This window comes from Pristis pectinata, chromosome 13 (genome assembly GCF_009764475.1).
Source record: "Pristis pectinata isolate sPriPec2 chromosome 13, sPriPec2.1.pri, whole genome shotgun sequence".
Taxonomy (NCBI): domain Eukaryota; kingdom Metazoa; phylum Chordata; class Chondrichthyes; order Rhinopristiformes; family Pristidae; genus Pristis; species Pristis pectinata.
In genome coordinates this window covers 36,194,241-36,303,307 of record NC_067417.1, presented here as the reverse complement: position 1 = coordinate 36,303,307, position 109,067 = coordinate 36,194,241, and the positions used below count along the sequence as shown (strand labels likewise).

The following is a 109,067-nucleotide window of genomic DNA, read 5'->3' as shown; positions in this document are numbered from 1 at the left end:
TTGAATTAAGAAAACAAACACTCTTTTGGATGCCACATCTACTGGTTCTCCCTCACCTATTCTACCAGTTACCTACTTGAAAACAATTTCCCTTGCATAAATTCATTTTGACTTTGTTTAATCCCATTGATATTTTTGAAGTGCTATGGTATCACAACCTTTATGTTATACTCCAGTATTTTCCATCCTATTGATGATAGGCTAACTGGTCTCTGAGTCCATGTTTTCTCTCTCTGTCTTTTTTTAATGATGGTGCTACATTTGCCATCTTCCAATCTGCAGGGACTCTTCCATAATCTGTAGAATTTTGGAAGATGACAACCAATGCACCACTGTTCCAATAGCTACCTGTTGTTCTACTCAGTAATGCAGATTATGAAGCTGTAGGGTTTTGCTAGCTCTCATTACATTAATTTTTCCACAATTATTCCTTTTAATTGTGTTAATTTCCTTTAATTCCTCCATTTCATTGGACTCTTCTTTCCCTAGTATTTCTGGGAAGTTATTTGTGACCTCTTCAAAGAAGGCAGAACCAAAAGCATTTGTTGAAATTGCTCTGCCATTTCTTTGTCCTCATTATAACTAGAAATAAGAACATTTATAATCATCTTCACTAATCCTTTTATATACTAGTACAAGTTTTTGAAATTTGCTTTTTATGTTCCTTGCAAGCTTCCTCTCGTATTCCACTTTTTGCTCCTTTAATTAATCTTGTGGTCCTTTTATTTGCTGAATTCTAAACTGCTGTCAGTCATCAGGCTTGTTAATTTTTTTCTGGGAGCTTTCCACGTCTCCTACCTGAATCTAGTCCTATCCTTGTTTTGTTAGCTTGTGCTGTACTTTGCATAAGAGAGGAATGTGTAGCTGCTGCACTTCCTACATTTGTTCATAGGCGTTAGTTATGGCCTATCCACTATTTTGCCCTCAGTCTAGTTGCCTCACTCTTATACCTTCATGGTTTCCTTTGTTTAGTTTTAGGACTCAGTTTTGGATGAACTGCTTCAGTTTCCACATTAATGAAGAATTCTTTAATGTTATGGTCACTCTACCCTAAAGGACTCTGTACAAGATCCCCAACTAACCCATTCTCATTGTACAAAACAAGATCTGAAAATAGCCTTCTCCCTACTTGGTTCCTCAGCATATTAATCTTGAAAACAGTCTTGCACGTTTCTTAAGTTCATTCTCCACCTTATTACTTCTAATTTGACACCCAGTCTGTATGTATAGTTCCCCCATGATTACTGTTATCCTTGTTACACGAATCACTCATTGCTTGATTTATGTATTGCCCAATATTGCAACGACTATCTGGTGGCCTATAAATAACTTCTACCAATGTTTTCTGCCCTTTGCTATTATTTAGCTTGACCCAAATTGATTCTAATTGTACATAATAATTTGCTGAACCAAGGTAATTTACCAGTATCTCCTCCTTTATTAGTAGTTATACTTTTAACCAAAATGTCAAATACCCTTGTACATTCAACTCCCAGCTTTGGTTGTCCTGCAGCCATGTCTCTGTGATGTCAGATAAATCATACTTGTTCCCTTTAATAGTGCCATTAATTCATCTACCTTGCTCTGAATGCTGTGAGCATTTAGATATAGTACTCTTAATTTTGCCTTTTTAACATTTTTTCATATATTGACCCCATTTCCTGCTTGCCTTTGTGCTATTTATTTCACTTCCTCTTCCTGCTTTGTTTCTCTCCTTCCTGAGTTACCCTCTAGGTTCCCTTCCCTGGCCAAGCAAGTTTAAACTGGCCGCAGAAGCACAATCAAATCCACCTGCAAGGATATTGGTCCCAGTCCTACTGAGGTGCAACCCATTCAATTTGTACGGGTCCCACATGCTTCAATGCCTCAAATCTAAAGTTCTCACTCCTGCACCATCTCTCCAGTCACACATTCATTCACGCCATTCGCCTACCTTTTTTTGCAAGTGGGAGATTGCTACCCTTGAGATCCTGCTTTTTTAACCTTGTTCCTAGCTGCCTATATTCTGCATGCAGGACTTCATCCCTTTCTCTACCTATGTCATTGGTACTGATATGGGCCAGGTCTCTGGCTGTTCACCCTCCCCTTTTAGGATGCTTTGCGACTGTTATATGACCTCTTTGACCCTGGCACCAGCGAGATAAAATATCACCATGGAGTAATGTCTGCAGCCACAGAAACACCTTTCCTTATACAATGTAGCATCTGTGCCCCCTCTGCTTTAGTTGTCAGCCAGGCCTCTGTTTTCACTGCTTCCTTTTACTTAACGAGGAAGAAACACTTTTGAAGTAGGTGAGCACCGTTACTATTTACAACTTGACTGTAAACCACACCACTTTGAAACTGACCTTGTACTTTTAGCAGAGGCCACCATGGCTGCATTTGTATAATGAAGCTCTCAAGCCATCTCTTGTATATGCAGTTGACTTAAAGACTCATGTCTATAGTAGACCAGCCATTTGCACTCCGCATCTCCCTTAATTTGGTTCCATGCTCCACCTTCCTTTCCTTGCAGATTTCATCATCTGCAGCCCTTTTGCCCCCATCAATCACCTCCCAGTCGCTATTTTCACCCTTCCCTCCTCCATCTGCCAATCGCCCCTCCTCACCTTGACGGCTCTTCCCCATCCCTTCCTCTCACCCCTTTATACTGGCCACCTCCCTTCTACTTTTTCAGTCCAGATGAAGGGTCTCAACCTGAAACATTGACTGTCCATTTCCTTCCACAGATAGTGCCTGGCCCATTGAGTTCCTCCAGCAGTTTATTTCATTGCTCCACATTCCAGCATCTGCAGTCTCGTGTCTCCATTTACAGCTATGTCTGTACTGAGATGAGGGGGATCAGTATGAATTTACACTAGACCATAAGCAACAGGCATTAGGCTGGCAGCTGGAAACCCTTTGGGTCTTTGACATTCTTTCGTTAATGGTCATTGTCTGGCATTTGCGTGGCTTGATGTTACTCGTCACTTAAGCCTGAACGTTGTCCAAGTCTGGCAAAGTGGACTGCTTTATTTTCTGCTAGGTTGTGTGTGAGTGCAATCATCAGATGTACCCACTACCAACACAATGGTAGGAAGGTCATTAATGAAGCAGCCAAAGGTGGTTGGGCCAAGGACTGCCTACAGAACAACTGCAGTGGTATCCTGGGGATGTAATGAATAATCTCCAACAACAAAAGTTTTTTTTAAAGCTGGATGTGATTCCAGCTCGTGGGTGTTTTCCTTCTGATGCCAATTGTTTTACCTGACTTCCTTAATGTCAAGGGCAGTCACTTGCACCTGACCTTTGGAACTAAGCTTTTTGTTGTTTGTTTGGACCAAAGGTCGTGGCTAATTAAAGAACCACCAGAAAAAGAACTTGTAATTACACAGTGCATTTCACAATCTCAGGGTGCCTCATTGTATTTCACAGTCAGTTTGATACTTTAAGCACAGTTATATGGAAAATTTTAATACAATAAATTCCCATGAAAAGAAACAAGATATAGAGGAGAATGAGAATTGGGATACAGGACTCTACAGTTTCTAAAAATAAGCATCAGCATCTGGAATTGTCCACGCATGCTCAGTGAGGAGACCAAATGCTGCCTTTGCACCTAACTTTGTGTAGCTCTAAGCCCTTCCCTCTATCTCTGCTATCAGGTTGGAGTCAGGTGATATATCTTATCCAAGCCCCCAAGCTGACATTTCTACCAAACTTGTATTACGATGGTTCCCTTCCTCTAGAATATTTCTCTTAACAATTGACATTACACTTTTTGTTTTTATAAACTTCAACTTAAATTTCACATCCTCCACCTTCTCAGGAAGCACATCCTTGCCAACCTTCATTGTCTCACTTCAGCACAATAAACCAACTTCAGTGCTCTAACTTTATTTTTTAAAGATCCCAGCTATTTCACACTCCTTTACCTAATCCTAGTTTTCCTGTCAAAACCCCATACCAGGTGATAACAGATCTTTTCTTTCTTTCCCATTATCGTGTACACTCTTGGCAAGTTTTTCTTGGAATCACATTGCTAATTTCCTTCCCCACAGCAAAAGACAATTTGGTTGATGGAAACATTTTTTTTTAATGTAATTTCAGTCTATTTCCCCTTTTCCTGCTCAGGGTTTACAACTGATATGTTATTTTCCATTTAAAACTGATTTCCTATGGAAAATGGATAAAATAAGGCAATAAATTTAAAACAGATCCAAGGAAATGCATATCTAAATCAGAATTGCAAGGACGTAAGTGAGTTTATCAATTAACTTTGATAAGGTAACTATTTCATTCAAATTCAAATGTTAAAGTCACTGTTTTTTAAAATAAGAACTGGACTGTTTGAATTCATCTGAACTCAGGTGAAATATTGTAATCTACAAGTCTAAATAAACTAACCACTCACGTGTCTCATGTCAACTTGGAGATGCCCCACCAACTAAATCACAGAAATACAAGGCTCAGAAAGAGGCCATTCACTCCATCTTCCCATTCTAGCCAAAAAAGCTATAAGACTAATCACACTATCCAGCTCTCAACCTGTATTCATCCAGGGATATATTAAATGATGGGGATTTTTCCTTTGAGTGTGCACACTGTCAGGCAGTGGGTTCTAGACCTCTACTATGGTTAAGGAAAAGATTTCTAGGCCCCTCCTCATGTGGTCCCAGGTGCTGTTCCAGGGTTTGGTAAGGAGTTAAATCCTGTTTCCAGGAACCATCTCCTTACTATTCTTCTTTTCCCCACCAGTGAGTCTGTTCCACCTTGTCAAGTCTGTCTAGGTCCGACCCATTTTGGTTATCCCTGATCCTATTTATGGCCACTGCGTCACATTCCACTTACCATTTAACCATTGTGTAGCAACTTAGTTCTTGGTACTGAGCCAGTCAGGTGCAGAGGAGCATGGAATCAATTGCTTCTGATGGTTCACATCATAATCACATTCTCCACATGGATCAGGTGGTCGCATGAATCAACTGTCTATTGATTACTAACAACCTGCTCTCTGCCTGCTGTTTAAATCCCAGATGCTCCAATTGCTGGTGAAAGGTTGAAATGAAAACAAGACCCATTATACAAAAAAGTGCAAAGCAAAGAGTCAGACAAAATTTTAAAAAAAAAGTTCATCTGCCAAGTTGCACCAGGGCTGCTAAACATTTTCAATTTTCCTGAACTGAGTTGCAACAGCACTACAGTGCTAGATTTCCAGCTATAGAGAACAGTGGGATAGGTTGCAATTGCAAATAACCATCCTGTTTTCTAGTAACTTCAGCAAAATATTGGCAAGGAGGGACTGAAAAACAAAATCATAATTAAGTTGCTCTGAACTCTCTTATCCAAATATTAGCTACATGGCTTGTGAATTAGAACTTGATGTGTAGGCTAGTTGTCTACCAAGGTAAAGCTTCAACAAAGAAATAAGGTCTTATTTTACACGGTACTTTATTGAGAAAATAACATTTTTGATGACTATTTATTTTAATATGATAAACAAAAGCACATTATGTTAACAGAACAGCTCCAAAATACTAGAATAATTTTACAGCTGACAAGCGTTTTGTAAAAAAATTTAAATTGAACATTTAGCAGCTCCTTTACTTGTGCAATTACAAGCTCACCATCTCTGGCACACCAGCTCCAGACTCTGCATACATGGGTGCAGCATACTTTAAAAAGTACAGTCCTCCAACTGATGGTCCTAATTATTTTCACTATATTCTGCAGGAAAAGACAGCACTTTCTATCTTGGATAACATTGAAAAATAATAAATACTAAAATAAATAAGTTTGTCTTTGCCAAAGACAGCATCCCAAACCTTGGAAGATACAGCTAGATAGTTTGGATCCCATTACTTCATAATTAGCATCCACTATGAAAAAGATTGAAAAGCTATTCAGTAATAAAAAGCCAAACTTGTTGAAATATTTTAAAATCCATTATGTAATACAGAGGATGTCGTGTTGGAGACACCACTGCAATATGTGACTACCAGCTGTGTCATTGTGTACAAAGTTCTTGGGCTGCAATACAGTTAAACTACCATTGCAGCTAATTTATATAAATTTAATCTTAGCTGAAATATAAAAGCAGTGCAAAGCTCAATACTGACACACCAGGCATCTATTCCAAGCCCAAATTCCAATCTTGTTTTAGGAAAGGTAGAGAGTACTGTATATCCTTTATCCATTGTTCTTCTTTCACATATCCAACAATCCATTACACCGTAGCATCGTTCATTCAAATTGCACTCAGGAGCTCTGGACTCTGATATTAGATATTGTTAATAAAGCTTCAAATGACACTGGGCTTGGAATATGACCCATGGGATTCTTTGTATGAAAGTCTGACAAATAAAATAAATTTTTTTCAGAATACACAATTTTTGGAATGTTTTCTGTGGTTATGTTTCCATCTCATACTTCGTGAGAAAGTTGTCACATTCAAGAGTAAATAGTGATGACTTCACAGCCTCCACCACGTACCAGCAGTACTCTCTCCAGACCTTCTGTAAGTACCTCCAGAAATTCCATATCTAAAATCAATATGTTAAGGATATTGATATATGTAATCCATTTTAAAGGGCCTTTTAGAATTGTGCTTCAAGTTGTGCTTGAAGGCTACATAAATACTTTCAGAACTTCTAATCTGGGAGAAAATAAATAGCCATTTGGATCTTGTAAAGGAGGCCTACCACACATTTATTAAGGACAAATCACATTTGATTATAGAGTTTTTTAAATGAGGTTGAAGGCAGGTGAAGGCAATCTGATAGGATCATAAACTTTCAAAAGGTGAGAGGTTGAAGGCAGATGAAGGCAATCTGATACGATCATAAACTTTCAAAAGGTGTTTCATAAAACATCATTTATTAATCATGTTAGAAAAATTGAAGCACATGGGATCAAAAGGTTAGTAGCAGCAGGAGTACAAGATTAGTTGAGGGACAGAAATCAGCTGCGGTGAATGACTGCATTTGTGTTTTCCAGTGTTTAGTACATGGGCTACTGTGGTTTTGATGTACGTAATAACTAGGACATACAAGGCATATAATGAATGAAATTCGGAATTACAGTGAATGAGGAAGATACTAACAGCAATCAAGCAAATACAGATATCCTGATGGAACAAACAGCACAAACCTACCTGAAAACAAATGTGTTTTGAGAGGAAGATTGAGTGACAATGCATGCTAAGTGGTACAATTTTAAATGAGGCCACAACAGAGGAGGGACGTGGGTCTTTGAAGGTAGGACAGGCTAATAAAGTGAGAAAGAGCTATTAGTAAATCCAAAGGGAGAATGAGAAATAAAGTGCTTTGTTCAGAGAGAATGGAATATGCAATCACAGTGACTCAGGGAAATGGCTTAAATGGTTTCAATAGGAAACTGCACAGCAGGAGAGGTGAGAATTGAAACATGAACTGAAAGGTTGAAGAAGTAGACGTGATCAGACTATAAATACCGCCACTGATCAAGACAAGATGCTGGAGGAACTCAGCAGGTCAGGCAGCATCCATGAAGGGAAATGAACTGTCGACGTCCTGGAATGGAAAGCCTCATCATGAATATAGGTGCAGCGGAGACAGAGGAACTGAGAGAAGGGAATAGCACCCTTACAAGTGACAGGATAGGAAGAGGTGTAGTCAAGGTAACTGGGATCAGTGGATAGATGTGTCTCCGGGGATGGAGACAGAGAGATCAAGAAAGGGGAGAGAGGTGTCAGAGATGGACCAAATGAATTTGAGGGTGGGGTGGAAGTTGGCGGCAAAGTCGAAGAAATTGCGGAACTTTGCTAAAGGACGTGATGGGTGTAAGGTGACAACATTTCAAGTTTTAATGAGGTGTCAAGCAGATGTAGGTAGAGATGTTTAAGGGAGAAATTCAGAGCTCAGTGCTGGAAATGTTGGGGAGTACAGAGAGGTCCTGCACAATGCTGCAGAATCGGAGGAATAGAGAGGTTAGTGAGATGGAAAACAGCAGGGTTGAAAGAGATTATAAAAAACTCAAAATGGGGATCCCATCACTAGAATTAAATGCATGGATAAAAATGTTAAATTTAAGATGCTTGGGAACTGGAAGCAATTGCTAGTCAGTAAGCAATTGATGAATAGGACAAAACAGGTTCGGGCAAAAACAACAGATTTCAGTGAACATAACTTAAAAAGTGTGAAAAATGGGAGGCTATGGATAGTCTGGAGATTCCATTATATTTGAGCAAAACAAATCACTAAATCAAGCAACTCTCAGAAGTCCAATTGAAAAGTTAAGTAAGATCTTGGATGCCTTGTTCAGCTCATTAAGGGTCAGAGAGTACTAATGGGTGAGAGTCAAGAGCTTGTTGTGGGAGCCGAAGATGACCGCCTCAATCTTCCCAGTGTTTAGCTCAACTGGTCTCATCCATTATTGGACATTAGACAAGCTGTTCAACAACAGACACTGGATATTAAGAGTGGATGAAATGATAGAGATAAATGTTGTCAGCAATGAGGAAGATTAGGCCCCAAACATCATTCCTCAGCAGACTTGGTGGGGTATTGTATGTATTTACCATAGGGCGATGAGGGCTATTGAAAAAGAGAGAGTAGCACTGTGGCACAGGTAGTAGGGCTGCTGCCTCACAGCTCCAGCAACCAGGTTAAATCCTAACCTTGGATGCTGTCTATGTGGAGCTTGCACCATGACCATGTGGGTTTCCTCTGCACACACTGGTTTCTCTGGCAGATTGGTAGCTTAGAAGGCTGCTATAAATTGCCCTGAAATGAATGGTAGAATCTGGGGGAACTAGGAGGGGAAAATAGAAATGGGAATAGTATAGGATTCACATAAAGGGAGTGCTTAATGGTCAGCATGGACTTGGTGGGCTCTCGACTCTCACCATTAGTGCTCTCTGAAGGGCCTGGTCACATACTGTACGACTCTGCAGGGTTAACAATTTCTGAGGGGAAGAATTTGAGGGGATCAATAGCGGTGGTGGTGGGGTCAAAGAAAGGAAGAAACTCCATTGCTGCAGTTGCTTTGGCCACTGTAAGGAAGGCTTTATAGAACAAAGATGTGATTGACTTTAGAGTGCACAGGACCACCAAGGTTATGCACCATGGTGAGTCATTCTCACTTTTAGTGCTACGACAGAAATCTCATTGGAGAGATTCAAACATGGAATTGTAAGATGAGGATTGAAAGATAACGATATTGACGGGGAAAGCGTTATGAAACAAGAACAGTTAACTAAGACTAAATGAAATGCTGCTTCAAAGAAGCTGCACATGATACTACACCCACAGGACTCATTATTGACAGTAGGTAGGCATGGCTGAGAGGGAATGAGACCTGGTATAAGTGTAAAAAACCTAGCTGCTTACTCACTTGAATCAAGTAAATTAAAATGCGTCACCTTTCATACATTAAAATAAATGTTACATTATCTAGTTAGCTCACAATATAGCCACTGAAATGCTGGAAACACTCAGTAAGTCAGGCCTTGCCTGTGATGAGAGAAAAACAAAAAGTTAATGTTTCAGGTTGGTGACTTTGCCTTTCAACGGACGCTGCCTGATCTGCTGAGAAGTTCCGCCATTTTCTGTTGTACAGCATTTTAGCAAATATTTCCTTTTTGTGTATTAAACTGACTGCTAGTCAGGCAGTGCAAAATTTCAGGGTCAACCCAATCAAATACATCAGATGTCGAATTGAGTACCCAGCATTGACTGCCATGTGTATATTTAAAAGGTGTGTATTTAGTTTTATGATAAGGAGCAGAATTGAGAAATAACACAGCTCAACAGACACTAATTTTTAAGAAAATCTTTGTCACGACAATGTATCTGTGGTGAACATTGAATGTCAAGATCAACTGAAATATCATCAGGATTATCTTTTTGCCAAATATTCTTGCTAGAATTTACTGGAAAATACTTGAAAGGATACAGTTTTCATCTCCATCTTGATTTTTTGGAGGTCCAGGCATGTTTAGCAAAACTAGTTTGGAATCATGGGACCTATTTACGATGACTTCATTCAGCTTCACTGCTGTGTGCATTCTCCTTACATTGGACTGGTCCCTGAAAAAAGTAAGCAACATTCTAGTTGAATACATTAAAAAGAACAGTACACGTAGACCAAGTACAGATTGCGTGGGGGTGCTGCACCGAAACATACTTAGCTTTAGCTGTCAGGTCTATAGAGAACCACCATGTCTGCTCGTCCTTGTTCAGCTCATCCCAACTTTCCATAGCAGTGCATGGAAATGCGGAAGTTGGAGAAGAGCTGGAAATCAGATGGGGGTTCATCTGACTTCCCACTCTGCAGCTGGATTCACCACTCAATCATGGACGTGCTGCAGAGAGCGACCTGATGGAAGGTGCATCTGGCCCTCAACTTTATGGCAAGAATGTTTGGCATGACAAAGGGTGACCCATTCACATGGATCATGACAACTGAGTTAAAAAAACATGCAGGTAAGGATATCGTTAAAACTTTATTGTTTGCCTTTACAGGTGACACCTGCATTATAGCAGTTCAGGTAATGGAAATTCTCCCTTATGGAATTCACAGATCCCTACCAAGAACTCTGAGATAAGGAATACAAATTCACTCCCACAGAATTTGCGTGTCAATTTTTATTTCTCCAACTCTCATTTCTTGATGCACTGCGTGGTGTCGCATTACGGAAAATCGCAATGCAGATGGTTTTCTGGGAATAAAACGCCCCAGTAATGCGAGGGTTGCCTGTAATTATTTTCTCATGCATTACATTTTAAGATTAAACCTTGTTTATTTTTTAAACATACAAATACTTTTTCAACGTAGCTAGTTATTATCTAACACTACTTCACAGGCATTTGATGATGGCAAGCTGTTAAATGGCTGTGGGGTTACACCACAGTTGGACCTCAGGACTACCCATGGCGTAGTCACTTCAGTGGGACAGCTCTCAGTTATGGTGGGTCAGGTCAGCCTACCCTCCATATCAGTAACAGGTTAGTGTGCGCAGGCGGGCACGGTGTTTGGCAGAGGCTTAGATTGGGGGCGATCTTGCGAATTGTTAGTGAAATAACTTACAACTGGCCTTGAAGACTTGAATGTTCTTTATGCCTCCTTTCAATATTACATAGACACAAAACATTGAGTGATTACATTCAATTCATTAGTCTAATTTGATGGATTCTTTGTATGAAAGGAAAAAGTGAAAAGGCTGCGTATCGGAGTATTATTTTTACACAACTCAGATGCCTTCAGTCAGCGAGTGAATGAAGAACCAGGAAATACACTGGGGACAAATTTTCCCGAGAAATGCTCCCACGGCTTCAGGAAATTCAGGCCTCTTGTGCTTGCATTGGAGTCATGAAATTCCTGACAGTGCTTGTTAGTATCTTATTGATTGAGCCCAGAAATGCAGCACTAACTTCCTGCAACTTCCTAGCACTAATGCGAGAAAATCTACCCTTGAATCTGCAAGGAAACATTGACTTCATTCATTTCAATGCAGAGAAATGGCCAGAAGGGAGGAATGCATGTTGAAGGAACTTGGATTTCTTTGAATGGATAAACTTTACCTTTAATGTTTAAGTTTAAGTTTTTGAAACCAAATTTTTTAAAAAATTAAAAAGTTGATTAACTTTTAATGCATTTAGTGTTTCTAAATGTCAGTGACTTACAAAAATTCACTTTTTCCAGTCTTGAATTGGCAGCAATCAACTATTACTCAGCAACTTGCTGAGGAAATTAGATCTCGCTCCATTCAACAATATAATTACCTTGTTGTTAATTTTGATGCTGTTGTTAGGTTTCAGAACGTTAACACGATGTTCTAAATATACTTCCAGGCAAAGAAATGTATCAGTAACAATAAGTACCAGTTCCATAAAAGGAGGAGGAAACCATTTTATGGTTCATCATGTGTTATTCACAGAATGCTTTCTTCCTGTGAGACATTTAACACTTACGGTTTAATACTGATTAATTCTCTGAAACTGTTTGGGGTGGCAGCTCTGCTTCGGTTTCTTTCAGATTCATATTTTTCTTTTGTCCATGTCATCTGTACCTTCTCAGGGTAAATGTGCATCTCTTCCTCCTCATCCATGTACACATTTGATGGATGGATTAATGAATTTCTATCCTTTATTAACTGAGCCTAGAAGAAAGCAGTATGGGATTTTTATTTTAAAAGACGGAACCATAGCATTAGTATTTATTAGTTATAAAGAATGTATTCCTAAAGTAGTTACCAAAAGACATTTTAAGATAGGGTGCATCGTCTACTACATCACTGGTATTATGATCCCTGCATATTACTAAAGAGTTAAGATGAGCAAGAAATGTTGGGTAGTAATGCCTGTTGTAACTTTATACTATAAAATTCTACATAGATTTCCTTCCTGATGTAGGAAAGTAATGTTCAAATACCCTTCCATCTGCTGCACTCTTTAGTGTAAATGAGCCTAACTTCTGTGGTGTTAACAGGATCCACTAGTTTAAGGCTGCTGGTTTCTGAGCTAGAGATCTAGTCTTCTTGTTTGTTCTCAGTCTTCACTTTAAACAGCACTGCCCAATGGCACTTGAAAGGCCCACTGTTGGGCCAAAGTTCTAAGAAGGTTATTCCCCTAAAAGCAGAAATGTGTAATAAATGCAAAAACAAAAGCATCTTGCCTAGATCACAAAGAATTGCTGGAGCACTGATGGGAAATGTCTGTCACAAGCTTTGCATTCTGGAATGATTGGGCACTTAAATTTATTAGGCTGACAAGAGATCCATTGCATCTCTGTTAGATGCCCTGGGTACTATGCCAGCAAACTAACTTCTTGAAGGTGCTAATGCTCCTACAAATTGTGCATGAATGCAAGTTTTAGCAACTGATTGTCAGGAAGTGACTGCTCTCAGCTTCCTCTCCATTGAAATTGGGAACACAATATGAACTCAACAGGTTGCACAACTTCCTGCTTTCTGCTTCAGATGGGGATTTGTATGTTCCTGAAGACTAACCCAGTTGCCCCACCCTCTCAACAAACGCCACGAATGCAGGGACATTCAATTTTGTTTTGCAGCTGATATCTTAAGAACAGAAGGAACCTCTGAACTTCCAGGCCCATTTCAATCAAATGTTTAATCTGTCAGGAGTGCAAAGGAACTTGAATGATCAGTTCCCCTTTGCAGCCTAGAACTGCCAAAACCCAATGGGACATTATCTGAGAGATCCTCCTCCAGTGATGCACAAGTATCAATAATTGTGATCTGAATTGTGGCCAGGTCCATTACAGAATCCTAAATCATTCATGTATATTACTGAAATGAATGAAATACAAGTTGTTACCATGGCATTCTGATGTTCAGGAATGCATAATTGAAAATCACATCAATTTGAACATACCAATACTGCCTTGAAGTCAACATAGGTATGTATGCTCTTGGAAAATATTTTTAGTCAATCTGGAATGTTGAAGTAATTGGAGGATAATCCAAAAGAAGTTACCAGATACAGAGCGTGATATCATGCCGAAGGAACCATTTCAGTAAATGAGGCAGGAATACAATTGAGCTGATTAACAAAATGCATTAGAAGAGTCTATCCAATAAGCAGTATTTAAAAAGCCAAAATCTATGCTGAGACATGGTCAAGAATATCACTTCTTTCCTGTTTAGATTAATCTACTGGGACAATTAATCACACAATCTCCAGAGGCCAAGATACATGATTATTACGAGCATGATTATTAAAAATTACTGCCATTTACCTCTCTTTCTCGCTCAGTCTTGGACAACCTCATCTGTCTTAACATCTGTGACCGTTGTTCCATCATGAGAGTCCTTTCATAGGTGTAAGCTGAAATATCACTACCATGCTGAGGGTTGAATTAAATACTATTGTAAGAATGTGCATTTCCTTAATAAAAGCTTTATTTTGTTGCATCTTATCAGGCTTGCTCCTCACCATTTCAACAACTTCAACTTCTGCTTCAATGCGCAGGTGATAAAGAAATGTTGCAAGATCCTTCTTCATTTGAATACTGTTGTCATCCATTTGGGCCACTGTGAAAATGCGCATTTTGCATTTCTTCCAGACCTGCACAGAATTACAACTCAAGGTCAATGTATATTTTGGCCAGCCAGCAAACAAAAGTCCAAACATCATAATACAAAAAAAACCACACACACAATGGCCCTATTTCCATTAATTGGCCCAAATTCAGACCCCAGAAAAATGTAATTTTAATTTCCATTAAGATGCTGGTTGTCTTTCAACAAAACTTTGCAATTTTAAGCTAATCTGCCAAATTCTGCAATTTGTACTTGTATCCATATAAATAAAGCAGATGAACACTACAACTTTTGGGTGTATATATATTTGGTAGGACATTAAAATACATTTTTTAAAGCATCATTACAAGGGCCAGAGTCACTGTTCATCCCTAAATGCCCTCAAGAAGCCAGTGGTTAACCACTGCTTTGTGTCACTGTAGTCACACAGTGTGGGTATATCCATAATGCTATTAGATTGGAAATTCCTGAATTTTGCCCGAGCAATGAAAGAACAATGCACTTTGACTCTGCATGGAGCACTGCTGGGTGGAGAACTTGTGAATGGTGGTGTTTCCTAGCGCCTGCTGCTCTTGATCTTCTGGGCAGAGGTCACATTTTGGAAAGGAAGAAATCTTAGCAAGTTTCTATACTACATTTGGAGATGCAGTGCATTGATGGTGGAGGGAATGACTGTTTAAGATGGTTGATGGCATCTCACTCAAGCAAGTACTGAGATTCTTGAGTGCCATTGGACCTGCACTCACTCAAAAAAAAATAGCTAGTACTCCATTTTCTTTACTTATGCTTTGCAAACGGCAGAAATACTTTGGGGAGTCAGAAAGCAATTCAATCACTACTAAATACTTAACCTCTTACCTGCTATTGTAGCCAGGGGATTTATATGGCTGGTTCATTAAACATCTAGATTGTGGTGACACATAGGTTATTGGTAGTAGGGAATTCAGTGAAAGTAACACAAGGGGAAATCAAAGGGAGGTCACTAGGTGCTCTTTCATTGGAAAACACTCACTGCTGGCACATGTATGGCACAAATATTACTTGTCACTTAGCAACACAAATCAGCAAGAGTCTCTCTGATATAATGTTTATTTGTGAGCCATATGATATGTTGCCCAATGTATTATGTTTATGTGTTAAAGATGAAGAAATATCAAGTTGGTCCATCACAATTTACAAACTGGCTTGTGCACTGGTACACTTTTCTCAGTAAGTGCAGCTATTCAAACCACTTAGATACAAGGTTGTCAAAAGCAAAAGCTGGAAAAAATACATTACTATGTATAGATTTTTGAAATAACAGGTTCCGTAATCTGAATGTCCTGTTCTGGTTGCAACCTTTCATTTACTAATCTAGAAAAGATTTTTTTGTACGTTAGTATTTCTTTCACACCTTGTGTTGTCGGAGAAGAAATGGAAGCAGCATCAACATGCCTCCATCATGCACAATCCACCAAACATCAATGTGGCCTTCAGTAAAGCGCTCATGGTTACTTGGGTAGAAGGAAACATTTTTTGGCACCAGCAGAGCAAGGTGACCTGCTGTGGTGACTCTTACCGTATCTGTAAAAAAAAAGGATTAGTGTTAAAACCCTTGATGTTTTCTCATTAATCAAGAAAAAATGGCCAATTAGCAATAGAAATATATAGATTTTTCTCATGAAAAGTATGTTGCCACTGCTGTGAGGGGGAACTGCTGTTCTTGGGGGGGGGGGGGTGCCAGTTATACTAAAACTTGCTATATTCCAGGAAAGACAATGATTCACGGCAGAACATTACAAAACTGGAAATACTGAGTGACTTTATAATATGAATTACTTTGATAAGCAATACTTTAAACTAACATTTTGCTTATAACTATTTCGTTCTTTACAAAAAAGTTAAATCTAGCCACAATAGGTGATAATGGCGAGAAACTACACCACAGATGTGCCTAGCTAAAATTGGCTACTTAGATTCAAAACACAATAGACTTCAAAAAGGCTTCATTGTCTATTTCTGGATGTACAAATTGTATTTTCCATTCACTTGCCGAGTGAACGCCAACTTCTGTGAGCTTGAAGTCATGTGTTCTTGATACACTCCCTGAAAACTGCCAGATAACAGCAGTCAAAGTGCTTAACCCGGAACAGTTCTAAGTTGGTTTCATAATTGTAAACGTGGAACTACAATAATTCATGATCCAAGCTGATCCTCTTAGACTTAGTTAGCATGGGTCTCAAAATATATTATGAAATATTTTTCTTTGCAACCTTGAATACCCACCCCACCACACAAGAACTATTGCCCATTTGAGAGGGTGGGCAATGAGCTACCTTACAGTGACCTCCTCCCTTCTGGGGCAGATACAAACTTGCATATATCCTAGCTTTCTAGCCATGAAGAAGTTTCACATTCACTTATCTTCACTGTTCATCTCATGACTGGGCAAATACTAGGGACTCTGAATTCTTTTGTATGGCATTTTAATGCAACTTAACTAATAAATGTAATTTAAACAATTCCCATAACTATAAGAAAGACATTATAAATGAAGAAATTCAAGGGATAGTTTTACATGTTTGGACTGTTTGCAGTAGTGTTATCTCACACAACAACAACGCAAATTGGATATTTTGGTACATGAAAATGGATGTCTTGTAATTTGACATTTCCCAACTATTATCAACCATGTCCAAAACTATATTAAGTGCTTACAATTATTCCTTGTTGACTACTACATTTTGCAATAATGTTTGATGAGATTTTATTCGGGTTTGAGCCATTATGTGCTAACGGTGGTCAATGTTGATTACACACAGTGGGATGAAGTTCTCACTAATCTGCACCAATTTTCCAAACAGTTCAAGTATTTGCACAATCCTATTTGCATAATTAGAAACAAAATCTGCATGACCCAGCAGTAAAATATATTCCTTGACGTCTAAGAATGGTAATTTGCTGCGGCTTTATCAATACCATTGATTCAGTCACAAAAATAAATATTTAAATAAGTGACAATTTCACCTCTGTGCAGTTGATCATTCATTTGCTGAAAAAGACTTTACCAAATAAATACACAGAATTATTGACATTCCAGCTTTGGTGAATTAAATGACTTGTAATACTTAAAACATCTGCGAAGTGCCTATTAATGCTTTTTTGTCCAAAAACCCTAAAATTTATTAACTCCTTTGAAAGGCTATAAACAGGTGCCTTTAATGGCAAGGTGACATGATGATTAATTCAAAGTATAGTACAACTACTTTTGTGGGAGGGTCTGCCTTCCAGCACAGCTGTTGAATCAGTGTTGATAATTACCTTAATTGAAGGTCAGAAAAGGACTGGATTGCCTTAGCAGCTTACTGATGGGAGCACTGCTCGTCTTCTTACTGCCTTCTCTCCTGGGAAACTGGCCCCTCGTTTGATGGAAGCTCACAGCCTTGATATCAGCGGGCGGCCCTCCCCATTCAGCAACCCAAATGCATCGCAATTTTCTGGCATATGTGGACAGCTGAATGGTGAATGGCCTGGTGCTGAGATCCCACCATTATCCAAGGTCTTTGACACAGTTTGGAACCCGGGGGGTTGGGGGGAATGAGGTGGAATTAAAGTTGGTGAACATTGTCCATATAACCATTTGCCCAAAATACTAACCATCATGACAGAGGTATTTTGAGCAAATATTTAAATGAAGGTAGAAGTTGCCTCTGACTTTTTAATTTTATTTTGTAATTATAATACTTTTCAACTTGATGTTTCCCAGCTGTGTCCTTTTGAGAGATGGGGCTAGGAATGAGACCACACCGCAGCTCAGGAAAGGATATGGCAAGAAACGACATCATTGGTGCATAGAAAAGCTGCCAACGTGACTTCTCCATCAGCATGGGGTGCAGTGTGGGTCAGCCTGCTGAAGTGTTGTTGGGACTCAATGCAGGAACATGCCAGTAGGAAGTCCTGGGTGGACATCCAATCAGATGATCCAACCCCTACTTTCGTGGATACAGGACGATTTGCAAACTGGTGATACAAGTGATTAAAAATTGAGAAGAATATCCTATTTCAGATCATATCAAAATATACAATGTAAAGACTGAGGATGCTAGTAAACATTACCTATGAATGTTTTCCATGCCCTGGGATCTTCACTCTGCCTCCAGCCATAAGGCCAACCCATGACCACTGTATTATGCTTCATTCCACCAAGTCCACAAGATTGAATTAAATGAGCAATGCCCTCTCGAACCTTGCACGAAACCACGATCTGGCAAAATCCTTTGACCTTTTCAATTGCCATCATGTTTTTGATAGTCTAAATTGGAAAGTGTATGCGATTCAAAGTATAAATATATTTTAACTTTGGTACAACATGCAAAAATATGAAGTACAATGTTAAATTGCTCTATTGATATCCCATTTGGCTTGTCACAGTTACCAGTTCTATTTTGAAATGGCTAATAAACAAATTAAATATGATGTTGGAGATTTTAAAAAAATGGTCTGCTTAACTGTGTAAAGCTTTATCTGAGACAGTAATGATAGAAAGGGTTGTCAATATTGTAAAACTATTTAGGACTTTAGCACAAATGATTACAAAATACAACTTCAAAGAATCGCAGGTTATTATCTGATTCAGAAACCCTATTACTTGGGCTCATTACAGTAGAAAGTAGTCAGGTGTTCTAGGAACTCATTTTCTTAGTGTGCACAACGTATCATAGAAGATACAATTTTTACGAACCACAAAGGCATCTTGATTTATCTGCCTATCTTGCTGTTCCTCTCCAGATACATTGCATTAAGTGATTTACAAAACTGTAGATGCACTCCTTTACTCATATTTATGAAAATTATGAAAAAAAATTCAACTCTGAAGGAAAAGCTTGCTCTCTCCATCAACTACCCAGGCAACTGTAAAGCACAAAGTCAATGCCACTATCAAATATCATATTGTCATTTTTTAGTACAATGATGGCACACTATATTCATACTCTGTTCCTTACTAACAAATACTTGAAAACACAGGTCCTTTCTAGCTTACTAACGCCTGACAGCCTGTACATATGAACGAGCATTTGGGAGACCAGCTGTATGGATTTGCTGGCTCCTGCAAGCCCGCAGGCAACGTTGTTCACGGCTGCATTTCCACCTTGCAAACTATGCAGGTTATAAACAGCTCAAAGGAACAGGACCTTGCTGCAACCTGGGGGCAGCCTGTCCTGAGCCTATTATGGCAATAAAACCTTTCACCTTGATGATAGTAAGTTGCAAATTATCAAAACTTGTGACACCTGTTCAGCAGCTTGTGCTTCTCCGTAATTTTCCAAGAAATTCCCTTGAATGATTGAGCCAACAATTGTAAGACCTTTGCCAGCTTTTAACTGGGAAGCAAATGTTAGCAATCTGGGATGCTTCACATGAAGATCCTCATCAAGTTTCAACATGACTAATAACTGAGGCCTAGAAAAGAAACAATTGATGAATTAGCAGAATCATTCAACATTAGTAATAACAATGTTGAGCTCTGCCAGGGCTAAATCAGGCAGAGAGAGATGAAGAGCAATGGAATAAGGTTAAAGAAGAAAACCAATCTTTAATTTTCAAAAAAATCTCCACCCAAACTAAAAAAAAGTTAGTCTTCAGTTGTTAAATAATTAATACGCAAAACATAGTCTCAGCTCAGCACACTGGTAGACCTGTACTCAGAATGAAATGAAATAAATGCAAGTATGTGGATTTTTTCCAGAGTGGGGGAGCATGTGGTAAAATGAAGCTGTGGAAGGCAGGTGTGGGTGCAGGAGAGGCAGGGGGAGCAGTGGGGATGGTAGTGCGGGATGCCAGAGGGAGCACTGGATTGCTGCCAGGGAGAGACATTTAATGATTCTGCAAAACTGCTTTCATGCGAAGGCCTGTAGGGGAATTATCTGTTTAAGACTATTAATTAAGGCAAGTATAAACTATGCCCTAAAAACAAGGTGCAGCTTTGAAAGGAGGAGGTGCAGCAAGAGGAACTTGAATGCAGATTCGATCTACAATATACACTTTGCAGGGAAGGGCCAAGGCTTGGCTTTTACAGACATTGCTAAATGCCAACATGCAGGAAGCTGGTAAAATGTAAAAAGATCAGTGGATCACAAAGATTTTTCTTGAAACAAGTTTAACATTGGTCAAATGCCCATACCTTTGTCTTATTTTTATAAGCAATCATGAACCAGAGAGCAAGTGATCACAAGTCTGTGGATTCTGACTAAATACAGAAGAATACATGCAATGAAGAGTGGTGTAAGATATGTTAGAGCTTCAGACAGAACAACCATCTTGATTAAATATATATTCAGATTTGGAAAGGATTTTTGTCATGTTTGAATAAAATCATTCACTTTGATATAACACGACCCTTATAGAACCAAGCTTCTACCAACTTCTTAACAATGGAGGTCACACAATACAACTGTTTTATATTGTGTGATCTCCATTACAGTTTTACATTATGGAATTGTAATGGTTTTACCGCCAGTTCTTAGTGTGAGGAGGACCTTCTTCCAATCTCAGTAATGCATAACGAGCTGCACTTAGGGACAGACCACGAATCCCATCACCCCACTCTTTCTCAGCACTGTGGAGAGACAATTAATCTAGGTGGTCATACTGTTCAATTTTGGTTAAAATAGCATAGAAGGGAACTGGCATTTATACCTTCCTTTAAGATCAATATTTAACTGGATATATAACTGGTTAAATATTTGCTATGACATCAAACTCTCAGGATGCACGTGAAACATGATATCCACCATCAGCAGCTTAGTTCAGTACTAAACCAGTAAATTTCAGCAGACAAAACAATTACACTGGACTATTTGCAAATTGGCAAGGTTTGTTTTTCCAAAAGTTAATCATTGATGTTTCCCAGAAACCAAATTGATCCTTAAGGGGTGGAGACTTGAACATTATTACCTGATCAATCGAAGCTTCAAGTCCCCTTGAAGTGCAACATGAGACACCAGTGAAATGTCTCCTCCTTGAGGTTAGAAATCTATTGGCACCAGAGAGCACTGGAAGTGTCCTACAGTATGTAAATACCTCTAATCCACAATATGAAACAAGTTCAAGGTGGAAGCCCTACCCAGCCTTGATATGCCCAGAATGGCTTTTCTAGAACTTGAGTTATGGAATGAAAATTACTCCACTCCTCTCTTCACTGGTATCACCACAACTTCCATTTTCAAAGAGCAGCCCAGTGGGAGCTCCCGACTATTCTGGAGTACAGCATTTACAGTAATGCTAGCTACCTTTCATTCATGAGAGAGGGAATAAACTGCTCAGCACAATTAGAATCTCAGAGAACTTGTGCTGCATGATGATCTGTGGCTAATTTTCTTCTTTGGGTTGGCTGATTTATCCCCCACACCAAATTCAGCTTGATGTATCAATCTATAGTGATGACAAATGCCACAAGTTGGATTGGCATGCCCACTCTCCTTGGTGAGCTTATAGAACAAACCGTTGAATCAGTAATTAGATTATACCACAGTGAATGCAGTGGACAGTGAGTGGTGTAGATGCTGATTTCTGTGGGAATTTCAGCCCAATATATTTAGTTATTTATTTTAGGTAGCCACTAGTAACTCACTATCACCATAAAAAAGTTTTCCTGTAACATACACTGCATCATGAGGTTCTGGCTGGGAGATGCAGATTTTAAGAATGAGTTGCCTCATCTGTGAATGACATCAGAAAACAACTGAAGTAGGAGAGAAAACAGCCAACCCAAGTTGCTACTTCATGGCATTTCAAGGCTAACCCTTTCCTCCCCCCCCCCCCCCCCCCCCCCCCAATTACAATACTTAGCAGTGTGGGGAATCAGCACAAATATTTTTAGGCTTTTAACATGCTTTCCATAAGATACCTGTACATTCATCACATAATTCTGTAACAATGCAAGTGACAGTGATGATCTTGCTGACATGAAGTCATCAAAACTGATTATTTCACCTTTGGTATTAATGGGGACTGAACTTTTTTATTATAGAACAGAAATGATAATTAGAAACTAGATAATTAGAAATACAAATGCTTGAGAAAAAGCAGAGTTTAACAGAAGTTTTTAGGAAATTTTGTTGTGGCACCAGAAGTGGCCTGAGTTACCCACACTATAATTTCTGGCACACATAATGCAAATTGCAGCCCTACATTTCCATTTTAAGGTTCCTGAAACAAATTGTGTCAGTCCCTAAAGTTATAAGATGACTTTTTAGAAATAAGAGCAGAGAAATAATTTTGAGAAATCATAAAGAATATGAGCATCAAGTAATCAGGAAAATTCCTTTAAATACTTACCCTTGGTACTCAATGTATTTGTAAATCATTCCTGCAATGACCATGGCCACAAGAGCATAATACCATGAAGAAATGAACATTAGTGCAAGACACATACTCATTCCTAAAAAAGACAAAGCCCTACAAGAAAGAGAACAAATTAAAATAAAGCTTCATCCAGATTTCCATTTTATAGAGCTTCAAGCAGAAAGAGTTCATTTTCTGAAGAAAATGTTTAAATTATTTTAAGTGTTCATTGTGCTATGATCAAATGAAAATAACCAAAATTCACTTTCACTCATACTTAAATGCATTCAACTACCCAAGATGCATCCCTGGATCTATTGTAATGAAATACAACCTCAAATACTACAAATTATACTGATCTGCAAATTGCTGGCAATTAAAGTAATTAGATTGAAGGGAAAGAAACTAATAACTATTCACAACAAGAACAGTTGATGAATTTAGCATCTTACCAATGGTAATATTTAAACCTGGGACGCCAGTTGGGTGTTCGTAGAAGCGTCTGTACTGCACAGGCCAGATTAACAAACAAATAGCACATTAAGAAAAACCTGCAAAACATGAATGGGAAAATCAATTTTTAAAAAAAGTTGTAAAAATCAAATGGCTAAAATCTAACTGGAATCTTGTACAGCAGCAAGGATTTTTGTTCACATTATATTACACAACTCAATTGTTTAAAATCACTTTTCTTTCTGAATACATATTAAAATGCTTTGGTGTTCCAATGCCATTAGTGTAAATGGACAAGGAGGTCAGCATGGACATGGTGACAGAAGGGTCTGTTTCTGTGCTGTTCAGCTCTTAACACAAATGTTTAATTCCATTTCCACTCTTTAAATTCTTCCCTTCCAGCACCACCCCACCTCCCACTACCCCCCAACTCACTTCTCTATATATCTATAAATCTAATTTCACTTCTTGGCACCTTTTCATTATTTCTAAAAAAAAATACAAAATTAAAAAGCATCTTCTAAAAAAAAACAAAGTAGTAGGAACAAGCACAACAATAGGCAGATGAAACAAAACACACATGAGCCAATACCCAAGTACGAATCAAATTATAAAGGTTATCAGAGGATTCCCTTAAAGCTAACAAGTATCAAGACTTTCAAAAGGCCAAATAAAAGAAATTGTGACAAAATTTTAATTGTCCATTGATAGGACAGTGAAATGATTAAATTTAAGTTTGCAGTATTGCACTTTGTCTCAGTGTTCACCCTCTAAAGTTTTTGCCATTCATTTTATCCTTGATGGGTGAAATGAAATACGACAGGGATCTGCATGGACATCTTCAGTGGAGGCACTGACTCAGTCTGAGACAACCTTTGCAGAGTAACATCATAATTCCCTTTCTGTCATGTGAAAGCCAGAAAATAAATGTTAAATAATGATTACTCAAAGCAAAGTTAGACTTTGTTTTTAGTCAGGTATTCTGACACTAAGGGATTCACTTCTGCCACATTTTTAACATATTTTCATTTTACAATCTTTTCAGTGTACCCAATTCTATATAATATTCTAGTTTCAACTCTGCAGTTTAACTTAATACTAGTCTGGCTTCCTACTAGAAATGGCCAATCTGAAAAGGAAAAAAAAACTCAAAACAAAAGGCTGAAGAAATGCATGGCTCAGCAGCATATTAAATAGCTTCACAACCCAATCCAAAGCTTTTAAACAATTTAAAATGTGTAGCTGAACTTTTGATTTCCACAATTTTGATTGTGGAAAGGGAGATTTGCATTAGCAACAATATTAAAGCAATTACTGATGTACAATCATAAGAATGCTTTAAAGATGATGAGGCAACTTGATCTAATGTTGATGCAAAATGTACCAAATCAAATTTAAAAGTAAAAACGAGTAATGAAAAGGAGAGAATAGAAAGCTGGGAAAGATCTTTCCGTTCCCATGAAGTTGTTTCTCAAACAACAAGCGAACAGGATTTATCTGTTGAATATTCAGTACTGGATTCCAGGGACATTGTGAAATACAAAGAGAATGAATTTTAAGGTCCTTTCCTTCAGAATAAAGAAAATTATACATGCAGTCTATTTTTTCACTATGATGTACATACTCAATTTGGACATGTTCAGTGGGCAATGTTAGGTTTCCTAAAAATCATCAAGTTAATATATTTTTCCTTTCAGAAAAAAATGACAAATTCAGAAAAGAATGCAAGGGGGATGTGGAAAAAAATATTAAATGAAAGGATATACAAGGGATGCAGAAATGAACAAAACTGATGACATCGAAAAAGGAAATCACTGATTAAAGGTGAATAATTTACAAGAAAATCCCCTTACATTGAAAGTATGGGAGCCACCATGTCAAGTGAAGCAATCAGTATTCCAAGTTCAGCGATGATGGCTGTCAAAAGAAGGGCCCAAGTTGGCTCTCCATTGACCTTTCCATTGCCAAATACCTGCAATGTTAAAACTACTGTCAATCTTATAATTCTGAAGCATAAGCATAAAGTTGCATTAATATTTCTGATTCATTTCATCAGCTCGGCAAAGGAATTGTGAAGTCAGAAGAAGGTAAATTGACACGAGTTGAGGCATGCGAATAACACAAAATAAAAGGAATGGTCTATTTCTAATGAAGCTATGAAACATTACATGCTCTCTTGATGTTTAACTCGGATCATATACGATTATTCTTAAAAAGTTTCATTTTTATGCATTATTCTTTCACTGGTAAAATGTTGACATACAAGGAAGAAACTAAATGGCAATGAGAAGGCAAACCTGGACTTAAAGCTTTCACCACAAAAATTCTGCTCGGCATCATTAGCAACAAGACTTCAATTCCTAATTATTCAGTGCAATGTCAGGTGATAACTGCTCTGAGGTAAGGTTTATTTTCACAATTGCTAATTAATCCATAAAGGAAAATGAGTTCTCCTTTTGATGGACAATGAAGCCCTCCTTACACCAGACTACCTTCTATGACCTTGCTATTTTCAGTGCTTCTTCTAAGCATTGTTCAATAATGGAACAGCAGTAGATGGTAAACCAGGGCAAGTTTCCCTGTCTGTGTTTGGCCCAATGGCATGAGACCTCATGGGGTCTGGAGTCTATGTCGAAGGCTTCCAGGATTACTCCAAACTAACAATATGCCCGTGTACTGCAACTTCTTTGGATCTCTATCTTGCTGGTGTATTACTTTGAGGTATTGAGGACGACAACTCTGGCATGTTGTAAGGTACTGCAGCAACTAAAAAAATAAAATGGACCTTCAGCAATTATAATGATAAAGTAGATGAGAACTGAAACATTCTGCAATGTTACATTTCATATACATTTGTCGTTTGTGAAGGTAGCTAATTAACCAATCACTGCATCAATTTGGTTGATTATGTGGGTAGGGGCCATGCAGTCAATGAAGTGGAAAGCGAAATCAGCTATGCTTTCTCATTAATTTTATTCAGCATGTCAAAGGTTAACTTTATGATTTAAAAAAAAATCTACCTTTCATTGTACAGGTTAATTTTTAATTATCTGAATATATTTGGGATAAAGTACAAATGAATCAGCATGAATACAGGAAGAGGCAGCAGAAAAACTGACTGAGATTTGCAATAATGATTCAAATATGAAAGAAAAAGGTATATTTGAAAGTTTTCCATTAAGAACAAAGCACAAAGAACAGGTATACTAATCAGCAGGATCACCTTCCATAGAGTAAGTATGGAAAGCTGCAGAAGGGAAGGGGTTTAATCACAACGCATTTATAATGCATATGCTACTAACCCTCAAGAAAGGTATGATATTGTCTTTAGCTATTGCTTGCAATAACCGTGGAGCCCCAGTTAAACTCTGTAAACCAGCTCCACATGTTGAGAAAAATGACCCTATCACAATAACCCAGGGAGAAGGCCAGGCTAGAGTTCCGACAACCAGATTTTTCTTCACTGCATCACCGTACCTGAACAGGAAAATGAAAGGTAGAATATAAATGATGACATCCAACAGTAACAAAAAATATGTAAAACAATCCATGGTGTCCAAAGTATGCATATTAGAATAATAAAGTTATTGCACAAACAAACACAAACAGTTTAGGACAATTTGGCACAATTTATTGGCCCACAATTTTCTCTAGTAGGTCAAATTACCGTGTTGGAAAAGCCTTGCATTCTTCTTTTCAATGTTGTATTTCATTGTAAGTTGGTGAAAATGTATTTTGACAATAGCACATTAAGGGGAGGCATGGCTTCTGAGGACATGAATAAATAGAGAAAGCAACCATGTATCTCTTTAGCCAAACAGACTAAAGTAATCTGAAACAAACAGTTTCAGGACTGAAGTCTTAATATGACAATGAATTCAGTGGGGGTGGGGGAAGAGATGGAAGGGAGATTGGAAAAAGATTGGAAAAAAGGAACTTTTAAAAAAAATCTTATTTTCTTTATGTTTCCAATAATTAACACCTGAATGATGAGATCCCACACATGTAACTGTTAATTTTCAATGAGGTTCCTTGGCAGCAATTAACACTTGATAAATTATTAAAAGAATCTGACAGCTAATCCAAGTATACATAAATGTATGAAGACCATAAGAGTCCAAAACAAGCTTCATACAGCCAGACCAGACAACTTACATGGCGAGTTTAGTTTACACCTATTGCAAGAACACCAATCTCATACAATGCTTATAATTTAATTCATTTGATGCACTTCAATGGCAAGGGAAGGCAGCAGATATTTTGGCCACAAATTTTGAAGTTCTGCAACTAAACCACAATCTTGCTGAAAGTTGTTGCAACACTTGCACATCATCAGCCTCTATAACTTAGTCAACAAATTGTGGGCAATAGTTTAATATTTAAAACTTCAAGTACTATTGCTGTATTAATTTAAAATATATTGCCCCGATTTGTAAGATCAAAAAGTATTCTTAAATCTTTAAGTCATCTAATTTTAACATCAAATATTTTTGGTCTCCTTAAATGCATCCAAGTGACTTTCAATGAGAAATTGAAATTAGGAGGCTGAGGTGTGTTCTAAATATGTACTTTAAAATAATAATGATCAGATAGAATGGATACAAAGCAATTGCTTCCTCTGTTTCATTTCAAAATTGTAGTTAGGTCAATTCAGGATACAAATCAGGAGGACTTTTTTCCTAAAATTGGTTGTGAGAATATGGAATTCAATGCCCTAACAATTTGTGAATGCTCATAAATTAAAAATTTCAAAACCAAAATTAATAGATTTTTTGATAGCCGAAGGCATCATTGGATATGGATTAAAGAGAGGTAAATGAAGTATGGATCACCCATGGTCTAGTTGATTTGTAAAATAGATAGGGAGGTCTGATGGTCTCTGTTAACCAGTATCATAAACCCCACTTAAAGCCACATATTATGAACAGAGAGAAAAAACAGCAACTGTTTGGCAACCTGGATCTCTTGGTAACAGTGATTTTAAGCAGAGGTCTTGCAGCATTGTGCCCAGAAATAAAAAACTCTCCCAATATCTTTGAAAGGGGAGAGGTGAGAAAAGCAGATATCACAGAGGCTTCCTAATGATTAAATAGTTTGTTAGTACATCAATTGCATTACCTACAGTAGTTGTTAAATCTGTAACATGGGTAGTAGCACAGATGAAGAGGGAAACCTACCACCGATGCTTTTACAGAGATCATTAATGGGATCAAAAACTATATGAAGTGCATTAGTCATACAAAATATGATGATATTAGACTAAGGACATAGAATTATTATTGGAGATCATCATATGCAGGGCACAGATGTTACTTGCCATTTATCTTCCTGAGCCTGTATGCTACATCCTAACTTGATGCAGGCAGGGACTAATCTGCAGTTCGGGTGGTTGGAAAGGGAATTGAACTTGCTGTAATGCAAATCCAAACTTTTGTCCCGAAGACCACCGACAAAACAGCTGGAATGGTTGGATATTGCCTGAAGGGACATCTGTGCTGCTGATTTGGGTGGAGATGATTAGCCTTCACAACCACCTTTCTTTGTGCCAGGTGACAGACATCCCTCAATTCTCAAGGGTGTCAGTTCCATTAGGGCTCCTTAATGTCACAAATGCTTTGATGTTGCTCTCACCTTGTGCAAATCTCTCATCACAGACCGTGATGAGAGGTGGAGCAAGTGGAGCTGGCGAACACCAACTCAGCATCTTTGGGCAGATTATTGGTGTGCAAGGTTGGGTCCGGGGATCTGAATTTTACAGAACATTTATATGTAATGTTGTATCCATCAGATTAAACAACCTACAAACTAGTGCATACTTGTGGCTTGGGACTAGTTGGGAAGGATCAAATACTGCGGGGGGCTGACTAACAAGGAAGATGTACAAAATGTACACATTTCCTATAAACAGAGTGAAACTAAATTACTACTTTGGCTTTCATTGACAATATTATTTTTACAGCTATGAAAGTTATCAATACTTATACTTTAAAAAAGGATTAGTGATTCAGCACTAATAATTTTATTGTTAACCAATAAGTAAAAAAAAATGCACAGATCAAACATATTTTCAACTGAGATGTTTTGCAGAATTGCATGTTTCATACATTTCAAAATGATGGAACTTACTTATCACGAAGCACAACATCTTCAACACAGGCTCCAAATAATACCACACTACTCAAGTCTGATTTTCAATCAAGAAAAGTCAATTGATTAAGATTCATATATTAGTGAAAAAGTACTAATTAACAACAGAAGTTTTTATGTGTAAGCTTCATGATTTGAAATATTAAAAGCCATTTTGCCAAACCTTAACAGTAAGAAATCCACAAAGTTTAAAGTATTGCACATCCTCTCCAATTAATTGAGTGTTGCTGTTTTGTACAAGTGTTCTTCCACTTTTAACCAAGAAAACTAAACAGGAAATGGTATGAGACTGTGTTGGTGTTTTGCAGAATTAGCTAAAAATCTTATTAAAAACTGAACTGGCTCATGTATTAGGAATTTCTGGACACCAGGCCTAAACTGGGCAGACAGGAGCCCAGGCAGACTTCTTCCACCACTACTGTTTTTAATACATGTTTAGAATACCCATTTCTTCTCAAAAACAGAAAATTCTACCAAACTAACACCCATTACAAGGCATCTTAAACTACAATGAATGACAAAAGCGGCAGGAATTGTTTACTGTTTCCAGGCCTGGGGTGAAAATATCCCCAAACTTTGTTAAGAAAACAGCTAAATTGAATCCCAATGGTACTTTGAAATCCAAACTCTAAACCAAAGAACGACAACATAAACTTAGAAAGAACGACATGCAGATTACACAACTACAGCAGACAAAGAAAGGATTGGATTTATATGGTGCCTATTGCAATATCCATAGATGCCAAACACTTCACAACCAATTAAAAAGTTTCCTTCTTTAAAGCAGTCACTGCTGTAACACTGTTAGAGATACAACACCCGATTTCCTCGGAGACCAATCCCACAATGAGCAATATGAAAATGACCAGATAACATATTAATATTTTAAAGATCAAATTCTACCCAAAAATCACGGAGATCCATTGCTGTTCTTTAAAATAAAGCCACCTGACAAGTGCATAATTCCCTCAGAACTGAACTGATGTGCCAGCCTAGATAATATATTTGAATCTTTAGAGTCTACTTGAACAAAGCAGCTGACCTAAAAGGAGAGAGTGGTACCAACTGAGCCACAGTAAAAATTCAAAAGTGGAAAAAAAAATGAACAATGGCATGTGGAAATAGTATTAATTATTGGGATGGACAATTAAATTAAAAAAAAAATCAAGCCTGGATCTTTCATTCTCCTCCTGACTTGTCAATAAATTATCTGAGTGATAATTAGCAAAAAAATAACTGAGAAAGACAAACAAACTGCCTCACACAGCATGGGATTACTGGAACTACTCAAAACACCTACACAGATTTTAAACTTGGTGATAATTTGCAAAATATACTGCAGTATTTTCAATTAAATAAAAAGGATACAAATCAATGAAGTTGTAGCAATAGCCAAGATTGTGCCAACGGGAATAGACTTCTGTGCATCCTTCAGATCTCCCGATCTATTGGAACCAGCCATGATACCTAAAGATAGAAGCAGAAAATGGATATTATAGTGGAAAAATAGATCTAAATTCTGGTTTCATTTTAAATATCACTTATACTTCAAAGGCTATAATAAACAAAAATGAGTAGGAAGTTGAATATAGCAGAAAAGAAACGAAATTGCAAATAAATCTGTAGGTACGGCTTTTCAATGAGGATTCAGCATATTTTAAAAAAAATTTCTGTTAGGTAAAGAACAAATATACAACTTACTCAGTAGCATTATGACAATTTTATTCCTATCACATAACAAATTAAAATATTCCACATCTCAGAGACAGCTTTCATTTGCAGTGAAAAGGTATTTCCAAAAGGAACTATATTTCCCATTATGTATTGCAGAGTCACTTGCACTGAACCTAACATTGATAAAATACCAGTGTTTCATCAGGGACTTGTCACTTGAAACATCAACAAGCTTTTCTAATGATGCTGCCTGAACTGTTACTTTTCAGCGATGCAAGTTCTTGCTTCAAGTGGTTGTACAAGTCCAGCTTCAAGGGGTAATTTACTGTGGTGAAGTAACCTACCAGCACATCCAGGATGTGAGAAACAACTGGAGCACATGGAATGTAGTTGTGAATTGGGATGTGATTTGGTGAAGAAGGTGAAAGAGGTGTTGTTGGCTATCAGAAGTAAATGCTGATAGTGTTAAATTGAGTATTAATTTAATTAAATAAAATAAATTAAATAAAGCTGACAGTGTTGAATAAATAGGCAGGGCAAGTCACTTTAGTTCCTTTGAATGCACTTCCTGAACCATGTGGGAAATCTAGGATGCTGTATGCATTTTGGACAACCACACTAGCAGGGAGTGTTGTCAACCAGAAGACCTGAAATCAGCATTTCAGACCTTGAGCAGCAGATGGCATCATTGCATTTGAGAGACTAAGTGCCAAATGAGTAGCACACTTCAAGAGAAGGTTACTTCATCACCTGCAGGAAGGGCAAAGGTAACTGCTAGGATGAGATGGATGATACAGGAGTTCCCCTGAGTGCGACATACCATTGAACAAATTCTTTCAGATGTTGGTCGCAAATCATAGTACCCAAGAAAGGTGGAGTCGGGAAAGTTATATCAGATAGGAAGATGACAAAGATTAGATGTCCCAGTTCTGGGGCTTGGAAGAGATTTGCTCAGCAAAAAGGGGAATATTTAAGAAGGCAATGTCTATTCAAAGAATAGGAAGGCACTAGCCAGACAGCTTATGGGTTGAACAAAAATTGGAGTGAACAAAAGGACCCACCTTTCTTGGCAGAAAAATCAATAGCTTTGGGAAAAAGAATTAATGTTAATTGGTGGAAGGATTAGAGTGGAACTGAGGAAGCATTTTTCACACAAAGAGTTGAGATGGTCTGGAACTCACTGCATGAAAAGTGGTAAAGGCAAAAACCTTCACCACATTTGTTATAGGTAAAAGCATAGACATACTTTATGAACAGTTTATTCCATGGCAACCCAGGCCCGGGATATTCCTTTCATCCCATGCATCTCTCAACCTCTCTGCAATTTTAAACTAAATTTATTTTCTCTCTTTCTCAGTTCTGATTTAGGATCTTTGACCCAAAATATTCACTTCTTTTCTCTTTTGACAGATGCTGCCTCACCCACTGAGTGTTTCCAACATTTTACTGCTTTTATTTCAGACTTGCAGCAGTTTGTTTTGATTTTGATGGTTCCATTTTTAGTTGACTTAGATTTCAATGATTTCAACACTTTGTTCTTTATGCCTTTGGATGCACTGCTATAATGCACTTGGGGTATTAGATATCTGACATAAGAATTACTGTGTGATATGCAACTCTCATTAAATGAATCAATAGAAATGCACGCCTGTTCCATTTACGATTCAGCAGTTACGTATAAAACATCCCTCGTGTTGTTTCAGTAAACATAAACATTAACAGAAACAAATTAGGTTGTGAAAATATATACACAACAGTTATTGCTTTATTTACTATCGTACTTGCACTAATAACATATTTCATAAGGTCATAAGCGAAGTGTTTAAATTAAAAATCCTAATCAGAAGTTCAGTTCAAACCTGGTTCAAAATGGAACGTAGCACCTAAATTTATCCATTGGAAAATGTTAAATATAAAAGAACAATGTAATAGATAATGATAATTATAAAAAATCTTCAACAGCATTATTTAAATACTACTGTCTCATTACATAGTAAATACACCTTTTTATTTGCACAAAAGCAGTGTTTTGATGCCCTAAGTATAGCGAAGGTTCACTGAACAAGTTCCACGTACCTGTCTGCACCCGCGTTTGACATCAGTAGCAAAAACATGCTACATTCAAAAATTTTGCATAATGAATGTTTTGCACATTATTAAGAGTTAGCTCCCAAAAAACTCAGAAGTTTGTCACAAAAGTTACAGTTCTGTGGCATTATGAAAACTACGCAGACTATAAGATATCTTTATTAGTCACACGTACATCGAAACATACAGTGAAATGCATCTTTTTGCGTAGAGAGTTCTGGGGGCAGCCAGCAAGTATCACCATGTTTCCGGCGCCAACATAGCATGCCCACAACTTCCTAACCCGTACATTTTTGGAATGTGGGAGGAAACAGGAGCAAACCCACGCTGAGATGGGGAGAACGTACAAACTCCTTACAGAAAGCGGCCAGAATTGAACCCGGGTCGCTGGCGCTGTAAGGCGTTATGCTAACCACTACACTACCATGGTGTGATAGACTAGTGGATTAGCAGGAATACTGAGTCATTAACCATAAAATTCCAGGGCACAAATTGTGGTGAGACTGAAACTAAATGCAAAAATAGTGAAAGGAAGGAAAATATATCGAGAGAAAAATAAAAATCACTCTGTAAATACATGTTCAGGGACGTAGTAGCCTAGAAATTCCTTTCCCTTTTTTGAAAAAAAGAGCACTAAAATAGCATCCTGTGTAATGCTAATACTGTTTATAAATGTCTCACTAAGATTGCAATCTTCCAATGTGAGGTTTCTAAAGCAGTGGTGATGGGTTTCCCGAGTGCAAAGATATGCTGCGCCAGGTTCAATACACACTAATGGACTGACCTACCTCAAGATCTTGTAGTTAGCACAGTATAACTACATTTGCAGGATTAGGACATCACCGGTAAGTGCAGCATTTATTGCCCATCTCTAATTACTCGCAAGAAGGAGCTGTGTGTGCTGTCTTTAACAGCTGCAGCCCTTCTAGTGAAGGTACTTTCACAGTGCTGTTGGGCAGGGAGTTCTTGGATTTGGACCAGCATCAATGAAGGACAAATGACATTTCCAAGTTAGGATGGTGTGCAGCTTGGAAGAGGGCCTGCAGGTGGGGGTGTTCCCATGCAACGTGTCACTCTTGAGGTTAGAGGATGAGAGTTTGGAACATGCTGGTGGAGAAGCCTGGGTGAGCAAATGTCGTTCATGTCGAGATGGTACACACAGACACTGTGCATTCCTGGCCAAGAGAATGTTTAGTGTTGATAGGCTGCCAATCAAGTGGGCTGCTTTATCCAGGATATTGTTGAGCTCTGAGTTGTTGGTATTGCACTCATCTAGGCAAGTGCAGATTTGAATATTCCATTATGCTCCTTTTTGTAGACAGTGGCAAGGCCATTAGGTGTGAGGTGGTCAGGATACCTAGTCTCTGGCCTGCTCGTGTGCACCGACTGGTCCAGTCGAGTTTCTGTTCAGTGGTAACCCACAGGACATTGATGGTGGGGAACTTGGCAATGGTAATGCCATTGAATGTGAAGGGTAGGAGGTTAGACTCTCTTATTGCAGATGGTCATTGCCTGGCACTTTTCTGGCATGGGTGCAACTTGCAAGATATCAACCCATGCCTGTATGTTGTCCAGATTTTTCTGCATGCAGGCATGGACTGAATCATTGTTAATGGAACTGAATATTGTGAAACAGTGAACATCCCTACTTCTGGTCTTATGATGGGAGGAAGGTTATTGATGAAGCAGCTAAAGAAGGTTTGTACTACCAGACTGCCCCTAGGAACTCCTGCAATTACGATGATTGACCTCCGACAACAACAAAGTATGACTTAAATTGCTGACTCCCATCGACTTCACCTTTACCAGACTCCTTAATGTCACACTGTGTCAAATGCTGCATGAGGTTAAGGGCCATCACTCTCTTTTCACCTCTGGCAGCTCTTTGCATCTTGTCTGGACCAAGGTTGTGATGAGCACAGTGGTCCTGGTTAAACCCAAACTGGCCATCGATGAACAGGTTATTGAAGAGTGAGTGGCTTTTGTTAGTGGCACCTTCCACTGTAGATTGATTGGGCAATGAATAGCTGGATTGGATTTTCCCTGCTTATTGTGAACAGGACATATCTGGGCAATTTTCCAGTCTTGTAACTAAAGGGGAAGAACGTGGTAGAAGGGAAGCTAGTTCTGAAGGGAAGAGGTTCAGTACTACACCTGGGATGTTGTCTGGTCTATTAGACTTTGCGTCATCCAATGTTCACAGCCATTTCTTGATATCACACTGAGTGTATCAAATTGGCTAGAGACTGGTTTCTGTGCTGGTGGAGGATCTATTCTAAGCTCTGTCATGAGAAGAGATCACTAGGCAGATGGGAAAAGATTCAAGGTTCTGCTCAAAGTCTCCTTGAAGAAATGCAACATGATGGTGCAAAGTTTTGAAGGAACATTCAGGATGGTTCTGAAAACCTCTATGATATGGATATATAAAAACAAAGCCATTCTCTTCAGAAATCCACCAACCTCTTTCCCCCACAGAACATTATAGGTAGCAATGGAAACATTTTCAAGTTAGGACAGAACTTGGTTATAGACATTAAAAAATGTGGTGTACTAATTTACCATACAAGTTCTTAAGTTAATTACAAATCCTTTGCAGTAATTCAACTTTACTCACCAGTCACCGAAGGAAAGAAGATCCCAACTAACATGGTAAAGGTAGTAGTGATGTCTGCAAAAACATACACAGCCAGATTTTTCCTTGATCCAGCAACTTCAACAGATGGCAAAGATCGCTTTTCCAGCACCTCCCCTTTGCTCATGTAGTTACTCCATAGATTTTCTATGTTAAAATCAAACACAGTTATATAGTGAATGCAAGAACCACACAGATTAAAAAAGTTAATCTATAAACATGCATAACTCATATAGTGGATGCTGATATTTTTAAGTTGAACTCTGTACAATTCTGAATCTTTGAATGAGGGATTTATACAAATATCATTTTGAATTTATGTAAGGATACAGTTAATACATTTAGCAATACAAGCGAACACTGGGATTGTTGCCAATACTATTGGAAGTAACATTTTCAAGAGATATTTTCAGGTAGCATAGTGGTGGAGCTAGTAGAGCTGCTGCTTCACAGTTCTGGTGACCCAGGTTCAAATCTAACCTTGTGTGCTGTCTGTGTGGAGTGTACATGTTCCCCTTGTGACCACATGTGGTTTCCTTCCACATCCCAAAGACATGAGGGTTGATATGCTAATTTACCACTGCAAATTGCCCCTTGTGCATTGGGTTACAGAATCGGGGTGGGGTTTTTGGGAATGTAGCGAAAATTGGTTACAGGGAATCCTAGTGGTTGAATGGGATTGTTCTGTGAGTTGGCATCAACTTGATGGGCTGCAACTACCTCCTTCTATGTCATAGGGACATAAGAATATTAATAGATTTTTCAATGGAAATACAATCCTTGATTGGTGTACTTGTTAAAAAATATTCAGCTTTGGCACTTCAGAAGTTTTATTAACTTGTTGACATAAAACATTTTTCAGCATGGTTTATGTCAAAACATTAATAGACAGAATAAACAACAAATGCAAATTCTTTTTTGTTGGCTAACACATGCCAGATGGCTTCAGTACAAGGCTTGTTCTAATGTGTACTATGGACAAATTAAGTCATAAACATGCCTGCTGGTGTATATTAGAATTGTGACATACTGGTCTGTGCCTCTAGAACAGATGAAACAGAGACACAACAGTAAAATGTTTCTGGAAGTTTACCTTGAAAGTAGCATGGCCTTGCCCATACAAGGTAGCTCTGCTACATTTAGGATAGAGCAAAACATTTCAATAAATAAGGCTGCATTTCTGCCTGTCTCTTGCATACATATTCTTTGCGTATGCATCAATGCACTACACTTTCAGCAACGTGACACCATTATTTGTCAAAAAAACAACATTTGAAGTTAGTTGACGTGTCTAACTTTACCTATGTGGCTATAGAATGTACTAAAATTGAAGGAGGAAGCACATGACTAGAAAGGAAAACACTTAACATGGACTGGTCCAGGTCTGTGCCAGTTTAGCTCATCTATGCTGGGCTATGCTTAACAGCAGTATCAACCTCTGCAGAAATGAGTGCCTTCTGCAAATAAGAAACTTTGTAACTTATGCAAGTGCAGTTTAATAATTACGATACAAGCAATATTTCATACCCAACTAAATTAATTCTTTACATTTTCACAGGTGCTCTGAAGTTGTGCACAAACTATTTGCTTTCTCTGTTTAGTGCAATAGATTAAGTTACTGTACAGCATTCAACCTCTTGGCTGAGTGTACAACTGACCCATGCAGATCAGGAAGATTCTGTATTTGACTATCATTTGAGAAATGTTAACTGTTTCTCTCCAATAAAAGATTTTTAATAAAAAATGCATAAAATATTTAATTAAACATGGTAAACTGATGAAGTAACATTAAATGCAGATGAAAATGGGGATATCACCAAAAGAATATGAGCAGCCCAATTTTAAAATTACTGAGAGGGTCTTTTAAAACTATGCAGAGCCATTTCCCAGTTTTGTTGATCCACAGTTGTCAGTTTCTTACAACTAATACTTCACTTAAGACTTTTAAAAGTGAGCAAATAAGCAAGAGGTTCTTTATGATGGCCCATGAGAACAGAGTGTTTGGATTTCCATGCCTAATTAGCCTGAAGCTTTGATTGGATTAACAATGATCAATGCGATGTCAATGGTCAATGTTACAAGATAAAGAGAAGCCCAGAGCAAAAACACTGTTTAAAAAAAAAGGTACAAGTTAACTGATGCTAGTAACAATATCCTTAAGAGCTTAACTTGAAAGATATGATATTCTGCACAATTTCATAGACAAATGATTCCTTTTGGCAAAACATTTACATAAAATGCAGGTTTCATGTGCAGATTTGTACAAACCTTTTATTATACCACTTGCCACTCCTGGAATTCCTTGGATTTCTGTGACGTTATTTCGAACAAAATATTCATCACAACTATCCGTAACATTTTTAGTGCAGAACATGTCCCACAGTTTGGTCGTCACTATGGTGTTGTTTTCAATTGTGGTTTTGGCACAAACATCAAACAGATTTCTGGAGAGAGTTCGATTTCCCAACATGCAAATTCTAAAAAGAAAAGGGGGATTTTTATTTTAAACTTTCCATTCCTACTTTCATTAAAACTGTCTTAGTGATAGTTACACAATAGTGCTGAATGCAATGCAGCAAAAGGAACTGGTGCTAAACTCAAAAGCTCAAATTTATCCTCAATCAAGTTCCAACAATAAAAAAACAGAGAATAAAACATAAAAGAAGGTCATTTTGCCCATTGTACCTCATCCAAAAAAGATATTCAATTGAGCACACATTCAGACTTCCCCTTTGAGTACTGTTCCAATTTCCCTTTGAAGGTTACATTTGAATTGGCTTCCACTACTCTTTCATGCAGTGCACTCCAATCACAACTCACTGTGAAATTCCCCCACTCATCCCTCACTCAATTCCAGTTTCTTCGACTATTGTCCTATATCTGTGTCCTATGGTTACCAACAGTTGTGCCACTGGAAACATGTTCCTTTTTACTTATTCCAACAATACCATTCATTATTTTGAATACCCCTCTGAAACATCCTTTTATACTTTTAACAACTCCAGCTTGTACATAGAACAGTACAGCACAGTACGGGCCCTTCGGCCTATGATGTTGTGCTGAACTACATGAACACCACCTCCATAAGGAATCTAATCCTTCCCTCCTGCACAGCCCATAACCCTCCATTTTTCTTACTTCCATGTGCTTATCTGAGAGCCTTTTAAATGTCCCGATTGTATCAGCCTCTACAGCCACCCCCAGTAGTGCGTTCCAGGCACCCACCACTCTCAATGTAAAGAACCTGCCTCTGACATCTCCCCTGAACATTTCTCCTCTGACCTTAAATTGATGTCCTCTGGTATTGGCTATTACCGCCCTGGGGAAAAAAGGTGCTGGCTGTCCACTCTATCTATGCCCCTCAATCTTATACACCTCTGCCAAGTGACCTCTCATCCTGCCTCACTCCAAAATACTGTGACACAACAATCTTTTTACTTAAATTCTGGAGGATGAAAAGCTGATTTAATGACAAGCATATAAATGGACAAGATGGCGATTATCACACAGGACAAATAAAAATAGAGGCACCATCTGTGGTAGGTGTCAAAACTGAACTCCACAGTGGCCTAACCACTGTTTATAAGATTTTTATAGCTTCCTTGCTCTAATGCTCCATTCATTCAAAAAAAAGGCCAAAGATGCTTTTGCATCAGCCTTCTCAACTCGTGTTGCCCCTTTCAAAGCTTTGCAATCATACATTTCAAGGTCTCTATTTCTGACCATTTAGTTCACAGATACTTCCCATTCTCTCTTTCAAAATGAACCACACCATTACTCCCCAAATTAAATTGCATCTGCATTTGTCTTTCCACTTCATCAGCAGGTCTTTGTTCTGTGCAAGTCTGGTAACTACACTCTTCATCTTTCACTACATTTAAGATTTGTGACATGGAAGAGTACAATACAAGATGAAACCATTTGGCCCATCAAGGTTGTGAGAGGAGTTTCAAAGAGTAATCCATTAGTTCCATTCCCACACACTTTCCCCATTGTCTGCAATTTTTTCATCCTTCGAGCATTAATTCTATTCCTACTTAAAGGCTGCATTTGAATTTATACTTGTCCTAACTTATCAAAAAAAAAATCACATTCCAAATTCTCACCGTTCTTGGTAAATTGTTTTCCTCATGTCACCTCTGGTTCTTTTGCACATCCAGGTTTCATGCAATGTGCATAGTTATGGCCTGTACCTCCAAGTCATTAATGATTTTAAAAACAGCCTTCATCCCAGGACTGAATAAAGGCAAATTGCCATCCTGACCTCGGGTGTTGTCTGTTTGAAGTTTGCAGATTCTCCCTAGGACTGCATGGATTTTTGCTGGATGCTCCAGATTCTCCTCGCATCCCAAAAATTAACTAGCTACCACAAATTACCCTTTTAGTGTATATAAGCAACAAAAATATTCAAAAGGGTGTTGACTGCCATTGGTGAGAGAATAAGCTTCAGAACTACAGGGAAATGGGACAGATGGAATTTGCTCTGCAGAGAGCCAGTATGGATCTAATGGGCTAAATGGTTTCCTTCTGTGCAGTAATAGGTATGTAAGAACTCTACTGCATATCTGCCTCCAATTTAAACAAAAGCAGCCTGTCACCTACCACAGATTCTCCTCAACCATGGTGGACTGGGACCAGGAAGTTGGGAGGGAAGGTGGTGGTAGGGTCAAATGAGTTGACCACGACTCTACCCAACAGCTTTTGTTTTAAAAAAAAGTGTATTTCTAATCAAGCACACTGATTGTGAAACAACAATATTTTTTTACTTACTTAAATTCTGGAGGATGAACAGCTGACTTCATGACACCCACGTAAATGGACAAGATGGATATTATCACACAGGCCAAAAATAAAGATGCAAACTTATTAACATACTTGACACCAATGAAAACAACCAGGCACATTAAAGTGAGGAAAACTGTCCCATAGATTCTCATGTTATTAAGCATAGCAGTGCTTTCTTCATGTGGATCAATAGGCTTAAATATAGCTGCTTTGGGTGCAATGTAGACCTGCAAAATAAAATGAATCAGTAGAATTAGCAAATACAAAAAGGTAACAACAAAATAAACTGAGCACTTAATAGGCTAAGAGAGTGGACTGGACTCGCATCTACCACCACTGAAGCAAGTATCCCAGCTAAAACAAAAACAGCTACTCTATTGGTTTTTCTTCTTTGCCACGTGTATTCTCCAGGCATGGCGAAGAAAAACAAATACCACTGGGTATTTCTTTTGTGTCTGGACCAAACAGACTAGAAGGAAAAAAAATCTAATAGTGTATTATAGGATTAACAATGATTGTACCAACTTCTAGCCTCATGATGGCAGAAATAAGACAGCAAAAGAGAGCAAAGGAGGTAGACACTACAGCATTCACTGTTGGATTCCAGGGCACGAGCACCTCCTAAAACCACAAGATGACTGACAACTCAATATAAATTTAGTTTGAGATATCTGACACATGAAAACACTGCAGAAAAACCTCAATAGGGAGAACTGCACTTTTCTCAATCCACCCAATGATTCATGTTGCATTTATCTCAGCTGATATTTAATACTAAACATGTGTGGAATGGAAACAGTGATTAAATTACTAGACATGCATCCAATAGCCTGGATGAACAAGCCAAAGATACAAGTTTGAAGTCCAACTAAGTAATTTAAATACAGTTAATGAAATACATTCTAGAATTAAAAAGCTGGAATTGGAAATGATAACCGTGAAATTACCAAATTTTCAGTAATGCTCTTTGGAAAGGAAATCCATAGCTTTTATCTGCCACATTCAAAACCTTGCAGCTGACAACACCACTAAGGTGCGTAAGGTGTGATAGCAAATTACTTAGTTGGAGGGAAATTTGAGGATAACGATTAAAAGCTGGCCTTTACACACAGCTCCTGTCACATGAATGAATAAAACAAAAGATGGACACTGTTAATGTGCAATCCTTGACAGTGAATGTTCTCAGCTGTCGTCCATAGACAGCATCAAAGTTGAGCAGCTGAAGAGACTTTGCCACCAATATACAGAGCAGTTCCATCAATCAGCAGTCATAGGGTAAAGTTCAGTAGTAAACACCTTGATTACCCTTGCAAGAGGATAGCTATGGTATCAACATGGTAGCCCTGCCCGGGACAGGAATGGGGACGGTGATGATGATGCTGCCACTGCCAGGTAGTTCTATGTCCCAGCGATGCTCCAGTATTCACCACCTAACAAACATGTGCTGATGGCAGCTGCTGAGACCAGAAGTCCAGTAGCAACAAGTCTAATAATACTGCTTCTACTATTTGTTCTTGGACAGTCTCACAGGGTCAAGGTCAACCTACTTCCATCCTGGTACTGTGGGTTCTGAGGTGGCTAATGAGAGAATCACAGATTCTTCCATAGATGAGGCAGAGAAACAGTTTGACATTTTAGGGCCATAATCGATCACCAGTTGCGATGAAAGGTCATTTTCTGGAAATGTTAACTGTGCTTCTCCCTCCACAGATGTTCTTTGAATACTTTCAGCACCACTTCTATTTCAAGTACAGTTGTTTTGCTTTTCTAGGTCATACTACAGCAACCAAGTCTGCATAGTAATTTTTTTTATGTATCCACACAACAATTATTAGAATAGGACTGATTAATAAAGCAAATCATTAAAACAGAATAGGGGTAGTATTATGATATATTGTACATTCCTATTTCATGAAACAGCACTTTAGGTTTCGTAGCACATGAAACTTGAAACAGTTACTGGAGTTTTGATAAACTTTTGAAAACTATCACTGGATACTCACCAGTAGAATTTCTATGGCACCAAGTATGTACATGGCTCCTGCAAAAGTTGTTCCAAGATAGAAACACAGGCCCACAGCACCTCCAAACTCAGGACCGAGTGACCTTGAAATCATGAAGTAAGAGCCCCCAGCTGCAAAGGGAACACGCACAAAAGGAAAACAGAGTCACATTACATCGAATCAGGTCAATGTGGAAACTAATTTTTAAAAGGTGGATCCTGGTTTGAACAATGCAGTAAGTTTCGCAGCTGCCTTTTCTACTTCTCTGTGATCATATAAAACTCAGAAATAACCATTTCAGGAGATAAAGCAGAAGCCAGACAGTCTTAAAGTAATGAATATGTACATTTTAAGGGATAAATATTAAAATTAATGGTATATAAATGATAAATTTCAGTGAATCTGTATAGAACATGATTTAATGAGCAACAGCAAAGCATGAACACAAAGGAAAAAATTAAAACCTAGAACTTAAAGTATACATCTGGTTCCCTAAGCTCCTGATTGTTAAAATATATTTCAAAACTAACTTGTTACCTGGTACAACTCCATTTGTTGCTATGGCACTCATCGATATGGCTGTTAACATCGTCTGAAAAACATAAGACTTAAACTTTGAGAAATGCCTTTTTAATCATTTTTTCTGAATTTAAACTTGAAGCAATAAAAACATCAATCAAACATTTAAAATAATTTTTAGATGTGCTCTTATGGGTATGTACAGATAAACAAATGAATAACTTTATATATGTAGAATTCATTTTCTCAAAATGCCCAGATAGCACACTGCTTAAGATAATGTCATTCCAATAATAATCAGCTGAGTCATCAATCTGAAATGTCAACTCTGTCTCTCCACAAATGCCGTCCAGATATTTTTGTCCATTTCTATTTTCATTTCAGGTTTTCATAATCAATGGTATTTTATTTTTGTGTAACCAACTTCTTGTTTCACCTGGAGAGGGCAGCAAATAATAGTAACTATCAAGTTAACAGAAAATCAGAAGGTTTGCCTCTTAAAAGTAGGAATGAAGGGGATCAGTGTATTTAACTGAGCTGCTATTGAACTCAAATGTCTAAGATAGCAGATGGGGTTACTGTTCAGAAGGCATGTTCAAAAGAGCCAAGACTAATATCCTCCTCGATATCATCAAATCAAGTTATTAAAGCAAAATACAGCAGATGCTCGAAGTGCTCAGGGATAAGGCAGCTTCTGCAGAGAGAGAAATAAAGTTAGTGTTTGAAGTCAATGGCTGTTCATCAGATCTAATCAAAATTCTACCTCTGTAAACACTTTGTTTACAGATTACAAAGAATTCCGACTGTGAAGATGGAACAACTCTAGTTCCTGAAGCAGTGGAATATTTACAACTAGGTGGTACTACATTCAACATCAACTGGTTATGATGCATTTCTGCACTTTAAGCAATGTACAAAGTGCAGATTGTACAGAAATCCTTTCATCTATAGTGAGAGAAGTTATAGTGATTTGACTACCAAAATCCACGTTTAGACTGATGATCATTTAAATTGCATATCGAGGGCCCAGCATTCTGCACAACTAAAGCAACCTTCCTTAATCCAAAGGTAAATTGGGAAAAAGGAATCAAATTTAATTGTGTAAATGTAGATCTCCTGAAATGCAGTTTCACAAGCTGTACTATAAAAGTGGTTAATGCAGAGGTGAAATTGGCAAGGCACAGTGCAATCTGAGGAAAAAAGGTACTGAAATAATGCGTCTTTTTGTAACAGGATACTGATATAAATTACTGAATGACCCATCAGTTAAAAATATTTGCACATAATTAGTCTGTGCTATTAAACCAGAGTGGAAATCAATGAATTCATAGCAGAAGAAATAGGGCTCTGGAAAAAAAAAATACCTTAACTTAGAAATGCATTCCTCCATTATACTCAGAGTCTGTACTTTTCTGCTCCTGTCTTTTTGTGTGTTGCTCTCGATGATTTGCTTAATTTGAGGGGAATCTCGATGATAATGAAGGTGTGCAATATCATAATGGTACCACAGCTGAGAAACTTTAGTGCGGTACTAAAAGTGCTCTGTGTGGCTGTTGCATGGTTCAATGACAACCTACTACTATGCGTGTAATTCAGAAAGTTGCAGGGTAGGATAAGAAAATGGTTAATAGATATACAGAATCCTGGGCTATATAAAAAACAGTATACATTACAAGAGCAAGGAAATCATGATCAACTTCAATATTGGTTTGGCCATAAAATGTGTCCAGTTCTGGGTACCATATTTTAGGAAAGATGTCTAAAATTTAGGATGCGTGCATAAGAGATTTACCGGGGATGAAGGACCTTGTGGATAAATGGAGAAGCTGGGGTTGCTCTTCTTGCAACAGAGGAAGATATGAGGAGATCTGAAAAAGGTATTTTGAATCATGAAAAGGGTATAGGCAGAAATAGGTATAGGGGACCTGTTTTTGTTGGAGGGGTCAAGGACTCGGGAACACAGAATATACATGACAGGCAAAAGAACCAAAAGTGGCATGAGGAAAGTTTCTTTAAAATCCAGAATGTACTGCCAGGGGAAGTTGTAGAGGTATATTCAATTGTAGTGTTCAAACAGGAGCTGGATGAGTTCTTCAATGGAAAGGATTTTCAGGGTTATGAGACAAGGGTGGGAGAGTTGCCACTACATTTTCTCCTTTCGCTTCTGAATTCTCTTTTACATGCTGTACAGCATACTATCCCAGTCTGACATGGGGTTCACTTGGAGAGATGGCTAGCTTATATAGGTTAATTTAAGGGGTTATTGGGGAAAGTGGAGGTGGTTGGAAGAGATCAGTGGAGTTGATATTGTAGAAGTGGACTTGGAGCAAGGGTACCAAGTTCCATTCAAATCCATTTGTTTCAGGAGTGACCAGTTATGATTGCTCTCAGAATAGTGTGTTCTAATTTCTCCACAATGCTTCAAGAGAAACATTGAACAAGGTACTATCTCATTTGGTGCACAACTGTCCTAGAAGTTCCAACATACAAGTAAACACTGTGCATTCCCTAATATTAAAGTTACCCAGATGATTGACCCTGTTAATTCCCTGCACAGAATCCTCCCAAAACTAAGGAGTTACTTCAAATGACCTGGCACCTCATTTTCTATTTAGTCTATGAATGGTCATCAACATCTAAACAAGCTGTTTTGCGAGAACAGCATTTGCATATTAAGAACATTTTGTGTGTGAGAGCGAGAGAGCAAAAATAAGTTCTGAGCCCTGGTTATAAAATGAAGAAAAAGATTCAAATTTCCTGTGCCAGAAATATTTTAGGCGAGAAATTTTCAAATGATGCATTTAGCAATGATAATACAAAATGGATGACAATATGGTACTTACACAGCAGCAACACATGAACACAATACAAAAAGATTGCAAGACCCCTGCAATTCCGACAAGCCATGTCAAACGTAAAAATAGAATGACTCCAAAGATATTCTGTAGACAGGGCAAGTACACTCCCATAAGAGTTCCCATACTTGGAGACTAAAAAAAAAGGAAAAGAAATAGCTATTTCAGTATTTTCATTTGAAACTATAAGCCATATCATAGAGATCATCTGGTCATAAGAGTACAGAAATAGGCCTTTTGCCCACCATGTCAATACTCACCATCAAGTGCCCATTTACACTAATCTCATATTATTCTCCCTGTGTTCACATTAACTTCACACAGATTCTACCACTCATCACACACTATAGGCAATTTAAAACGGCCAATTAACCTACCTACCTGCATGCCTTTGAGGAAACCCATGCAGAAACAGAGAGAATGTACAAACTTCACACAGTCAGCACTGAACCTGGGTTGCTAGAAATGTGAGGCTGCACCAGTTAATTACTTGTCCATTTAATGATTTTCATACATCTTAATGAATGATTATGAAAGGATCAGCATTTGAGCAGGACCTTTCACAATCTGAGGATGTCCCAAAGCACTTCACAACCAATGAAATACTTCTGAAATTTATTTAGTATTGTAACAATTTCTTAGTGAACATATTCAAAAGCAAGTCTGCATGTCCAGATATATTTCACACTTGCTCTTTGAATTGTTCAGCAGACTAAAAACAAACATCAATTCTAATTGACTGAAAACAAGTTTGGGAACACCAATTCCCTGACAGGCCAAATACAAAGGAAGGATAAGACAACAAAAAGAATCTCATCATCTATACATACAATGGCTTTGCTAAAAGTCAAAATTTACTTATTTCTCTTACCAACATTTTGACTAATGCTACTGGCACAATCTCTGCTGATGACATTTGCAATGCGGAAGCTGTCCTTCACAGATAAACTCAGCATTTTTCCTTCACGTGTCACTTATCTTTAATGTATGGCAGCTGTCAAAAATCCAGGAATTTCACCAACAAATGTAGTTGGAAAGCCAGGCGTGATTAGTAAATAGTAATTTTGCTCAATTTTTCACACATTGATTAACCTCTACTCTGGGATATGCAGAAGTCAACAGGCCTTCACTACAACAGCTGAATAAGCACATGTCTGGACAGTTATGGTCCAAGGAACTATGACTTAATCACTTCAGTTGCATTGCCCAATGTACTGTCTAATGGAATGAGAGCACAAATTTGTGCTTCACAAGTCCAAGCTCATTTTGCAAACAAGAGCCAGTCAGCTTCATGATGAACTTGTGACAATTCCCCAGCACCTACACTGGGGAAGGTGGATGCCAAAGACTTTTCTTCAATTTTGTGGGAGGGACTTATTCTCAATTTATGCTTCTGCCTAATGTGATGTCATTTACAGACTCAAAGGGCTTGCCAAAGGCAACAAAGAAGAGCAATTTTGCTGCAATGGATCTGGAAAAGGCAAGCTCCCATTTAACCACAGTTTACACACTATAACTGTGCAAAGAGCAAAACTGATGGATAACATCTGTATTGTGCTATAATAAAAACAGAAAATGCTAGGAATAAGCACCTGCCTGGACATTCAGCAGGTCAAGATGTCTATACTTGTCTAAAACACGCTGTTTTAGTTCTCTAGGTTCTGGTAAATATGTTACCAATCTAAAATATTAACTTTGTTTGCCAAGGATGCTGCCTGTCTTGTAACCGACTTTTAAAATTTACCATGATAGTGAAAATGCTAAATAACCACAGCATTTTAGACTTGCATCCAAGTTATGCTGAAAACTATTTAAAATGATTAGTTTTGGCGGTCTGTTTGAATGACACAACAATCAGTTCGCTTATAGAATCAAAGTCAAAGACTGGATGACTAAGATATTTATTAGTCACATGTACATCGAAACACAGTGAAATGTGTCTTTTTGCATTACTGAGAATGTTCTGGAGGCAGCCCGCAAGCGTCGCCACTCTTCCGGCGCCAACATAGCATGCCCACAACTCCTAACCCGTATGTCTTTGGAACGTGGGAGGAAACCCACACAGACATGGGGAGAACATACAAACTCCTTACAGACAGCAGCCGGAATTGAATCCGGGTCACTGGCGCAGTAATAGCGTTACACTAACTGCTACACCACCATGCCAGCACTGAATAATGATTACTGTAAAAAAAAGATTCAAGTCAATAAAACATTAGTGAAGGTGTAATTACCTTGGGGGGTTTTTTCTTCGAAATCTCTGCACTTTCTGCTTCCTCGTGTTCCTTTGCTCCCTGAGTAATGTTTGTGTAGTTAGCCAATCTGCTGAGCAGTGATGATACCTTTGGTCGAATGTCCAATTCCTCCTGAAAGAGAAGAAAGGAAAATATGCATCATAGCTATTAAACGATCACAAAACAATTATTTTTCAATTTATGAATATTTGATTTAAGTATTTTTGCTATAACACCATTTACTCTTTGGGGCCCAGGTAGATCGACTCCTTGGGCCAAATGGCCTCTTCCTACTTCATGAGAAATGAGATTTACAAAGCCATTTTTCACTCTAAAGAATAGGGAGCTACTGTGTGCATAGAAATACACTGTACAGAATGGCCATAATGTATTTTTCCCAGCCTTTTTGATTTTCCTGGAATCCCATTTGTAATTCGAGGAATGGTTGTACACAATTTGTATTCTCTCAAATACACTGTTAACTGACATATTGATTTGGGGAAAGGGTGGGATTATTTTCCTAAGTGGTGCAAGGGTGCAAGAAGTCCTTTGTCAATGCCCTTCCAGGTCTGACCTTTACTGGTATTGGTTTATTATTGTCACATGCCCCAAAATACTGTGAAAATCTTTTGTTTTGTGTGCCATCCAGAAAGATCATGCCTTACGTAATTAGATCAAGGGAGTAAGAAGAAAACAGAATGCAAAGTATAGTGTTGCAGTTACAGAGAAATTGCAGTGCATGCAGACAAATAAACTGCAAGGGCCACACCAAGGTAGATTAGGAGATCAAGGGTTCATCTTTTAGTAGACGAGAGATCTGTTCAAAAGTCTGAAAACAGTGGGATAGAAGCTGTCGTCGAGTCTGGTGGTTCATGCTCTCAGGTTTTTGTATCTTCTGCCTGACAGGAGAGGGGAAAAGAGAGAATACTTGGTATATTCTATGCTTATGTTTTTCTGCAACAGTTCATTAAGTACCGTGGTGTGGAATAAAGTTATCACTTTGCTTCCCTGGTAGTAGAAATATAAATGCAATCAGATAAAACAAATTAAAAGTTTTTCATTAACACAAGAACAAAGTGCATCCTGTTCACTTTGGCTGATCAGTAATAGAATACCACTCATGCCTCAGCGTGATCAATTTATTGGATGTCATAAGTACAAATGAACTTGCCTTAATGTTTCTAATTGCTTACAAAAGTGCAAGTGCAAATGATTTAAATTACAAGTGAACATTTTTTAAATTGTTTACTTGAGAAACATTCAAAGGCTGTAAAATGTTAGTGTGATGGACCTAACAGCATTAGGGATGCACAAGGCCTTGTTGCTGCACAGGGCCTAGCCATTTCGGATTGGGATAGCTTCAGTTAGCATTGACATTGGCTGCCTGGAAAAATAAAACCTGTAGTTGTTATACTTATCAGTGTGGCAGCTTGATGCTGGCCACAAGTTAAACTTCCAGAAACAAAGGCAGATTATACAAAGCTGCTCTGTTTAGAACTGAGAATTATACCAAATAATATCAATATGCTTCTATTTCAAATAAAGGGAGAAAATTCTGAATGCTGAGGAAGTTATTGCATTGAAAAATCTTACCTCAAATAAGGCCAAATTTCTGTCATAATATTCATTTCCTTTTGAAGAGTTAGTGCTGTTAAGGAAAGGACTATCTTCTTTGTGGCATCCATGACCTAAAAACATTTGTAATGCACATCGATGAAGAATTGAAAAGCAACAGTGTTAAGAGCATGCCATGCAGTACACTATCTGCACTTCCCATTAATTGCTACACATTATGTAATAAACATTGTCTTTCACATTTAGCGTATTCATTTTCTGTTTTCAGATAGGTAGATAGAAAATAGATCAACAAGTATGAGTACACCTTACTCAGCTATAGGATAGAAGGGGGCCCTGTTCCCACCCAAGAAATACGACCCTGATTGCAGCACACTGAAGTTTTTACACACAAAGCTTTCCATCTTAGCGGTTAAGAGAAATATTTCAAACTTAATTGTAAACTATGAGTGGTTTTGTGCTGTGTATCCACCTCATTCACAAACAGATAGTGCCAAATTTGCTTTGCATGGAATACTTTTAGCCAGATGAATAGAATTTCACTGTTTGAAGTGATTTTGAACCCAGATCCTCTCAGTGAATCAGCCACTCAGTTTTCTGCCATTAGTAAAACATTTACCCTATCTGATCTGTACTCATGTTGGATCTTAAGCTTTTATGAAAAAAAAATGTGACAAATCAGAACAAATTTTGCAAATATGAATGATTGTTTGAAGAGAATTTATGTTCAAAGTTGCCCATTCTTTCTGCAGTTGTCATTTGTTTAATATAGCAGTTGAATAAAAGAAGTGTCCAATGTTAAAAGTGAGTAGGAAAACTAATAAATAGCAACAAGCTGGGAGGGGGTTGGGGGGGGGGGTGGTGGGAGAATACGAAAAAAAGTGAAACGGCCATCCAATCATCTCATTCATTGGGGAGAAACTCGACTAAAATGAAACCCAAGCTTCCTCATGCAGTATAAAGAGCATTTTCTGAAGTGACGTGATGCACCAAATCAAAAGTCACAGATGGTTCATGGAGATTAAAGGGGAGGCCTGGTATTGGTGTTTGGCATGGTAGGGAAAGGGAAAAACTGGATGAGAAGTAACTGAAGATAGGACCTAAATCTTGGTGGCAAAGGTCCATGAAATATGGTTGGGGGCCAATGCAGACAGGTTTAAGGTGAAAGACAAAACCAGCTGCATGGAAGAGTTACAATTTTGATAATCCCATTCAAAGATGACCTTAAGATAGAAAAAAGGCTACTAATAAAGAATCTGTGTGCATTTCATACCCTTTCATTAAATTGTAATTGCACATGTGGTTTTGTCTATTCTGACTATTAATTAGATCCTCCCGTTACAGCAAGCCAAAGGAGAGGACTGTCTATATTTGGGAGCTGAGGAGGGTGGGGTAGAAGGATTACATTCCAGAACACATGAAAAGAGACAACTTGGAGCTTCTGAAATTTCATCATTTCCAAGCACACTTGATTAAAACGGATGGACATTAGTGACAGCTGGAAGATTCCCAAACCACTGTTTATACAAAACACAGACCCAAAACTAAGCTAACATTCTATCATTTATGCATACATAGCACTGGACATTTTCTGGAGTTTGTCGTCAAAAGCCAATTAAGAATAAATCTAACAAAAGGATGAACAATATAATCTTTGTTGAAGCAATTACTTGTTCTCAACAGAAAAAAAAATTGTAACTAAGCCATTTCAATCAAGAGTTACTTTACACAAGCTAGGTCTTTATTCCTTGGAACATAGGAGAATGAGGGACAACCTTATAGAAGTGTTTAAAATTATAAGAGGCATAGATAAACAGATGGTAACAGTCTTCTCCCCAGGGTAGGGGATTCCAAAACTAGGGGGCATCGGTTTAGGGTGAGAGGGGAAAGATTTAAAAGGGACCTGAGGGGCAAGTTTTTCCACGCAGAATACGGTGAGAATGAGCTGCCATAGGAAGTGGCTGAGGCAGGTACAATAGTATCATTTAAGAGGCACTTGGATAGGTAGATGGAGGGGCAGGCCTTGTAGGTATATTGGCCAAACACAAGAAATTGGGACGAGGTGGGTGGGCACCGTGGTCCGCATGGACTGGTTGGGCTGAAGGACCTATATCCGTGCCATATTGCTCTATGACAATGATTAACAGTAAAAAGCACACACTAGACTGGAATACAAGCTTGAGTAATATTTATCTAGTTCTAGGAAGTTTGGTCAGTTGTCATTAGAAATTGTAATTGCCCAAGAATGCAAAGATCAACTCCAAGTGATTACAAATCTAAATTAAAGTTGCAAATGTAAACTATTATGCTGTGTTATTCCATGATAAGTGCATTTTTGTAAAACAAGAAGAGCATGACAATATTTCAGGGGTGGGAAATCATCAGCTGTCACAGATGCCGCTGGGCTTGTTGTATTTCCAGCATTCGGTTTCAAATTAGTTTCTTTGCTGAATTGTCTTTTTTTAAATTTAGTTTTCTGTACTTGATTTACCATTCATTTTGCTGTGAGATATTAGCCAGATCTTCCAATTAAAAGCTGGCAGTTCGACTTGGAACTACTAGCTCTTATCTATGTAGTGGGGTGAAAGTTCAGGACTCCTGATTAAAAGCAATGGTCCTGAACTTGCACTCAGCTTATGTCTGACTGTGGGACAACTGCATTCTGCCACTGAACTCCTCACTAAATCCTGCTAGGATCCACATATTTCGGGAGCTTGCTCAGCAATTCAGCTGGAAAATTTACACAATGAACATTGCACAAGTCCACTGGGCACATTGTAGACAGAGAAAGTCATTCATAAACATTCACTTTCAGCATTGACATCCAGTAATCCTCCAGAACTAGCTCTCAAAGCAACTGCAGGGAGCACCGATTGTCAGCTTTGCTTGGAAAAGACTTTAGCTGCATTGGTCTCACCAAACACTGGGATGTCATCCAGAGACCTACTCCAGAAAAAGCAGGCTTTGTGAGCTGGTGACTGGAAAGCTCGGGTTGTTTTCTCTTAGCTGAAGATCTGAGCCAATCTCGTTTAACTGGAAGCAGGAGAATAAAAGAATATGCTTTTCTCTGGTTCATGAACTCCATGATACTGGTACATGAGAAGATGAACTGATTTGCTTGATTATATAAAAATTTTATATAATCAAGCAAATCAGTTTTATACAGATATCACTCATCTCTTTCCATTTAATTATTCCAAAATACCTCTGTTTGACATTGCACATAGTTTTCTAGAAGTGAAAAGAGTAATAGCTCTGTTCGTCAGAAACAAAGCATTAACAGATCTGATAACATTTTTGCATATTACCAAAAAAAAAGGTCTTTAAAAAAAATCAGTTTTGAAAGAGGAACTACAGATAGGTGGGTTCATTTCTCGGAACAATTTGCTTCACAAATCCAGCAACAGAGCGGCACTGTTCGAGTGCTTGGCAATTTCACTCTGCAGTAGACTAAACCCCGATGGCAACTTGTTCAATGAGGCTTTCACATCTTAAAAAGTCTTATTTTTAAAAAAAGTTAAAAAAAAAATCAGTAAATCTGTGGTTTCAGGCACAGTTAAATAATTGCATCATTTAAGAAGTGCCCTTAGGTCGATTCTTGCAAGCAATCGTTAACTAGGGGTCGATTTACAGCACAGATTGGATACGGCTTATTCTGAAAGCTATATTTTTCTCATTTAGTAGGATGAGGGATCCGAGTGATCTGAAATAGATGATGTTTCCATCTTTTACTGAGCTCTGAATCTCGATAAAATTAGACCTTTGATATCAAAATAGTCGCCAAGGTGCATTGAAAAGATATGCTATTTTATGTCATATAACACACAGAAACTGGCTTGAAACTATTCACATTCATAACACAGATGATTGTTAGAGCTAATGGGCAACTGGAGATGTTCATCCCATCAGTCTTCCATTTACCACAACAGTACAACTGCTTTTCTTCCCCCTTCTCAACCCTGTCAATTAGCCCTCTTCCAGCAGATGCCCAAATACTTTTTGAAAGTTTCTGAGAAATTTCATTCCAACACACTCACATGTCACATGTTCCAAACATTGGCAACCTCTTGGCAGTCTTTAAAAAAAATCCTCTCAAGTCTATTGCAATTAAAGTCTATGGCCTTTGGTTACTATTCCACCTGCCAGAGGAAATGGTTTCCCCCCCAGTTTACTCAAACTAAACTTTTAGAAATTTGAATACCTTTATAATGTTCCCCTTCAACTTCTCCTGCTCAAAGAAATCAGTCTCATCCTCACCTGTGGTAATAATCTGAGAAATTTTAAGTGAATGCTCTGTAAGACCTTGACATCCTTTCTGAAGTGTAGTGAATAGAAATGCAAATGTTCATGATGCGCTTGTTTTTGTATTCAAAGCTTCTATTTATAAAGGCAAGTATTCCACACCCATTATTTAAAAAACTCACCAACTCTCCCCACAAATTCAGAGATGTCTAGCATTCTACCCTTAAAATCAATTGGAATATGCTTAAAAAAGTAAAATGTAGAAGCAACTTAAAGATCTGCAAAGTCATAGCAACACATTTATGTTTAGGAAGGAAAACAAACCTTCATATAAAGAGCTGCCCTGTTAAAAATTTCACATAAAAATTGCTAAGATGATATAATATGATCAGAATCAGACTGGTTAGACTCTGAAACATATCAACATAACTTTGCTCAAGAACAGACTTGTGCTTGTTATTTTAAAAGCCATGATTTAAGTTTGCTTATGACATTCTCTACTAATCTCTTCAAGAGGAAATCAATTCAGAACCTTCACAGCTCATCTGGTTTGCTAACCAATGCAGAAAAGGAATTTGTTCACGATTTGTCAACACAAATTGGCCAGAATTTTAGTGTTCACAGCAATTAGGATTCAGTGGGCTACGAAGCTATGAATTTATCATCAACTAAAAGGAACCTGCAGCATCCACCAGTCAGACTGATCTGCAAATCAAACTGAAGAATTCTTGCAGGCACCAAACCAGAAGTAAGTCTGGAGTCAGAATGCATGCAGAAGTAATTATTACATAGTACAGTATTATTAATTTAATTGCATTTCATTCAATAAGGCTTAACAATTTCAATGGCTTTTACAGCATGACTTTTGCAATGTCCAGTTGAAAGTTGCTGTCAGATTTACATAGCAACAACAATCAGAGTTGACAGTCTTGTTGTCATTATAACTATACAGTATATTCCAAGATAGATGGTTGCTGACTATCACAAGCAAAGGACAAATCTTTTCCTTAAATGCTGGTTTTCTACATCCTCATGGTGTCACATAATGCTTTGAAACTAATGCTAACTTTGGAAATGTAGTCACCCTTGTTTTGCAAGCCAATTTTGGTATCATTTGAACATCGCAGATCCCACAAACAGCAATAAAATGAATGACTGGTTAAGCCTTTTTGGTGATGGTAGGTTGAATAAACATTGGTCAGGAATGGAACCAGAAAATTCTTTTTCTTTTTTTTAAGAAAACCTTGGATACCAATTTCATTATAACACCAGTGCCATTGTCCTGGGTCAGAACAGCTAAATTGGCCAAGAACAAAGTTTCAAGCTGGGATGAGTTCAAAGATCACTATATCCCTATCTGGTATTCTGAAATTTTGAATGAAATTAAAATCTGTTGTTTTACAAGATTTTCTTTATTCAGATAAGTAAAGATTAACAAAAATTTTGGTGTGAAAATGAGAACTGCCATAAATCTAAACTTCAATTCTTTTAACCATTGTTCAAAGTTTCACTTGGCAAAAAAAAAGTCTTAGAATCCATTATCCAAAATGTTAGCTGCCAAGAAATGGTATTACAGTCATGAGGGGCAGACATCAAAAGAATAGAATCCAAAACTCACTAGTGTTCAAATCAAAAAGAATTCTAATCCGTATGAGGAGCATTTGTCGGCTCTTGGACTGTACTCACTGGAGTACAGAAGAATGAGAGGGGACCTCATAGCGACATTTAAAATATTGATAGGAAAGGACAGAGTAAATGTGGCTAGGCTGTTTCCCTTGGTGGGTGAGTCCAGGACCAGAGGGCACAATCTTAGAATTAGAGGGTACAGTTTCAAAACAGAGATGAGGAAAAATTTCTTTAGCTAGAGGGTGGTGAATTTGTGGAACTCCTTGCCACGTACAGCAGTGGAGGCCAGATCAGTGGGGGCGTTCAAGGAGGAGATAGATAGATAGATATCTAAATAGTCAGGATATCAAGGGATATGGGGATAAGGCCGGAAATTGGGATTAGAATAGGGTTTTTTTCTTCTTCTTGCCCCATTCCCCATTTCTATTTCCCTTTCCCTGAAGCAGACTCGATGGGCCGAATGGCCTGCTTTTCTGCTCCCTTGTCTTGTGATCTTGTGAATAAGAAAAACAAATGCCAATTTTGCAGTTTAACACAGTTTTAAAAATTTTGTTATAGCTGGGAACATGTGACTACTTGCATTTGTACCTGCAGTTCGCAACCACCATAATTTAAGGCCTTCCTCAAAACAAATTCCAGGCTAGGTTTTGGTGACCATCCCTTCTGATTTTCTATGCAAGCTGTTGCACTGCAAATTAACAAGCTCACTGCTTTGCAAGCAACATAACTTGGGGCCCTCCTATACAGAGGCAATGAATCCCAACATAAGCTTGAGGAACAGATGACCCAAGCTCACTGGTTTTATGCCATTTGGAGCTCATGGTTTCCTCCAGCATCCTCCAGAACATAATCTCCTGAGGAGAGACCATTAATGATCTGACTGACAAGGCTCTGACCAACACAAGGCCTTCCTGACAGTATGTGACCAGCTTCACCGCTGAATGGCCCCAAAAGTGGTGAATGCCCACTACATGCTTACTGGCTTTGATGTGTAGACTAACCCCTCAGAATACTGTTGTCTTATTGTATGACTCACAAGAGGAAAGCAAAGTTTGGAATGGTCAAATTTATTGTCTCAGACTTTGTGATAAAACTGTCTTCCAACACAATGATGACACAAGGCAGAGCAATTTTGCTCCTCTTGGCTTCAAATCAAAATAAAAGTAAACAACTTGGCAGCCAGACCTCACGGGGAGTAAAATGGTGATAACAGTTTCTTGCAAGAATTGCCAAACACAAGGTTCAGACGTGTTGGAGCACTTGATAAGAGAATCACAGTGTGCTTCGAATGCAGAAGAAACAAATCATTGCCAAGATTTTCATTATTTAACCCACTAGAAATTCCTTTGTGGCGATGTGCTAATTACAATTAATGCCATAAAATATATATGAAATGATTAGAGCTGTCAGTGTTGTCTGGATCACCAGTAATGGGGATCACCTGCTGACACAATGCCTGTACTTTCACCTCTCCCCTTTCTACCAACCTAAGTAGTCCTTCCAGGTGAAGTAACAATTCACTTGCACTCATTCCAAGCTACTGTATTATATTCAGTGTCAGTGTTCACAAAGTGGACTCATCTATTTTGGAGAAACTAAATTCAGATTTGGTGACTGCTTTGCAGAACACCTCTGTTCAGTCTGCAAAGTATACCTGATTGCTTTAACTTGCCATCCCATTCTTACTCTGCCTTCAGTGTCTGTCTGTGGCCTCCTGTACAGAGGCAATGAATCCCAACATAAGCTTGAGGAACAGCACCTCATCTTCTATTTGGGCATATTGCACCCCTTGGGACTATGTTAAATTCAACAATTTCAGATAACCAGCCTTTCCTATAAGTGCTAGAACTAGCCAAGTTTTGATGCAAGATCATCCACCTGTAACATTAACTCAGTTTCGTGCTCTCCACAGATGTTGCCTGTTCTACTGGGTATTTCTACCAACTGCAGTGTTCAGCACCTGCATGTCAGTTTCACAAAGATTCCACCACCACCCCCCCCCCCCCCCCTCAAATCGACCTCATTCATCTATTAACTAGATGGCATTGTTTTAACTTGGACAACCTTGGTTTTCACTTTATGACAGATATTCCCTTGTTTTCTCCAGCACACCCCTTTCCCTGCAACTTAAAACTCTCTTGTTTCTTCACTTTTCCAGTTCCAATGAAAGGTCATTAGCATTTCAGGTCAACTCTGTTTTTCTCTTTTCACCAATTCTACCTGATCGATCAAATGTTTCTAGCACTTTGTTATTCCACGTCAACAAGATTGATTTCTTTCTTGGCTTAAGCACCTGGGTTGCTCCAGTCTTTCTCCATAAACCAGTGAGAAACATCACCAGAAAACCGCTGGTGTTACAGTAACTGAATCTAATTTTAAGGTTTAATATATTCTTTTTATTCCTCTCACCAAATTAGTTAATATAGTTTGCTCATATTCATCAGCATTAAAAAAACTTACATGTTTGAATTTTAAAATTAGAATTCAGAGAACCAGACAAATAGCAGTATTGTCTGTGCAGTTGTAACCCTCCAGTCATTCAGCTCATGGAGACTGTACTAGATCTTTCCAGAGTATTCCGATCTGTTGTATTCCCTCTTCCTCCTAGCCCTGCAAATTATTTTTGCAAGTGCCTATCTAATTCCTTTTGAAAGCTCAAACTGAATCAGTTTCTAAAATTTCAGAAAATTGTTGGCCAAGTAATTAAAAGTGGGCAAAAATGTTACATTGTATTTTGTTTTCCAGACAGAATTTGTCAGTCAGCCCATTTTACAGAGTTGGCATCAAGCTATACTTTTCATAAGACACTTGCAGGGGCTACTGCTGCTGACAACAATGCAATTTTTGCACTATAACCCAGGTGATGGCTGATCATCACTCCAAGTAGGATTGTAAGCATCAAACTTATGATCTTAAAGAAATCCCATTGTCACAATTATTTAAGTACTTACTATATCTGAGAACTGTATTTCAAAATGAAGTATTAAAATTACAAATAAAGTAGAACGCAACATCAGAATAATACTGATCAGTCTTAAGTGTCACTTCGAAATTTACTTTGAGCTTAGAACCCATCTGCTTCCCGTACAGCATAAACTGCCTCTCAATCTCCAGGATCACCTTCTCAAATTTACAGGCTTCTTATCCCCATTACTAATACAGTACCCTTTTATACCCTTTTGTCAGCAAATACAATGAACCACAAAGTACAAAGACCATTCACAGTAATCAAATCTACTTTACAGTTTCAGCACATATATGCACATATTAAAAGCTCATAATCCAACCCCAAAGGAGGAAATTACCACAACTCAGATTTATGCCAGCAGGAGGTTGACTGAAGATGAACAAAATTGAAGGAAGCAAAATGCTCAGAGTGCTGGATGACTGTAGAAAGTTAAATAGATTGCACATACAAGATCATGGAAAGACTTGAAGGATGAGAATTTTAAGATTATAGCCTTGGTAGAGAGCGATTCAAATTAACAGGCCACAAATCACAAGTGAACAGGACATTTATCATTGGATTTGGGCATCGCTGGCAAAGCAAACATTTATTGCCCATCCCCAATTATCCTTGAGAAGGTGATGTTTAGCCATCACTTTGAAATGCTAAACTCTTTCCAGTGAAGGTACTCCCACAGTGTTGTTGGGAAAGCGTTGCAAGATTTGGACCCAATGAAGAACAGTATGCAAATGGGGATGGTAACCTGCAGGTGTGGGTTGGCATATGGACAGCAAAGTTTTGAATGATCACCAATTTACAGAACCTTGAATAATAAAACACAAAGATGATATGACCAATGTAATTCAAGGCTACAAGACAAAGAAGCAAGAATACAATAGGAGCAGGATTAGGCCACCCAACTCCTTATCCCTGCCCCGTCGTACAATGTGACCATGGCAGATCTGCCCCAGGCCTCAACTTCTTTTCTCTGTCCTTTCCCCCCTACAACCCTCAATTCCACAATCTTACTGAAATTGAGTTACCTCCTCCTTAAATACATCCAATGATCAACACTCCACAAATCTCCTGGGCAGAGAATTCTAGTAATTCACCAGCTTCTGCAAGGAGAAATTCCTACACACCTCAGTTTTAAATTTACTATCTCCCTTTCTCATAACCATGTCTTCTTGAGACTTTCCCCCTGGTGGAAACACCTCAACATCCACCCCATCCGACTCACGTTTGAGTACATTTTAATAAGCTCCCCTTCATTCTGAGGAAGGCCAATGCACCACAATCATTGAAACAGAATATGTTACTTGATTTCCTTCTGCAGTGTGTTTCAGTGCAGGGGCAGAAAGCCAATAAGGAAAATCAAACAGAGAAATGCAGAAAGGTTAAGTGTAGATTTGGGAGATGATAACATTTAGGAACTGGAAGGATGAGGAGAGATGGGAAGTGGGGCAATTGCTTAGAAATAAATAGCAAACCAGAGTATTTTTGACAGCATGAAGATAGCAGATTTGAAAGGAAGTGGGACTTTAGCAGAGAGAAAGGAACTGTTTATCACGTCAGCGAGCATGTAATGGAAATGAGATTGAGGGCAAGAGAGGAGTCTTACAGGCAAGAAGTCCTAAAGAGAGATAACAGAGAAACTAGAGAAAGGTACACACAAAAGGAAACCTTCATGAAAGCCTGGTTTGATGGACTACTTAAACAAAAGAGATCAAACAGAGTTAACTGGAATCAATTTTAGAGATAATCTTAAACAACTTGTTGGAGAGGTGGGTGAAGAGGAGCAGGGGAGAGGGTTTTAAGGAGCTAGTCGATAGAGAAGAAAGCAAGTTGGCGTTAACTTTGGATTTCAGGACAACACCAACAGCATAGTGCAATTTTGGCAGAGGAATGCATGTGTTCCAACCACATCCAATAATGAATGGCTAAACCAATTATGCATTGAAATCCACACCTCTTGAACCAGAGAGCAAAGTTAGAGACTGAACTGTAAACCTAACCTCTGCAAAATTGCCTGTCAAAATAGATTGCATAAACTGAGCCTGACTCAGCACTTTCCTCACTCTTAACAAAACTTCTTGAACATTCTTTCCTATCATTTCCCAAGCTTCTTATCCAGTTCTGAAATTGATCCTAGAACTCCAGAAATTTGAGTTTAATTCATTTTAACACTTAAGCTTAAAGCAATCAGTGTTCTGACCAAGAATCTGTATTCCCTTTATTCATTTGTACAGGTCCAATAAATTGAGTATTTATGGAGAGTTGTTTACAGCAGCTGTGGGAAGCTTTGGTGACAATGGTAGTGCTGTTTTCTTGTTAGTCTGTATGATCACATCTCATTTTCAATTTGCTCACAAAACCTGGGTTACTAAAAACGTCGATTTCCCAGGTTTCAAGTTTCATAAGTGCAAGTAGCATTAAAGTGAGACACCAACAAATCAGAAAAATAACCTTAAGACTTAAAAGTTCTGAAAAATAATTTCAGAAGCCTATTAAAACATAATCATTAACAACTTGCGATTTAAACAATATACATTTCAAAAGAATATTGGTATCAGATGAAATATATATAACATAATTTGCACAATTTGTAACTTGACTAAGTCATATTTTTAAGGGTGTATAACTGGAGTAAGTTTTTGTTGATTAATTTTAAAGGATGCTTGAATTGGTTTCAAATAAATGGACACAATTAATCAGTTCTTTCTAGTTACATTGGTGGGTATCAGTGTGATGTTAAAAATGTATAATTCAAACTTTTAAGTAGTAAAATACATCCCATGATAAAACTGCATTTACTTTCTTTCACATTTCTCCTTCTCTAGCAATGCTTAAGTGTTAAGAAAAATACATACATGGAAATGTATTTGGAAATTTGAACCCATTACCAAAATAATTGCACTACAAGACAGAGTTGAGAAAAATTCTTTTTCTGTAAGGCTATCTTCTCTAATGAGCTAGGGGAGTGCTCTCAATTCATTCACAAAGCAAAACTTCCAACATCAGAATATGTCAAATTAATTGGTAAAGAGATTCTTTCAAAAACAAGACAAACTTCTGTGAGCCAACGTACATCTATTTCACATTTTTCTTAATTTATCTGACTTTTACTCAGTGAAGTACTGAAGACTGTATTGTATTTTTAATTATTATTGTTGCTTGTAAAGTAATTCTTGTATTCAAATTCAACCACAGAAACAACCTTTTAGGAAAAAATTAAGAAAACATTCTGCAGTTAGCAAAATACTTGCCCTTTTAAAACGCTGTTTAACGATAATTAATATGAAACTAAAAAAAAAATTTACCACTCATTCAACATAATAAGGGAGAGGCAGGAGAAATGGCAATATAAAAAGTGTTTGAAAAAAAACAAAAACATGGAAGTTATTAAAATCACTCCTCTTTGTTGGAAAATGCCATTTCAGAAAGGTCATTAGACTGAAACATTAACTTTTTTTCTCTCTCCACACCTGCTGATTGATCTGTTGAACATTTTCAGTATTTCCTGTTACTATTTCAGATTTCTGGCATCTTTTTCACTTTTTGACGAGAGACTGGATAGGCTGGTTTTGTTTTCTTTGGAGTGCATAGATGGGTTCAAGATGCCATGGTGAACCAAATGTTCTGTTTCCTTGCCGTACAACTCCATGAAATACGCAATGATGGAACAGGTTCAGAGAACATGAAAAAACCAGAATCAGAAATAAGGGCTAACTATTAGGGGAGGAGTACAGAGCCAGGCAAAACAGATCATAGAGAGAATTAGAACAGAACAGTACAGCACAGGAACAGGCCCCTTGGCCCATGACGTTGTGCCAAACTAATTAAATTAGTAATCAAATGCCCAACGAAACTAATCCCTTCTGCGTACACAAGGTCCATATCCCTCGATTCCCTGCACAATCATGTGCCTATCTAAGAGCCTTTTGAACACCTCTATCATATTTGCCTCCAGCACACCCCTGGCCACGCATTCCAGGCACCTACCACTCTCTGTAAAAAAAAAACTTGCCCCACACATCTCCTTTGAACCTATCCCCCTCACCTTAAATGCATGCCCTCTGGTATTAGACATTTCAACTCTGGGGGGAAAAATATGGGCTGTCTATCTATGCCTCTCATAATCTTATAAACCTCTATCAGATCTCCCCTGAACCTCTGCCGCTCCAGAGAAAACAATCCAACCCAAACATCCCAACCCAATTGAAGGGTGAGAATGTAATAAAGATGTTTCATAGGGTTCTGGAAGCACACTACTTGGTACAAGTTCGAGGATGGTCAGCATAAGTTTCAATCACCCCATACAAATTAAGGATTGAACAAATGATGCCATACAGGAGTTCATTAGTATAGTCTAGTTAAGAAAGACATAGATGAGGCTTTCAGCAACCAATAAGATACAGCAGAGGCAATGTTACAGAGGGGAAAATAGGCAGTGTTAATAATGCTGTGAATATGTGGTGCACAGCTCTTCTCAAGATTAACTGACAGTAAAGGCACAAGTAATCTGATTTGGTTTCATGCAAATACTAGGGAGAAAAACAAAATTAATAACTACAGAGCAGGGATTACTTTAACAAAAGTTAGTCGATAGTGGAGTGGCATTGGAAGAGTATGCTCTGGTCAACCACATAAAAAGCTAATGATAGGCTGAGAAGGATCATTGTGGCGAAGTTAAATTACCACTGCCACAATCAATAGCTTGAAACTTGTTTCTTTGATAAGAGTTGCTTTCATAAAATAACTCAGGCTGCAGCTTGATTTGGTTTCAAGGATTCAAACATGGAAAAGATGAGCAGGAATTTGGAAGACTGCAACCTATTTACGGACTTGAGAGGAAAGGGGGTTGGAGATAAGAGTGCTGGTTTGCAAGGACAGGTCAATCAGGGATCATTTCTCCTAAACAAAAGAGTGATGATGACAGCAGATTTGAAGATGGGTACGGTATCCCAAATGTAATATCGAATTAACTGATAATAAAAATATTAAAATATCAGTTCATTATAACATTTTCATATTCATGGGTGCTGCTGATAGCTCATAACATAAAGAATACAATTTCTTCATGGCCCTGAAATAAATACTTCAAAAATTCAATCTCCAATTCTTTTTTCCTCCCAGAATCTAAAGCACAAATCCCTTCAATTCCTGCTCGTATACAGATTGCCAATCAGGAAATTCTGTAAGCTACATTCTCTTGGAGCTCTCTCGACTGCTATGGTTAAGATTATTCAGTTTGATAGCTGGTACAATTTTTATTTTCAATGTTTCTCTTGGACGGTATGTCTATAGGCTTTTATGGTGCCTTAATGCCAGGACAATGGAAAACAAATCAAAAAAATTAAATTCATATAGTTGCAAGGTAAAGATATCATTCTTCCAGGTAACTATTGATAAACTGAAAATGTCATTCTAAATAAATAGTTGCAAAAATCAGTCAATTCATCAGCAAGTTATTGTACTGTAATCAATATCTGTACTGTGGACACATGGATAATTCAGATCTGTCACATTTTTGAAATAATTTTTGAATTATTTATTTTTCCATGAAATGGAGTTGAATTAGGATTACCTTATCTAAAACATAGTTTCCATGAGTTTCAAAACAGACGCATCACAAGACTTGTGGTTTTATACTAATTAATCCTTTACTCAGACACTCAACAGTATGTGGTTCACTCATTTGTCAGTGTTCAGAAAAAAGGATAACCCTCACTACTGTAACCTGTATTAGTCTGTGAAAAGGGCCAGCTTTGCAAAACAGAGCTAGAGGATATTTTCTCCTTCAAAGGCAATCAAGGTTTTGGTGGCAGGTAGACAAAAGGCAAACTGAAGTAGATTGGCTATGCCCAGGAATGACACACAGATTATTCTGTTGTAAATTACGACAATCCAATGAATTTTTTTTCTTGCATATGATCAAATCCTTGTCTTGGGTGCAACCACTCCCACCTTAGTCAGAGGTTTGTGCTTGTCCCTGGAGCTCCACTCCAGGGATAAGCACCGCCAGGCTGATAATTCAGTACTGAGATAGGGCTTACTAATGGAGGCATTATTTTTCCAACTGATGCCATAAATCAGGGCACATCTGCCCACTTCTATAAAATAAAAAAGTAATTAATTGGTGTTCTATAAAACATGCATACAAATTAGCTACAATGATTATCTACACTGTGACATAGACTACACTTCAAAAGTAGATCATTGGCTGAAAAATCTTTCTAGGGACCTGTGTAGATAGCAAAGTATTATACAAAAGTTAAGTTCTTCCATATGATTACTCTGCATGCTTTATTTGTGGAATAAGGTAGATTATGAGTCAAAGTTTACAAAATTTCACTTTGTCTCTCTTAACTTGGACCATATTTGGAGAATTTGGAAAAGATTTACAATGGCAGAGACTCATGTCCAATTTGGATTTCAAGGAGGTAGTGCTGTTACTCAGTCAGTAGACTTAGGGCAGTTTGAATCAACTTCTATTAATAGAAATGAACAAATTGCATTAAATAGGGAATATATTTACAGCAGACAGAATAGATTTACAATAGAACAGCACTTTAACCTCTAATGTGTTGGACTCAAAGACATAACCCCCAAATTCAACCACATGACAAACATGACAAGTACTATTTCAACCAAAAGGTATATTCTATAGCTGTTAGTAGTGAAAAAGATGAGTGCTGCCTAGTTCAGTGTGCCTTAAAAGTAACCAGTTATTGATTATAGTGGTTATTACACAATTAGAGCAGGCACATTTAGCCTGGCAGAATTCCATTGATGCTCCATCTCTTCTGATGACATTGACTTCCAATTTCTTCATGTCTTTCCCAGTTTTTAGCATTATCACACAGAATAAGCTAGCATATGTCAGCAGTATTAATTCACACTACCTTTGGCAACCTTTAAATGACTGAGGCATAAAAACCCAGAGGATCACAATCCAAGAAAAATTGAAAAGTATTGAAATCAACCCAATTAGAAACATCACACTTGCTGTGCTCATGAATTGTACAAAGATTCACATTTTTTTTAAGCAAACCACCCACACCCATATGCATTCTGTTATCTGCAAGATTAAAATTCTGTGCACTTGCATGACGAGGATGGATCACTGCTTCAACAAAACTAGCCCATACTAGTTTTAAACAAAATACTATGGAACGAATGTAATCTTCTCATGAATCTTTTAACTAGCTATAAAGACAAACAGAAAAGCCAATGATGCTAATACATAACTTCGCATCAATAATTCTATGCACAAAATTAACAAAATAAACTCTGAAATTTTAACCACAAAAATGTCACAATTTTCTTCACTTCAAATTCTCTTCCAAATACCTATAGATTTTGGGGTGGTGGCTGAAGGCTGGAAAAATTGCAGGTGTTACACCCTTGTTCAAAAACAAGGTACGCAGATTAACTACAGGCTAGAGAGTTTAACCTTGGTGATGAGGAAAATTTGAAAAACAATAGTCAGGGAACAGAAACAGCAAATCACTTTGACAAGTGTGGAGTGATGCGGGTTCAATTGTAACCTTTAAGAGAAGTTTGGGTAGGTACATGGATGGGAGGGGTTTAGAGAGATATGGTCCGGGTGCAGGTAGATGGGAGTAGGCAGAAGATCAGGTGGCATGGACTAGATGGGCCGAAGGGCCTGTTCCTGTGTTGTAGCACTCTATGACTAGAGAAAGGTCTGCATGGATTTATAAAAGCAGATCGTGTCTAAATAACTTGATAGTTTTTTGATGAAGTAACAGTGAGGGTCGATGAGGGAAATGTGGTTGATGTGCCTATATGGATGTATATTTGTATATGTATATTTAGTAATGTGCCACAGAATGGCCCCTCATCAAGAGTGAAGGCCATTGAATAATATGGTCTGTAGCCAACTAGCCAAGTAACAGGAATCAGAGTAGTGATGGAAGATTCTTTTTGGGATTGAAGAGAATTGTACGGTGAAGTTCCCCAGAAGTCAGTATTTGGGTCATAAATTTCCTTAATGTTTGATTAAATAATTTGGATGGGTGCAGAGTACAATGTATACATTTGATGGTAAAACTTGGAGGCATAGCAAACTACAAGTCCCGTAAGAGACTTCAAGGAGATATAGGGCTGGTATAATTGAGTGATAGGTGGCAGATGAAACTTAATGCTGAAGAACGTGAAGCATTCCTTTTGTTGGTTAGAATGAGAAAATATAATATAAACAAAAGGGGAAAATTCTAAAAAGAGGGTAAAAGAACAAAGATCTGGGGGTATATGTGCATAGTTTATTGAAAGTGGCAGGGAAGGCCAATAAATTGGTTTTGAAAAACATGCAGGACCTTGAGTTTTATAAGTAGAGTCATAGTGTACAAGAGCAAAGAAGTCATGATGAACCCTTACAAAACACTGGTCAGCCACAACTTGTCTACTATGACCAGTTCTCTGTACCACACTTAAACTTTAGAGCGGGTACAAAAGAGATTTACTATAAGTTTTCCAGGGATGAAGGACTTCAAATATGAGGACAGATTGGAGAAGTTGGAACAAAGGAGGATGCAAAGAGATCTAATACAGATATTTAAAATCATGAAGATATAGACAATGTAGATAGAGAGAAACTGTTCCCATTGACAGATGGGTCGAGAAGAACAAGAGAATGCAGAACTTAAAAGATTGGCAAAATAACAAGTGTAACATGGCAAGTATTTTGTTTTAAAAACACTGAGTATTAGGGTCAGGAATCCACAGCCAGGCCTAGACACGGAGGAAGATTCAACTGCAGCATTCAAAAGGAAGCTCGATAAGTAACTGAAAGGAAGTCATTTGCAGGGTTATGGGGAGATGGGTGAAGAATGGGAGCAGCTGCTCGTTCTTGCATCGAACTGGTAATATTCGACAGGATGAATGGCTGCTCTTCATGCTGTAACCAGTGATTCTGTGATTCCATTAATTCAGGACCCCAAAATGGACACAACATCTTTTTAATCTTAAAACCAGGCAAATAGAAAAATCAAAAATGCACAATCTCTGCCCACCATTAAGCAGAGTATGCGAGTTATTTTTTTCTTGAAGCATTACATATAAATTCGGAGGAAGGAACAATATGTGAAAATAACTGCCTACTTATGGAAATAGCTTAAACAAATACGTTTTTCTATCAACTGACTTTGTTTAAAACAAGATTCCATCCTAAATGGTTATTTCACATTCCACTTGGATTATAAGGAAGCTCGTCATGACCTCACCCTTGTACTGGGTCTGCATTTACTGTAAGCTACACATTAAAACAGATTCTGAATGCAGTAAATCTACTTCCAAAATTAGAGATACCAAATTGTAGTTGATGAAAGATATCATAACTCAGGATGTTAGATCAATACTCTGTTTATAGACAGTTTGGAGTTGAAGGCAGGGAGGGTGAGTCAGGCTAGAATATAAGAAAGAAAGAGAGAGAGAGAGAGAGAGAGAGAGAGAGAGAGAGAGCAGCTGAAAAGAGACTTTCAGAAAGTTTTCACAACTTACCTTCAGAGCTCACTGTATCGTTTGGATCTCGTGAACAATGCCTGGCCTCTCTGTAATCAACCCAAGTCAATCCTTCCAAACTATCATAATCTGATGTGTGCTGTTCTTCTACCGGCACCACAGTAAACTGATGCATTTTCCAGAGTCAGGCTGTCTATTCTTTCTACCCGAGCTGAACAGCAAGGACTCTTTTGCTAAGATTGCATTCCAACTCTATGTGGTCACTTCCTCTGGGAGGAAATAACTGTAGTCTGGAACTCCACCCAAAGCTCAAACAGCAAATCTCAGTAAACCGCTCAAGTTACGTAAAAGTATCCTCATCTTTGCCCTCCACCCCATCCAACTCCCACAGCTAACTTCTAAGAAGATTATAGAATAGGAAGATAAAGACAGAATGGTACAAAAACACTTAAGTATTCTTCTGAAAGTTTAACTTCTGACAAACAAAAACTACTAATCCCCTCAAATAGATGAACAAATCAAAATTTGAAATAAAAACCTAAAGCACCTAGTGCCTAAATAACAGCATAATACTTTGATTAACAATAAACTATGTCATGTTAACTGAAATGAATGACTTGCATATGCAATTTTGTTTTGCTTACTGTAAAAATTATTTTAACACTTCATTGACAATATTAGTTTGTTAGCAACAACTCCCCTGAAAAGAGTAGATATTGTAATCCAAAACTATGTATAGGCAGAAACACGTACAGAGACCACTAGAGATTTTACATTTCCTTACCCCCATAACCCATTCAGCCCATGGTCTGTACTAGCTCTCTCAGAGCAATCCCACTCATTTCTCTGTAATCTATTCCCTTTCATATGCCCATCAACTCATTCTAATTCTCCTACCATCCACTTATACTAGGGACAATTTACAATTAACTTGCCAATCAGCCTGTCTTTGGGATGTGGGAGGAAACTAGAACACTTGGGAGAAACCCACCCGGTCACAGGAAGCACCTTGAAGATAACATCCAATGTATCCAACTATCGTCTGAATCCTCAAGCTTAATATTATTTTGGCAACATTATGAATCTTTTCCTTTGATCCAATACTAACTTCAATTTCTCCATAGCCACTGCTGGATCATTTGTCCTGTTGGGATATATAATAGCTGTAAACTGCATATTGATTATTTAAATGTTGGCTCTTGCTTCTTTACTCCCATACCCTTTTCTGTAGTTTCCCAATCTATCATAATTAACTTACACTTCATACTTTTTTTGTTTAGATTTAAGGCCCTGGTTTTGGATTGAACCAAATCACCTTCTATTTTGCGAGAAAATTATATCATATTATGATCACTCTTCCCCAAGCATTCTTAATTATCATACAACTAATCCTTTGCCATTACTACATCTAAAATGCTTGTTCCATTGTGGGTTCTTTCACATGCCCCTGGAATTCATCTACTACTGGAATAAAGCACAAGTATTTATTACTCTGAAAGCCACAGTAGTAAATTTATAAAAACCCTGTTAGTTTGGAAAATGCAGAATACAACACCAGCCACCAAATATTCCATAGCACAATCATACCATTCTACTTATGAGGTAATAAATTATAGCCACATTAAAAGAGTCTGCACAAAGTCCTGTAAAGATATATTGCATTATTACCAGCATTTTGATTATTAACATCATGGTCCATTAATCTGGCAAAGATATTTGGCAGTCTAATTCTCAAAAATAATCTGTGCTCAACAGAGTCATAGAGCAATACAGCAGGGACACAGGCCCTTCGGCCCAACATGTCTATTATGACTATGGTGCCCACCTATCAAGTCACAATTTCCTGTGTTCAGCCCATAACCCTCTAAGCTCCACCGCTCCATCTACCTTTCCAAGTTCTTCTTAAATGATACTATTGTTGTGTTATTCTGTGTTATGTAGTTATAATAAAGAACTACAGTTCCCAGCAGGCAATGCAAGGGGTCACATGGGGGAAACAGGAAGTGGCTGGAAAGAGCGGAAAAAGCAGCCAGCCTGGTGTTGTAGGTCTGTGCGGTCTGTTGTTTTGTTGATTTTTAAATAAATGTTCAGATGTTAAACCCACGCCAAGTTTGTCTTGTGATGAAGAACAAACATAACATGGTGTCAGAAGTTGGTGTGAGGTCTGAACAAGGAGAGTAAATGAATACTGTGTGCAGTTGAGAAAGAGACTCAGTGAGTACGAAAGAAAAGCTGTAATAAGATGGAGAAAAAGCCGGCTGGCGTGGCAAAGGAGCACGTTGTTCCTGAAGTTCAACAGTCACTGGATTTGCCAAGAGAGATTCAGGTGAGAGGCCAAGAGTTCCCGTTATGGATAAGCTAAGTCCTCCCAAGCCGATGCATTTTTCTGGCAATCTAGCCAATAATTGGAAACACTTCAAACAGTGATTCAACATATATTTAGATGCTAGTGGAGTGGGAAGGAACGATGAAAAACTGAAAGCATCTATTTTTCTGCACGTGATTGGCGAAGATGCTTTAGACATCTATAACAACTTTCAAATTGATGAGACAGCTTTTGAGTTGGGCAGCTTGGTGGAAAAATTTGAGGAGTATTTTATCCCAAGTAAAAACATCACATTTGAGAGATATAAATTCTTTTCTTATGACCAGAAACAAGGTGTTAGCTTTGACCAATACTTAGCTGAGCTTCACACACTAAGTCTTGTGAATTTGGAGATTTGAGAAACTCATTAGTTAAAGACAGAATAGTTTGTGGAATTCCAGATAATGGACTCAGAAAGAGTGTTGTGTGAAAAAGATTTGACCCTGGAAAAGGTGGTGAATATGTGTAGGTCAGCAGAAATCACACGAGCACAAGCTAAGGAGCTGTACAGAGCAGACACATGCTGTGAAACCAGAGAAGCTGCTCCCAAGGCGTTTCCGAAAGCAACAGCAAATCAAAGGGGAAGGCTCAAACAGCAAATGCAGCAGATGTGGAGGTAAACACATTCCAAAGATGTGCCCTGCTTATGGGAAGTCCTGCAATAGCTGTGGGAAGAAGAATCACTTTGCAAGGTGCTGCAAAGCTGGGGCTAACAAGAGAAAGGTGCACACAGTCGATGAGAAAATGGAGGAATTCTTTGTGGATTCTGTACAGACTGTGGCCGCTGGTAAAACGGAATGGATTATTCCAGTAACTGCGAATGAGACAGTAATTCCATTCAAGCTTGACACTGGAGCTCAGGTGAATCTGTTATCCATGGATGATTATAAGACTCTCACAGTAAAGAGTAAGATTTACCCTGTGGAGTTAAAAGTGACAGGCTACACTGGAGAGAAAGTTCCAGTAAAAGGGGGCTGTATGGTGACCTTTAAGCACAAAGGGTAGCACTTAAAATCACAGCTACTGATTGTAGAGAAGAGAGTACAGCCAATATAGGTCTGAGTGCATGTGGAAAGTTCAACCTAGTGAAAAGAGTTTTCATAGTAGCTTCACATACCAAAGATGACCACACAACACTCATGGAAGAGTATGCAGATGTCTTTGAGGGGCTCGGATGCTTACCTGGTGTACGCAAAATTCACATAGATGAGACAGTGGCTCCTGTTGTCCACGCATGCAGGAAAGTTCCATTTCAACTTAGACATAAACTTAAACAAGAACTAGCACGCATGGAACGAATGAATGTCATACAGAAAATTGAAGAACCAACAGATTGCGTGAGTTCACCAGTCATTGTGCAAAAGAAAAGTGGAGCATTGCGGATACGTCTAGACCCAAGAGATCTCAATAACGCCATCAAGAGAGAGCATTTTAAATTGCCAACACGGGAGGAGATAATGTCCCGGTTTTCAGGTGCCAAATGGTTTAGCGAGCTCGATGCATCATCTGGGTTTTGGCAGATGAAGCTCGATGAGGCAAGTTCGAGACTCTGTACTTTTAACACACCACAGGGAAGATATCGCTATCTTCAACTGCCATATGGGATCCTGTCCGCACCAGAACTCTACCATAAAACCATCCACATGATTTGAGGGCATTCCTGGTGTCAAGACCATGATGGATGACATCATCGTCTGGGGGTCCACCAAGGAGGAACACGATACTCGACTGAGACAAATGCTTGACATGACAAGGAATGTCAATTTGAAATTAAATAAAGAGAATTGTGAGTTTGGTGTGAAGACACCGACCTTCATAGGAGATGTCATATCTGAAGAGGGAGTGAAGCCTGACCCAAGAAAGACGTCAACCATTAAAAACATGGAGAGGCCTCAAAACAAAGAGGAGGCGAGATGTTTCTTAGGGATGGTAACTTACCTGGCTAAGTTCATCCCTCGACTGTCAACAGTGTCAGCACCACTTAGGTCACTCCTTGAACAACAAAATGAATGGATTTGGTCTCATGAGCAAGAAGAGTGTTTCCAGACATTGAAAAGGGTCCTAACTGAAGAGCCCGTTTTATGATCTGGAAAGGTGCATCAGGATATCAGCTGATGTGTCCTAGCACGGCCTCGGATCAGTACTACTGCAGCAGCATGAGGGCAAATGGCAACCTGTGGCCTGTGCATCAAGGGCTTTAACAACTGTGGAAGCCAACTATGTACAAATAGAGAAAGAGCTTCTCGCCACTACATATGCATGTGAAAGGTTCCATCAGTACATCTATGGGCAAGCTATTGAAGTGGAGACAGACCATAAACCATTGGTCTCAATTATGTCCAAACCATTGAATGACTGTCCCATGAGGATACAGCGCATGCTGATAAGGCTGCAGAAATATGATGTGAAAATGATCTACACACCAGGAAAATATATGTTTGCTGCTGATGCTCTGTCTCGAGCAGTTGACAAGACAGAAATAAAGTGATCAACAGGTTAATGCAGATATACATGCCTATGTTGACATGATTGTCACCTCTCTTCCAGTATCTCTGGATAGAACAGAGCAGATTATGAAAGCAGCAGAGGCAGATGAAATGATGAAAGTACTCAAGGATAAAATATGAAAAGGATGGCCAGCAGCAAAAGATGACTGTCCAATGTGTATTTGGGATTATTGGGCATGCAGAGCTGAACTGTCGGTAGTGAAAGATATGGTTTTCAAAGGGAACAGGTTTGTGATTCCAGTGTCACTACGCAAGGAGATGCTCCAGAAGATACACGGAGGGCATCTTGGGGAGGAAAAATGTAAACGTAGAGCACATGAAGTGATGTACTGGCCAAGAATGAACCAAGACATCAGCCGGACTACTGCTTCATGTGAAATATGCCTTACCTCCAGACCAAAGCAGCAAGCAGAACCACTTACACCACACCCTGTACCAGTCAGGCCATATTTCAAAGTTGGAGTGGATTTGTTTGACTGTAATGGGAAGAGCCATATTGTTGTAACAGACTACTTTTCCAATTACCCAGAGGTTGCGACACTGCAATCAACGTCCAGCAAAGCAGTTATCACGTTCCTGAAAGTTGTGTTTGCGAGGCATGGAGTTCCATGTGAAGTAGTATCAGACAATGGTCCACAATTTTCGAGCAGTGAATTTGAATCCTTTGCCAATGTCTAGTTACATATAACCTCAAGCCCACATCACCCAAAATCTAATGGCCTAGCAGAGAGCTCCGTTAAGGTGGTGAAGGGCCTCATTAAGAAAGTGCAAGATGGATGAGAGGATTTCCATAGAAGTCTAATGATTTACAGAAGTGCACCACTGCAGAACGGCCTTTCACCAGCCCAAATGCTGATGGGTCGACGCATACGCACTAACCTTCCAATACATGAAAACCCATTGACATCTGAAGGAGCACACAAGGTCAAACAGGCTAGAGAGGAAGGGAAAGAAAAACAGAAACAGAAACACAACAGGACAGTGAAAAGCCGACCAGTCCTGAAGCCGGGGGATCAAGTGCGAATCCGAGATCATGATTCTGGCACATGGTCCATGCAAGAAGTTGTGCAAGAGGAAGTAAATCCACATTCATACCAGATCCAGACAGAGCGAGGGACACCTCTGAGGAGGAACCACGTGGATCTATGACCACAAGCTCCAACCCATGGCTGTGACCAATCTCCTGGCAGTACACCAAAGGGGCCAGCACATGGAGAAAATGAACATGTGGACCAGAGTTCCCAGGAAAACACCAATGCAGCAAATGAAAGCAACACACCTGCGGAAACATGTACCAGACCAAAAAGGACCATAAAACCACCTCAGAGACTGATTGAAAGCTGCTGAGTGGACAAGGGTTCTTAGTAGGTTTATAAGGACAAAGTATTGAGTATATTCTTTTTGAAAAAGGGGGAAGATGTGTTATTATGTAGTTACAATAAAGAACTACAGTTCCCAGCAGGCAATGCAAGGGGTCACATGGGGGAAACAGGAAGTGGCTGGAAAGAGCGGAAAAAAGCAGCCAGCCTGGTGTTGTAGGTCTGTGCAGTCTGTTGTTTTGTTGTTTTTCAATAAATGTTCAGATGTTAAACGCACTCCAAGTTTGTCTCATGATGAAGAACAAACATAACAATTGTACCTGCCTCAACCACTTTAACAACTGTGGAAGCAGCTAAGTGTTTTCTCTGTTTATCACTTTTATTAGGGTTTTGAAGTGTAAGGGTTAGTTTTTGTTAGGGTTTTTAGTGTAAGGGTTAGATTTTTATAAGTTTTTTCTAACTAGTTGAGTGGGGGCTGGACTGCGCAGGCACGGCGCTGGCAGCTTAAAAGAGGAGAGAGACAAAACTTCGGAGGACTCTGGCTTCGGTTCGGAGGACTTCGGAGCAGCTAAGTGTTTTCTCTGTTTATCACTTTTATTAGGGTTTTGAAGTGTAAGGGTTAGTTTTTGTTAGGGTTTTTAGTGTAAGGGTTAGATTCTTATAAGTTTTTTCTAACTAGTCGAGTGGGGGCTGGACTGCGCAGGTGCGGCGCGGGCAGCTTAAAAAGGAAACAGCCTATAGAGCGGGCAGCGGAGTGAGTGGCAGCAGAGTGTTCTGGGCTTTGGCTCAAGGGGCTTCGGCGTGAAGGGGCAAGGAGGGTAAGTAGCTGGTAAGTAGGTAAAGGCAAGGTTTACCCGTTGTTTATTATAGATTTGTAGGTGGGACTAACTAGGGAAAAAAGTAAGGTAGTCAGATGGAGGACATGGTGGTGTGCTGCAGCTGTTTGATGTGGGAACTCGTGGACCTTGCTGCGGTCCAAGATGGCCACATCTGCAGTAAGTGCTTGAGGCTGGATGAACTTCGGCTCAGAGTTGATGAGCTGGAGTCGCAGCTGCAAACACTGCGCAGCATAAGGGAGGGAGAGAGTTATGTAGACACGGTCCGTCAGGTGACAGTCACCCCCCTTAGAGCAGGTACATCTGAGGTTCAGGAGGCAGATAGAATGGTGACTGTCAGGGGAGGGAAGAGGAAGAAAAAGTCAGGCAGGCAGACAGAGCAGGGAACCCCAGAGGCTGTTCCCCTCAGTAACAAGTTTTCTGCCTTGGAAGCTGTTGAGGGGGATGACCTGCAGGGGCCTAGCTGCAGTTACCAGGTCTCTGGCACTGGGACTGGTACTGCTGCTCAGAAGGGAAGGGTGGGAAAGAGACATGCGGTAGTGATAGGGGACTCGATAGTCAGGGAAACAGATAAGAGGTTCTGTGGCAGTGAGCATGAATCCTGGATGGTATGTTGCCTCCCAAGTGCCAGGGTCCGGGATGTCACTGATCGGGTCCACAGGATTCTTGAGCGGGAGGGAGAACAGCCAGAAGTTGTGGTCCATGTTGGCACCAACGACATAGGTAGGAAGGGGGATGAGGTCCTGAAGAGTGAGTTCAGGGAGCTAGGTAGAAAATTGAGGAACAGGACCTCAAGGGTAGCGATCTCGGGATTGCTGCCAGTGCCATGCGATAGTGAAGGCAGGAATAGGAGGAGGTGGCAGATAAATGCGTGGCTGAGGAGTTGGTGCAGGAGGGAGGGTTTTAGATTTCTGGATCATTGGGATCTCTTCTCGGGAAGGTGGGACCTGTACAGAGAGGACGGGTTACACCCGAACCAGAAGGGGGCCAATATCCTTGCGGCGAGATTTGCTAGGGTGGTTCGGGAGGGTTTAAACTAGTTTGTGAGGGGGAAGGGAACTGGAGGAGTAGGTCAGAGGAAGAAGGGGATGGGGAAAAGTTAGATCAAACAGGTAGAGAGGCTTTGGGGAAGGAGAAGCTGAATACAGGCTATAAAAGTAGTAAGGTAGATGGACTGAAGTGTGTTTACTTAAATGCAAGAAGTGTCAGGAATAAGGGGCATGAACTGAGGGCTTGGATAAGTATGGGGGACTATGATATCGTAGCTATTACTGACACGTGGCTGACGTCAGGAGAGGAGTGGATATTGAATATTCCTGGTTTTTGGTGTTTTAAGAGGGATAGGGAGGGGGGGAGAAGAGGAGGATGGGTGGCGATACTGGTCAGGGACACTGTTATGGCTGTTGAAAAGATGGATGTTGTAGAAGGATCATCTCTAGAGTCCATATGGGTGGAATTAAGGAACAAGAAAGGAGCAGTTACTCTACTAGGAGTATTCTATAGGCCCCCCGGTAGCAGTAGAGGTATAGAGGAGCAGATTGGCAGGCAGTGTTTGGAGAGAAGCAAAAATAACAGGGCTGTTATAATGGGAGACTTCAACTTCCCAAATATAGACTGGAACCTGCTTAGTGCCAAAGGTTTAGATGGGACGGAATTTGTTAAATGTGTCCAGGAGGGATTCCTGACGCAGTATGTTGACAGGCCGTCTAGAGGGAATGCCATGTTAGATCTGGTTTTAGGAAATGAACCGGGACAGGTGAAGGATCTATTGGTGGGTGACCATTTGGGGGACAGTGACCATTGCTCCATAACCTTTAAAATTGTCATGGACAGGAACAGGTGCAGAGAGGACAAGAGGATTTTTAATTGGGGAAGGGCAAACTATGAGGCTATAAGGAGAGAACTTGGGAGTGTAAATTGGGATGTCCTTTTTGAAGGAAAATGTACCATGGAGATGTGGTTGATGTTCAGGGATCTTATGCAGGATGTTAGGGATAAATATGTCCCGGTGAGGCAGAGAAGGAATGGCAGGGTGAAGGAACCGTGGGTGACGAGAGAGGTGGAATGACTTGTTAGGGAGAAGAAGGTAGCGTGCGTGAGGTATAAGCAGCAAGGTTCAGACAGGGCCTGTGAGGAACATAGGGTAGCGAGGAAGGAACTTAAGAAAGGGCTGAGGAGAGCTAGAAGGGGACATGAAAAGATGTTGGCTAGTAGGGTTAAGGAAAACCCCAGGGCCTTTTTCAAGTACGTGAAGGGTAGGAGGATGGCTAGGGTAAAGGTAGGTCCGATTAAGGACAAAGGTGGGAGAATTTGCCTGGAGGCGGCGGAAGTGGGAGAAGTTCTAAATGAGTACTTCTCTTCGGTATTCACCAGGGAGAGGGGTCTTGATGACGTGGAAAGGAGTGCTGGTAGGGGTAAAGTTCTCGAGGTTGTAGATATCAAGAGAGAGGATGTGTTGAAGTTGTTAAATAATACTAAGACAGCTAAATCTCCGGGGCCTGACGGGATTTTCCCCAGGCTGCTTCGAGAGGCTAGGGAGGAGATTGTTGAACCGCTGGTAAGGATCTTTGAGTCCTTGTTGTCCACGGGGATGGTGCCGGAGGATTGGAGGGTTGCAAATGTTGTCCCCTTGTTCAAAAAAGGTAATAGGGATAGGCCAGGGAATTATAGACCGGTGAGTCTCACGTTTGTGGTGGGTAAGCTGTTAGAAAGGATTCTAAGGGATAGGATTTATGAACACCTAGAGAATCGTGGACTGATTAGGGACAGCCAGCATGGCTTTGTGAAGGGAAGATCTTGCCTCACAAGCCTGATAGAGTTCTTTGAGGAGGTGACCAGGAAGATTGATGAGGGCAGTGCAATGGATGTGGTTTACATGGATTTTAGTAAGGCATTTGATAAGGTTCCTCATGGTAGGCTTCTTCAGAAGGTCAGAGGCCAAGGGATCCAAGGAAGCTTGGCTGTGTGGATTAGGAATTGGCTTGCATGTATAAAGCAGAGGGTTGTGGTGGAAAGAGTGCCCTCGGATTGGAGGGCAGTGACTAGTGGTGTCCCGCAGGGATCGGTTCTGGGACCTCTACTTTTTGTGATATTTATAGATGACTTAGATGAGGGGGTAGAGGGCTGGGTTAGTAAGTTTGTGGACGACACTAAGATTGGCGGTGTTGTGGATAGTGTGGAGGGCTGTCGGAGCTTACAGAGGGATATTGATAGGATGCAGAGCTGGGCTGACAAGTGGCAGATGGAGTTCAATCCGGAGAAGTGTGAGGTGGTACACTTTGGAAGGACAAACTCCAGGGCAGAGTACTGGGTAAATGGCAAGGTACTTGGCAGTGTAGAGGAGCAGAGGGATCTGGGGGTTCATATTCACAGTTCATTGAAAGTTGCCTCACAGGTGGAAACAGCAGTTAAGAAGGCCAATGGGATGTTGGCTTTCATAAATCGTGGGATTGAGTTTAAGAGCCGCGAGGTGATGATGCAACTTTACAAAACTCTAGTTAGGCCACACTTAGAGTACTGTGTTCAGTTCTGGTCACCTCATTATAGGAAGGATGTGGAGGCGTTGGAGAGGGTGCAGAGGAGATTTACCAGGATGCTGCCTGGTTTAGAGAGTATTGAATATGACGAGAGGCTTAAGGTGCTAGGGCTTTATTCACTGGAAAGGAGGAGGATGAGAGGAGACATGATAGAGGTATATAAAATATTGAGAGGAATAGATAGAGTAGACAGCCAGCGCCTCCTTCCCAGGGCACCAATGCTCAAGATGAGAGGGCATGGCTTTAAGGTTATGGGTGGGAGGTTCAGGGGAGATGTCAGGGGGAGGTTTTTCACCCAGAGAGTGGTTGGTGCATGGAATGCACTGCCTGGGGTGGTGGTGGAGGCAGATACTTTGGACAAGTTCAAGAGCTTGTTGGATAGGCATATGGAGGAGTGTGGGATGGGGGGGGGATATGCGGGAGGAAGGGGTTAGGCAGTAGGAGGGTGGTTTGATGGACAGCACAACATGGTGGGCCGAAGGGCCTGTTTTGTGCTGTATGGTTCTATGGTTCCTCTGGCAGCTCATTCCATATACTCAGCACCCTCTGTGTGAAAATGTTGCCCCTCAGGCGCCTTTCAAATCTTTCCCCTCTCATCCTAAACCTATGCCCCTGAGTTTTGGATTCCCCTACCCTGGGGAATAGACTTACCATCCACCTTATCTATGCCTCTCATAATTTTAAACATTTCTACAAGGTTGCCCCACGTTCCCCTGCATTCCAAGGAATAAAGACCTAACCTGGCCAACCTCTCCCTATAACTCAGGCCCTTTAGTCCTGGCAACATCCTCATAAATCTTTTCTGCATTCTTTCCAGTTTAATCACATCTTTCCTATAACAGGGTCACCAAAACGGTACACAGTACTCCAAGTGCGGCCTTCTCAATGACTTATACAATTTCAACATAATGTCCCCACTCCTATATTCAATGCCCTGACTGATGAAGGCCTTCATGCTAAACGCCTTTTGCACCACCCTGTCTACCTGCGACGTTGCTTTCAATGAACTTGTACTCCTAGGTCCTTCTGTTCCATTACACTCCCTATTGCCCTACATTCATACTCTGGTTTAACTTTCCAAAATGCATCACCTCACACTTATCTGTATTGAAACTCATTTGCTACTCCTTGGCCCACTTCCCTAACTGATCAAGATCCCCCTGTAATCCATGATAACCTTCTTCACCATCAACACCACCTAAATTTGTGTCATCTGCAAACTTATTGATCAAGCCTAATGCATTTGCATCCAAATCATTTATATAAATAACGAATAACAAAGGTCCAAGACTGACCCCTGTGGCACACCACTAGCCACAGGCCTCCATTCTGAGAAACAATCTTCAGACACCACCCTCTGGTTCCTACCTCCGAGCCAATTTTGAATCCATCTCTCTCTCCCTGGATTCCATGGGACCTAACCTTCCAGACCAGCCTACCATGCAGGACCTCATTGAAGGCCTTGCTAAAGTCCAAATGGACAACATTCACTGCCCTACCCACATCTACCTTTTTGGTTACCTCTTCAGCACGACTTTCCACACACAAAGCCATGCTGACTCCCCCAATGAGACTCTGCCTATCCAAATGCTGGTAGATCCTGTCTCTCAGAATTCCCTCCAGTAATTTCCCCACTATGGATGTCAGGCTGACCAGCCTGTAGTTCCCTGGCTTGTCCTTGTTACCATTCTTAAACAACAGAACAACATCAGTCATCTTCCAGTCTTCAGGAACTTCACTAGTGGGTAATGATGAAGCAAATATCTCCGCAAGGGCCTCCACAATTTCTTCTCTAGCCTCCCACAAAGTCCAAGGATGCACTAGGTCAGGCCTTCTGGATTTATCCACCTTAATGTGCTGCAAGGCTCCAAATACCTCCTCCCTGCTAATAGTAATGTCCTCCAAAACATCTCCACTTGTTTCCCTCATCTCTTGAGTAGGTTTCAGTCTCTACTAAATCTTTTTACCTTGGAACAATGTGCTCAACCTTATGAACCAACTCCCTATCAGTAAATATTGGGTCTGGGACAGCCATATTTATTCCCAGTTCAATAGTTCCCATGTTCCCTTCCCAATAACTCTCATTATACTGTGTTGATAAAGTATGCTTAGTGTATCCTTGTATGTTCCACCATCCAAATTTCCTCCTGCCTCAGCTCATTTCCTAAACCTCAGATATTTTACTAGCTCGAGAATCAGTTATTCCCATGAACTCCTTCGATAGTTTTCCTTAATCGACTCTTCATGAACATGAGGGTATCCAAAACTCTGATGTTTGTGACTTAATCCACACCAAGTCTCATTTGCCCATCACCCCCGTGCTTCCTAATCTGGCTTTCAATTGAGCAATTCTTCAATTTTAAAGCTCTTATCCTTGTATGCTTCCATTTATGATTTGTGTGTTCAGTGTCTGGACAGAGGCTGGGTGGAAGGAAGTAGCCAAGATAGCTGTGGGAGTCTAACCCACCCCCAAACCACCCGAGATGGACGCAGAGAAATGCACAAAGGGAAGGGAAGTGGCAGAGATGGATCCTGATTAGTAATTTCCCTGAATAACTTCTGTTCAGCAAGTATTCATTCTTTTGAGAATAATTGCAAAAGGTTTTTGCGTGAATGAACAGAGTTCAGCTATACTTTCTTAGTCTTAAAAGGATCTATAAAATTCAGTTGTATCTTTTCTAATTCAAGTAAAGCAGCATTTTTTTTAATGACACCGTGTACCCTATAGTGTCCTGCTAAAGGTACATTATGGAATAAATTAGGTAAATCCAGAGTAAAACACTATGATGCTGGAGGAACTCAGCAGACCAGGCAGCATCCGTGGAGAAAAGCAGGCGGTTAACATTTCGGGTCAGGACCCTTCATCAGGACTGAAGATAGGAAAAGGGGAAGCCCAATACATAGGAGGGAAAAGCAGAGCAGTGATAGGTGGACAAAAGAGGGGAGATGGGGTGGGCACAAGGTGGTGATAAGTAGATGCAGGTAAGATATAGTGATAGGCAGGTGTGAGGGAGGAGGGGAGAGCAGGAGGATAAAGAGGGGGGTATATATAATTAAAAAAAGAGGCTAGGAAAGGGAAGAAGAGACGTAGTTTGGGGGGGGGGAGTTGTGGGGTTTACTTAAAATGGGAGAATTCCCACAACGCCCCCCACCCACCCAACCATGCCTCTTTCCCTTTCCTAGCCTTTTTTTTCTACCCCCCTTTTTTCCCCTCCTTGCCTTTGACCCATCCCCTGGTGGATCTGCTCTCCCCTCCTCCCCCACACCTGCCTATCACTATCTCTTACCTGCATCTACCTATCACCACCTTGTGCCCATCCCACCTCCCCTCTTTTGTCCATCTATCACTGCTCTGCTCTTCCCTCCTATATATTGGGCTTTCCCTTTTCCTATCTTCAGTCCTGAAGAAGGGTCCAGACCCGAAGTGTTGACCTCCTGCTTTTCTCCACGGATGCTGCCTGGCCTGCTGAGTTCCCCCAGAATCATAATGTTTTTCATCTAAATTCCAGCATCTGCTGTCCTTTGTTTCTCTAAATCCAGAGTATACTGTCACAATACCTTCTATAACTATCCGTCAATGGGTATGGACTAGAATGTGCATCCAAAAACACATTCTTATGCTTTTCACAAATGAGAAAAAAAGAACATTACAGTTGTAGATTACCTTTTTAATATCAAAATTCAAATAATTACTGATTAAACATTTAGGAAACTCAGCTTTATCTCCTACTAACGTAAGAGAATGGAATGTACGAAGGCAATGATATACCATTAAGTACAAAGGGAATGCAAACCAGTTTCAGCTTGCCTACAAAGAAAAGATTAACTGAAATTTTGCAAGCCAGCACAACAGTGGAGTGACATCAAAAACACAAAATATTTTTCAAAGAGAGCAAAGCAAATGTCAGTGGACTGTCAGCAATTTAAATCTAAATTGTGTGATTAATTACAGTAGTCTTAAAACTTCCATCTTACCAAAATAAAACTCAACTTTCAAGATGTACAATCTGGGGCAGAATTAACTCTTCTAAATGGCATATTAGTTACTCCCAGTTACAGAGTCGTTAAGCATCTGATTTACATACTTTTCTTCACCTTTTCCGTTTGAATTGCTTGTGCCATGAATCTCATTCTGACAACTGTAATTAATGGACATACACTAAATGATAACGATGTAATACAACCAAGCTAAATAAAGACACCATGATATTGTATTAATTTATTTTTGTTATGTCCATTTATTTCAAATTATGAATGCAGTATATTTGAAATATGCTTAAATTAGATTAACTAAAATTATCCAATTGAAAAGACAATGTTTTACAAATATGCAAATGAAGTTTAAAACAAAGTTAAGATCCTCAATACAATTTTGAACCTAGAGAAATATGTGCTTCTTGATTTAATGTACTTCGTTCTCTAGACAGGTGAATTACTTCAAAGGGAAGAAATAAATGCTGATTCTTCAGTTTAAAGCCAAGTCTACACATATCACTATTTCTGGACATTTATCAACTTTCTGAAATGAACTCCAGTGACTCAAATGTTTCAAAGAGAGAAGATATTTGGTCCCTAAACCACACCTTCATGAAATAATATTCAAATTAGAACGTCCTGAAGAAGGGTCCTGACCCAAAGCGTTGACCACCTGCTTTTCTCCACGGATGCTGCCTGGCCTACTGAGTTCCTCCAGCATCATAGTGTTTTTCATCTAGATTCCAGCATCTGTAGTCCTTTGTTTCTCTAGAACATCACTGCACATGTGATTGATGGAACAAACCCACATTGCTCTTAACTGTCTAGACTTGGGTCACGATTTATCATTTTTCTGGCTATACCAATCAACTCACCTTCACCACTGATGCCTTTCACATGTCGCTTATCCTAGTATGACCCTCATTTCTGGAGCTTTGAGTCAAAGCAATGATTGGCAGACATCTGGTTTAGCCATTCTGTCCACACCCACCCTATCCTAGCTCATTGTTCTTGTTGCTAAGACTGCTCACACAGATAACCCCTTTTTCTTCCTCTACTGCAAATTATCTTCTAAAACCATCGCCCACATTTTTCTGCCCTCATCTTCAACGAGCACAAGGAGTTTGTAGAATTAAGCTTCTTCTACAGCTTCCTTTAGTCCATCAGGCCTAGCTTCCTCCAAAACCATCCCTGTTTAAACTCAAACTCAAAATATTAGGTTTCTTTTCAATTCCCCCCATGATCCCTTTAAGCTCACCATACTCAAAGGCCTCAAATGCTTCAACTATATTCCTATTAAACTGCTGACCACCTGATTTCCTTTCCCATCTTCAACATTCATAGGACTTGCTAACACTCCCATTTTCCACCACCTTCTCCCACCTCCCAGCACTCTACTCATCTCCTCAAAATCTAATCATTTCCTCCATTCCTCAAAATAAAACAACCCTTTACTCCCTAGTTCTGACAAATTAATTGGCCCATCTCCAAATTTTCTTTCCTCCCGAATTATTTGAATAAGTTGTTGCCATTTAATTCTCTGCCCATCTTCCTGCAACATTCTTAACAGATGTAACAGGCCTGCTTCTGAGACAACTGGCTTGTGGAGGAGAGTAGTCAGAGGTAATGAGCCTGCTGAACATGGATGGCCTCCAGATAGAATGTGGCTATTCTCCTTACAGCAAAGATTGAGAGAAGATTTGATTCATGTGCACAACATCATGACAGTTTTAGATGGAGTAGATAGAATGAAGCAATTTCCATTAGTGGAAGGTTCAAGGATCAGAGGCACAGATTTTAAATTGTGGGAAACAGATACAAGGGGAATATGAAGAAACCCCTTTTCTTATTTTATGCAGGGATTAGTTATGATCTTACAAGAGTGGTAGAAACAGAATTAGTGCCTTCAAAAGGGTAGGTACTTGAGAAGGAATTTGCAGAGCTATGAGAAACAACGTGAGAATGGAATGGATGGGATTGCTCTACTTAAATAGGCTGAATTGGACCAGTAAAATGATATGGTTTTGTAAATGAATTCTAATCAACATACTAATACAACATTAATTTACTCAAACATCTCTTCTACAACAAAATCTGATCTAAAATCATCTTTCATGAATAATTCATTTGACTATTTTCCTATCCCAAAAACAAAAGAGTATTTAAAACAAAGGATTATCTCATCAATGATTCTAAACCCCAAATACAGCAACATCAAGAAAATGGAGACAGAAGGTGGCTAAGTTTAACAGTTCGATAATCATGAAAATAATGAATGGCAACTGATGACAAATTGATCGATACAAAAAGGCAGCAAAAACTGAAAACCAGCAGATCACTGTGAACGTTCCAGTTTGTTGCGATGGCACACATTGTGCTAGACCCCTCCTAATTCCAACTGTACTGACTTGATTTGACATCTCCTGGGCATGGAATCCCAGCAACTTTGACTGAAAGCCAGGCTTGATTTGCTGTAAACTCCTTGGCTAATGCCTTGGACCGGCATCATCCCCAAACCCCTGCCAGTCCCTTTCCTCTCCTTCCCAAAGGCAAATTGCTTTCTTTTGGATCATTGAAAACATTGGTATTCTATTCTTGTTTAATAGTGCAATTAAAACTGTAATTAATTTAGAACTTTAATTGGTCAAGTAGCCCTAGGTAACTCAAAGATAAAACTTGCTCATAATCACCCATGTTTAATATTAAATTGTTTTTTTTTCCCTAGAAAATTCACTTTTGTACTGTGTCTTCCAACTACAATTGTTTGTATTACTTTTAACAATCATCACAGCCAGAACAGAAACTACCAATATAGCTTCAGGGTGCAGATGATATTGTCATTATAACTCTGAAATACTTTTCTCAGAAGAGTCTAAACAGCCCTACTGCAATGTCTGGGTGGCTGCCAGGAAAGAAAAGGACAAATCTCAGGTATTTTAAAGATCATTGTTATGCTATTAAAGAAAACTAAAATGTTGCAGAATTTCATTAGAACATCACCTAGGGTAAAATCAGATTACATTTAAAAGGTTTCACAATCTTGAAAAGAACGTGACCGAGAAAAAGCAAGCACGCAAAGTTAAGAGAATTTAATTTAGATAAAATTTAAATGCATCTGATACAAAGAAATTTACAGTCATTATGGACAGAAATTATGGACACATCAATAATCAGAGGTGTGCACTACTTAGCCCTTTGGACCTGCTTCATCATTCAACATCGATGATAAAGTTTAGTACCCTGTTGCACCTTCACTCTTTGATCCCTTTGGCATTAGAAAAATATATTTACCTCCTGAATAGATTCAAATGATGGTTTCTACTGCATTTGTGGTAGACAATCCACAGGTTCATTGCCCTCTGGTTGAAGAAAGTTCTCCTGATCTTTGTTCTAAATGGCATACCCCATATCCGGAGGCATGACTTCTGGTTATGAACTCTCCAGTCACTGGGAACCTCTTCCCTGTATCCAGACATCTTAATTTTTTCTTGGTAAAATCACTTCCTATGAGATCCCCACCCTTCTGCACTCCAGTGAATATGGGTTTAACCTACCCAATCCCTCCTCATGTGTCAGTCCTGGCATCAGGAATCAGCCCAGTAAACCCTTGCTGAACTGCCTCCATGGCAAGAATATCCTTCCTCAAATAAAGGAGAGCAACTGTACATAAAAATCCAGATGCGGTCTGACCAATGCTGTGTACAGATGCAGCAAGACATTCTTGCTCCTGTAATGGAGGTCAGTATACTACTCATCTTCCTAACTGTTTGCTATATCTCAACACTTGCTTTTAGTAACAGGTGTACAAGGTGTAGCGGTTGCTACCGCGAAATAAAACAAGACGCTAGTCAAAGGATTGTCAAACAAGAACTGGTTTATTTTCCCGCCTTGCGCGGGCCTTTTAAGGGAGACTGTTCCCGCCCAATGCAACCGGCAATGACATAAATACTACGTCATCAAGTCTTTCCCGTGCGTGGGTTCTCCCCGTCGCTCGGGAAAGACGAGGCCCACCGCCATCTTGGGCCTCGTCGCTCTGATGCCGCGCGACCCGACTGCTGAGTCGGTTCGCCTGACCGGACGGTGAGTCGCTACAAAGGAAAGTTTTGTTACACCTTCCCTTTTCCCCAATTTATCAACATTCAGACAATGATCTGCCCTACTATTTTTCAGAAGAAAATGGATAACCTCATACTTATCCACATCAAACTGCATCTGCCATGCATACGCCCACTGACACAACTTATCTAGATCACATTGGAGCCTGTCTGTATCCTCCTCACACCTTACTCTCTCTACAGACTCCATCCATCCCCACCCAGAATCCCAGCATTGTGATGTCTGCAAATTTATAGATGCTACATTTAGTTCCCTCATCCAAATCATTGATATATAGTGAACAGCTGGAGCCCAAGTACTGATCCCTGCGGCAACCCGCTAGTCACTGCCTGCACTTGGAAAAAGATTGATATACAATAAAACACTGATAATCTGTAATCTGGCCATTGTCCCTTGGAATGAATGATCCTTAGTTTTTCCTATTGGATCCAGAGGGTACTGATGAAACAATTACTCCAACTTTTGCTCTGAACTATGCATGTGGAGTTCCTGAAATATCCCATCTGATTTACTCTTTTCAATGCTGGTGAATACTGATGGCAGTAAAATTAAGTGCTTTTGCATTTCTCCAATCAAATTTAGATGTGGCCCTCTGCTGTTTATTCCCTGAACTTGATAAAGTTTTCTTCAGAAACAATTCCACGAAGACATGGTTCCTTTCAAACTTAGATAAAGCAAATCAAAAAGTTTAATTATATCTATTTAGTAGAACATTAACTTGAAATTGATGAGTAGTGGCAAAGTCAATTCTTTAATGAAATTAGTCATTAGAAAATGAGTATCTAAGTATTAATATAGTCAAGCCACATTGCCTTGATCTCTGTACAGAGTTCAAAATACATGTCATCCATAAATGGCATATTGCCACCAACACACAGCTCCCCCATCCCTCCCCTCATTCACACAAAAGGGATTTGGAAGTAAGAAGTAAATACAATTCAATGATACCATAGAATTCTGTCTCACCAACTTCAGTTTAAAAAGTTGGTTATATCAAACTTAATTATAGTCCATTGTGACTTAGGGTATGGTATTTGCAGAAGATGACAAAACTGTCAGGACCAGCCACCATTACACTGAAATTGGCAAGAACTTGCCTCTGCACTTATGCACTTGACTGCAACTTCTGGATTTCTGTGTTACTGAAACCATGCATCCATAATGTGGTACTACAATCTAAAATTTGAATTGAATCGCAACTAGTGTGCACTATTCCTTGCCGTACAAGTCACTGAAAATGTTACGCCTTGTTGAATGAGGTACGAGTAAGTTATTAAGCCATATTTAACTCTGATGCACCAAATTATCTCTGAAGAAGCTTTAGGTCTCTTAAAATTAATTTGATATGTGTGAGATCTAATCCCCCAAGAAATAAAAACAGAAAATGTTGCAGATATTCAAGGGGTCAGGCACCATCGATGAAGCGAGAAGCTGAGTTAATATTTCAGGTTGATGACCTTCCATCAAAACTTGAAAAGTGAGAATTTGGCCTTGTTTTAAGTTGTAGAGGGGGCACAGAAAGCAACGTGAATGTGATAAGGTGGCGACCCAAATGCTACCGATACTATGAGAGAGGGTGATACATGCTTGCTAATCATAGCTGTTATGTCTGAAGGAGTGCAAATTAAAGGAGATAGATGAGTGTAGTCTTTAGAGAAGAAAAATAAACCGAAACTGTGAGGTGCAGAACACAGTAACTGCTGGAAATCTGAAATAAAAGGATGCTAGAAATGTTCAGCAGATGAGGTAGCATCTGTTGAAAGAGAAAAACTGAGTTAATATTAAGGTGGATGACCCTGCACCAGAACAGGCTAGTCCTGACATAAACAATAAAGACTGGCCATCTGAAACTGTCGATTTCAAAATTGACTTAAGGGCTGCAATATGCCCAGATGAAAGACGAGTCACGCAGCTAGGAGACATGCCGTTTGGTCCAGCACGTCCATGTTGGCCATTTGGCAAGTATCTACATGAATCACAGTTTCCATGGCTTTTCAATTGCTCATCCGCATGTGTCATTTAAGGTACTCTCCACCACCTCTTCAGGAAATGTGTTCCAGATTTCTCCCCTGGGTGAAAAAATTCTTTCTCTAATCCTAAAACTCCTAGCCCTTACCTTAACTTGTGCCCTCAGGTCATAGAAATTTCTGAGGAGAAATGTTTCTCCCTACCTACATTATCCCCTTCATAGTTTTGTAGACTCAATTAAGAATTGTAGCATAACTTGCCTGCTCTAATATTCTATGCCCTGGCTAACAAAGGCAAGTATGCCAACATATTCTTAAGCATCTTATCTACTTATACTGCTGCCTTTAGGGATTCCTGGCATACACACCAAGATCCCTCTGTTCCTCAGCATTCCCAAAGGTCCTACAACTCAATGTGCATGTCCTGGCCTTATTAGTCCTCCCAAAATGCATCGTCTCACATCTTCAAAATTAACTTCCATCTGCCATTCCTCTGCTACCTTGCCAACTCATCCGCAACTGAAGGCTACTCTACCCACTAACCACAACACACCAGTTTTCGCGTCCTCTGTAAACATGGGCCAAACCTCCAACAGCAACACACAAAGGAGCTGGAGGAACTCAGCAGGTCAGGCAGCATCTATGGAGGGAAATGGACAGTCAGCGTTTTGGGCCAAGACCCTTCATCAGGGCTGGAAAGAGAGAGGGGAGATAGCCAGTATAAAGAGATGGCGGTTGGGGGGGGGGGGGGTGGGGAGGGGGAAGGGGTGGAGCAAGAGCTGGCAGGTGATAGGTGGATCCAGGTGAGGGAGGGGATGGATAGGAATGATGCAAGAAGCTGGGGAGGTGTTAGGCAGAAGTGACAAAGGGCTGAAGAAGATGGAATCTGATAGGAGAGGACAGAGGAGCATGGAATAAAGGGGAGGTGAGGAGGGGAACCAGAGGAAGGAATGTGTGGGTGATGGGCAGATCGGGAGGGCAGGGAGGGGAAAGAGATGGAATGATGGGGGCTGGTGTGATGAAGCAAAAAAATAAAAGGACAGAAGGGAGTGGTTACTGGAAGTTTGAGAAATCAATGTTCATACTGTCATGTTGAAGACTATCAAAGAGGAATACAAGGTGCTGCTCCTCTAATCTATCTCCCAGTGGCCAGCCATTTTAATTCCACTTCCCATCCCCACACCGACTTGTCCACCTATGGCCTCCTCTACTGCCAAGTTGAGGCTAGACACAGATTAGAGGAATACCTGGATCCACCCTTCCCCCCCACCTTTTTATACTGGCTATCTCTCCTCTTTCTTTCCAGTCCTTATAAAGGGTCTCGACCCAAAACGTTGACTGTCCATTTCCCTCCATAGATGCTGCCTGACCCGCTGAGTTCCTTCAGCTCCTTTGTGTGTTGCTCCAGATTTCCAGCACATGCAGTCTCACGTTTCAAATCTCCAACATTCACATTGTTAATGTATATAACAAAGAGCAAGGACCCCAGCAATGTGATACACTGCTGGTCACAGACTTCCAGTCGCAGAAACAACTCTTGACTATCATCCACTTCCTCCTATCACCAAACCAGTTTCGGATCCAATTTGACAATCTGCCTGGGATACCATGGACTCTTACCTTTTAGACAAGGCTCCCAACTAGGACCTTTGTCAAAGGCCTTATTGAACTCCGTGTTGATTACATCAACTGCACTGCTGTCATCAATACATCTTGTAATCAATTTGAAAAATTCAAATAATTCAGACAGTACCTCCTCTAAATAAAATTATGCTGACTATCCCTGATCAGTCCCATCCTCTCCAAGTGCAGATTGCCCGTGCCCTTAAGAACTTTTTCCAATAAATTTCCTACCACTGACGTTAGATTCACTAGACCACAATTACCTGGCTTCTCCCTGCTGCAGTTCTTGAATAAAAGTATCACCTTCACAGTCCTTCAGTCAGCTGGGATCTCTTTGGCCACAGAAGAGATTTGAACATTTCTGTCAGAGCCCCAGTAATCTTTTCCCTTGCCTCCCAAAGCAGCTTGGGATACATCTCATCAGTCTGTTGGGATCTATTCAATTGCAAGCCCGCCAAGGCAGCTAATACCTCCTCCTTTTCCATGATAATTTATTCCTTCCCAAATTCTCTGACTACGATGACCTTCTCCATTGTGAACACTGATGAGAAGTAATCATTCAAGACTTCACGTACGTCCTTTGGCTCCATAACTAGATTGCCACTTGGGTCTTCAATGGGCTCTACTCGTTACCTTCTTGTATACTTATAAAATGCATTGGGATTTTCTTTACTTTTGCCCACCGGCATCATTTTGTATCCCCTCTTTTTCCTCTCATTTACTTTTTTTTGTATGGTCTTAAGCACCCCCTCCCCCAAAACATATTTTATACTCCTGTAGGACCTCACCCGTCTCCAATTCTCAAACCTGCCACAAGCTACCTTTTCCCCTCCCTTTATTCAAACCCCTTGATATCCAGGGTTCCTCAGACCGGTTGAGCTTGCCCTTCACCAGAACTGGAGAATGTCTACCTTGAACTCTCACTGCTTTATTTCTCAAGGCCTCCCACTGACTCACCCATTCTTAACTGGATTGATCCGGTCACATGCAGCTAGATTTACCTACAAGTAGCTCCTCTCCTCCCGAGCCATTTTTGCTAGGTCCTGTCTTAACACATGGAAATGAGCCTCGCCTTGCATCTGCCCCCCCCGCCCCACCCCCACCCCCAAATGCATGATTTTGATTTTCAGACTATTCGTCCTTCTCCGTAACAACCTTGAAACTAAGAATTATGGTCACAATCTCAGTAATGTTCTCCCACTGACAATCCCACAGAGATTAGACCCACTATTGCCCCTTTTCTGGTGTGACCATCTACGTACTGGCTTAAAAAGCTCTCCTAGATGCATTTAAAAAATTCTGCTGCTCTCTCTCTCTCATTGACTTATTGGAGACCTGTAACACACTCACAGCAAAGTTCTTGTTTCTAAGTTCCACACATGTGGCCTCCCTTCTTACTGCAGTAATGGACTCCTTGCTTAACTCTACAATGCCACCGTCTCTTTTACAGCTCAGTCCCTCCATCTCATCCCTCCGGGAGAGTCTTAAACGCAAGAATATTGGGTTGTCGGTCCTGCTTATCTTTCATCCATGTCTCCATTTGTATTAATCAGAATATCTTCTTCCTTTAAAGATCTTGTTTAAAGATACTTCAGGTGAGGCATGAAATACAAGTACAATAAATGAAAACATTTCAAAGTATGCTACAAGATAATAACTTTATAGTTTTATTTTAGAAAATAAATAAACCCATTGAGAGATTGCTGAAGAGCAAATAAATAAACACCTAAGCTTACAAAAGAAAAAAATAGCCATTGCCCATGCCAAGAATGTGTAAATTAAGTAGTTTACATTTTCAGATTGTAAACTTACAAATAAATAAATAAAATTCAGTAAGATTACATTATAAAACCATAAACAGAGTGTCACGAACCAGCAACAAAAGAAACACACTGAGCATGATTTAGTGTTAAAAACTATTTTATTAATTACTACTTATGATAATACGTAAAATAAAAGTAAAAATGTTAGTATGTTAGAATTCAAAAATGTTAAACCTCGAACATTAACCCCAAAACTAAACTCTTCGTGTGTGTGTGGGTGGCAAAGTCCAAAACTCCCAGTTCCGGAATGGTTCTTAAAGTTCAGTTCTGCAAGCCATAAGGTGAAACATGAGCAAGGGCTTCTTCAACAACCACCGTTGTCCAAAGATAAGATGTAGACGTAGAGAAACATAGAGAGAGTACATATGAAATCCAAATGTTCCACGATGGAACCCAAACGACACTTCAGTGTTTACTCGGTAGTGATTTCCTCATCCCGAAAAGCATCCGAATCGTGGTCGTCCACACACAAATACCTGTTTCCTTCTACAGGTCAGCAACAAAGTGAACTCCACCGGATTACTTCCAACTTCCATACATGGATTTCAGTGGCAAACACAGTTATTGTTTCTCATCCATCGATAGAGAAACAAGCAGGCTGGTGTCTCTCTCCCTTCTCTCTCTCTCTCCTTCTTCTTCTGACTTCTTCAACAACGTCATTACGTCCTTTATCTTCTATTGACGTAAGCACGCCCCACACACACATACACACACTCTCTCTATCTTAAAGGGACTTTCACTGAGTCCGTAACAAGAGGTAATTTACAATAATCTAAACTCCAAAATGTAATAACAGATGGAAGTTATAATTGCTTATAATTAGTTTTTAATGTACTCAGCTCTTTTGCTCAATTTTCATTCTCCTTGACAGCACCAGGCAACAAGACAGTCAAAGCAGAATAAACTCAGGATAATATTCATCACAAACAGTTGTCAAAGGATCAGATGATGAACAACTATTGCACAAACTTGGCCCTTGTATTGGTTTGACTTGAAAAAAAAAAACAGAAGATACAGCACCTTTCACAATCTTAGCATATCCAAAATGGGCAGCATCTTAAGTACAGTCACTTATGTAAAGAAACACAAAGAAAAGGATGAATACAGCAGGAGCCCATACACACAAAAAAAGATAATGGGCTAGATTTTTCTGCAAGGTCGTTTGTTTGTACAAGTATTTGAGCAGACAGTCTACAGGGTTTTGCACGGAAAGCACAGCATCTTCTTCAGAAAATACAAGTTCCGAATTAACATCACGAGCAACTCTGTATCCTATTAAACAAATCAGTTTAAAGACTCATTCATAAGCAACATTGGCTTTGAACCAGGCTGTGTATACTCAAGGTACAACATACATTGAGTATACAAAGCAAACTAAAGAGAGAAAGAAAGACAAGAAAGTGAAAGACAAAGAACATTAAAAAAAATCTCCATCAACAATCAGACACTGATGAAATGACACTTAACACTTAAAAACATTAAATTATCAGATCCAAATTAGCTGTTTGGCAATAATAAAAATTATCACATCAATAAATTTGAATGTTAAATCAGAAGTCAAGATGCCATCTTTAGAACACCTAGACAGGAAGATGCATTTCAGACTATAAATTTCCAATATCAATGTTAAACTCCACACAAGATAGTCAGAAGTTGGCCCAGTTTTGCACATTAAATAACAATAAGCACTATCGGCCTAATATCCTGTGAAATTATCTATTATAAGCAATGTGGGTTGATGACAAAAAAATGCCCAGGTCACCCATTCTCCTTCAAAGCAACACAATGAACTCTTAACTTCATTCAAAGGTCTTCAGTTCAACATTCAGCCAAGTGATGAGAATCCGGCAGGGAATACCATACAATACTAATGAAACACTCAAGGCTCTGGAGTGGGAGTCTGAATCCACAACTGACTGATGCTCTCAAGGGCAAGGTTGGTACCCAAACCAAACGTCAGGACGTCCACTGTTTACTTATTTGTTTACATAAATATGCCTAAAACAGCCCACCTGGTCCACTGGAGATGACTGCTCTGACAGAGGTGGAGGTCTCTGCTCTTTCAATTTCTTCTCCAATGTTACAGATGTATACTTTCTTTTCCTCATGGTCTTCCCCTTCCTTCCCTCTTTTGTTTTTCCCTTTAATGAAGGTAATGATGAACCTGCCCCTCGACATCCTGCCCCCAAACTGAATCTGGAACCAAAGCTGACACTCAGCCCCACCTCTGAGCCACCCAGCAGCTACATTCCCCCTCCTCCATCATCTCACGTCTGGCAGTTATTCCCGCCCCTCCCTGCCGACGTCAGTCAGACCTCCCGTTACTAATAGTAACAGGAGAAGGGGCCGAAAACCCGCCCGCCACCTTCCTTTCAATTCACCTGCGGCTACCTGCTGGTAATGCGCCTGTGCGCATCCCGCAAGGGATTCTGGGGGTTGTAGTCCGAACCCAAAGCCTTGGCTGCGTCAGCTCGTTCCTGCGGACTACACCTCCCAGAATGCAACACGTCACAGCTGCGCTGAGGGCCATTGGCTGCGCTGCTCCAGGAGGGAAATTTAAAGCGTGAAGCTGCATGTGATGGGAACGTCTCGGGGTTAATTACACCTGCAGTTCACCTTGGATCATCATCATCATCATCATCATCATCCCCATCATCCCCCCCCCCCACCCCCACCCCGCATCTTGTGCAGGTTTGGAATGTTTGTTATTGTCTTTGGTGTTAGCAAACTTTGAAAAAAATATATTAAAAATAATTAATCATGCTTTAAAACGAGTAAAACATATAAAGAGACCAGAAAAACTTTTAATTTTTTGCCATAACTAATTCACAAAAATATAAAATATCTAAAACTTACAAGACATCCTTACATTTGTTGCTTGTCACTGAAATGAATGGAATATTTGACACTGAGCGAAGTTTATCCTGGCACTGGTTCAGCACCCTGATATTTTGACATAACATCTGAGAAACTGCAGAAGTTGTACATTCCTCTGCTGGAAACCATGAGGAATGCCGGGGATGCTAACAGCTCCATGCCTGGGTTTATTTTTACTTTATCTGTGAATTTTCTAACCATATTGCATCAGTATTATGAGAGCCTCATGAACCCCCGTGATCTTATCTTGAACTTCTATGGTGGCCACAGACTGTAAATTGGAAACGACCACTTTAATTCACAGTTCAAGAATATGTTTTCATGTCACTTATGTTTTCATCTGTTTATATATCCCAATGTAGTTTATGAGATGAAAACAGCATCTACTGGAAGAAAGAGGAACCAGTCAATGACCACAAGTAGAAAAGACATGTTAAAACCTATTATTAAAAATTCCATTTTGTCAGTATTTTAATACTGTATTCATTAGTGATTAGATAACAACCACGATTAATCATAGATAGATCATATCAGACATCTTCAATCCCAGTCTCATTGAAATGTCAATCAATATTCCCTGGATTCATTTCATCAGCATTTAAATGCATATAATATTTTGGCTTTCATCTCAATGGGATCAGACCATAAATGGGTGGAAATTATTCCACAGTCATATGAAGCCCTTATCAGGCCACATCTGGAGTAATGTGCTCATTCTAGGCCATGTACCACAGAAGGTTTAGTGCATCACAGATTAACCTGACTGAAACTACAATCAAAAAGGTTGAGCTATGAGACAGGATATGTAACAGGCTTGTTTTCTCTTTAGTATTGAAGATAAAAAAGTGATCTTTGTAGCTGAAATTTGAAGTTATTTTGAGCATGGAGTGTGGGCAATATATGAGATGTCAAATGCATCCACCAAAATTCTTTCAGAAAGAGTATAAAAACAGCCAGTGCACAAAGCTGTCACTTTTCTAGATATGGACATTAATGGAAGAAGCATTTATTGCTCTTCTGTAGATGTATGATATGATCTTCTTGTGATTAATCTTGGCTGTTATCTAATCATTAATGAATGTGGTATTAAAATACAGGTGATACTGAACTTTTCTTGTAATCTGATATAACTTTTCTTTCCGATTTGTGGTTATCGACTGATTCCTCTTTCTTCCAGTAGTTGCTGTTTTCGTCTCACTAGGATACAAAAACAGATGAAACCATAAATGGCGTGAAGACCTATTTTTTAAAGTGTGAATTAAGGCAGTAGTTTCCAATCTGAGGTTTGTGACCACCTTGGAAGTTGCAGCAAAGATTACAGAAGGTTAGTGAGGCTTTCGTAATATTGATGTAATGTAGTTAGAGAGTTCACAGGTAAAGTAAAAATATACCCAGTCATAGAGCTGTTAGCATCCCTGGAATTCCTGGAACAGCTCCAACTCCCCAGAAGGAGTGGCTTGTAACGCCATCAGGGATTTATGGTTTGGTATGTGTTTTACTGAGTGTGAACAATTGTGGCTTTTATTTAAAAAGGCTGTTAACTACTGAGATAATGAACAATTTAGTTGAACAGGGAATTAATCCATAGGTGCATTATGTCTCAGAGTTTTGTGATTATGCCTTGAAGAGAATATCAGAAGTTTACTTCCTTGCATTGTGAACTCCTGATCTCACCCAAGCCATCAAGCAAAGCTAAGCATTTTCACTTGTGCTGAGCAAACCCAAAGTGTTCACACTCTCCACAATGATGGTCATCCAGATGTGATTCAGGAACAAGTTATCTCAGTAGTTTTTAAATGAAGGATTGTGAATCACCAGGTATGGTTTTAAAAGCGAATGGGGGCAGGGAGGTGGGGGAGGGACTGCAAACTGACAGTTTGTAGAATCTAGGAAAGTATTTTATCCCTGTTTCTCTGCTTGAGAAAAGTCTGATCGCAAGCATGACAATGATTTCATTTCTTAGTTTTAAATTACACCATTATTAAATAACTTCAATGAATTGTTTGCAAGAAGGGCATGACCACTAGGTGGCACCATGTACCAATCTTACATCTATTTTTAATGTACCTGGGTTGGAAACAACTGAAATACTTTTATAACATTGGATATGAACATATATGTCTCGAAAATTATCTTCAGCATTTAAGCTTCCTTTTGTTGTAGTTTTTTTTTCTGCTCTCCATCATTTTCCTTGATTTTATGCACATACTATAACCAAGAGTCAGATGAACAATGCGGACCTGAACAATGTACTTAAATGTGCTAGAGAGAAATGTATTCGGACCCTTAGCTTAGGCTTCCCACGCCACCCCCAGACCTCCTGCTTGTGGTGTGTTGGCTCCTAGTGTGGGCTTATATTGTTTTTTTAAGCTTGGAATCTGGAAGAGATGCACCTTCAGGTCGATCTCCTTTTTACTTACCCATAACAAAGTAAGCTGTAATTTAAAAATGGCCATATAAGACCATATGATCACGAGACACACGCGCAGAATGAGGCCATTTGACATATCGAGTCTGCTCCGCCATTCGATCATGGCTGATTTATTTTTCCCTCTCAACCCCATTCTCTTACCTTCTCCCCATAACCCTTGACACCTTTACTAATCAAGAACCTATCAACCTTCGCTTTAAGTATACCCAATGACTTGGCCTCCACAGCCGACTGTGGCAATGAATTCCACAGATTCACCACCCCCTGGCTATAGAAATTCCTCCTCATCTCCGTTCTAAAGGGACGTCCTTCTATTCTGAGGCTGTGCCCTCTGGTCCTAGACTCTCCTACGACTGGAAACATCCTCTCCACATCCACCCTATCCAGTCCTTTCAATGTTCGGTAGGTTTCAATGAGATCCCCCCCTCATCCTTCTAAACCCCAGCGACTACAGGCCCAGAGCCATCAAATGCTCCTCATACGTTAACCCTTTCATTCCTAGGATCATTCCTGTAAACCTCCTCTGAACCCTCTCCAATGCCAGCATATCCTTCCTTAGATACGGGGCCCAAAGCTGGTCACAATACTCCAAATGTGGTCTGACCAATGCCTTATAAAGCCTTAGCATTACATCCTTGCTTTTGTATTCTAGTCCTCTCAAAATGAATGCCAAACTTGCATTTGCCTTCCTTACTACTGACTCAACCTGCAAGTTAACCTTTAGGGACTCCTGCACTAGGACTCCCAAGTCCCTTTGCACCTCTGATTTCTGAATTTTCTCCCCATTTAGAAAATAGTCTATGCCTTTATTCCTTAATAAAGGAATATCCTGCAAGCTATCTTTCAGATTAAAGTCAGAAACCCATATCCTGGAATGTAAAGGAAAAAGAATTTCTTGCATGTGTTTTGCATTGTGCTTTAACGTAAAACTGAAAGCTGGAAATTCTTTAACGCAATTCCAGAGGAAAATGTAGAACTTAGAACATAGAACAGTACAGCACAGGAACAGGCCCTTCCGTCCACAATGTTGTACTTAACTAATTAAACTAGTAATTAAATGTCTAACTAAACTCGTCCTTTCTGCATACACAAGCCCATATCCCTCCATTCGCTGCACATTCATGTGCCAATCTAAGAGTCTCTTAAACACCTCTATCATACCTGCCTCCACTACCACCCCTGGCACCACATTCCAGGCACCCACCTCTCTCTGTGTAAAAAAAAAGAAAACAACTTGCCCCATACATCTCCTTTGAACTTACCCCCTCTCACTTTAAATGCATGCCCTCTAGTATTATTGTATTGGTTTATTATTGTCACTTATACTGAGGTACAGTGAAAAACTTGTCTTGCATACCGTTCGTACAGGTCAATTCATTACACAGTGCATTGAGGTAGTACAGGGTTAAAACAATAACAGATTACAGAGTAAAGTGTCACCACTACAGGGAAGTGCATTGCAGGTAGGCAATAAGGTGCAAGGTCATAATGAGATAGATTGTGAGGTCAAGAGTCCTTCTCATTCCTATAAGGGAACCATTCAATAGTCTTACCACAGTGGGATAGAAGCTGTCCTTATGGTATGTGCCCTCAGGCTACTGTATCTTCTGCCTGATGGGAGAGGGGAGAAGAGAGAATGATCCTGGAGGGTCATATTAGACATTTCAACCCTGGGAAAAAGATACAGGCTGTCTACTTCTATCTATGCCTCTCGTAATCTTATAAACTTCTATCAGGTCTCTCCTCAGCCTCCACCGCTCCAGAGAAAACAACCCAAGTTTGTCCAATCTGTCCTCATAGCACATGCCCTCTAATCTAGGCAGCATCCTCTCCAAAACCTCCACATCCTTCCTATAAAGGGCCAACTGGTATTGAATGGAATATTCCAGATGCAGCCTAACCAGAGTTATTGAAAAGTGCTGTGTTGTTCAAAATCAGAGTAAGAAGGACAAGTTGCACACATTTCTGGATGCCTTTGCCCTTGTCAGAAATCCATCTTCTCATTTTCAGTGGGAATTTCATTCTCCCCAAATAATATCAGTAATAGTGCAACATTCAACATTTGTCTGCCATGAGATTTTCAACCTTACTGTTCTGAAAAATGACAATTCTTTTCTCATAAACATCCAGCTTTTTGTAATTCCTCTTTTTCTGACACCCTTCTGGGAGCTTTCTATTACCCGTGTCCCAGTCCTGCACTATCTGTTCAATGAGCAGCAACAGTCCCCTGCAGCTGGAAACCTGTTGGACGTATTGTGCTCCCTGAAGAGCTGGCTGCCAAGGTTGCAGCTGTAGGACTAAGTGCTGGCAAATAGTTCAACACAATAATGCTGGCTGATACCTGCACAGTTAGACCGGAAACCCCAAGAAAGATGTGCTTTGAACCTCACAATTGAAGATTATGATCCTTATGGCACATTTACAAATCATTTTCAGGTGGCGCACTAACACAGTTTTAGCAGCAGTAAAAAGGTAGTGAAGCAAGTTCCAGGCTAATATTCGAGAAGGTGTTATACTTTGATCTGAGAGATGACAGAGAGGTTATAGAGTATATTATGGAGACTGCCGATGCTGGAATCTGGAGCATAAAACAAACTGCTGGAGGAACGCAGCAGGTCAGGCAGCATCTGTGGGGGTAGAGGGATGGTCAGTTTCTTGGATTGAGACTCTGCATCATGACTGAGAGTGCAGCGGGAAGATAGACAGTATAAAGAGGTGAGAGGGAGGGGTGAGTCTCTGTGTCAACTCTCCTTCTCACCTCTTTATAGTGGTTATCTTCCCTTTGTACTCTTGGTCCTGATGCAGGGCCTCAACCCGAAATGTCGACCGTCCCTTTGCATCTACAGATGCTGCTTGACCTGCTGAGGTCCTCAAAGAGTATAGTATAGTTGGTGTGGTTGGCAGGTGTGAGGTTATCTTTACAAAGTAATCATTGTCATAAATTGTGATCATTAATATCCATTTTCAGGGGTTACTAGTGTTCCCAGAGCACTAGCTTATATTCCAGCTTGTCTTTATTTTGAAGCATAATGAAGATTGAAAATTACTGCTAATGTTTCATTTGGCAAAGAAGCAACTTTGTACTTGTATTGTGGAGGAGTACATTTCCTGCTTGTGATTTATCTTTAGTTGACAATGCTGTCCTTATTTTAAATAAATGAAATACTCACTTAAATATAATTGCAATATTTTCTATTGTTTTCTATTATTTTGAGTGAAAGCTGGAATCCCTACTTCGCTTTCCCATTCACTAACATGCACTCGAAGTGACATTTCACAACAGCATACAGTGATGCCAATACCATGGCAGTCCTGGGCTTTGAAGGATTAAAGAAAGCTCTAGTATGTGACTACGTGCTGAACTTCACTCACTTCAGATTCAACAGCTTATTTCCTATAAAAGCTATTAATTGCTTCAGAGGAACCCTGCTAGTCAAGTGCGTCAATGAAAATAAATTAGTACAGCTTCAGACAAGTTTGGGAGAAAGTTAAAGTATTGACTCCATTCTTGATATTAAATATAGAATAATAGCTGTAGAAGAATGCATTCCAAACGTACATGTAATCCCTCATTGGTTTTCTTTGCCAATAAATAAGTAAGTCATTACCATTTGAAAATGGGCTAATACCGACTGGTGAACACTTCAGGAAGAGAGATTGCAAATGTTTCATTGTTATATATTACAATCTATCAATTTCGAATATTTTGGTTTTGATCCCTCAAAAACTTAAATGGAGTTTTTGAGGGATCAAAACGTTACTTACGTTACTTCCTCTGAGCATATCTTTGAGTTTTTCCCTCCAAGCTTTCCAGGGATTTATGAAGACTTCTCAATAACTTCACTTGCCCCATTGGGCTGTCTCCCTCCATAAACAATGCATGCATTTGTCCAGGTTATACCAGCAACACAGCACAAAGTCCTCACTTGCACGGGGATCAGAAATGCAGGCCCTCCCAATTGCAGTTAGATTCTGTAGCAACGGGGTGACTATCTGAAGACTCCACTTGGAATCATGATTTTAATCTGGTGAACGAATTTCAAGACAATGTGCTTTTGTGTTTTTTTAAAGTAAATAATGCACTAATTATTTACTGATACCTAAGTAGAGCATGTTTTACATAAGGAGGTTACTAAATAAAAGTATTGGCCCAGAGTTAATTTGCAGATTTAATTTCACCTCTAGAGTAACCTTATATCATTTTCTTCATGTTACCTCAAAAGTGTCACAGATTACAGATGTACTTAATGGCCCTGTATCATAAGTGTATGTAATTCTGCTCCATGGACTTTATCATGTGTTCTCGATTTATGCTTCTGTGTTGAGTTTGGGGGAGCACCACAACGGCAGAGATGCCATTTTACAGACAATTACTAAATTACATCTCAATTTAATTCAGATAGTTATACCTGTCCTGTTTCTCTCTCCATGTATGCTTGTGACCTGTTTTGTCCCTGAGATAAACAGAAAATCTATTCGTCTGGACCAGCATTTGCAATAACTGATTATCTCGTCATTTATTTCTATGGGACCTTGCTGTGTGCAGTTTGGCTGCTACATTACAATGGTGATATAGATAACTTCATCAACTGTAAAGTGCTTTGAAAAATTCTGAGATTATCAGAGGTGCTATGTCTTCCTTTTTATTTTATTTGACATTTTTCTAAGATATAGAGTTGGCAGATAAATATGAAAGGGAAACAAGAATACTAGAAATCCTCAGCAGGTCAGACTGTATCTGTGGAGAAAGAAACAGGACAAATACAGATATTTGCATTTAATTAAATTGGTTTCAATGTTAAACCTATTATCTTACTCGAGGAAACTGGTCTTCTGCTGTCATTTCACTTGATGACTTAAAAAGGATTTGTGGGAATAAAGGCATTTTGTTGCACTTTGTTGGTTCTCTCAAAAGGATGGCACAACAGTCTGGCCAGGCACATTGCTCCCCTGAGTAACAGGTCACATTAGATGTAGTGATGCTCAGCCTTCATTTTAAACAATTAACACCTTTCTACTATCTAACACCAGGGTATGAGTCAAGACGCGGTGCATTTTTCTCTTTTAACAGGCACAGGTGATATATTCATTTCTCATTATATTATACAACAGCAGCAATGAAGCATTGTAGGAGAGTCACCATTTTATCAGCAGCAACCAACAACTCAAAATACTTTTATAGTCATGATCCTCTAATACTTATCAAGCAGTTAAAAGGCTGTTAAATCAATATAATGGCTGAACCGTCCGTTATCGCAGTTGCAAAGTGTGTAATATTTATGCAGTATAACACAATAAAAATTGAAACAAAGCAAAATGCTGTTACCAAGCATGAGCTGGTATGTTCATTGCTATTATGTGATTGTACACAGGACATACTGGGAGGTCCACCAGTCAAATTAATTAGTCAATTTGTGTTTGTGGCATTCTGATAAATGGTTTTTGATGGTGCAAATCTCCCAACAGGCAGGTGTGGCAAAAATAACTCCACCAGGTGGCGGCATTTACTACTGCAGTTGCCCGGTTGTGCTCAACATGACTTTTCTGACAATGAATCAATTTCACTGAAGAAGTCACAACTAGAACTTAATATTTAAAACTTTAATGGATAGTTGATGTTAGATGAATATTTTCAATGATTAGCTACTGCTTATAGTTAGCCACTTATAAGGAATTTGGTAGCCAGCTGATAGAAGTTGAAATTAAACACTTGTTTCTACCAAATGCAGGATTTGTTGTTAAAAATCAGTCAGAAAGAAATGAGATGATTTATATGCAGTGTTCAACTTTAAAACAACTGTTGGTCATATGAACGAGATGAAGTTCGAAGGAGCAGTCAGAGAAAATCTGTGGTTGACTGTAGACAACTGATAATGTGGGAAGAAGAGGGTGCAAACTTTATTACTGTTAAAGGGTGTTGATTTTTATTTGTGGTGTTTGATATATTAATAGCTAATACACAGTTATTAATAGATAAAAAGTTTTCTTTTTTTATTCATTTTTCAGGATCTGGGCATCAGCTGCAAGGCCAGAATTTATTGCCTGGTTCTGATTGCTCCAAGGTCACTTCAGAAGGGAGTTAAATGTCAACCACATTGATGGGTCTGGAGTCACATGTAGGCAAGACTAGGTGAGGATGGGGGAAACATTGGTAGGAGACATTTTAGGCCACCGAATAGTAGTTACAATACATTGTGTGGCATACATTAAGAAATTAAACTTGCATGTAACAGGGGTAACACAGTAATCAAGGGAAACTTTAACCTACTTATCGACTGGATGAATTAAATTTAATGTGCTAAAGAGGATGAATTCATGGAATGTATTTGAGATTTTTATTGGAACAATATGTTGGGGAACTAAACAGGGAAATGGCTATTTTGGATTTTGATTTGTGCAATGAGAAAGGTCTTTGGGGAAGGCGATGATATGATCGAATTTTATGCTGAGTTTGAAAATGATGAAAGTGATGTTGTTTATTGTGAAACCAGGGTCTTGAATCTAAACAAAGGAAATTATGAAAGTCCGAGAAGAAGGTTGGCTGTGATTGATTGGGAGAATACATTCAAAAGCATGATGTTGGACAGACAGATATTAGCACTTAAATTATGTGCAAGTTGCAAAAGAAGTACATTTTTTAAGGCACAAAAACCCAAAGGAAAAGTGATTCATCCAGGGCTGACAAGAGGAATTAAAGATAGTTTTCAATGAAAGCAAGAGACTGATAAAGTTGCCAGAAATAGCAGTCAGCCTGAGGATTGGACGCATTTTCGGGGTCATCAAAGGAGGACCAGGAAATTAATAAAGAAAGGCGAGATGGAAAATGAGAGTAAACTGGTAGGAAATATACGAATGGACCGTGAGAGCTTTTTACTGGTAGATAAAAAGGAAAAGACTAGAGAGGCCAAATGTGGGCTCCTTACAGACAGAGAGTGGAGAACTTATAATGGGAAATTAAAAAAATGACAGACTAACTAAACAATTACTTTGCATTTGTCTTCATGGAGGAAGCCAGACAAAACTTGCCGGATATATCTGAGACTCAGAGAGTGAGGAGGAACTGTGTATTAGTCAGAAATTAGTACTAGAGAAGTTGGTGAGTTTGAAAGCTGATTAATTCAAAAGGGCGTAATGATTTACAGCCCAGAGATTTGAAGGGAGTGCCTGTAGAAATAGTGCCTGTGTTGTTGTTACAACGGTACAATGACGAATAAAGAAATAATGAAATGAATGAAATAGTGAGCGCCCTGGTTGTCATCTTCCAGGGTTTTATAAGCTTTGGACATATTCATGTAGATTGGAGGGTAGCAAACGTGATTCAGTATTTAAGAATGGAGGGGAACTACTGACCTGGTCGCGCACAGTCTGTGGTAGGGAAAATGCAGGAAATTATATTGAAGGATGTCATTCCAGAACACCTTGAAAAGGATGGAAAAACGCAATGATGCCGGAGGAACTCAGCAGGCCAGGCAGCATTGGTGGAGAAAAGCAGGCGGTCAGGTCCTGAAGAAGGGTCCTGACCCGAAACGTTGACCGCCTGCTTTTCTCCGTGAATGCTGCCAGCCTGCTGAGTTCCTCTAGCATCATAGTGTTTTTCATCTGCAGTCCTTTGGTTCACCTTGAAAAGAATAATAAGATTGAGCAGAGTCAACATGGAATTATGGAAGGTAAACCATGCACAACTAATCTACTTGTGTTCTTTGAGGATATGATGAGTGAACTAGATAAGAGGGGATCAGTGGATGTGGTACGTAAGACTTTTGATAAAGTCCTATACAGGAGTTGGAGATAATACACTCAATATAGATTGAACAGAAAACACATAGTGGGAATCAACAGATCCTTCTCAGGTTGGTCAGCACTTGGGCTCCAGCTACTAGCAATCCATATCAACAATTTGGCTGAGGGGACCAATATATTTCCAAGTTTGCTGATGATACTAAACTAGGCAGGATTGCAAGTATGTAAGGAGGCTTTGGGGGATAAGGACAAGCTGGGTGAAAGGGCGAAAACATTGCAGATGGAACGTGATGTGGAAAACTGTGAGGTCATCCACTTTGGTGAACATAACAGAAAGGTGAATATATGTTCGGTGATGAGAGATCGGGTGGTGTTGCTCTTCAAAGGGATCTGGCTGGCTTCACACAATTCACTGAGGGCCAACACACAGGAAGGAAAATGGGAGGGTTTGACTACAGCAGTAAGGATGTCATATTGCGACTGTATATGGCCTTAATGAGATTGCATCTGCAGTATTGTGTACAATTTTACATAACTATTGAAGGTTGTACTTTCCATATAAGGAGTGCAGTGAAGATTCATTAGGCTGATTCCAGACACTGGACTGTCCTATCAAAGGGTTACAGACCCAAAACATTGACTGTTCCTCTTTCCATGGATGCGGCCTGACAAGATAAGATAAGATGTCTTTATTAGTCACATGTACATCGAAACACACAGTGAAATGCATCTTTTTGTGTAGAGTGTTCTGGGGGCAGCCCGCAAGAGTTGCCACTCTTCCGGCGCCAACATAGCATGCTCACAACTTCCTAACCCATACATCTTTGGAATGTGGGAGGAAACCAGAGCACCTGGAGGAAACCCACGCAGAAACGGGGAGAACGTGCAAACTCCTTACAGACAGCGGCCAGAATTGAACTCAGGTTGCTGGCGCTGTAATAGTGTTAAGCTAACCGCTACACTACCGTGACTGCTGAGTATTCCATAATTCTTTTGTTCCAGGCAGGCGCATTTGCTTATGGTTAGAAACTGGGACTACAATCTCTAGAGTTTAGAATAAGAGGAGATCTCATCAAAACTTACCAAATTGTTGAAGGCCAGATGCACAGATATCAGAGGTACAGTATCGGAGTAAGGGCATGCTGTTTAGGACTATGATGAAGAAATGTTTCTTAATTCAGAGGGTAGTGAACCTTTGTAACTTCCCATCCCAACTCAATATCTGAGGCACAGATATTGAGTTCATGCTAAACAATATATTTCTGGATATTAAGGGAGTCAAAGGAAATGGGAAGAGTGCAGGAAAACAGCACTAAGGTGGAAGATCAACCATGATCTTGAGGAATGGCAGAGCAGGCTTGAAGGGTCAGATGGCCTACTCCTGCTCCTATTTCTTAAATTCTTATGTTCCTCTCCTATAGGACATTAATGAACAAGATGGACTTTAAAACAGCCCAGCAATCCATTATTACTTGACTGAATTTTATTAACTTCCAGATTATTGACTGAATTTAAATTCCGCAGCTCCCATGATGGGATTTGAACTCAGATCTCCGGATTGTTAACCCAACCTCTGAAGTACTCGTTCAATAACTTAACCAGTGCATCATCACCACTGCCACTCTGGGTAGGTTCTGCTTTACTCCATCATTTCGTGTCACAAGAGTAACAGGCTTGTTATTTGTAGTGTTGAAGACAACATCTCCCACTGACGGTTCCAGTTGCTTTGCAGTTTTGCTGTTGAGGTGTCTATTTGCCATTATTTTTCCTTCCCACTGCCCAGGTGTTGTGAACTCAGTTTATTTACTGGAGAAGAGCTGGCTAATTTCACATGTGGTCTGGAATAAGGAACTTGACTTCCAGGTGTTTTCCTGAAAAATGGGCTTGTTTGCCATTCTGACCACCTTTGCAAATTCAGTTGGAATTGATTTGAGGCTATACTTGTATAACTTCCTTTCTCCCGGTGGTTGAATTGTTGGAAAGATGATAGAGAGGGATGTGGTCCTACTGATAAACTAGCCATATGGGATAAAACCATGAAACTCTTTAATTTTGTGCAAAAGTTTAGTTTCACTCTGGTGGTAGGAAACCATGAATAGCTGGACGAAGTTACGTACTCATAACGGGAAATTTTCACATGTCGAGAATGAACCCTCAAATGAAGCCTCAACAGAGTTGCAAGCTGGATCTGTATTGGAAACACCCGCTGGATTCTGTTTCCGTTAAGTAAAATCCACAAAGACAGAGAGATGCCTTCTGTGACCATCACAGCCAAAATACACCAGTAGTGAGAGATTACAGTGGAATTTTATTTATATTAGCTGACTGTTATTCATACTGCATCCCACATAAATGTGGCTGCAAGGATTTCCATTAGTGTCTGCAATTTTTGTAACAAAAGCTAATCACAAGGATTATAATTGCACATTAAAGAGACCTTGTCTATTCCATTGGTGAGCTTATGGGAAATCTGCTATTGAATGAGTATTTCCTGCATATGAGTGATGATGGAGAATAATTCTGTGGATCATATTTATAACTCCTAATAAACTCATTTATCTCGACGTTTCGTAATGATCGGCATTGCCAAGGTTTAATGTAGTCCTTTAATATCATTATCTCACCAATTCATTTCAAAAGAAAGACAGTTAACAAAAATGTGAATAGCTGGGCTCGAAATATGATACTTCTTTCTCCCTTGGTGAATTTTGGCAATAGATTAATGTGACTTTTAATTGGCAGGAAGTAGAAAAGCCTTCAAAAGCCATATACCTTCATTTATCTTCCCTTCTTCCCACTGAGACCACTGCAGACTGCTGTCCCATCACCTAATGCGCAAGGGAGTGGTGGGGGAGGGGGGGAAGTCCAAGGTTCTTGGGTCTTTCCTGCACTGTCCCCGTGATTTACTTGGACCACGTGGAGAAGCCAAACAGTAAAACCTGGGGTTGCATTGACAAGGCCCAAAGTGTCAGGACTAAGAGGCCTGGTTGTGGCTTCCTCGGTCTTCAACTCAGCCTACAGCATGCCTTCTATCTTAAAAAAGGTTCTCTGGAGGTCACCTTCCTCATTCTGCTCATGCGATAATGTTATACAGGTCCAACTGAATCATTTCTTGATCTTTCCCACTGCAGTAATAAACTTCTTTCTGGCATAAGCAACCTTGCTGGGAACCTTTTGAAGTCAGTTATTTATCCTGACTTCAAAAATGGCTGAAAGGGGTGAGTGAAAATCCTCAGTAAAAGAGGAAAGCCCTGCTCTTAAATTGTGGGCAAGCTTGATATTCAGAAAACATTTCAATATGATTTGATTGCCAAGTTTGGGTATTACATTTTAGAAGGGAAAAAATTATGAGTGGGGTGTATGCTGGAAGTTTGTCTAGTGGCTCTGGTTTGTTTAAGCTGCAGTCAACTATTCTGGTTAGTAGAACTACGTGCCTCATAATTTCTTTTGTTTCCTTCAGAAAATGGACACCTTTAATTTTAACCATACTGCACTACATCAGCAACAAGATACATCAATGAATCATGGTTAGCCTTATTAGAACAACCATAAACTGTATCCAAAGGGCCTTCACTGGGTCACAACGTTTGAAGCTGTTATCATGATACCAATGAGCAACTTTTATTGATGGTCATTTAAATGCCTCACCCAGAGTTGCCCATCCAAATGGTGGTTAACGTGGAGGAGTGCTGAATTATCAGCCGAGGGAGAATGGTAGGTGGTAATCAGGAAGAAGTTTCCTTACCTGTGTTTGGCTAGATCCCATGAAGTCTCACGGCATCAATGTTGAAGGTTCCTTGAACATCTGCCCCCCTACTATAAAGCACCACGCTGCCTCTTGAGGGCTGTTCTGCCTCTGGAACAGAGAAGGTTGATCGTTTAGCCTGTGGATTGCCATGGTTGAGATCATGCCCCAGGATCATTAGCCAATGTCTCTGGACTACTGGTCCAATAACATATTCCTAATACTACTGTTCATCCACAATGTCTTTCTGAGGTTAGTTGAGGTATTTAATGATCCATTCACTGACCTTGCTAATGCATGTCGGGTCTTTGAACCTTTTTCTGCAGTCCTCCAGTTCATTCACCAGTGTTCCTGGAATTGACGTGGGTGACTATGTTCCCAAAACCTTCGGGCAGTGGGTCTGGCACTCTATGGATTTACAATACCCCCTCCTTTCTGCCTCCTTCCTCACATCCAGTGCTGAATCTGCAAAGTGCTGAGCCTGAGTCTCCCATGAGGCAAGCTGAGATCAATTCCACGTTCGTTCTTGCTGCCATAATGACCTTTCTTTCAAAAGGTGCAGGCTGGCACTAAGTAAACAGGCAGGGTACCTTCGAGTGTAT

The 109,067-nt window shown here is 39.5% G+C and overlaps 1 protein-coding gene and 1 long non-coding RNA gene across 3 annotated transcripts; both read right to left on the bottom strand.

The window, feature by feature from the left end:
• Nucleotides 1-5,406: 5,406 nt before the first annotated feature.
• slc12a4 (solute carrier family 12 member 4) lies at nucleotides 5,407-67,864 on the bottom strand. The gene is made up of 24 exons (XM_052028715.1): nucleotides 67,645-67,864; nucleotides 49,326-49,420; nucleotides 47,733-47,864; nucleotides 45,487-45,633; nucleotides 42,662-42,716; nucleotides 42,125-42,255; nucleotides 40,107-40,348; nucleotides 37,605-37,813; nucleotides 35,319-35,483; nucleotides 30,311-30,409; nucleotides 28,922-28,979; nucleotides 26,098-26,272; nucleotides 24,649-24,767; nucleotides 22,795-22,893; nucleotides 22,337-22,456; nucleotides 20,511-20,615; nucleotides 19,291-19,459; nucleotides 18,116-18,311; nucleotides 15,414-15,583; nucleotides 13,914-14,045; nucleotides 13,717-13,824; nucleotides 11,931-12,118; nucleotides 9,913-10,046; nucleotides 5,407-6,521 (listed from the first exon to the last, which is right to left on the bottom strand). Exons 1-24 carry the CDS (start codon nucleotides 67,778-67,780, stop codon nucleotides 6,430-6,432), a joined length of 3,276 nt encoding a protein of 1,091 aa, XP_051884675.1. The 5' UTR covers nucleotides 67,781-67,864; the 3' UTR covers nucleotides 5,407-6,429.
• A 23,914-nt stretch (nucleotides 67,865-91,778) lies between these two features.
• Nucleotides 91,779-108,707, bottom strand: LOC127577492 (uncharacterized). Of its 2 annotated transcripts, none has more exons than XR_007957384.1 (3): nucleotides 108,466-108,707; nucleotides 104,331-105,385; nucleotides 91,779-92,944 (listed from the first exon to the last, which is right to left on the bottom strand). It is a non-coding gene; the product is annotated as an uncharacterized LOC127577492 (long non-coding RNA). The 2 variants fall into 2 exon arrangements; XR_007957385.1 differs by lacking the exon at nucleotides 91,779-92,944 and adding an exon at nucleotides 99,829-101,718.
• Nucleotides 108,708-109,067: the final 360 nt, after the last annotated feature.

What these genes read in the sequence shown, in the direction of transcription:
- slc12a4 (XM_052028715.1), bottom strand. Translation starts at nt 67,780, where the DNA reads ATGCATCAGTTTACTGTGGTGCCGGTAGAAGAACAGCACACATCAGAT. An exon ending in TGCTACAACTTCATTGATTT is followed by an intron (nt 28,980 to 30,310) that starts GTATCCTTTTTA and finishes ATTGAAAATCAG; the next exon opens with ACTTGAGTAGTGTGGTATTA. An exon ending in AGGTTTAAATATTACCATTG is followed by an intron (nt 22,457 to 22,794) that starts GTAAGATGCTAA and finishes TCTTTCTTGTAG; the next exon opens with GGCTTTGTCTTTTTTAGGAA.